Below are 121,896 nucleotides of genomic sequence, written 5' to 3'. Positions count from 1 at the left end.
GCCAGTGAAGCCGGTAAGTAAACTAACCAGAGCAGCCTGGTAGCAGCTCTTTCAGAGTGGGTCTGCGGACTACTTTCAGAAACACTGGTTTAGACATATTAGAGTGCAAATTGTTTTTTGTACCCAGTTTACTAAGTGTACTAAGTTATCCAGTTAGCTCTAAATCAATGTCCAGCCCTTTTCATTATTCAACATATCCTTAATTTTGATGTCATTTGCAAACTTTATCAGTGATGATTTAATGTTTTCTTCTATGTCATTGATAAAAGTTTGAAATAGTGTATGACCAAGAACCAATCCCTGCAGAATCCCATTGGAAACATCCACTTAATTACCATTCCCTGTGTATAGTTACATTTTGAGATCTATCAGGTAGCCACTTTTTAATTCATTTAATGTCTGCCATATTAAACTCTCTTGATTTACATTAATGCTTTGTTAACTGATTTCCAAATGAGCTGCTCCATTATTTTTCCTGGGATCCATGTCAGGCTGACAGGTTTATAACAACCCAAGTAATATAATTTTACCCATTTAAAAACAACAACAAACTCTTTTCCAGTCTTTTAGAACTTCCCCAGTATTCCAAGGAATACTGAAAACCAATATTAATGGTCCAACTTGCCCCTCAGTCAGCTCTTTTAAAGCTGCTAGAAGAAAGTTATTTGAACCTGCTGATTTTAAAATGGCTAATTTTAGTAGTTTCTGTCTAACATCCTCCAATATACCAGTGAAATGGAAAGAATGTTATCACCATATGATGAAACTTTATCTGTTTGTTTTCTTTAAATACAGGACAAGTTTTTATTAAGTGCTTCTGCCTCTACTGCATTATTATTGAGAATTTTATCATTTCTACCTAGTAATAGACCAATACTATTGTCAGGAATTCTTTTTGTTCCTAATATATTTTAAGAACTGTTTTGTATTGTCCTTAACTCCGCTAGCCAAAGATTTCTCCTGTATCTTTTTGCTTTCTTTATCAGTTTTCTACAATATTAAATATTCATTATTGTCAGTATCTCCTTTCTTCCATTTGTTATACACAAATGCCAGCTGTCTTCACTTTTTTATTAACTAGATCTGTTTTTAACCAATACAGCCTTCTTCAATTTTTGCTTCTAGTCAGAGGTGCTTCAATGATTCCCAATTATCATTCACATTTTTCTAATTACATTATTCCTCCCTTTTGATTTAGCTTATTGTTTTTAGCTTTCTGAAATTGGCCCTATTAATACACATCTTCCCTCTTTTTATCCTCCCCTTTTGCTATTAGTTTAACATCTTCCTAACTACTCTAGTCAGCCTGGTGAGATTAGTCTTCCTTATACTGAGGCGGAGGCATCAAACTATACAGCCTCCTCTTCCAATAGAAGGTAGACCAATATTCCACAAAACCAAAATTCTGTCTTTCACTGCTTATGTTGCCAGTAATTCACTTCCAGAATCTTCTGCTTTCTGTCATTCTTCATTCATGCGACAGGAAGGATATCAGAGAAGATTGTTTAGATGTTCTCTTTCAGCACATGTTTGAGTTCCCTGAAGTCACCTGTTATCTGAGACATATCCTTTGACAGTGTTAGCTATGCCAAAATGAACCATCACTGTCTGTTGACTTCAGAAAGTTGTCCCATCTTAGGGTGTGTCTAGACTACAGAGTTTTGTCGACAAAAGTGGACTTTTGTTGACAAAACTATACCTGCGTCTACACTACCGCTAAGTTCTGTCGACATAACGTCAACAGAACTCAGCAGTTTTGTCGATGCTGGTAAACCTCATTTTACGAGGCATAACGCCTTCTGTCGACAGAGTTCTGTCAACAGAAGGTGTTATTGCATGTAGGGTTGTGTCTAGACTACAGGGTTTTGTCGACAAAGCAGCTTGCTTTGTCGACAGAACTGAATGTAGTCTAGAAGCTCTTTGTCAACAGAAGCTTTGTCGACAGTATCTGTCGACAAAACTTCTGTCGACAAAACCCTGTAGTCTAGATGTACCCTTAGAGTGATATCTTGTGTCTTGGCACTGGGAAGACCTCACACTCTCCTTTTCACCACTTGTCCATTGTAGAATGTTGTTTGGATTCTCCTGAGTACTGAATTTCCAACAGGATCTCCTATCTTCCTTTGGATGAATGGAGAACTCTTTTCAGGCAAGTTAGATTTAATTAAAAGTTGGGCTGAGTTGTCATCCTCATATGCATCCCAGACATCTCTCCATTGCTATGGAGCTGCTGAGTCTTGAGAGATAGCTTCCATATGGAAGACCTGGTATGAATCTGAAACTTCTAGTTGTGAGGAATGCCTCCTATTTCTCATTTCTCTGGTGCCTTTCTTCATCTATCTTCCTTGAGCCTGAGGTTCTGATGTTTTCTGAACCTGGATGTCTAGGAATGCCTCAGCTTCTCTGATTTTTAATAGCAACTCAATTTTCTCCTCCAAGCCAAGAATCTTTTCCTTCAGCACAGCCACCATCTTGCACATCATACTCAGAAATCCCTTCCTTTTCCTGCCTGAAGCCAGAACATGGAATGTGCATTGCACATATCTTGTTACATTGCTGGCTATCTTGAGGTAACATAGTGCTGAATCTAGAAAGAATGCCTTTCACATTCTTTCTCTCAGTTACCTTCATAACTCTCTGGAGATCTATGAACAGAGAAAGCTAGCAAGTTTATTAGCAACTGACTTTTCATACCATGTCTCCTCTGCTTAGCTCAGCTCTGCCAACAGCAATTAACCACTCAGGGACTTCAAACAGGTGGGCTGACCAAACCTCCAATGGACAGAGTTTTTAGCAAGGCATCCCATTTAATCAGGCGTCCATGGCCCAGCAAAGCAGCCCATACTCAGAGAAAAAAAAACCCAAATAGCTCACAGATGGACCAAGCGTGCTAGTCATCAAATTTTGCTCTTTCTAGACAAAGTCTGCAGCTTCCCCTTCCAAAGCTTTCTTGTTAACTGCCTCTATTTGCAGCATAGAATACTAGGACTGGAAGAGACCTCAAGAGGTCATAGAGTCCAGTCCCCTGCCCTCATGGCAGGACCCAGTACTGTCTAGACCATCCCTGATAGACATTTATCTAACCTATTCTTAAATATCTCCGGAGATGGAGATTCCACAACCTCCCGAGGCAATTTATTCCAGTGTTTGACTACCCTGACACTTAGGAACTTTTCCCTAATGTCCAACCTAAACCTCTCTTGCTGCAGTTTAAGTCCATTGCTTCTTGTTTTATCCTCAAAAGACAGGAAAAACAAGTTTTCTCCCTCTTCCTTGTGACACCCTTTTAGATACCTGAAAACCGCTATCATGTCCCTGTGACAGGGCATCTGCCCTTCACTGGCCCTTTAAGGGCAAAACTCAGGCCCGGAGCAGGGGCTGAAAGCAAAGACCCAGCTGAGGTCATTAGGGCTAATGAGAGTGAACTGGGGGCTATATAAAGAACAACAATTTGCTTTGAGGAGGAGAGAGCAGTGAAGAGCTGGCAGTGGAGGAAGCAGGAGGCTCCCAGGAGGAAGAACAGTATTGGGACAGCCAAGCAGGGCTAGGGGAGTGCTGGCTAAGGGGCTCCCTGGCTGTAGGGCCTGGGGCAAGGCCCGGGGCTTGGAGGGTGGTAGCAATGCAGCCCAGGTAAGCGAGGCAGCAGATATACACCCTGTGCCGGTAATGAGCGGCCTGTACAGACTGCAGCTTGCCCTGAGATGGGCTAGATGAAGACAGTCAGTGGGTCACTGAGGCACGGTGGGGGGTACGCACCCTAACAGTCCCCTCTCAACCTTCTCTTTTCCAAATTAAACAAGCCCAATTCTTTCAGTCTTCTTTCATAGGTCATGTTCTCTAGACCTTCAATCATTCTCGTTGCTCTTCTCAGGATCTTCTCCAATTTCTCCACATCTTTCTTGAAATGTGGTGCCCAGAACTGGACACAGTACTCCAACTGAGGCCTAATAGCGCCGAGTAGAGCGGAAGAATGACTTCTTGTGTCTTGTGTATAACATATCTGTTAATGCGTCCTAGAATCATGTTTGGTTTTTTTGCAACAGCGTCACACTGTTGACTCATATTTAGCTTGTGGTCCACTATAACCCCTAGATCCCTTTCTGCCGTATTCCTTCCTAGACCGTCGCTTCTCATTCTGTATGTGTGAGACATTGTTCCTTCCTAAGTGGAGAACTTTGCATTTGTCTTTATTAAACTTCATCCTGTTTACCTCAGACATTTCTCCAATTTGTCCAGATCATTTTGAATTATAACCTTGTCCTCGAAAGCAGTTGCAACCCGTCCCAGCTTGGTATCATCTGTAAATTTAATAAGCGTACTCTCTATGCCGATATTTAAATCGTTGATGAATATATTGAACAGAACCAGTCCCAAAACAGACCACTGCAGAACCCCACTTGTTATACCTTTCCAGCAGGATTGTGAACTGTTAATAACTACTCTCTGAGAATGGTTATCAAGCCAGTTATGCACCTGCCTTATAGTAGCCCCATCTAAGTTGTATTTGCCTAGCTTATCATATAGGGTATGTCTACACTACCCCGCTAGTTCGAACTAGCGGGGTAATGTAGGCATACCACACTTGCAAATGAAGCCCGGGATTTGAATTTCCCGGGCTTCATTTGCATAAGCGGGGAGCCGCCATTTTTAAATCCCCGCTGGTTCGAACCCCGTGCAGCGCGGCTACACGGGGCTCGAACTAGGTAGTTCGGACTAGGCTTCCTATTCCGAACTACTGGTACAGCTCGAGCTTCATTTGCAAGTGCGGTATGCCTACATTACCCCGCTAGTTCGAACTAGGGGGGTAGTGTAGACATACCCATATATAGTAGCCCATTGTCTGTGCATCTGTAATGCTGACGTACACGGCCACCCTTCTCATCCCTTCATGGCGCGCTGCGCCGCTCAGCTAGGCCCGGTGGGGGAGCAAGCGGCCGTTTGAGGGTCCGTGCTCCCCACGCGTGTCCTTCTGGCCACGCCCCCGGCAGGCGCTCCCTTTACTTGCCGGCAGAAGCTTCGTGGGGGCGGGGCTGGGAGCCACTCCCCCCACCTGGCTTCTGCTTGCAACCAGAGGCTCCGAGCTGGGAGACGGGCCACGATTGGCACTGGGTTGGGGTGGTGGCCTCCATCCCACCTGGCTTTTGTATGTGACCACAGGGCTCCCAAAGCCAATCACGCTCCACCTCCCAGACGCTGCCCCGCCCCCACCAGGCTTTCCTCCGGCGCCCAGCCAGAAATTCACAAAATACTGGACATTGCACATGTCCAGTATGTTCTGAATTTTTCTACCGGATAGACTGTGCAAATACCGGACTCTCCAGTAGAAAACCGGACCCCTGGCAACCCTAACCCCGCCACTCAGCTGGGTCCCAGTGGGAGCGCCGCTCACATATGGGGAGCGTGGACCCCAAACAGCTGCTTGCCACTGCTTGCTCCCTTGCCACGGCCCAACTGAGTGGTGCTGGCGCTGTGCCCTGATAGGAGAGGAAGTGGGGTGGGGCGCTGATGTACATCCCCTGTGATGGCCTGGCTGAGCACACAACACTCAGCCGAGCTGTCGCGGGGGGAGGGGAAGGAGGCGGGATGGTGATGTACACTGCCAGGGGGTGGGACCGTATACGTCACCACCCCCCTTCCCCTCCCGCTGTGGCACTCAGTTGAGTGCTGCGCCCCTCAGCCAGGCCCCTCAGCCAAGGGGCTGTTTGGGCTCCCCCACAGTGGGAGGGGAAGGGAAGGCGATGATGTACATGGCCCCGCCCTCTGGCCATGTACGTCACCGCCCCGCCCCCCTCCCTCATGGCAGCCCAGCTGAGCAGGCAGCACTCAGCCAAGCTCCACAGTGGGAGGGAAGGGGAAGGGGGGCAGGGAGAGATGGAGGGGAGAGAGAGGCGGGAGGAGAGGAGAAAGGGAGAATGAGAGGCAGGAGGGAGAGAAGAGAAAGAAAGAGATGGAGAGAGAGGCAGGAGGCAGAGGAGAGCTGAGAGAGAGGGGGTAGGCAGTAGGAGGAGAGAGAGAGAGACATACACACATGGAGTGAGAGCGCTCAGGAGAGAAGACCTGAAAATCCCGTCTTATGACGAGCTGCTTGGCTAGTTGATAAAAATATCATGCGAGACTGTATCAAATGCCTTACTAAAGTCTAGGTATACCACATCCACCGCTTCTCCCTTATCCACAGGACTCGTTATCCTAACAAAGAAAGCTATCAGATTGTTTTGACAGGATTTGTTCTTTACAAATCCATGCTGGCTATTCTCTATCACCTTATTATCTTCTAAGCGTTTACACATGATCTTCCTTAATTACTTGCTCCATTATCTTTCCTGGCACAAAAGTTAAACTGACTGGTCTGTAGTTTCCTAGGTTGTACTTATTTCCTTTTTTTATATATGGGCACTATATTTGCCCTTTTCCAGTCTTGTGGAATCTCTCCTGTCTTCTATGATTTTCCAAAGATGATAGCTAAAGGCTCAGATGCTTCTTCTATCAGCTCCTTGAGTATTCTAGGATGCATTTCATCAGGCCCTGGTGTCTTGCAGACATCTAACTTTTCTAAGTGATTTTTAACTTGTTCTTTTTTTATTTTATCTTCTAAACCTATCCCCTTCCCCACTAGCATTCACTATGTTAGGCATTCCTTCATCAGACTTCTCGGTGAAGACCGAAATAAAGAAGTCAGTAAGCATCTCTTCCATTTCCAAGTTTCCTGTTATTGTTTCTCCCTCCTCACTGAGCAATGAGCTTACCCTGTCTTTGGTCTTCTTCTTGCTTCTAATATATTTATAGAATGTCTTCTTGTTTCCCTTTATGCCTGTAGCTAGTTTGAGCTCGTTTTGTGCCTTTTGCTTTTCTAATTTTGACCCTGCATTCCTGTATTGTTTGCCTATATTCATCCTTTGTAATTTGTCCTCGTTTCCATATGACTCCTTTTTATTTTTAAACCATGCAAGATCTCCTTGTTAAGCCAAGGCAATCTTTTTCCATATTTTCTATCTTTGTTCATCAGCTTTGTTTTTAAAGCCACATATTAGTCCAAATGTCAATCAAAATGTCACTAAAATTAAGCTTCTTCTACTCTCCTTGGTTTAGTACAGGGTGAGGGTGTCAGATGGACAGGACCACAGTCCTTTGTTTAGGCACAAACCAGATATAGGCACAGGTAGCTGCCATGCAACTTTTTCAGTTCCCTCATTTGGCCAAAATCTGATGGAAGCCTGGTCTGTACTGCAAAGTTAGAGCACTTTAAGGAAATTTACTAAACTAAAATGTAGCTCCTGTGGATGTAACTTGCCCATGACACTGACTTAACACACCTGTGAGAGAGGTATAGAGCTTAAGTCAATGTTATATCCACTTACAGCCATTGTTGATGCATTTCAGAAAACATCCCATAATGCCTTGCACTGGCAGTTAAATTGGTACAAGCACTCCTCTTAAGGATGTGAACTATCAATATAAGGAGTGTAGTTTAGATGTATAAAACTGATTCAATAACTGCAGTGATTTTATGCTGAAGTAGACTAAATTGACTTAATGTTGTAGTGAAGACTTGGCCCGAGAGGGAAAAACACCTCGTCTGAAGGGAGGAAACGACAGTTCTGTGAACCCTATCCTTATTGCAAAAACTGTTGTATCACTGACACCTACAATGGGGGAAGTGGGTTTTTAGATAACTGTCTGCTAGGAGCGAACCTCAGATACCTAACTTATTTCATAATCATACAGCTGTCTCTTAGGTTATATTTTTCAGTCAGGTCTGGGACAGAATTCTCCTCTCAGTATCCCATATTGACAGTTCTCATAATTTTGTGATAGGACTTCCAATGTTTGATGTTTTTTCTTGAATTTACAGCTCCTAGAATCACATTGTAGGAGAACCTCAGTTTTCATTAAAATATGTTTCTAGCCCCAACAGCTGCAGAGAAAAGCTTGAAAATATGAGCCATAAAGACTCAGAAGGCAAGTAAAAAGAAGTTTTAGGCTGTGTCTACATTGGTGCAATCTTGCACATAAGCGACCGCTTTTGCGCAAAAACTTGCTGCCTGTCTATACTGGCCGCGAGTTCTTGAGCAAGTACACGGATGTTCTAACGTATGAAATCAGTGCTTCTTGCACAAGAACGCTGATGCTCCCGCTCAGGAATAAGCCCTCTTGCGCAACTGTTCTTGTGCAATAAGCCAGTGTAGACAGGAAACATGAATTTCTTGCGCAAGAAGGCCCTATGTTTAAAATGGCCATCGGAGCTTTCTTGCGCAAGAGAGCGTCTACACTGGCATGGATGCTTTTGTGCAAAAGCACATCTCTTGCGCAAACGCACATGCCAGTGTAGACACTTTCTTCTGGAAAAGTTTTTGCACAAGAACTCTTCCACAAACAGGTTCTTGAGCAAGATCATGCCAGTGTAGACGTAGCCCCAATGTCTTGTCTTTTAAAAACAATTGCATGATTTTTAAGCCATCCTCATGATTTGGGGGAGGGAGAGCCAACTCGTGTTTTGAAAGGTAGGGTTGATAATATTTGTTATACCCATGTAAATCCATACATGTAAGTGGACTAATCTTTACACTGCTGTAGCAGAGTAGAATTTATGCCCTGATGTGGCTTTAAACAAATTACTTGTTGTCACTTATTTTGGCTTCGGGGGAATGGCTCAAGAGAGAGGTTTCTGCAGCCAAGACATACCTCTGTCATTTGAACATATATACATGAATCACTGCAGCATTTTTCTCCTTTTATATTTTTCATAATGCATTTGTCTTGTTTCCTATACTGTGGCTACAGACACCTGAGAACTTCCACTATTTATTAAATAGTTAGGGGCAAACATTTCCAGAGTGTCTTCTAATTAAGAGTGCCTCTGTTTTTTGGATTTGCAACTTGAGACCAGGAGAGGGCTCGCACTGAGTGTCCAAAACAAGAGACACCCTAAATGAAAAGGGCTTTTCAAAATTTGGCATAAGGAATAGGCGTTATTCCTTGTAAAATGAGATTTACAGATTTGGGAATAAGCTGGCCGTTATTTCAAAACAACAGAATAGCTGTGTAGATGCTCACATTGTTATTTTGAAATAATGCTAGTTATCTTGAAATAACGGTTCAGTGTAGACACACCCCAAGATAAATGATGTCACCTTACAGATGCAAAATCCTTTGAGGGGAATGGTAATAGAATTTAGAGGAATGTACTGACCTAGATTAAAACTACTTCTTTCCTAAATTGAATTTTTGAGGTTCTAATTAATGCTGATCCAAGCATTGTGTAGCCGAACAGGGAGAGTGTAGCCCTTTCTTTATTCAAGTGGTTTCCACCAGTTAAGGCCCTTGGGCAAGCAGTGGCCTTTGGAGCATTTTAGGAAGTACATTGACACTATTCTAATATGCCGATCCTAGGTCAGCAATTGCTGGAGTTGCCAAAATGATGTTATTTGACTGCAAATGAGATGACAGGTCCATGAGGCATTATGAGCCAGAACCTGCACTCCATAGCCCAGGATGGAGGAATGAAGGACCATTTTTGTACCTCTCTAAGGGTATGTCTACACTGTGGAGCTATTTCAGGATACCAGAAGTATCCCGAAAGAGCTATTCCATGTCTATTGAAGCAACCCATTATTTCAAAACAGATTTCGAAACACCAGGCAGCTTATTCCAACATCCCGGTAACCCTCATTCCACGATGGTTAGGGGCATTTTGGAATAGCGAGTTATTTTGAAATTTGGCACTGTGTAGACAGCGCCAAATTATGAAATAAGCTGTTTTGAAATAGCATCAAAATAAACTATGCCATTTGCATGGCACAAATTGTGTAGTTTACTTCAAGCTAAGGGTTCTGTGAAGACGCACCTTAATTGTAGGCTGCTTCTGAATAAGGGGCAAGGGTAATAAATCAGGACAGGCAGCGGAGTGTCAGAGATACCTATATAAGATAAAGCCCCAAATATGATCCCGTATACCCAAACTCAGAGACTACATTAGCCATTGAAAGCATCTTTTCAAAGTCAGACTTAAAAATAATATAGCTGTGTTTGAAAAGGTCCATAATAAACAAATGAAGATGGCAAGAGGGATGAGGGGGATTTTCATGAGGAGAGATAAAAATCCCCTAAAACAAACTAGAATTATTTAGCATGCAAAGAAGCTTTAGAAGATACATGGTGCCCTAATAAAATCGGTCACAGAATAAATCCCGCATCTGTCAGGAATGCACTAGGTGCCTGAATATGTCCCTTCCATCTCCCACAGAGAGAACACATCAATCCCTCCTATTTACATTATCCCAGAATAAGAATTCTAGCGTCCTTTCCCTGGAAACTAATGATAGAGAAACTTAAATAAAAAAGTGATAATTCTTGCAACATGTAATCAGCCTGTAAAAGTCACTGCTACAGAAGACTGTAGTGCTAAAATACTAAAGGTCATATTGTCCTCTGACTTACGCCTAATTGACATTAGTTGCAACTCCACTGAAGCCCAAACTGGAGTTAATCAGCTTTCCGAGGTTCCCTTGCCTTCAGTGAAACTACTATTCCTGATTTATTCTCCATTAACAGATGAATCAAGATTGTAACTGGGTACATTTTGAGTGGAACTTTCAAAAGCACTCAGAATTGGCGTAACTTTTCTCCCACTGAAGTCAATGAGAATTTGATCTTTGCCTTCAACAAGGGCTCAGCTTGGCAGATATTGAAAGCTTTTGAAAATCCTGCCTACCACTCACTAAGTTTTGTAGTTGTACATGTCAAAAAAAAAAAGCGATCTACTCTTACGCTCCAGGGTATCACATAATCACTAAACGTCTCAATGGAATTATCCTTATCATGTACACCACTGTTTTTGGCCAGATGCTTTATGGGAACTTTTCACTTTCCTCTGATGCATCAGGAACAGGCTGGAAGCAAGATACTACTTGGACCATTGATCTAATATGGTATGGCAAATTTTAAGTCCCTGTCCTTTGGACTTAAAGGGTACCCGGTGTTCTTCCAATAACTAATGCATGTAGTTCTATCATGACACGTTTGAGGGGTTCCATTATGCATGTACAATATACTTCTAAATAATTTATACATGCTTACCCAGTAATTTCTACACTTCTGCTGGAGAGTCACCAGAGTGGTCACACGTAGATCTAAGCTCTCTCTCAAATGTGGGGGATTCTGGGTTTTTGGTTTGGGATTCCATTCCTACTTTTTGCCTTTATTTAAAATACAAATAATCTGTGCACTCAGCTCTTTGTGATGGTTTCTCAAAATAGTCACATGAGGCAACAAGGGAGAGGAAAAAAAAAACACACTATGGGAAGTAATGGTAGCCCATGAAAATAACTTCTCAATGGTGTTCCTCCATGTCATCCATGCCCGAAAGATTAGAATTGGCAAGAAAGTGTTAACCATTAAAATGTCAACAGCAGGCCTGAATTTTCTGTTGCAAACACTAATATAACCACACCAGGTCAGATCATGAGCTGATTTCAGACGGACTTCAGTGGAACTATTCCTGCCAAAACCTTTTAGGATTTGACACAGACTTTAGTATAAAAGAACAGGGATGCAAGTACTACAAGTGAGATCAGAATCAGGCATTTTTAAATTGTACCGTGTGTTACCTGTAATATTGGGATGGATATTTTAAAGACGGTAAATTGTACAGAAGACAGCAAGGCTTGCAGTTTGAGGCAATTTTAAACTAACCCCCTCAAATGAAGCTCCAGAAGAAAGCTGAAGACCAAGAGGGGTCAGATCCTCAAAAATAGGCACCAAACTCCCATTGATTTCAACTCCCATTGGGCATCTGGGCCCAAAGTCTGGACTAATGGTAACATCATCTACATGTTTCAGAGTGTGTCATTCAGTTTATAAAATGAATGTCTTTCAATGAATGTCATTCAGTCTTTCAATCTGGTTACACTTTAAAATGTACAACTGCACAATTTATCTTAAATGCATTTTTCTTCATTTCTCTGTTGGGTTTTCTTTTGCCAAGTGTCAGTGATTATGGCATTAACAGTACGTTCTATAGCACCTTTCAAACTGGATCAGAAGGAGGTTAATTAATATCTGCAAGCTGCACAACACCCCAGTGAGGTAAGCAAACTTTAACATCACCATTTTACAGATGGAGGAGATGAGTCAGAGATTAAGTGATTTCTCTAAGGTCACACAGAGTCAACAGGAAAATCAGGAATAGAACCCACACTTCCAAACCCTGATTAACCATTACCTTGCACTGCATTTCCAGTGCCTAAAATGATTTCATTATAACTCAAAGCCATTCTCTCGGGGCTTGATTCCACTGTAAGGTCATGTTTACACGAGTGAGAGATTGACCCTCTAGCATTCGATTTAGCAGGTCTAATGTAGACCCATAAATCAAATGCTGAAGGCAGCCCCTGCTGGTGTCCAGTGCTCCTCCTTCTGTGAGAAATAAGGGAAGCTGATGGGAGCATGTGCTCTTGTTGGCCTCCTGCTGTAAGGATGCTGCCACAGTTAGCGGGAGTCGGCTTACCTTAAGCCAGCCTGCCTGGTCTAATATAGACCATGCCTGATTAACTGGAAGGGGAAAAGGACTTGACACTTGTACACCCGTCAGTGATTTGAATGTTACAAGAGACCGAAGTTGCAAACTTGAATGAAAACACTTGTCCTATGTTCAAATGCTTTCCTCTGTTTCCTAGATCCCAGCTCTTACAACCTCTATCCTGGAATGTTTGGGCTGAGACAGCCATAGCAGGTGGTGATGATGAGGATACACCGGATCCATACCGGACCTGTTTTACTGGTGGTGGCTAAATGTAATAATAGGAAGATCCACTTACTGGTGATTGTATTTGTGATACTCCAGTCTCTGATTTTCATTACACCACAATTGGGGTAAGGAGGATTGTCCGGGAGAGGCAAAGAGGACTGTTATTACAACACACTGTCTCCCAGCCACCCTGAAAAAGAAACATCCTGACACCTAGTGGTTGCAGCAAGTAGTTCCTATAAACCAGAAGGATAGATTGCACATTCTTTGCGGGTGGGGACCATCTCTTTCAATATGTATGTAAAGGATCTAGCACCATTCTCCAGTTGGGTCCCTGAATTATTGGAAAAATATTACAAAGCAAATTTCATGTAGATGCATGAAGCACTCGCCTCACGAAAAAATGTCCTCAGAGGACGAAAACAGTGAGCCACTGAGAGGAACAGAGGATGCATTGGATTACACCTCCCTACCATTTCCCCCAGTCTCTCCCCAAGGCAATGGGTAAGGAGGCACATACTATTTCAATAGAGTTTGACACCTACTTGTCAAACATGGGGTAACTGGGAACCAGGCACACATGGGGTAAATGGGAACCAGGCCCCTTCAGCTTGATTTCAGTGGAATTACTCCTGCTTTTCACTGGGGCAAGAGAAGACTCAGACTCCTGATGTGAAGTTTCTCTGTAATGACTGAACTAGATAAATCATAGGTAAGGAGAATAGCTGACTTATATGAAATTTAAAATTTACCTGCATGACATCGTTCAGGAATGCAGAAAACATAATTGGGGGGGGGGGAAGACTGATGATAGGAGGGAAGTAAAATTAAAAGCCTGAAATCCAAGTTCTCATGTCCAAAGAAACTGCAACTAAAAAGACTTGATTCAAAGTCAGCTGTCATGACTCTTAGGGAGGAGATGGAACAATCTGCAAACAATCTGAAAAAAAGAAATTTTTGTCAAGATCAATATCTTCTCTATGAGCCATCACTGTGATTGTAAGGTCCATATAAATTTGGCAAAAGTGCTGCACACCCACCTCTTCCACAAACACAGACTGCCCCAAGACCTTTTTGCTTCTAAATGTCATGGTATAGCAGTTTTGATCCTTGCTCCAGGAAGATTCCAGAGAGGTTTTCCACCAAGCCCCCATTTGATTAGTGAACAGGATGATGCTATGTCCACTAGATCCTTTTAATGCCTGCTTCTTACCATTCCCAAAATAGTAGGTACATTCTTTTTTCTTCCCTGTTGAAGTTGGCATGGGGTGTCCTGGCCCAACCAAAAAAAATTTCCAAAAACCCCACAACTGTCCATTCATGGGCTGTGGGTTTATAGTCTCTTAATATGAATGAGAAGGACACTATTCCCAACCCCCCAACCCCCAAATTCCTTGGAACCTCTCCCGCTTCTTTCCAGCTGTAAACTCTCCAATCCTCCCTAGATCTAGTCCCTTAAACTGTTGACTCGCTCTAGGAATGTACATCTTCGGAGAGCCCTCTGCAAATTTAACTGTGGCTCGAAGATTAACTGGCTGATGCCCCCTAACCCACACCTCATTATTGTTAGAAAGATTCTGAAGAAACTCCAGACTCCAAGTCTGTAATATTTCCCAATATTTGGGTACCTGGCCTTAACCAATAAGTGGCCTAATCGGCTAATTTCTGTGCAAATGCTCATGGCCATAATCCCCCTCCAAACTTCAGTCTGTAGTTTTAAATGGACAGGATGGCTGCCTTAAGCACACCATAATCTCTCCTCTATCCATCACAGACCATTCTGTATGCTGGCTTTGCTTTCCTAGTCACACAGCATGCGCTCCAAAGGCCAATCAACTTCCAATGCCACACTTTCAAGAGTAATAAAAAAATGTCTCAGAGTGACCAGCAGGCCCCACCTTACAGAATCATGTCCCTTGTGCCCTTTCCCATCACAGTACTCACCAACATTTGCAGGAGCAGTTGCAGAACCTTGGCTTGCTCCTTTATAAACTCCCGCAGGCTTGTTCGCTGCTCCGCTTGCCAGACAAGCAAGGACTGTTTCTTTGCATGGTGGGATTGTTGGTTGGTCTCCAGGGTCTCCTGCAGCCCTCTCAGCTGCTCCACCAGCCATTGCAGCCTCCCTCTATCACCCAGACTGCCAAAGCTCCTCACCAAGTTCTCCAGTCGCAAATCCTGCACAAGCACCAAATCGTGACAGGCAGCGTGCCACACCCCTGTCTGTTCCACAAACACAGCCCACTCTGACATCTTGTTTGTAAGTAGTGAGGTTATTGTTTAACCAATCGAACATTTAACCAATAAGCATTAGCTTATCTGTGAAACTTACTGGTTAAACTCTCGACCACTGCCAGGGTTAACCCACAGAGCGTTTAACCCTGTAAACAATTGACATTCAATCAGTCACATGGTTAGTTGTTTTTTTAAAAATTGTTACCTCCCTATTTGTAAGTGCCACTGTGTAGCTTATTTCCCTAATTTCAGCCCCTCCAACAACATTCAGTAGCTTTACACACTATGGGTGTGTCTAGACTACATGCCTCCTTCGACGGAGCATGTAGATTAGCCAGATCGGAAGAGGGAATGAAGCCGCGATTAAAATAATCGCGGCTTCATTTAAATTTAAATGGCTGCCCCGATCTGCCGATCAGCTGTTTCACGAGGCTTACCTGTGTCGATGAAGAAAGGCTTCTTTGTCGGGGCATCGCGTCCAGACTCCCCCGATCTGCCGACAAACAGCTGATCGGCAGATCGGGGCAGCCATTTAAATTTAAATGAAGCCGCGATTATTTTAATCGCGGCTTCATTTCCCTCTTCCGATCTGGCTAATCTACATGCCTCCGTCGAAGGAGGCATGTAGTCTAGACACACCCTATATCTCAACTTTCTAATCCTGTCTCCAAAGGGAGAGAGCCACATAAGGTGTCTTTACTCAAAAAGCCCCTTTGTCACACTAAGTTCGTTCATTCGTTCTTTCTCTCTCTCTCTCCCCCCCCTCCCCTTTCCTGTGTCCTTTTATATAGCTTTCCTGTTAATGGGCTAATTGGCTCTGACTCACTAGCCCCACTCTGGTACACCTCCGTCCTACAAGGGCTGCTCCAGGGGAACCTAATTAAAACTAATAGTGAGTGGACTTGGAGTGCTAACTGCTAGCCTTCAGCACTCTGTCACAAGTAAAGAACTTCACCACACACTCATACAAGACAGACAGAGATTAGAAAAGATGCTATGGATGATCCAAAAGAGGTTTACTTACATTTTTAAAAAGTAAATTAACTTTCCCAGACTTTCATTGAATATTTTCAGTCCATTACAAAATGCCGAAGAAAGCAAGCTTACAAAATATAGCTCATCACATGTACACATTACAGCAAACTGTTGGGTGGGTGAAATCTACCTTTGTACAAAAAAGACAGCACAAGGAGCCCCCATCTAACTCCCACTTATGTCCTATTCTCAATATAGTGGTGCATAGGTCTTGTAAAATTAGGTCTATTAAGAGTGAATTTCATCCTGAGTATACTTGATCAAACAATTAAATGCCTCTTATACTTAACGACTGACTTTTTAAATCTTTATTTGTGCAACCACGCATACAAATGGCTGGGTTCATGTGCCCCTAATTAGCTTGTGACTCTGAGCACAAATAAGTATAATTGCCCACTTTTGCATGTGATTACGTGGTGAGAGCATGGAATTTCGGCCCACAGTTGCACACTCATTTTGAAAATGAAGTTACATGTCTGCAGTAGATCTATGATCTAGCCCTGCGGGTCACCTACAGTCTTCTGACACACAGATTTCAACCCCTTTCCACCATAAACACCTGTTTGTCCAAAAGTAGGGCCAGAAGACACTACAACTACAAGAGATAGGAAAAGAAAATTGTAAGCATTGTATTTAGTGCAGTTAATTTGTTTCAGCATATTAAGATCTATTAAGATAATTTACATTCAAAAGTCTGTTTTCAGCAGGTAAACTATTATACACATAATTAGGGCTCGCCGAACCGCGGCGAGCCCCACTTGCCATCCGCGCTGTCCAGCGATCTGCGCATGCGCAGATCGCCCGAACCCGGCTCTTCTGGGTTACAATCTACTCGTCACGTGCCAGTAGATTGTATAATTTGTCGAGCCCTGCACATAATAAATATGTCAGCCATCAAATTTTATCTTACTAAACGTTAGAGTATCTCCGAGAGGGGGAAAATTAGGAGATTATAAAACAACAAGATTAATTTAGATCCAGGTTCTCGCCTGCATCCAAGAACTACTTACTAACATCATTTGAAGTTAGACAACTGAATATTGACACATTATATATTTGTACACAAATTCAAGAAGTCTTATTACTAAGATGTACAAACTTGAGTGCCTGGTATTAAATGAAGATATTTATATTATGAGCATCACAGAAACTTGGTGGGGTATGATGATAATCAATGGGACACAGTAACATCAGAATACGAAAATATGTAAGAATGATAGAGGAGGTCATGCTGGTAGGGGAATGGCACTAAATGTGAAAGAAAGCATGGAGTCAAATAGAGTAAATATCGTAAATGAAACAACCTGTACAATAGTCTCTCTATGGATAGAAATTGCATACTTTTGTAGCAGAAGGAATATACAATCAACTACCTGACCAAGATAGTGATGGTGAATGTGAAATGCTCAGGGAGATTAGAGAAGCCATTAAAACAGAAAAACCATCTACATGTCACCTCAGGATGGGACAACATTTCTAAAACACCATTAATGACTGCGTCTCCCTGGTCTGCTGGGGAGAGGCGCTAGCTCCACGTCTCCCTGGTCTGCTGGGGGGGAAGCAGCTAGTGTGGGGTTGTCTCACCCCGTTTGTAAGTAGGGATCCGATGTAAGCCAACATGACTGAAGAGAGTAAACAAGGCAGTTAGAGACAAAATATTTAAAACTGAAAGTCAAATCCTACAGAAGAAAACAGGAATATCAATTCCAGCACTTCAAATGTAAATGTATGATTAGGAAGACCTCCCTCCCCCAAAAAGCAAAGAACAATAGCAAAAGACCAAAAAAAATGCTTCTGGTTTTTGTAAGTACCTCAGAAGCAGGAAGCCTTCCAAACAATCTGTGAGGTGACTGGATGATTGAGAGGTTAAAGAGATGCTTGTGGAGAAGCTACATGAATTCTTTGCACCAATTTTCACAGGAGAGGATGTGAGGGAGATTCCCACATCTGAACTATTCAAATCTGAACTATCAGTAGAAAAGGTTTTCAAACAAATTGATAAATTAAATTTGATAAGTCACCCAGACCAGACAGAATTCACTCCTGGAGTTCTGAAGGAACTTAAATATTTAATTGCAGTACTACTACCTTTGGTATATAAACTCTCACTTAAGTCAGCCTCATTAGCAGATGACACTAATATGACACTGATTTTTTTTTAAAAGCACCAGGAGGCAAACCTGGCAATTACTGGCTGGTAGGCCTAACTTCAGTACCAGGCAAATTGGTTGAAAATAGTAAAGAACAGAATTATTAGACACATGGATGAGCACAATATAGGATGTATTTCACCATGTATTTTAACTGGTCTCCCCTTTTTACTCTAAGATCTTACTTCATTTTCATTGGCATTTGTTATGTTATACATCTAATCACTATTCACCTTTTTGGAGAAGAACAAACAAAAAAGCATTTAGCACTTCCACCACTTCCACTTTCTCTTTTATTGTTTTCTCCCCGCCCCCTGACACACACACACATTGAGTTATGGGCCTACTTGGTCTTAGTCTTCCTCTTGTTTCTAATGTATTTTGTAGAATGTTTTCTTATTACCCTTTCTGTCTCTATCTAGTTCAATCTCATTTTGTGCCTTGACCTTTCACATTTTGTCCCTATAAACTTGTTATTTGTTTATATTCATCCATTGTAATTTGTTCCCATTTTTTGTAAGACTGTTTTAGAGTTTCAGATCATTGAAGATCTCCTAGTTAAGCCATGGTGCCCCCTTGCCATATTACCTATTGTTCCTATGCACTTAGTTTACTCTTGTGCCCTTAGTAATGTCTCTCTGAAAAACTGCCAACTCACACTGTTTTTCCCCTTAGACATGCTTACCATGGGATCTTACCTACCAAGTCCCTGAGTTTGTTAAATTCTGCCTTCTTGAAATCCATTGTCAGTACTGTCAGCTTCACCTAAGTTGCCTTCCACTTTCAAATTCTCAACCAGTTCCTCCTTGTTTGTCAGATCTACAACAGCCTCTCCTCTAGTAGCTTTTCTCCTCCTTCTGAAATACAAAAAATGTCCCCCTTACAGTCAAAGAACTTGTTGGATAATCTGTGTCCTGTATTGTTTTTTCGACAGATATCTAGGTAGTTGATGGCTTCCATCACCGTCAAGTCCTGTGCTTTCCATAATTGTTACTTTAGAAAAAGCCTACCTTATCTCTTCTTCTTGATTAGGTGGTCTGTAGTAGATGCCTTCCATGACATCATCCTTGTTTTTTACCCATTTTATCCTTACCAGAGGCGCTTGACAGATCTATCGCCTATCTCCATTTCAAACTAAGTCCAAGTGCATACATTTTTCATATGTAAGGCCCCTTTGCCCCTGCCTGTTCTTCCTGAGCAAGCTATGCCCTTCTAGATCAACTCTCTGCGATTCCACCTATGTCATAGTCTTGCTTATTACCTAGCATTTCATTTTCTTGCCATTTATTTTCCATAATTCTTGCATTAATATACAAACTTCTAAGATACTCATTTGATTTTCCCCTATGTACTCTCTTGTCTCTCCCTTACTCCTGCTAGAACAGCCCAAGCTTGCTCCCGATTCTGGGTTTTCTTCCAGGTCTCCATGTTTTTTACTTGCCTCTGGAGTTTTATCATCTGTCTCCTTCAAGCCTAGTTTAAACCTCTCCTCACCAGATAAGCAGTCTGTGCTCTTCCCATTCTTCAATAGGTGGCCACCATCTCCACTTAGCACTCCTTAGTTCTGGAATACCAGTCCATTGTCAAGGAAGACAAACACCTCCTGGTGACACCATCCTCATAGCCCAGGCATTCAACTTCAGGATGCATCTCTCTCTGCCTGCACACCTACTCTTGACTGGAAAGATCAAAGAGAACACCACCTGCCTCTCCCAACTACTTCACCGTAAGACCCAGAGCCCTGTAGTCTCTTGTGATCTGCTTGGGATCATCTGTCAGAGTATCACTACTGCCCACATGGATGCGTAGTAAGATCCTCAACAATCCCTGCATAACAGCTCAGATATGGACCCCTGGCAGACAGCATACTTGGGAAGAGTGAATTAGGTTTTTGTAAAGGGAACGTATGTTTACTCAGCCTATTAGAATTCTTGGAGAGGATCAACCAACATGTGGACAAGAGTTATCCAGTGGGGATAGAAAATCTTTCAGAAAATCTTTGACAAGTTTCCTCACCAAGGGTTCATAAGAAAAGGAGGCTGACATGGAATAAGAGGATAGATCCTTTCCCAAATCAGCAGCTAGTTAAAAGGTAGAAAGCAAAGGTAAGAATAAATGGTCAGTTTTCACAGTAGAGAGAGATAAACAGCAGGGTCCCCCAAGGATCTGTACTGAGACCAGTGCCACTCAAAATATTCACAAATGATCTGGAAAAGGCAGTAAACAGTGAGATGGTACAAAACTACTCAAGAAAGTTAAGTTCAAAGCTGATTTTGAAGAGTTACAAAGGGAACTCATGAAACTGGGTTGACTGGACAACAAAAAGCAGAGGAAATTCAATGTAGGTAAGTGCAAAGTAATGCACATTTGAAAAATATAATCCCAAATGTACATATGAAATGATGAAGTCTAAATTAGTTGTTCCCATTCAGGAAAGAGATCTTTGAGTAATGGATAGTCCTCTGGAAATATATGCTAAATGTGCAGCAGCCATAAAAAAAGCTAACAAGGTTAGGAACCATTAGGAAAGGAATCAATAAAAAGATATTTTCTATCATAATGCCACTATATAAATCCATGGCACACCCAAACCTTGAATACTCTGTGCAGTTCTCATCTCCTCATTTCAAAAAACATACATTGGAATTTTAAAAAGCACTGAGAAGGGCAACAAAAAAAGATTAGGGGTCTGGGACAACTTCCATATGAAGAGAGATTAAAAAGACCGGACCTATTCAGCTGGGAAAGGAGATGACTGAGAGGGGGGGTATAATAGAGATCTATAAAATCATGAGGAGGCAAAAAAGTATAACTAGAAAAGAATTAGATAAGTTCATGAAGTCTAGGTTCAACAGCAACTATTAGCCAAGATCATCAGGGATTACAACCCCGTGCTCTAGGTGTCCCAAGGCCTCCGACTGCAAAATGCTGAGACTGGACAACAGGTTCTGTTCTGTTCATTCGCTCCAAAGCATTTGGCACTGATGAACATCAAAAGACCAGATACTGGGTTGGATGGAACACTGGTCTGACTCAGTATGGCCACTCTTATGTTCTTAGTTCAGAAATTTGGGAGTATCAAGGAGCTGGTTACAATTCCTTGATACCCTGGGTGAATTTGTGCCATACCCACTCTATGTTAGAGGAACCGAGAAGTTGCTGTAATTTACACTAGGTAATGCATAGCTGGAAAGTGCCTCTATGCCCCTTACTTGGGGATGGCAAAGGAGCCAGCTAGGCTAGCTGAATGCCAGCTGGAGTCTCACCCACACTGATATGGGGTTCATAGTTTAGGTCATTAAAGGTAAGAGGCCTGATACTCCACTGCTTTGGTTCTTGCATCGCCACTTAGTCCTGTGCAAAGCACGTATAAAATCTTACCGTGACGTGTACAGGTGTAAAAAACTATGGAAGGTGCAGACCAGTGGCAAGTCAGTCTGCAGTTACCAAGTAACATAACCATTACACGCTACATAGCAAGAACATTGCTGTTAATTAAATCCAAGCCCTGAGACATATGGAAATAATCAGTTAAAATAATACAGATAAAGAGCAATAATCCTTACTGCACATATGATATTCTTTAAAAATGACATCATTTGGACATTGCCTTTCTAATTTTTGTTTGAGAATAGTGACAAATTCTACTTATGTTCATGGAAATACATTCCACTCATGTCCATGTGATTAGCTGTATCTATTTGAGTGAGGAAGACTAGCAGGATCAGGACGAACTGAAGGTAAACATTTCACAAGAAAAAAAATAGTAAGTATAGAAAATATTACACTTTCACAATGTGGCTGAGTTAATATTGTAGAAATTGAAACATGGGACTCTTTATTTAGTTTTTCATTCACTTTTGCAAAGAGAAATGAGGGAAAATGTACTATCAAAATGGGTGCTATCGTCCGTGCTAAACTATTCAGTTTTCACCTTCAATGAGGAAGTTTTTACTCAGGTGGTACTAATGGCATTTTAACATTACAGCAGTCCAGGTTGTCCTCAAAACTACGTACAGCAGGTTCGAAGCAGCTAAAAGTAAACTATTCCACCGTGTGTGTGTGAACGTCTATTTATACCTGAACTATAAAAATCCTCCACTGGTTGTCTTCCAACTTTTCCTTCTGTAGGGCCTTATACGGCAATAGAACCCACATCTTCTGAGTTCCAGACCAATGCATATCTGCTAGACCATGGCACTAACAGTCCCACTGACATTAGCCTGTGGCAGTGGTTTCACATGTCTAGCTTCTGATGGCTTTGAGTTAAGAGTGACACTCTCAGAAAGCACAGAAGCAGAAAAAGCCCTACGCATTTAGCTGGCCCTAGCCATTTCCCGCACCTTCTTCTGGCCGAGCAAACTTCTTAGACCTCCCATAAATGGCTGAGTGGCACAACATTACGACATCCAGAGTTTTATATTGAAGTGCATTTTCACCCACATTATTCACACACACTATTCACACACACACACACACACACAAAACCCTGCCTGAACCTAGTTTTCATTAACTGGGATATTTGCAGTCCAAAGGAAATTTGTATGAAACAGGGATGAACAACTGAAAAAAGTGCTGGTGGGACATCGTGGAAAATTTATCGTTAGAGGCCAGTGCAGACACAAAATCTGTAGCACATTCACATCTGTATCCGCAAAAATGAGCTGCGGATATCCACATTGACGTTGGTGGCTATGGATAACCACAGCTATGAAGTGCATATCTGCAAATTTGCAGGTTTCTAGATACAAAATTTGTATCCATTTTTGCATCCACATCTGCAAAAATGAACTGCGGATATCTACATCTGCAGAAACCCATGGATATAAAATGGATATTTGTGGGATTGCAGGGCTCTATTTTAGGGATGTGAATGACTATGGTAGTTGACTATCTGATAAGCAAATGCTTATCAGATAGTTGACACACTAGTTGACTAGTTGTCTGTCCTTCCCCTTCCCCTCACTTGCTGCCTCTGACAGAAAGAGGAAGCAAAGGGGTGGGGGAAGAAGAGGGGCGCTTCAAAGTGGCAGCACCATGTGGAGCCCAGGGTCATCTGGGGTCTCCCCCGCTGACCCCGGGTGTATGCAACACTGCTGGTTTGAAACATCGTAGGGGCCACCGGAAGACCGCTTGAGTTCCCCGTTGGCCCCATTTTCCCCACAGCGCTTTCACCTTTGAAGTGTAGCAACAGCCCTGAGGCTGTTGCTACACTTCAAAGGCGGAGGCACCCTTATCGACTAATTGAATAGTCAATGGAAATTGCATCAACTATTTGATTAGCCAATTAATCTAAATTTAACATCCCTACTCTATTTACCCTACCTTTACCTATAGAATTCACAGCATTGTTTGGTGTAACAGCAATTGAATATTATACTATCCATTGTGCTAATTCACCCATGTGCACAGCACCAATGCACCATGTAGTCCCATTTAAACCCTATTTTGCAGGATTAAATTAGAATTAGTCTCTGTTTTGGCTTTTGGCACACTCAAATTGTACCCATCCTGAGCTAATTTCACAAATATATAACTAATATATAAAATATATAAAAATATATTAAAAAATTGTGATTAGAACTGTTGCAAAATTTTCCAATGATATGATTTTGTTGGAAAATGCTGTTTCATCAAATGAAACTGTATATTTGAACATGTCCTTTTTGATTAAATGTCTTTGAAAACAAAGAGAAAAAAGGTTTTTAATTTTTACTTAGAAAGATTGTTCATTTTTTCAAAAATTTAATTCTTATGTTTTTATTTTAGAAAGTCAAAGTTGGAATGACATGTTTTGATCTAAACAGCAGACCCAAAACTAACATTTTCTGAAATTCCTGTTTTGCAGAAAATTTTGAATTGGCTTGATTTTTTTCTGATTTCGAATGAAATTTCAAATTCTCAGGATTATATTTTTCTGAACAGAAAATTCGGTTCCTGCACTGCACTAGTCCTGATCTCTTCTTGCTTGTGTATAAATTGGGAGCAAGTTCCCTTAGGCATGGTGAAAGACTGAAAAGACTCAGGACTAGTGCCTAGAAAATTAGATAACGAGAAAGAGAAATTTACAAAAGAGAAATGAAATGAAAAGGACCAAGGGAAAGGTCTTATTCCCATGGAACTCATCAGAAGTTTTTGCACTGACTACAATAGGAGTACTGTCAGGACCCAAACCCTTGCAGTATAGGCAGTCCCCGACTTACGCGGATCCGACTTATGTCGGATCTGCACTTACGAACGGGAATCTCTCACCCCGGAGCTCGCAGGCAGTGGTCCTGCCACCTCGACCTCCGGGGCGAGAAAAGCTGCTCCCGGTGCCCCTGATCTGCTGGGGACCGTCTCCAGCAGACCAGGGGCACCAGGAGCAAAGCCGCAGCGGCGGCGGGGTCCCGCGCCTCTGAGGCATTTTCCAGAGTAAAGCCTCAGAGGTGCGTCACCCCGCTGCCGCTGCGGCTTTGCTCCCCGTGTCTCTGGTCTGCTGGGGGGGGCGCAGCTAGTGTGCCCCCCCCCCAGCAGACCAGGCTTTTGTTGTGGACCCTGGGGCAGAGCAGCTGGGGTGCTGCTGGTTGGTCTCGCAGCGCCGCTCTGGGCACTACTGGACCAACCCGGCAGCACCCCAGCTGCTCTGCCCCAGGTGTCCTGATTCAGCCGCTGCTGGTCAGTTTCAGCAGCGGCTGAATCAGGACGCCTGTGGCAGAGCAGCTGGGGTGCTGCTGGGTTGGTCCAGTAGCGCCCGAGGAGCGGCGCTACTGGAGCAACCCAGCAGCACCCCAGCTGCTCTGCCCCAGGCGTCCCCAAGTCAGCCGCTGCTGAAACTGACCAGCGCTGACTACAGGAAGCCCGAGGCAGAGTTGCTCTGCCCCGGGCTTCCTAGAATCAGCCGCTGATCAGTTTCAGCAGCGGCTAACTTGGGGACGCTTGGGGTTCTTAAGTTGAATCTGTATGTAAGTCAGAACTGGTGGTCAGTTTCAGCAGCGGCTGAATCTGGACGCCAGTTCCGACTTACATACAGATTCAACTTAAGAACAAACCTACAGTCCCTATCTTGTACGTAACCCGGGGACTGCCTGTATACGGTTTGTAAAGAAACTTTGCAGGAGAGGGCAAAAATAAAACATAAAAGGAGCCTAGAACCCTTGTAATTGCCATCTTACTGTTTCACTCTAACTTTTTCATAATCTGAATCCTTCCTGCACCTTTAAATGTTGCTGAAGTCATAAACAAGGCTTTGTCACCCTTGTCTATCTTGGGCTGCTCTTTGCATGTCATCTTTTGTTGTTATGTCTCAGAATTTTCCCCTAAGTACTTTTGGTCCACCCTTGTATGTGCTTCTTTAGGTGGCTACAAACAACTCAACCATCGCAGATGTTCTGACTTCATTCTTAATACTTATCCCAGCTAGTTCCATCTTCTTTTCTAGACACCTTTAACAATAAAAGTTGTTGAACTCTCATGAATCATGGTATTTGTTAGAAATTAGTTTAATTTAGTACCTAGTATTTTCCTGAGGCATTTGCTTTCAAAGGCATTTCAAGGTCTGTCCATATCTTTGCTGGATTAGTAGCTTTCATACGCAGCTGTTCAGGTGAAAATAACATCCAATCGAACATTTGCATTTTGGTCTTAAATTTGTAATTTCTCAACGACCAGATATTTGTTTAAACTGGTGACTGAAGCTGCCACTTTGCCAGTTTGTGACATTATTTCCCTCTGGTTAGTCCCACTGGCTTTGATGTTTCTGCCAATGTATGTGAATTGACTCACCTATTGTATTTGCCTTCTAATATATCTAACTTGGGAATTGCTGGGGTTGTCATAAGATTTTTTTTAAAGTAATTATTAAGCCTGGTATTTTGTGTTGCTGGACAGTTGTTCTTGGTTTTCACTTAGCTACATTATCAACATTATCAAGTCTAGATCTTGTGGTGTTCCCTTGTTGGACCATTCAATGCTTGCTGTCTATAATTATATTTAAACTGCCAGTAGTTTTATATTGGTGATGTTATGTGTTATGAACATGATATGTGCATAAGAGGAATTTCTCCTTGAAAACCAAACAACCCCCCCCCAGATATTTTTAAAAAGGTCAAGTCCCAGTAAACGTGAATTTTTGGATAGCAAACGAGCTATCAATTGGACTTCCCTGAAGGCTTGCAGAATGAAATGTGTTGAGAACCAGTTATGTTGCTCTGGCCTCTTGCTCTTAAGAAGATAATATTTATAAATCTAAATGAGGACTTAACTTGCACAAAACAAAAGCCGTACGTACCCCTGGCACCTCAACAAAGCTCCTTGCTTACCCGCTCATCAGTTTTCTGGTGGGATCTGAAGTGTGACCGTAGCCATTTCCATTTCTGGTGATATTTTATTCTTGGGCAACATTGCCACAGGCAGGAACTAAAGATAAAAGATGTGCACAGTGGATAAGTGATTCCCCCCCCTCCCCCCCCACACACACAAAACAAGGTCTCTTTAAGAACTACACAGTTTTGGGGAGAATGCCGGAGCAGCAATGAGACAAATTTCAATATGTGGCAAAGCATGTCCGTCACCTTGCTGGGCTCAGCATTCCCCATCTCGTGCTGGGGGTCTGGAATAAATCAGTCCCACTCTGGGGAGCTTTTATTTCTCACTTGGGATTTTATTCAGTATTTACAAGGTGCGTTGCAGGGCAGGCCCAAGGTGTACTCTTCAGCCAAACAAAGAAACACATCCATAACACAAAAAGGGAATGCCTCTCCCTGCCCCTATTGTGGGGAGTTGCGTTGTTATGCTGGCCTCTGGGTACCAATCCTTCCCCTAACAGTCTGTCAGTGTGGTTACTTCCCTTAGGGAGGATAGCAGCCTTTCACCCAGGAGAGGACTTTTTTCTCTGCTGCAGTTTATCCCCCATCTCTCCTCACTCTCTTTTACCAGAAAGGGTCATTTGTTTTGAAAAGCCACAAGTAGCACCCTTAACTGGATTCCCATGTCCCTAATTGACCTGAGGCAACCTTATTAGCACATGGGGAACAGGGGATTTTACTACTCTAGGGTGGATATATCTGCCTCCACCTCTAGTGCTGTCACAAATGGCATGGCTTTACTCTTAGCAAATAATAAGTGTTATTTAAAACACACACACACACACACACACCCACACACCCACCCACCCACCCACCCTTGATATGTGCCTTTCAAATGTTCCAACATTAAAACCCTCTGTGCAGGTTCTCTTGGATACACAATAAGAAGAGCCACTACATTCTACCTCCTAATGTGTGGCTGTGTGTAGTGTTTCTTTGAAATGATAGGAGGAGATCAGAAAGGAGAGATCTGGGTAAGGTTCTCAGCAGCACTGCACAGAGACGAAGAGAGAAGGCACTTTGAGGACCAACCATTTTCTTTACCCCAATAAAGTTCCTTCTTCACTGGGAGAAGGAAGTGAGGCTTCTACTTACCACTCTCACATGACATCTCCTTCCTCAGGGTAGTGCAATGAGCCCACCACAGTATGTTGGTGCTGGGGAAGGAACTCTAGACCTTTGTCATCAAAAGCATCTATCAATGGATACAGGACAATTAGTTGGTGACACTCAAGAATTCACCTCACTGAATTTCTTGGGTCCTCTGCCCTCCTTCTGTAGGCTTCTCCATGGAGTGGGAAGGTCTAGCCCTGAATTATTAAGAATGAATTATGAGCCTCTCTTGTTGAGGAATTAGATTCAAATCTTTTGAGAATGTATTTTTCTGTAGTGTTTGATAGTTCTTGTAAATAATTGTACTCTTTTGCTTAGAGGCCTATATCGAGAGGATTACTTCGTACAGATAAAGAAGTAATGACTTGATGACTTCTCCCTATTTAAAATCAGTAACTACTAAACACAATTAGTTTGCTGGATGAAATATTCTTGTATAGATACTAAGGATCTAATGCTGATTTCAGTGGGGTAAACCAAAAAAAATTCCTCTGAAATCAGTGGTGTTACACCAGTGTAAGTGAGATCAGTATCATGCTCTGTGTTTCAAGTCTCTGTAATCCTTAACTAATACTCTGCTTGAGAGATTAGAGCTGAACTCTCATTTTTTCTAGGATTTTCCATATATTTTACTGCTATCCGTCCAAGAGGGAAAGTAAAAAATGTAGCCCAGGCCTTAAATTGGTGTAAATAAGTGCAGTAGTGGAGCCTTACCAGTTTACACCATAAGGGCCTTGCCCGCCATCTGGTTTATATAGGTCCTATAAAAGGTGTAAAATCTCAATTTATTTTACAATACAGAGTTTATCACAACTGTCACTTAGAAAAAGAGATTATCTACAATGACTGATAAAAGAATTATATTGTTTGTAGTCATTGTGATAAATATCTATTTTTTATGGATATAAATTTTCATTTTCAGGAAATTATGGGGTGAAGGGAGAGTGTCAGACTACAGGGGATTAGAGAATCATGTAATCATAGGACTGGAAGGGACGACGAGAGGTCATCTGGTCTAGTCCTCTGCACTCATGTCTGGACTAAGTATTTCTGAGAGGAGTTTGTCTAACCTGCTCTTAAAAATCTCCAATGATGGAGACTGTATAACCCTTAAAACATGAATTGTCAACATCATGTATCAAAATATATAGAGTACATACCCTCAAACCAAACTCTAGTAAGTTATCAAGCAGTAATTTTCTTATTTTGCTTATCTGTGTATTCTGTTTATTATCATTGGAAATATTTTGCCTGTTTATTTTAAAAAGGAATTAAGAGTTTTATCAACAATTGCCAATAAAATCTAATCCTTCCAAGCCTACCAGTAATAATTATACATCAGCCCTTCGTTTGCTGTAATGGTGGTTTCTTGTCTGACTTTTTACTAATCACTTACATTTACTCATTGCAAATATTTGCCATTTGGTATTATCATCCTTACATTTTATTAGTATTACAGTATGGTCTAAAGTCCCCTCAGGTCAGGCCTCTCCTGTGCTAGGCACAGTACAAACACACTGTGAGAGACAGTCCCCACCTTGAGCTTCCACTCCAAATAGACTGTTAAACAGAGTGTGGGTGGAGAAAGAGAGCCAGAGCCAGATGAAATGACTTGGCTAATGTCACCTGTCTGATCAGTAGCAAAGTTGGGGAGAACACGGAACTCTCTTTGCTTCCAATTTGGTATACTAACCACTAAATCCACACCACATACTGTGCAATCATCTTTTTAAAATAGCAGCTTTCATTCCCCTCTAACTTTTGTTTGGGAAGCCACCAGATTTATTAAACCTTAGTTCTCATTTCCTTCAATAGTTTTAAAAAAAGACTTTTGCACTGCAGCTTTAATTTTCTCTCTCTTATGAGCTTATCTATGCCTTTCTTTGTGCCATCTTAAGGTATGAATCACATTCCTTACTCTAGTCCACTAAGCCATTGTATCCTTTGGCTCAAGCCCCTCCTGAAAACAAAAATATTTTTTTCACAATGCCCACCATAAGTGAGTGTCTGGTCATGCTCATATTTCTATTGTCTTCAATGAAGCTGGCACTACCCAGATATTCATATGAATAAACAGCATAACTGCATGACTATTTCTATAATCTTTATTCTTCTCCAACCAGCTCCTCCCTACTGTCCACAGATGTGTGGTTAGCTGGCTGTGAAAGCAACTGTTGCTGACTTACTAGGGTACATAACATAGTATTAAAAATATTGTTAAAGCTTTCCCCTCCCCCACCACCACCCTACTATGCAGTTTATGGCTTTTTTCTGAATGAAATTGTCCAGTTAGATAAGCTTGGAAGGATTATTGGTAAACGTTGCAACATACTAATTTCACTATATGCACAGACAAAATATTTCATAGATAATCTATATTTACAGATAAGCAAAGAAAGAAAAATACTGCTTGAAATCATATTAATGTTTGATGTAAAACTATTTACTTTGTATAATTTTGACATATGATGTTGACTCTGTGTGTGTGTGTGTGTGTTTGTGTTTAATGGTTATAAAGTTTTAAATTTGAGTCTCAATAACAGTTATTAAATTATTGTGTGACCTCCCCCCCTCAACTGTCAAAAATGTAAATTGATAAAAATTTCTGGAGTGCTTAAAATATTACCTTTTCAAATTATAATTCTGCTAAGCCTAAATATAAAGTTCCCTCAGGTATTATGATCATACCTATAAATATCAGATAGTAGATCCATCTCTGTGCTGGTTTGGCCTCTCAGTTGTCTGCCCATAGGCCTTCCAGGTTCACTATACAACATAAATACTTAATTTCCTTGATAGTGATCTTGTTTTCTGTCTCTATTGAGCTTTACATTCTCCCTCAGTTTTTGTAGAGCTTGTTTCAATCTGAGACTGTGCTCCTTTCTGTCTTCTGGCCTTAGTCACTCTCTCTTTGCCTTAGTTAGGCCAACCTTGTATTTGTATCACAAACTTTTGTGGACTGCCTAATCCTAGTGGATGTCCCAAGTCAATTGCATCTCCAAAAGAGGACATTACAAATCTGCATGAGCTAGCACATAGGGCTTCACCCTGTATCCCTGAGGCCAATGAGAGCAGGATTAGTAGTGGGAGAAAGTGAACTTGCTTTTTTATTTTATCTACTGCATCAGAGATTGCTTTGATTAACACAATCAAAATCAAAAGACCAACTTGGCTTAACAAGGAAATCTTGCATGATCTCAAAATAAAAAAGGAGTCATATAAAAAATGGAAACTAGGACAAATAACAAAGGATGAATATAGGCAAGCAACACAGGAATGCAGGGGCAAGATTAGAAAGGCAAAGGCACAAAATGAGATCAAACTAGCTACAGGCATAAAGGGAAACAAGACGACCTTTTATAAATACATTAAAAGCAAGAGGAAGACCAAGGACAGGGTAGGCCCACTGCTTAGTGAGGAGGGAGAAGCAGTAACAGGAAACTTGGAAATGGCGGAGACGCTCAATGACTTCTTTGTTTCGGTCTTCACCGAGAAGTCTGGAGGTGTGCCTAACGTAGTGAATACAAGCAGAGAGAGGGTAAGTTTAGAAGATAGGATACACAAAGAACAAGTTAAAAATCACGTAGGAAAGTTAGATATCAGCAAGTCACCAGGTCCTGATGAAATGCATCCCAGGATACTCAAGGAGCTGATAGAGGAAGTATCTGAGCCTTTAGCTATGATCTTTGAAAAATCATGGAAGACAGGGGAGATTCCAGAAGACTGGAAAAGGGCAAATATTGTGCCCATCTATAAAAAGGGGAATAAGAACAACCCAGGAAACTACAGACCGGTCAGTTTAACGTCTGTCCCAAGGAAGATAATGGAGCAGGTAATTAAGGAAATCATATGCAAACACTTGGAAGGTAATAAAGTGATAGGGAATAGCCAGCATGGGTTTGTGAAGAACAAGTCATGTCAAACTAATCTGATAGCTTTCTTTGATAGGATAACGAGCCTTGTGGATAAGGGAGAAGCAGTGGATGTCATATACCTAGACTTTAGTAAGGCATTTGATACGGTCTCGCATGATATTCTTATTGATAAACTAGGCAAATATAACTTAGATAGGGCCACGATAAGGGGGGTGCATAATCGGCTGGATAACCCTAGTCAGAGAGTTGTTGTTAACGGTGCTAAATCCTGCTGGAAAGGGATAACAAGTAGAGTTCCACAAGGGTCTGTTTTGGGACCCGTACTGTTCAATATCTTCATCAATGATGTAGATATTGGGATAGAGAGTACGCTTATTAAGTTTGCAGATGATACCAAACTGGGTGGGGTTGCAACTTCTTTGGAGGATAGGGACATAATTCAAAATGACCTTAGCAAGTTAGAGAAATGGTCAGAGGTAAACAGGATGAAGTTTAATAAAGAGAAATGCAAAGTGCTCCACTTAGGAAGGAACAATCAGTTCCATACGTACAAGATGGGAAGCGACTGGCGGAAAGGGATCTAGGGGTCATAGTGGTCCACAAGTTGAATATGAGTCAACAGTGTGATCCTGTTGCAAAAAAAGCAAATATGATTCTAGGTTGTATCAACAGGTGTGTTGTAAGCAAAACTCGTGAAGTCATTCTGCCGCTCTACTCTGCACTAGTTAGGCCTCAGCTGGAGTGCTGTGTCCAGTTCTGGGCGCCACATTTCAAGAAAGATGTGGAGAAATTGGAAAGGGTACAGAGAAGAGCGACAAGAATGATTAAAGGTCTAGAGAACATGACCTATGAAGCCAGGCTTCATGAACTGGGCTTGTTTAGTTTGGAAAAAAGAAGATTAAGGGGGGACATGATGATAGCGGTTTTCAAATATCTAAAAGAGGTGTCACAAGGAGGAAGGAGAAAATATTTAAGAACAGGTTAGATAGACATCTGTCAGGGATGGTGTAAACGGAGCTTGGTCCTGCCTTGAGGGCGGGGGGCTGGACTCGATGACCTCTCGAGAGCCCTTCCAGTCCTATAACTCTATGATTCTATGAAAATCTTGAAGAGTGTGGAAAGCTGAAAGCATTCCTCACATACAGCTTCATGTGAGCTTGGTCTACACTCACTTTTTGTACAACAGTTTTGGTTAGGGGTGTGATTTTATACTAGGATAGCTACAGTAGCCTCTCAGAATTACAAAAAGCTTGAGAATCGAGGTTGTTTGTAAAACTCTGAAGTAATCATAACTGAACAAAATGTTATGAAGTTTCAGAGGGGTAGCCGAGTTAGGCTTTAAAGTGCTACTAAACTGTTTGTTGTTTTTTAAGTTTTTCCTGTAACAGACTAGCTTAAAAAACAACAAATAGTTTAGTAGCCTTTAAAGTGCTACTAAACTGTTTGTTGTTTTTTAAGTTTTTCCTGTAACAGACTAACTTAAAAAACAACAAATAGTTTAGTAGCACTTTAAAGACTAACAAACCATGTAGATGGTATCATGAGTTTTCATAGGCAGAGCCTACTTCTGGAAGTTTACAGTTCAACATGGACTTGGAGCTTTGAAATTTTACTATACATAAGAAAAATGCTGCTTTTAAACCTCTTAATTTAAACGAAACAAGCACAGAAACAGTTTCATTACCTTGTCAAATCTTTTAAAAACTTTTTTTTGTAGTTTACATTTAACACAATATTGTACTGTATTTGCTCCCTCCCTGTATTTGACCAGTCAGTTTGTATTCAGATATTTGAAACTCCAAGGTTCCACTGTATACCAGCACAACCTCAGAGTGGATGAAGTTGTATCACTCACATCTTATTCCTATTAGCATAAAGACCATAGCAAGAAGGATGAAACTATCCACACTAAAGAAGGTTATATTGATTTAACTGGTATCGTTAAAGTGATACAGGTTTCTAGTACAGACAGGGCCTTTGTCTTTTAGGTAACTATAAGCAATTGCAGATATATATGTACAGGCAGTCCCCGAGTTACGCGGATCCGACTTATATCCGCAGTTACGAACGGGGCACTTCCTCTCCCTGGTCTCGAGCAGACCAGGGAGAGGAAGCAAAGCGGCGGCGGAACGCGCGGCCAGCTGACAGCCCAGACGCGTCTGGGCTGTCAGCTGGCCGCGCGCTCCGCTCTGCTCCCCCCCCCCCTCTGCAGACCAGGGGGAGGGGGAGCAGAGCGGAGCAGAGCAGAGCGGCGGAACGCGCGGCCAGCTGACAGCCCAGAGTCTGGGCTGTCAGCTGGCTGCGCGTTCCGCCGCTCTGCTCTGCTCCGCTCCGCTCTGCTCTGCTCCCCCTCCCCCTGGTCTGCAGACCAGGGGAAGGGGGAGCAGAGCGGAGCACGCGGCCAGCTGACAGCCCAGACGCGTCTGGGCTGTCAGCTGGCCGTGCGTTCCGCCGCTCTGCTGTGCTCCGCTCTGCTCCCCCTCCCCCTGATCTGCAGGGGGGGGGGGGAGCAGAGCGGAGCATGCGGCCAGCTGACAGCCCAGATGCGTCTGGGCTGTCAGCTGGCCGCGGGTTCCGCCGCTCTGCTCTACTCTGCTCCCCCTCCCCCTGGTCTGCAGACCTGGGGGACGGGGAGCAGAGCAGAGCAAAGCCGCGGAGCCCGAGGGCAGCAGGATAGCCACGGCGCGTCTGGGCTGTCCCGCTGCCCGCGTGTTCCGCCGCTTTGCTCCCCGTCCCCCTGGTCTGCAGACCAGGGGGACGGGGAGCAAAGCAGAGCAAAGCCACGGAGCCCGAGGGCAGCAGGATAGCCACGGCGCGTCTGGGCTGTCCCGCTGCCCCCGTGCTCCGCGGCTTTGCTCCGGACGCCTGTGGTACAGCAGCTGGGGCGCTGCCGGTTGGTCCCATAGCGCCGCTCTGGGTGCCACTGGACCAACCCAGCAGCACCCCAGCTGCTCTGCCCCAGGTGTCCCCTAGTCAGCAGCTGCTGAAAATGACCAGTGGCTGACTACAGGAAGCCCCTGCCCCGGGCTTCCAGGAATCAGCCGCTGATCAGTTTCAGCAGCAGCTGACTTGGGGATGCCTGGGGTTCTTAAGTTGAATCTGTATGTAAGTCAGAACTGGCGTCCAGATTCAGCCACTGTTGAAACTGATCAGTTTCAGCAGCGGCTGAATCTGGACGCCAGTTCCGACTTACATACAGATTCAACTTAAGAACAAACCTGTCCCTATCTTGTACGTAAACCGGGGACTGCCTGTATAATTTAACACAAAACACTCTACAGCAGGTGTTGAGCCTTGAACCTTATGCACAAAAACTCAAACCCTTACTACCTTGGAGTCAGAGAGTAGCTCCAATAGATAGGAGCAGGTAGTAAACTGTTGTATGTCAGTCATTACAGTTGGCTTTATATGGTCACCTTGATATTTTTTCGCACTTATATGAAAAACTGTTAGTGAAATTTTAGTTCTGTTAGAGGAAGTTAGTTTTACTTAAAGTTTTCTGACCAGTTTTGCTCGATACAGCAGCATTTATTGTGGGCTTTGCTGCCTCTTTCAAATTCAGAGCAGACTAGTAATTACAGAGAGTGGAGTTGATTTTTTAAAGAGATGTATGGCACATACAGACACAAGGTGTCAGGTCCTGAACTTATCAAGTGATTAGTGTGGTATTGAAAATGGTGAGCAACAATGGTGTTGACGCCATGATGCTAGGACCTTCCATCAGAGGATCTCAAAGCACATCCAAGCGATTATTAATCCTAAGGAGATTCCTGTCAAGTAGGGGTGTTTTATTATTTCCATTTTATAGATGGGAAATGGACACAGAAAGGTTCAAGTACTTGCCCATTGAAGCCTGTGTTAGAACCAGGGATCAAATCTAGATCTTCCTTGTCTCACTCTTCTGCTCCAACTACAGGTGAAAGTAAGGGGGTGCGCCCTGGTGCGCAGCTCTGACAGGAGCTGGCTGAGCTGTGGCAAAAGCCATCAGAGAGCTATTGAAAGAGCTGGCAGGGACCCGGGTTGTGATAGGACAGTCCCTGTAAGAAATTTAAGTTCCTTTCACCTCTGGCTCAACACACAAATTACTGAGGCGCTTCTGTCAGATCATGAGAGAGACAACTCAATAAAACTGGCAAATGGGTGTTTGCTGTAAAGGGGCCTTGTCTGTGGAGCTTGCTCCCCCTCTTGTGGTTTAGCAGAGCAAGGGTTTGGTGAGCTTCAGTAGGGAAAAGTGCAAGGTGTCCGGGGTCTAATTTATGCTTTGATTTGAGACACTTAAGCATATTTTTATATGGCTGCAAGGGAGCTTATGCGTGTTAGCAATGCAATACCAGTGTAATGTAAGACAGTGGGCTAAAAATATTGTGCAGAGGGAAAGGTTTCTTTTTCAAATGATGCATTTTAAAATTCTGGTCTGTGAGGGCCCAAGTACTCTGTTATGCACCATGGGCCAATATAGTATCTATCAAAATTTATCTTGACAGCCTGCAGCTCCGTTGTCCATTAAGCACAATGGGAGCTAGGGAATGCATAGCACTTCTGAGTAATCAGGCTACCGATTTAAATCATAAATGAATTTAGGATTTCAGCTTGTTCCTTTGGATACACTCACATAAATAGAAATAACACGAACAAATAAAATAAAGGACACATACAAAGTAGGAATCTTGTAGCCCAGACTTTTCAGAAATTTCAATTTGAGATTCAACACGGAAATGCCAAATGCTTTCTATGGGAGAACATGGTGAGTGGTACTTCATAAGTACTGCAGGTTTTATGATAAAAGCCTGGCCCTATTGAAATAAATGGAAATTTTGCCATTGGTGTCAACATCCTTGATTTTGATGGCATCTTTTAACTCTAGATGTCCTTAAAATACTTTAATTGTGTTTTCTCATAATTAAGATAGTCAAAATAAAGGCGAAAAGTTTAATGTATCACAACATTTTAGGGCTTTTTTAAGGCTGAAAACATTAATTGGCTTAATATAAATAAGTGAACCCTCACTTTACTTCACATTCTTAAATTTCAATTATGAAATAAATGTAAAAATAACTATGGATTAGGAAATTAGCAGAATTTGAAGTTATTGTTCTTGACTATTTCAATTACACCAAGGTAAAACAGGAGTAATGTAAAAGTAGTGTACATGAGAACAGAATCAGATCCACTGATTGCAAAATATTAAGCTAACTCCTGAGTTCTGAATTAAGAAGCCAGAATATCAGCTTTATGAAGACAAGTTGGGTATGAATAAAAAAAATTATGTAGGTAAAATTCACCTCAGTATAGAAGGCCCTGGGCATCACTTAAACTGTATTTTTAAGATTTATGTAGGGCTTAAGTTGTGCAAATATCGTGTGCTAGTTTGTGTCTCTGTAGGGCTGAATTTCATCCTATGTGAACAGAACTTCAGAATTGACCTGTCATGATTATACCATCAATCAAACACTGATAATCCCTCTCTTCAGCTCTCTAGTCCTCCAGGGAGAGGGAGGGGGAGGGACAAGAGGGAAAACAAGATTTGATATTCCTGATGTTTTTAAAGGTGAAAATCATCTGAATTTCAGAACTCTGTGCATGCTTCACAGTGTAACCATGTGAAACTTTGTGGTTTTGGCTGAGTTTTGCTTTGTGCTTTCCCATTTGCTTACGCCCAAACTTGCAGTGGACTCACAGAGGGGTTAGTTCCACAACTTAAAAATGAAGGAAAGATTTCTACAGAGCCCTGCCAACTGAGAACAATTGGGTTCATCTGGCTCGGGCTTTTCCTCTATATCCAGTCTGTTCATTTTTGGAAAAAGAGTACAAAAGCTAACATAACATAAATTAGACACTGTTATGGAAAACCACCTCTAGGTGGAAGTATTGACCCTGCCGAAAGAACCAATCCCATAAACATCAATCAGGAAGAAATGATTGCAACATTTTAAAAACTATCTCCCCCCACATATTAGTTCAGGGAAGCTCTTATACACAGGCTTACACCCATTCTTGTTCAGAATAGCATTTACATATATGCTCATGGCTTAAATGTAATTTAAACGTGTACTTAAATTCTGTCCTGAATAGGGATTCTTTGGATGAAGGCCACAGTTTGGTGAACCTTGAAGCCCACTTCAATTCCAGTCTGTCTATTCAGGTGTATTTGTGAGCCAATTCAGGAGGCTACCGAGTCCTATTTGACAGCAATCTTTAATTTTATTAAAAGACTGCAGGCTAAGATTCTGATACCCTTCCTAATACTGAGCAGTATCTTATTCCATAAGTGATAATCTTTGGCCACTTCAAACATATTTTCAAGTATTTTAAGGCTGTCCAACTTGCTGCTTGTGGCCTCAATCCTGCAAGGGGAGCTTCATCAAAAGATCTGTGCGGAGCCATTAAGCTGAGCCATTAACTTCATAGAAGATCAGAGATGACTCAAGCCAACTCTTTAAATGTTTTTAGGAGTAAGGGACAGAGAAAAGGCAGGTGTTTGGGAAATAACCATTGAGAAGAAAGGCGAGGAAGGCTGCACGAGAAACAGCTAGGATATCACATTCAGGGGGAAAAAGCACCTGCAGTTCTCAGGCAAGAATGGTGACCCATGAGTGCAATGAAAGTTTCTTAAATCACCATACTACTCAATTGGGCAAACTAGAGAATCACTTCTATTCATTTTTCCCACCATTATTTTTGGAACCGATTGTGAACCCCTTACTCTCAAAGGCATGATCCTGTCTATTCTGCAATAAAAGACCTATGGCACATCCATAGCTGGCCTGAGTCAGCTAACTGGGGCTTGCCCTGTAACTTCAGGCTCAGGCTGGAGCACAGGCACTGGTACCCTCCTGCCATGTATCAGCTGGCCCAGGCCAGCTGTGGGCGTTTAATTGCCCTGGAGAGGAACCTCATGACTCTGATCTGTTTCTGTTTTGTACAGGACTTTGAGATTTATGGAGGAAAAGCACTAAGAGCTAGGTATCCTTGTGACTTATGGACTGGAAGTGCTATTCATCATGAATAAGGTGATCAGGATCTGGTCTTGTCTGGGTAGTCTCCAGAAAAGATGCTGAAATTTAGAAAATGCAGTACCTTTATCTGGATTAGAATGGTACTTCTTCCTTTCCTAATATAGACATTACTTAGATATTACTAGTTCAAAATTATGGAAATCTTTAATCATCATCTGTAAAATTTGCATATCCCTATTCCTGAGCCAGTGGTTGGCTGGTACTCGCCCTGTGGGCACATGTATATATACAAATCAGATGATCCACACATTCCTACATTCTGATTAGCTTTTGCTCCATAGACGTATCATTATGAAGCCATGTATGATTGGGATCTAAGTTATCTCAGTAATCACATCTCTCCCCACATGCTATCTTAGCATCTGAGTTCAACTAAGGTGCTTGAGCTAAAACTCCCTTGAGGAAAGACTTCTAGAACAGGGCTTTCCTTGTTCAGAACTTAATGCTGGTTTGTATTTTACTAAATAGTGGAAGAACCATCTTTGCATAAGTACATAGGCCATACTTACAGGATGGGGGACTTGATCCTGTGAAGCTGTGAGCAACAGTGTAGTTAAAGGTCTAATGTGATTTCAGATGCATAAACGGGGAATTTGAGTAGGAGCAGATAGGGTTATTTTGGCACAGGAGTGATCTCTGCTTGAATACTGTGTCTAGTTCTAGTGCCCACAGTCCAAGATGGATGTTGATAAGTGGCAGAGGGTTCAAAGAAGAGCCATGGGAATTATTAAAGGATTACAAAATAATCCAAGGGGCTCAGTTTAGTTTAACAAAAACAAAATTAAAGGGGTGACTTGATCACAGTCTATAATGATCACAGTCTATAACCGTGGTGTCCAACATGCTAGCCACATGTAGCTATTTGGCTGGTTGAGTGTGGCTAGTTCGCTATAGCAGTAGCCACTACAGTGGCTATATTTCAGACCTGATTGGTTACCATGGGTCTACAAGTACCTACATGAGAAACAAATGTTTGCTAATGGGCTCTCTTCAGTCTAGCAGAGAAAGGTAGAACAAGAACAATGGCCAGAAGATGACACTTGAAAAGTTCAGACTAGAAATAATAATTGTATATTTTTAACACAGAGAGTGTAAACCATGGGCCAGTGGTTAGGCTCAAAGATTGCTCCTCAGCCTGCGTGGGTTCCAATCTGCACTGGTTCCCATGCCCTTGCCTTTCCATGACAGGGGTGGGCCAGTGCACCTTTATTGGAGGGTGGTGAAGCACTGGAATGGGTTACCTAGGGAGGTGGTGGGATCTCCATCTCTAGAGGTTTTTAAGTCTCAGCTTGACAAAGCCCTGTCTGGGTTAATTTAGTTGGGATTGGTCCTGCTTTGAGCAGGAGGCTGGACTAGACCTCCTGAGGTCTCGTCCAGCCCTACGATTCTATGTAGACTCACCACTATGATGCCCCCTGCTGGTCACACTAGTAATTAGCTCAGTTCATGGAGTGTGCTGCTTTCTGGTCAGCATCTTACCCATTATCTGCTCTCCTGTCTTCACCCTCTGGCTCTGAACCTAATTTGCTCCCTTCATCCGCAGCATCCACTTCAGGACAGCAGCAGTGTCCACTACTCCGTTCTCCCCCCTTCCAGGGGTATCAGCAGTCAGTCCATGCACCTGTCTCTGTGACCCACTGCAGCCCCAAATTCTAGCCCCTTTCCTCAGGGGCAAGCCACAGTCTATATACAGCCATGCTCCTCCTCAGCCAGGTGCAGTGCAAGTGGGGAGGGGGGGGGGGGGGGGAAGGATGAGGGAACCCAGGCCCACCCACCACTCTGGGTCCCAACCCAGGGACCCTCTGGTGGCAGCCATGTTATATGCTCTTTCTCTTCCCTCTACTGCTCACATTTCCTGGGCCACTTGTCCATGACCCTTGCACCCTCTTATCCCTTATATCAAGGCCTGAACTCTGGCCGTGGTTAGCAGAGCTCTTACTGCCTGACTACCCAACCCAGCACTGCTTTGTGCCAGGTGTGACCCTTCTTCTGTTAGAGCCAGTCCCTCTTCTTTTCTGGCCAAAGCAAGAGCGATTTCCCTCTCTACCCTGTAGCTTTTTACATGGCTCAGCCTGGCCCTGATTGGCTGACTTCTCCCTTCCTCTGATTGGCCAGGTTTGTGCAGGAGTGTTCAGGCCTGCTTTTAACCCTTTCCTGGAAAGAGTGGGGCAGCCACCCCACTAAAGAGAGAAATTAGCCATTAGAAAAAATTGCCAAGGCTTATGGTGGTTTTTCCAATCACTAGAAATTTTCAAATCAAATAAACTGGTTTTTTTTTCCCAGAAAGATCTGATCTATGAATTATTTCAGGAAAGACTCTGGTCTGTTGTATTCTGGATGTCAGACTAGATCATCTATTTCTGGCCTTGAAATCTATGCATACCTCAGGATCCCATCCAAATATCTGTACAATAGTTTTCTACTTAATGAACAAGTATCAAATTTCAGTATCCCAGCTTCATAGGAACATGGAAATCAATTGTGTCAGTTAGTCACCTGGTTGCAAACAGCTGTATTATCTTAGATTGCATTCCTCCGGTGACCAATTTTAGTGTTCTGAAGTGCTGTTCCTGTGTGGGAGACCTTGTGAAAATCAATATTACAGTTATAGTTCAGTGCACCGTTTGATATTAAGGACTCCATTATACAGGTTCTTGTGTTCTTAGTTTCCTTTTCTCTGCTCCTTCAGGAGAGTAAACCCAGTGGGAACAGCTGCTAAAATTGTTAATTCACTAACTGAATGTGGTTCTGATGTCCTTGAGACACGCTATTATCCATATGTAATGTACCCTTCTCAGTGCCATGCACTGTGTGTGTCTAGCATGAATGCTGCTGATTTCAATGCAGCTCCCATATTATAGCCTTGTTTCTGATTATTGCAGAATAAAAAGGCATTTCCCAAATCTTCTAGGTGAGGTCTGTATTCAGACTGCAGCATTGAAGTTATGCAAATACTGGGTTACATGTCATTTGGACTCCTTGTGTTCTAAGATTTCTAGTACAAGCGCAGGTCCTTACCTCCTCTTACTGAACAAACTAGATTGATCACTATTGAGGGTCACATTCTTTTCCACACCATCAGGCAATGAAGAAGAACCAGAATTATGCCTAAATCTAAAGCATTTTTGTAGGACAGTCATACATGTGATCTGCCATGCTGACATTTTAGGTAACTACTCGGGATGAACCCAAGATACACAGAACTTCAATATGCCAAATGGGCAAGGGCACTAAGCCAATGGCCAGAGAAATGTTGTAGGGTGGAGTGAAAAACTTAATGGAAGAAGGAAGATACTTTTTGTTTAAACTTACTGGCTATGTCTACACTTGCGGCTTCTTGCGCGAGAACGGTTGTTCTTGCGCAATAATCCTCAGTGCATCCACACTGCCTACCCGCTCCTGCGCAAGAATATGTACAGTACGGCGTGGTAAGAGACAGCTTCTTGTGCAAGAGCTACACTCTTCTCTTGCAAGTGTAAGCTCTCTTGCGCAAGAGCTCTTGCCAAGACAGCTTCCACTTGTAAAAAAAGAGTGTAGCTCTCGCGCAAGAAACACAAGTGTGGAGGCTCTCTTGTGCAAGAAAGCTATTTTAGCTATAGAGTTGTATTGCGCAAGAATCCCTGCCGCGCATCTACACTGCCATGGGCGCTCTTGCACAAAAGCACATCTCACACATGGCAGTGTGGACGTGTTCTTGCGCAGAACTCTTGCACAAGAAGCCTTGCGCAAGAACTTCTTGCGCAAGGAGCCACCAGTGTAGACATAGCCACTAAGTGTTCTAATCCTTAGTAGGTCAGTATTTTGCCTGGATAGTTGCATATTAATAACTGTGAAGAAGGGAGATTTTCAAGTGCTCTCTCTAAGAAGATCTGGCTGAAATTTTTTTGGCTAAAACATTTTTCTGACAAAAAAAAAAAAAAAAACACCACCAAGTTTTGTATTGGTTTTGCCAAATTGTTTAAAAAAAATCAAAACTTCTTATTTCAGCATTTCAAAACAAACACTTCAAATTTTTATTTGATATCACTTGTCAACATTTTCTTCAATTTTATTTTTAAAATATTTTTAAATGGTTGAATTGAAAAAAATTCCTAGTTTGATTCAAAATTAATTTTCTTCAAATGCTTTGGTTCACTCACAATTAAAAAAAAAAGTCCATTTCACCTAAAATGATTTCCCTGCCACAGCATTTCTCCCCTCCTCTTTTGACTTAGTCAACTAAGTGAAAAAATCCTGAATCATGCTATATTTAGAAACACATATTGGACACAGTGGATTTTCTTGGCATGGATTTAGATACTTTTGAACATTTAAGGGCAGTCTCAGAATCGAGATTGTTCTGTATTAAAATATAAAATATGTTAAGCAATGGATATGAAGATTTTAATCCTCTTTCTTGGCATAAGATGAGTGACAAATGAGGTCACAAATGTCTGTTCTGCCCATGGTCTAATGTTCTGTCCACTTGGCTGGATGAGCTATAATCCATTTCTTTTGAAGCATCCAGTGGCCAATGCCTATGATACAGTGCTAGATTAGATACATAGTCTGTTCTAGTTGGGCAATTCTTTTGTATCTATAAAAGACTGTATGTTCTGCATTTATGCTTTACCATTTACCCCTGAGAACAACCTACAAGCTGACAAAATATCAGAGAACCTTTATCTTCTTAAAAAGGGAATTCTGAGTGGCTCTACATAATATACCATTTTATATTACATAAAATCATTTTCTGAGCTGTACAACCATTAACTAATCAATCTTCACAACAACCTTGTGAGGTACTTCACTAAAGTATTATCTCTATTTCACAAGTAGGGAAACTGAAGCACAGAGATGAAATGATTCAACTGAAGTCCCACAAGTAAATTTCAGAGGCAGGATTATCACTCAAGACTCCTTGACTACCAACTTGTGTTCATTCCTCTCTGGATGACACTGCCTTCAAGATCCCACACAGAATGCATATTTCATGTCATTATCATGAAGACAAACTCCTTTGGCTAAAATGATAGAGATGGAGAGGTACTGGGAAACTGTGCAGATGTATTAGAAGAGGATGTACATATAGTAGAACCTCAGAATTACGAACACCAGAATTACAAATAGCCCAGTCAAACAAACACCTTATTTGTAACCGAAAGTATGCAATCGGTCATCAGAGACATAAAACAAACAAAGCCCTCCCAAATGCTATGTAGCATGGTACTGTGTTAAATATATGCTATTTATAAAGTAAAGATGAAGTTTTAAAATAAAAGATTTGACAGATCTTAACACAGTAAAGTTTCAAAGTTGTATTAAATCAAGCTGTAAACTTTTGAAAGAATATGCATGATGTTTCGTTCAGAGTTACAAACCATTCCTATTCCTGAGGTGTTCATAACTGAGATTCGACTGTACCATAAGTGTGTGATGTGAGATTTTTTTCCTATATATGCATGATTTCTTAGTGTACAGTTCCTGATTTTGGGGGGATATGAGGAGTATTATTGGATATTATCGGTTACAAGGTTGAAATAAGTGTAATTTTTGTTTCCATGTTGTTCTCACATAGCTGTCACATCTGTCCTCCTGTATAAATTACATGAATAAGTTAGATACTCCTGCCTTCCTACGATCTCCTGTATATGTTCATATCATCATATTTAGAATGCATGTATGGTCTTTTTTCTACCCTGACCTCAGTGTTTACTGACTGTGGCTTATTGCTCTGATCTTTCCCATCTATCTCACTCTGAGTTGCTGGAAAATATTGATCATTTTATATATTTTCCCTCTCAAGCATTTGGTCAAAGAGGAATGTATGTGTGTGAGGACTGTAACGGAGAGGGAGAGTAGAAAGAGAAGGGAATCGAATTTTCTATTAGATGCAATGTTAGGCATCTCGAGGGTGAATTACTGCATTATCCCTGCTGGGTAGACCATATAGGATAAGTGTCCAAATGTTATAATAACTATTGGAAATTCTTTAACTCAAGCAGTAAAGGCCTATGCTTTAAATATAGAAAATGTCGGACCACTGAATTCAGCGGGAACAGTTGGGCCAACAGTGAGTGCTTTTGAAAACTGCACACATACAATCCTGAATTCTATTCCCAATTAAGATCATGGATCTATGCTGCCATGATGTACCAAATAGCTATGTGCACACAGAATTATCCTCGATGGAAGAGACCCTCTCTCTCTTTCAAGCAGAAATAGATATACACCACTAGAACCCTCCAGTGGTTGGGGGGGGGGGGGGGGGGGAGAGCAAAGGGTGCAGTTACCCTGCGACTGGGCAATCCAAAAGAGCCCTGGCTCCCGGTCACTACTGCAGGAGCAGCGGTAGCTGGAGTCCTGGCCCCTTTAAATCACTGCAGGCGAACCCCCCGTCGTGTTCAGGGTGGCTCTGAGGGCTAGCTGAGAGGTGGGAAAGATCAGCATGTAGGGTTGCCAGGTGTCCGGATTTGAACCGGACAGTCCAGTATTTGAGCTTTCTGTTCGGGAAACAAATTGAGAAAATATAAATGAGAAAATAGAAACGAGAAAATAGAAATGTCCGGTATTTTCTAAATAAGATGTAATGTCGATTGTGATGTAATATCAAGTGTGTCTGCTATTTTTGTTAAACCATCTGGCAACCCTATTAGCATGATGCAGTCTGAGAGGCTCAGAGGGTTGGCTGCCCTAGCCTCGCCCCTTCCCCATGAGACCCTATCCCTTCTGGGAGTGCATAGGCCCCCCTCTTCCCTCCCCCCCCACACACAAACACCTTGCCCAGGGGCCCAGCGAGTCTGTTGCCCTCCCTGGATACCATCTAGTGGCAAGATAATTTAATAGGCAAGGAATATTCTGATGCTTGTCTCAGGTATGGGAACAGATCCTATAGTGATAAGAAAGAACCACTACTGTAGTGAGAGCAAGAATTACAGGTAAATAACTCATCTCAAACTGAAAAAGGGATAGCAAAAGTCAAACTATTTTAAAATACCCAGAGGATTCAGCTATACTAACTTCAGTGGCATTTAGACTACACTATCATCAAGGGACCTTTGAGGAAATAATGAACTATTTTTGTTCACTTCCTTCAAATAAAGCGCATTGCCAGTGTAAAAATGAAATCATAATGTTGTATGTACCCTCTCTCTATATTTTGTGTCATGTTAGCTAAGTAAACTAGTCAATTGTATCTACTCTCTGCCCTGCAGTGTCAGCTTAGCTTATGAAAACCTGTTTCATAAATTCATAGTCAAACTTAGAATGTGCTGTCTTTACTAGCCATTGTACATTCATACTGGTAATATTCAGAATTATATTTTATACATTAATTATTATTGCAACCTAATTTCTTAAAAAAAACCCCAAAGATTCATAAGTCTGTTCTATACTAAATATCAAGGATTCAGTTTAGATTCCTAAAATAGCTTCCCCCCTCTGCAATTTCATGAGCGCCTTTATAATAAACTCATTGAAATGTTCCAAGAAGCAGTGCTTTCACAAGAATAGTATTCAATCTCATGTAACAAAAATCTATATTAAGAGTCATAGTCATAGATTGAATTAAGATGCAATGAAGTCAATACAATTGGCTGACACTAAAGAGTCTCTCTTTGCACTGCTGTGCCCAGATGTCTGTGCCAAATGTATCCCTGCTGTGGTAGTATGAAAATATTGTTTATGGAGGTGGTTGAAAGCTGGGAACAATTTTTCATACAATTTTCATTGTTGTTGAATCTTGGGTTTGTTTTTTTTAAATCAAAATTTGCAAGATTTTCAGAAAAAAAACCAACCCAAGATTCAACAACAATGAAAATTGTATGAAAAATTGTTCCCAGTTTTCAACCACATGTAGTTATTTCTTAGGCAACCCGAGAAACTCTCATGCTTGGGTAGTAGCACAGGGTCATATCTTTTTGATGTGTCCCACATTATGACGTAAGGAAAAAAGTCCTATCTGTCAGGATGGTTAAACACTGGAAAAAATTGGCTAAGGAGGTTGTGGAATCTTCATCACTGAGATGTCTGAGAGCAGATTAAACAAAGAAGATCTAGATGGTGCTTGGTCCTGCCATAAGTACAGGGGACTGGACTTGAACTCTTGAGGTCCCTTCAAATCCTGTGGTTCCATGAAACTGTGAATTCTATGAAACATCACATTCCCTTGAGCAGGTCTGCATTCAAGAATCACAATGGTGCACAGATTATGTGAACAGAGAAGGAAGAGGAGAAAAAAGGGTCATATACATACAAGTCATCCTAGAATGCATAAAGGTCTGTATCCAAATCAGTCCCTGGGTTCCTTTACATCCTGATCCAAAGCCAAGGGAAATCGGATAGACTCCCCTTGACTTCTGTGGGATTTGGATTATGCCCATACCTTGGTAATCTTGCTTCGAGCATTAGCCCAAGGCTGATCATTCAGTAAAAGTAACCCTCAACCCCTCAGTAATTCACCTTGGCCCCAATGAAGTCCTTAGCAAGGGTTTGGTATGGGAAAAAAGTCCTTTATTAGCCATATGGTTGGCTGTTTATACTCTGAAACATAAGATTTAATTAAACTAAAACATGCAAAACTATAGATGAGATTTAATGTTTGTAAAATTTTCCTTCCTTGATGTATGATTCCAGGGCTGGGGGCAGTTAATTTCAGACAGTGATTGCAAATCTGTGTTTAATAAATATTTATTTGAAATGTACTGGCCATTAACTTAATTTTTCCTTTTTCTTCACCTATATAGGGATATAGTGAAGCAGAGAAAATATTTTTTGCTATCCTCCAGAACTTTGAGGATAAAAGCCTGGCTTCTTTGATGTCGCTAGGAGTTTCATCATTTACACCAACAGGTTTGGGATTTCACCCTGAGTCTTTGACAGGTTAGTCTAACTATTTTCCAGTTTTAAATCATCCAAATCTCGTATGTAAGCTCTGGTATGCCTCTGGTTATTAATCAGAATGCCTTCTTTTCATATACTGAAAGGTATTCTGTCAAGCAGATTGTTGGAAAGCCGGTATAACTAGATGTTTAACTCTCAAAGGCTTGGTGCTCACTAATTATGTTGGCATTGGCCTTATCTCTAGCTTCTAACTACATAGTATAATTTTATTTAACTTATTAAGTGGCAGAAAATTAAGCACACACTAATAACCTTAGTTCCTTATTCACCAAATTGCTTGAGTGCATGCATAGGTTTAAGTATGTGGGCAAACCATGGGCTTCCACACATGTGCCTAAATTGACTAAATTAAGGTGCTAAGTATCTTGCTGAATTGACACACTAATACCCCACATCTTCTGCTATTCAGAGTGGATTATTATAGGATGTGGCCTCTAGACCATAAACTCACTAGTACCATTATTGCAATATTAGTATTGCCATGCTTTTAAGGGACTAATGAATGCACTTTTAAAAAAATATTATCCATAAATGATTAATACTACTGAGTAACATGGAGTTACAGTGAAAATGAAAACAGCTTTCCTGTTTCCTCAGAACATTGAGGGTATGTCTACACAGAAAAGTTATTTCAGGATACCAGAGGTATCCTGAAATAGCTACCCCACATCTTTTGAACACGTCCACTATTTCAAAATATAGCAGACACGCTATTTCACTACCTCTGTAAACCTCATTGTACAAGGAGTAAGGGATGGCTCGAAATAGCGCTATACTTTGAAATTTGATGCTGTGTAGACAGTGCCAAATGATGAAATAAGCTATTTAGCAATAGATTTGAAATAAGCTACACAATATGCATAACGCAAATTGCGTATTGTATTTCGAGTTTCGGGTGCTGTGCAGACCTTACAGTCTGCAACAGTACCACTGCAGCTATGCCACAGTAAGGACTCTTTTGTAGCTGCAGTATGGCGACGGGAGAGACCTCTCCTACTGACATAATTAAGCGACCACTTATTCGGGATGGTTATGTTGGTGGGAGAGCTGTCCCCAACAGCCTGTTCGTCAGTGAAATTTATATCTGTCAGGATCTGGGTTTTTTTCACCCATAGCCTCACAGACAACAGTTTTATTGACCAAAGTGCTAGTGTAGAACTATGCTTAATATAGGACATATAATTTATTGTTAATATTGTTGCACCTTCTGACAAAACATTGTCTTGCTTCTAACGTACTGGGCTGAACACAAAAGGGCTGAGACTCAGACATGACTTCAATACTACTACTACTAATTTTCCAGGAGGCATTCTTGATGCCTTATCACAGAAGTGGAATGAAGTATGTGTCTACTCCTGCTTATTCTGGAATCTTCCCTCAAGAAGTCATCAGCACAAATCTTCAGCTCCAAAAGGACAGCTGCCTACTGAGGAGTATGTGATGGCTATTTTATTTTCAAAATCAAGGAACTGGTTTGTGTAGATAGCTGGGTGTTGGCCTGTGGCTCCTTGATAAAGTGGGATAAGATGTATAACACTGGGGATACTTCTCCCCCATGCTTTCAGCTCCATTGCAATGCTCCTATGGTTCATGGCTGATGTTATGATAACTCCTTGTCTTACTTGACTAGTCCCTTTCTCAGCTCCAGGACTGTGTTGCTGCTGGTTAATATTGGCTTGGGTCGATGGGAAAATTGTAGATCATTGCAGATATGTGGGGTATATGGGCCAGCTGTACCTTTTAAACCCCATTCTTCCCTTTATTTGCCCTCCATCTCCTTTCCTCCCCTCCTCTCGCTGGGGAAAAAGGAGGAGGTGGGGGATAGCTAATCAGATCAGCGCGGCTCATTTTCACCATTTCCCAAATACATGTATGGTAGGCTAGATAGTGGAATTATGCCCATGTTAGCCGGAACATGCCTGTCCTTCGCACACACTATCTCTAGTTGAGGGATCTGTGTTTGGATTCTCAGGCAGCTGCGGTGACTCAATATAGTGACTTCTTAAACGTAACGATCAGCAGTTCACTGGGGATCATTCATTTGGATGAAGCCCTCACCATTGTGATACACAGTTAAGTCGCCTCAGGCTGTTAGAGTTATTGCAGTGCACTACTTGGGGTGACCTTTTAAAAAAAAAGTGTCAGCTGAACCCTGGAAAATTAGAAAAGTCTCCCACTGAACTCAGTGGGCATTGGCTTAGCTTTTATATGTAATGAGTTTTTAGGAGAGCACGTTCCACGAGTGTCATGCACTCCACCTATTTGGATCCAGGCACAACTTGTGATTGGTTATATACACCATAAAGTCCTTAATTATTTAGGACCCCATAGGCCTAGAAACTGCTTGAATCCTCTTTCAGAGGCAAAGATGGGTGAGGAAATATCTTTTATCTAACCAACTTCTATTCTACCCCCAAATCATTACCCTAACACTGAATCCTCTTTCTGCACTGAAGACCTCTGGCCCATCTTTACTGATGGTTTTTTGGAACCATATTGTCAGGGACCGTGGGCAGAGCTCTATCAGTCAAGAGCTCCTTTCCCTGTGAAACTCATTCCCTTGGTGTCAATTTATCACTCTGGCTGAGGTAAATTTTAGGGCCTATTGTCCTAACACTTTTTGATTAATCACTAGTGGCAGGCTCACAGTTCATTAATTTTATCTGGCTGAGAACTTCAGTGGCAGAATAGTTTTAACTGTGTGAGTGCATTCACTTTATAAGACCAGGGACACAACAAACATTTTGGTTTTGTAATGTGAATTTTTTTTTTAATCAAATTTTATTCACTAGAACACACTGGGGCAGTGAGGTCAATAATGGGAATTAAATTTAAAGGAAACATCTCAATCCTTGTTAATAAAAACATCCAAATTCCTCAGGAGATAAACCCTTTAAAAGCACAAGTTAATGTAAAAAAGTGTCATTTTTACCATGTTTGTACAATGGTACACTAGAATAGCACCACGGGTTACTGGCATGATAGCTTAATTAGGCTGGCATAAGTATAATTTAATTCATATTGCTATAACAACAAATAATGTCACTGCTAGCTGTAATCATATTAAGGCTATGCATAAAATAATTAGCATTTTTATATTTGGCAAATGTGGTCCATTGCAGGTCACATTAAATGAGGGCAACTTACTGTTACAGTTTGAGACCTTTAAAAGCTTTTGCAGAATGGATATCTGGAAATACATTTCCTTTCAATGGATAAATAGGAAGGAAGTCCTAATTATACCGGGGCCATCTCTACTTTTCTTTTATGCAATTTTGTCCTCTATTCTGGACAATAAAAGCAATATTATTCAAAAGTGCAAGCCAGTCAGAAAAAACATATCCAACAGAATTAGCATTTGTAGCTCTCCTTTTGTAACCGAGTGCTACCTGACTTTTTAAGCCTAAGGACCTGGTTCTGTAGTCCATACTTTAGCAAAATGCAGGATTTACTGATGTATAAATATTTTTAAAGCCATTGGGCCAGCTATTGATTTACCACTTAAATAAATGGCATGAAGAACAATGATGAAGCTTTGGGATGAGAAGTAGTTTTCTCAAAAGTATTTAAATGACTGACTTGGGAAGATAAGTCCCATTTTTAAAAAGGCACTGAGGGGTGCACCTACACTGCACCTGGAGCTCAAAATAAGCTACGCAGTTTGCATCGCTTATTTCGTATCAATTTCAAAATAGCTTATGTTGAAATTTGGCACTGTCTACACAGCACTTATTTAAAAATAAATCACTATTCCCAAACATCCCTTACTCCTCATGGAATGAGGTTTACAGGGACATAGGAATAGCGAAATATTTCGAAATAACAGGCACCCTCAAAAGATGCAGAATAGATATTTTGGGATACCTTTGGTATCCCGACATAGTGCATAGTGCTGCAGTGTAGACATAGTCTAGGAGCTTATACATTTAAGCCCCATGACTTCGAATGAGATTTATGCCTTTAAGTGATAGGTGGGTGTTATGGTATAGTGGATGAAGCACAGGCCTGGGAATCAGGATACACTAGGGGAGATGGGGAGGACTGGTTAGACTACAACAGGCCATACTGAATGGCAAACGGTCAGGCTAAAAGGAAGTTACTAGTCAAGTTCCATAATAATTGATACTGGACCTGTCTCATCAATTTTTGTAATGACCTCGGCGCAAAAAGTGGGACTGTGCTAGTAAAAGTTGCAGATGGAACCACATTTGGAGGTGATGCCAATACAGAGGAGGGATGGAATGCTGTGCAAGAAATTCTGGTTGACCTTGAAAACTGGAGTAATAGAGATGGGATGAAATTGAATAGTGTGAAGTACAAGGACATGCAATTAGAGACTAACAAGAATTTTCCTCTATAAAGATGAAGTTTTATCAGGTGGAAGTGGCTGAGGAGGAGAAAGACCTGGGTATACTGGTTGATCACTAGATGGCTATGAGCTGCCAACGTATTGTAACCATGAAAGAAGCGAATGCAGTCCTAGGATGAATCAGGGGAGATCTTTTCAGTAGAGACAGGGAAGTGTTCATGCCATTTACAGGTTGAACCTTTCTTGTCCAGCACTCACTGGTCCAGCAACATCCATAGTCCGGCCTGGTTTTAGTTAGGAGGTGTGGCCAAGTTTCCCATGGTCCATAAAGTTTGTTTACAGCCACCAGTCCCAGCTCTCAGTGTTATGTGCTGTTATTTAGCTCTAACTTATCCAGAGGTGAAAGTAAGCAGGTGCTCCCTGATGTACAGCTCTGGCAAGAGGTAGCTGAGCTGCAGCAAAAGCCAGCAGGGAGCGAGAGCTGTGAGGGACCCAGGTTGCAATAGGTAGAAATTTTAAGATACTTTCACTGCTGAACTTATGTTTAAATGTCTTCTAAGAGCCCAATAAGCAGTGAAAGTGTTGGTAATGCTGCTAGACAATATTGACCTCCCGTGGTTCGGCATTGGTCAGGTCCCAAGGGTGCTGAACTAGAAAGACTCAACTTGTACAAGGCACTAATGAGACCTCATCTGCAATACTATGTGCAATTCTGGTCCGCCTGTTTAAGAAAGATGTATTCAGACTGGAACATATGCAAAGGACTGGTAAAATAATCCAGGGAATGGAAAACCTGCCTTATATGAGAGGAGATTCAAGTAACTCGACTTGTTTACCCTAACCAAGAGAAGGCTGAGGAGAGATACAGCTGCTCTCTCTCTCTCTACACACACACACACACACACACACTAATGGGGGGAGATTATTTATTTAAGGTAAGCACCCATGTGGTTACAAGATAGATATTAACTGGCTATGAACAAGTTTAGGCTTGAAATTAGATGAAGGATTCTAACCATCATAGGAGTGAAGTTTTGGGACAGCCTTACAAGGAGAGCAGTGGAGTGTAAATAGTGGGTTCTCAGTAATTTGAAATCTTGAAATCATGATTTGAAGACTTCAGTAACTCTAGCACTGGATTCCTTTAACTATTTTTGGACTAGGTCTTTATTTAGGACATTTTAATAGGGAAATCCTTGAGATGTAAATATCTGAGACAATGCAACAATCATTACAACAGAGCTTTTGTTTAGAGAATACACCATACAATAATATAATCATTGGATTCCTCTTTAACAGAGTGTTACCATGTAACAGAGTGAGTACCTATACACTACCCACGACATGTCATTTCTAGTGATTTTGTTAAATGGAGTGAAACTCTGATTATACATTTAATAGACGAGGCATGCTTAACAAGTGTTAACATTCAAAAATATTGGAGAAGGTTTTTTTTGGCAGGCAAATGTACTTTGATAACTAAACAAAAGGTAAACGTATCAATTTATGTTTGCTTTCCTTTTCTGGTAAACAATGGGATGCCATACATTTTTCAATAAAAACAACCTGCCATATGTTTGAACCTTTTTTCTATGATTGGGCAATTTTTCCTTTTTGAAGGTATCAATAGTCCAGCTACTAACAGACAAATGATTAATCCTTTATTTTCGTATGTGTGACCATGTCTGCCAGGAAGCCTCCAAAGGATTACTAAAGCATCATTTGGTAATATCCAACATTTTGTGATATTTGCTTCCAGATTGCAATGACAAGACACATCCCCCATAAATGCACACAGTCTACTCTTTCATTATAATTTCTCCAACATTTATCCCCATTCAATCTATAGATTAACCTGGGAGGGTCTCAAACTGTTTCTCATGAGTCATGACCTTATTTTAATGAGCTTGCCAGGGCTGACTTAGGTTTGCTTTTGACTCCAGCTCCTGGTGTCAAAATGGAAGCCAAAGGCTTCAGGCCTGGTTGGTGGAGCTCACATTATAGCTCCCCCTTTGGCTTTGCTTTCCCTTCAACCCTATCACTCCTCTGGGTAGGCTCAAGCTTCAGCCCCCCTCCTGGGGTTGTGTAATAATTGTTGTCAGAATGGGATTGTGGTGAAATGATGTTTGAGAACCCTTGAAACCTTACACGTGTAAAATACCATTACACCAGCATTTTAAAGTCATTTTCTTGTATTGTGCTTCAGACTGAGGTTGCTGGTCCTTTACCAGATCAACACCATTCCTCTGGATCCTGTCTATCCACATACTTTTTACAGCATGTCATATATGGATGTGTGTTTGCAGAATATTATCTGCAAAAATTGATGGAAAATAGTTAAAATGTTTTTGTTTCCTAATTACCTAGACACTATGGCTCCTATGAAAGTTAGCTTTTTTTGTATGACAGTTTTGCTAGATTGTTGAAAGAAAAAAAAAAAGGCTAACTTGAAAATAGTTGTACCATGGGGGAGGGGCTAGTTAAAATTAGTTTTGCTCTCTAAATAAGTTGGACAAGTTTCTTCTCTCAATGGCTGCCCAACCATTTGTATTCCATGGCTCTCCAAGTCTTTAAAGTTCTCTGGTTTACAAATAACGAGGCTCTTAACCCAAATCACAATGGGTCTTATCGGCAAAAAGAGCTCTATGATATAAATGTCAAAACCACTATTTCAGCAAAATGAAAAAAAATTGCATACTTTCCCCAGTAGGCCATGTCTTTGTTGGTAAGAACAGCCCCAGTCAAACAGCAGACTGTGCTAAGGATATTTTTGTTTCAAAATCTTTCTGTAATGATCCTTGATAAAATCCTAACAGGAATACAAATGCTGTTAGAATTTATAAAGTATGAGGAACCCCCCCCCCCCCACACACACACACACAAAATTGAGTGATCCCTTGTATGGATTCATTAAACAAGCTGCTCCAAATAGTCTATGGTACTGTCTAGCTTAAAGCAGTAATGAGCTTGGGGTGCTTTGACTCAAACAACGGCTCTTTATTGAGCAAGAAAATTGTGGCAGTGTGAATGAACATCGTGAGGCTACCATGTCTTAACAAAAAAAGGCATGCACTTCAGAAATATATGCACAACCTCCAGCAAAAGCTACTCTCTGGGCTTAGACTATATCTAAAGATAAAATTAAATTCAAAATAGTTAAGATAATGTAACACAGAACTTGAAAAAGTGTTTAGTAATACGTTCTTGGTGGTAGAATTAACAGGAGGTTGGCTCATTTTAAGTTTTGGATTAATTTAGAATTTGGTCAATCATTTCATCAAGTTAATGATGAAAACCTGTTAATTGCTTTTCGTTTAATTTTTGTCATGTTCAGCAAAATCTCTGGAGCAGGTTGATTGGTGAGAAAGCATGGCATTTCTATCAATTTCAGTAGCACCCTGTTCAAACTAAGTTTGCTCAGGATCCTGGAAAATCATCCAATCGAAGTGAAAGATGGTTTTGTGTTTGAGCCCTGGCACTGGGGCTCAGGAGACCTCAGCTCATTCCTTGGCTGGGCCACAGCCTTCTAGTGTGACATAGGACAACTCAGTAAGGCCTTGTCTGTGTTGGCAGTGGTGTGTAGGATACATGTACACTGCCGTGTGTAGCTACATGTGTCATTGAAAGGCTATAGTACAGGAAAAGGTAGTGAGGCAAGACTTTGGGGGCAGCTGTGGGACACTACACTGTTGAAAAGAGTGGTATAGATGTAGTAGGTGCTGCCAGGGCAGTGGTGGGCAACGTGGCCCATGAGACATTTTGTTTACCATTGACAAGGCACAAGGTTGCCAGATTCTGCTGGCTTTCATCGATATAGTTTTTTTACTACTGGCATTACCAAAGTGATATGTACTTAAAGCAAGGGCACGTGAAGCGAGCTGCATGCTGAATTCACACAACACTGTGAGAGCTGTGTGCTCCCTCTGCATCCAAAGTACTGCTATGCTTCAGTCAGCACAGCCTGAAAATTCTAGGCATGCAAGCACAGTAAGGAAACTACCCTATCTCAGGAGACCATCTTGGTTACAACAATCTTGAGGGGGCACTCACGTGGCTCATTCACTAGCCTAGGTTGCCCCTCACTGTGCAAGGGCCTGTAGAAAGCTGCAGAGGCTACATGCAGCGGTGGCAGATGACAGAACAAGAAGCAAGGGTCTCAAGTTGCAGTGGGGGAGGTCTAGGTTGAATATTAGGAAAAACTATTTCACTAGGAGGGTGGCAAAGCACTGGAATGGGTTACCTAGGGAGGTGGTGGAATCCCCTTCCTTAGAGGTTTTTAAGGCCTGGCTTGACAAAGCCCTGGCTGGGATGATTTAATTGGGATTAAGTAGGGGATTGGATTGTATGACCTCCTGAGGCCTCTTTGAACTCTAATTTTTTATGATTCTATATCCTAGGACTCTGATGTGTCCATACTTTACATGCCTCAGCAGTGCCTCAGTTTACAATGCTACTTTATGCCCACGCTATCTCGGCAGACAGTGTCTGTACCTTATATGCAACCATAAGCATAGACTTAGGGTAGGTCTAGGAGTGCCTCAGTTCAACCATCTGTAAAATAGGAATAAAATTCATGCACTTTTCCATGTAACGAGGGAAATGTTACTCTTTTACCATCTCCCTCACAGGCACACAAATCAAATCTGCTTAGAATACTGAGTTCCTAAAATAGGCTCCAACCTGTTTCTGCTGAGTGTGCCATCTCCTACTGGCTCTTCACTACTTGTAATGCTTCTAAGTGTTCTTTTTATACAGTTTTGCAGTTTGCCCTTTAGAAATCCATCACCATAATGTTACCTTTGCGAAAGTCACTGCTATGTGTAATATCAGACCCAGTTATGCAGCGATTACAGCTGCTAAACAGAGTTCCTTCACACAAGGCAAGATCCACAAAAACTGAACTGTGGTGATCTTCTCTGCACCCAACTTTTATACAACAAGGAGATCAGAGGAGGAGGAATCCTTGGTCTTCCATGTGAATGCTCTAACTACTAGGCTTGTTCGTTAGTCATTCATAATTGCGCACTCTTTCTAGACCAATGATTCTTTCACTATTTATCCACAGAGATAATTTCCATTTTGGGCCAGAAAGAGTGAGGGAGCAAGCACACAGGAGAATGACTCTTTAGCTGGGAGGTAGAGCACTCACCTGGGAAACCCAAAAAAACCCAGCCCCCCCTTGCACTAATGGTGTAACTTCAACAGATATGATGGCGGCAACCTCACATCATAATACCCTAGAGCCCAATGGTTACATCACCCATCTGAGGGGTAGCTGGGTCCGGTTCAAATCTTGGCTTCCTCTCACAAAGCGCGGAACTTGAATTGAGGGACTCCACATCCCAGGTGAGTACCCTAACCCCCACTGGGCTAAAGGTAATGAAGGAAGTCATACTCCACCACTCAGTCACAGTTGCTTTGAGTCAACATGTCCATAATGGCCCAGTCCAGTAGGTAAGCTTTGATCATGCTTACTGGGTCCATGGGTGAGGTAATCCAAGGAATGCCTGCTTTTGAACGGTTTGCACCTTGCTCTGGGGCTTATGCACTTGGACACCTGGTACGGGACTGCGGTGCACATGCCCAAATGTAGACACATAGACATCTAATGAACTTTTATTGTAAAATTTAGGTGTGGAGTAAGTATAGGCACCTATAGGTTTGGGGAGCAGCCAAGCAGGGGTTTGGTAAAAGCATGCTGTGGCCTGATTCTGAGCACTAGGCTCCTAAAGTGGCAGTTAGGCAAAGTCCTTTTGGGAATCCAGCATTTGTCTTATGGATCCATTTCTGCATTAACCTGAAATTTATTTTGCTTAATATGAGTTCTGAGCACATCTAGTATCAATGCTCATTTACCCAAAGCATATTTCTGATCAAACAATTTGATTAAATGGCCTAAGTTTTGCTCCCCCCCCCCAATTTTTTTAAAACCATAGGACATATTTTCTACATGATTCCAAATGAAACCATAACTGGTCATTACAACTAGAGTTGGGCAGGAAAAAAGATTTTCCTGTCCTACTACAGAACTTTCAAGAATCCCCCCAGTCCCCAAATCAGGATGAAAAGTAAATAGTAAAAAGTTTTGCAGATTTAAAAAATAAAGTGTCAGGTCAGTTGAAACATTTCCCTGTAGTGGTGGCTCTTTATTCTGAATCCAGTAACATTTCAATATTACAAGTTGTTTCAAAATGGAAACCCATGTTTTTCCAAAATGTTAAAACTGAACATTGGCAGTTATGAAATTCTGTCTTCACATTTTTTCTCCCAAAAGGGAGATTTATGAAAACTGACCCTTTTCTGACAATAGTTTTATTTTGGATACAACTGGATTTTCAGAAGAAAAAATGTTTTGTTTGAGAATTCCCAGACAGCTTTAATTGTAACACTATGAAATTCCTATGGGTGGGGAATCAGTAATTTATCCCTGCTGCCACTAGAGGTCAGACCACATACAATCCTCACAAATGCAGGAGGATAAAGTTCTATTCCATGCGCTTGTAGGATCACAAATTCAAATACACCAAGTAAGAATCTAAATGTGATATTTATCAATCTTCAAGTTATAAGTATGCTCTTGGAACCTTCTGCATCATGTTAAGGACAGAACAAATGTAACAAGTGCCATTATTATATCAAATCTGAACAAATGCAGGGATTCTGTCAGATCGGAGCACAATTAACATCTGCAAATTGTATGAAGCTGTTTTTGAAGATTTGGCCCTCAATATAGGAATAATTACTGCTGTCGATTTCTAGTCTAGATTTTATTAATTTGAAGTCTGAAAACATATGGATCAGACAACTATTTGTGAGTAACCATCACACAGTATTTTCCAGAGGAACATTGGGTCAGAGTGACATTGTATCATTTCCCCCTCCAAACTAAGGAGAAGACTCTGCCAAATAAGCAGAAGATATGACATTCTTCCCATGGTCAGAGGCCATTTTAGAGTCCACCTCTTGATCTGAGCTTTTGATCTGTGGAAATATCGTACAGTTCTCAGAGCTAGATAAGTTGTACACTCTGTTCAATAGAGGGGCTTTCTGAGTGCAAAAACACTGCACCAAGACCTTGGTTTTTCATCTCATATATATTTTGAAGAGTTTATTTGTTCATGGATTTGTTTGTTCAAAATAAAGTCATTCTTCCTGATTACCTACAGATATCAAGTTTTGCATATACAATCCTGCCACTTAAAGTAGCTGGATGCACAACTTTTTATACCATGGGATGCTGGGTGGAAGGTGTAAACCAGTGTTTTTCAAAGTGGTCCATAGACCCAGTCTGAGAAAACTGCTATTGGGCCGCTCTGGTTTGTTTATTTACTGGCTCTGTAGCAAAAGAATCTCACGGCTCCTATTAGCTGTGGTTCACCATTTGCAGCCAAGGGGAGCCACAGGAAGCGGCGTGACCTGGGTCGCTGCTTCCTGCGGCTCCCTTTGGCTGCAAACAGCGAACCACAGCCTTCAGCCAATGGGAGCTGCAATACTCCGTGGCTGTGGAGCTGGTAAGTAAACAAACTGGAGTGGCCTAATAGCAGCTCTCCCTGGCTTTGTCTACACTGCAGCCTTTTGTCAGCAGAGACAATGCAAATGAAGTGCTCATTAGCATTTGTCACACTGTCATTTGCATATCTCTGCCAATTCTTTTTGCAGAAGAGGTTTTTGCGCAAACACAAGATGGGGCCGTTTTGTGCAAAAAAGCCCTTTTGCGCAAGATCCTGTATACCTCCTTTTCTGAGCCATAAGGGATCTTGCGCAAAAGGGGATTTTTGTGCAAAATGGCCCCATCTACACTGCTTGTTTTTGCGCAGAAACCTCTTCTGCAAAAAGCAGCGGCAGAGATATGCAAATGACAGCGCAAGAAATGCTAATGAGCACTTCATTTGCATTGTCTCTGCCGACAAAAGGCTGCAGTGTAGACGTAGCCTGAAACTGGGTTCATGTACCACTTTGAGAAACACTGGCTTAAATAATTATTTTTGTTTTTCATCAGACTTTGCCCAATCAACGATGGGCCTCACTTGCTAGTAAGAATATAAGAATGACCATTCAGGGTCAGACCAGTAGTCTTTCTAGCCCAGGATCCTGTTTTCTGACAGTGGTCAATACCAGATGCTTCAAAGTAAACAAAGAGCAATTATCAAGTGATCCATCCCCAACTTCAGACAGTCAGAAGCCTAAGGACTCACAGGGCATGGTGTTGAATCTCTAACCATTTCAGCTAAGACTCATCGACAGATCTATCCTCCATGAAATTATCTAGCTTTTGTTTGAGCTCCATTATAGTTTTGGCCTTCATAGCAACCCTTGGCAAGGAGTTCCACAAGTTGACGACATTGTGTGAAGCAGTACTTCCTTTTATTAGTATGAAATCTGCTGCTTATGTGAAGGGGTAAATACAATTTCTTTATTCATTTTCTCTAGGTCAATCATGGTTTTATAGACCTCTGCCATATCCCCCCTTAGTAGTCTTTTCCAAGCTATATTCATTTCCAATCTTTCAAAACCTCTCATCATATGGAAGCTGTTCCATACCCTTAATTTTTGTTTCCTTCTCCGTACCTTTCCATTTCTAACGTACTTTTTTTGAGATGGGAAAAATAGAACTGAATGTAGTATTCCAGGATGGGCATACCATAGATTTATATAGTGTCATTATAATTATTTTCTGTCTTGTTATCTATCCCTTTCCTAATGGCTCCTAACATTGTTAACTTTTTTTGACTGCTGCTATGCATTCAGAGAACTATTTACAATGACTCCATGGTCTCTTTCTAGAGTGGTAACAGCTAATTTAGACCCCATTGTATAGGTCAAGATGGGATGTTTTCCAATGTACATTACTTTGCAATTATCGACATTGCATTTCATTTGCCATTTCGTTGCCCAGTTGCCCAGATTAGAGAGACCCTTAGTAATGCTTTGCAGTCAGCTTTGAACTTAATTATCTTGAGTAGGGCTGCCAAATGTCTAATGGCACAAATCCAAACACCCTTGCCTTGCACCCACCCCTCTCCTTCCCCAAGGCCCTGCCTCTGCCCCAGCTCTTTTCTGAGGCCCTGCACCTCTACTCACCCTCCCCAGCCCTCTCATATCCTCAGCAGTGAAGATCAATGTAAAATATTCATTTAATTTATCCACAATGGTCTTGTCTTCCTTGAGTGCTCCTTTAGCACCTCAATTGTTCAGTGGCACCACTGATTGTTTGGCCGGCTTCTGATGGTTGGTTTTTTTTGCTGTTAGTTTTTTATTCTTTGCTAGTTGCTCTTCAGATTCTTTTGTCATCTGCCTAATTATACTTTTATGTTTGACGTGCCAGAATTTATACACCTTTCTACCTTCCTCAGTAGGATTTGTTTTCCATTTGAAAGGATAACTTTTTTCTTCTAACCACTTTTTGTTTAGCTATTGGTGGGATTTTTGGCCCTTTCATTATTCTTTTTATTTTGGGGATATACATTTAATTTGAGCCTCTAATCATAGAATACTAGGCCTGGAAGGGACCTTGAGAGGTCATCGAGTCCAGTACCCCCCAAATACAGTGTTTTTAATAAGTTTGCAAACATTTCACTTGTGTAACTGTTCCTTTTAATTTCCATTTAACTAGTTGCCTCATTTTTATGTAGTTCCCCTTTTTAAAGTTAAATGCTAGTGTCGTGGACATATTTGGTATTCTCTCCCCCCCCCCCCCCACCACCTCAGGTTGTTAAATGTAATTATAGCCTGCTTGCTACTAGCAAGTGGTTCAGCTTTATTCATATCATAGACCAGATTTTTGTCCTACTTAAGGCTACATCAAGATTTCTCTCCCCTATTCTGAGTTCCAAGACTAGGAGCTCAAGGAAGCAGTCATTTATGGTGTCTAGAAACTTCATTTCTGCATCCCTTCCTCACATGCCATGTACCTAGTCAACATGGGGATAGTTAAAATCCCCTCATTATTAATTTTTCTCTTTTTTTAAATAGCTTCCCTCATCTTCCTGAACATTTCACACTTGCTACCTTCTTCCAGGTCAGGTGACTGGCAGTATATTCCTACTGCTATACTCTTTTCATTTCAACATAGAATTTTGATCCAGAGAGGTTCTATAGCTCAGTTCAATTCATTTAAGATATTTACTATTTTGGATTCTACACATTCTTTCACATATGCTACTCCTCACCAGCGTATAACCTATTTTGTCATTTCTATACATTTTGTATCCTGATATTACAGGACCCTGTTATTTGTTATCATTCCACCCTGTTTCTGTGATGCCCATTATATCAATATTCTCATTTAATACCAGGCACTCAAGTTCACTCATCTTTGCATTTAGACTTCTAGCACTTAAAAAATTTGCCAGTATTTAGTTGACTGCCTTCATCTGATGTGATTGAATGGGACTCGCTCTCATTTGACTGTTTCTCTTCAGTTCTGACCTTTACTATCAGTTCCACTTTTACCATTGTAATGCTTTACTGACTTTTAATATGCGTGGAGCATTCAGGATAGAGATTGATCTAGAGTGAATTAAAGTCACAAAATACTTTGGCAAGTCAATGCTTTCATAACATTCCTATTCTCTCTCTCAGTGATTTCCATACCCCAAGTAAGGGCCTGGACTGAGCCAGAGAATGTATTGTGGAGGGGAGGACATCCTTAGACAATGACTACAAACCTTCCTAAACGTGTCTACTGTTTTGACATTGCTTGGCAAGTATTCAGGAAGAGTCCCCTATCTCCTGGACAGGTGTTTTCTGGCATGACCATGACTCTCAAGTTAGTAATTGATACATTTGTTCTGTCTTGTCCCACTTTATACTGGATCATAGTTAGACCTGCTGTTATTGTTTCTATGACAGTAGTAACTAGAGGCCACGATGAGCCTGGGGCCCCTGAGGCTTGTACTGTACAAGTACAATTAAGAAGAAGCCCAAAGAGTTGATCTAAAGAGAAGACAAAAGGTGGGGAACTGATGGTACGTCTACACTACAACGTTAATTCGAACTAACTTAGATCCAGACTAAAAAACTAGTTCAAATTAGCGTTTTGCTAATTCAAACTAGCATGTCCACATTAAGTGGACCCTGAACCGGGGTTAAAGCGGGTCGGAAGCAGTGCCGGCAGGGCATCAGAGGAGGACTTAGAGCGTGGAGATGCTTTCTCAGGCTAGCCAAGGGCTGTGCTTAAAGGGTCCTGACCCCCACCCCGGACAGACAGTTCTCAGGGGTGCCCCGCTTGCAAAGCAGTCCTGGCTTGGATTGCCCGGACTACCCACACTGGGCACATCACAGCACTCGGCCATCAGACCGGCTGCACTTGCCGCAGGCTGCCATCTGGGGAGAGGGGACAGTTGGGGGGTTGCAAGAGAGCTTCCACCCCCAGAAGCCCGCAGAGCCAGCCCAGACCTCCCCATCGGGGGCTCGTGCCCCATTCCTCCCTTACCTCCTTCCACTTACCCTTCCCTAGCCCCTCTTCGTGATGTACAAAATAAAGATAACGTGTCTTCCAAAATGGAATCTGTCTTTATTGAACAAAACTGGGGGAGACTGGGAAAAAGAGGTGGGAGAGGGGAAGAGAAAGGCTGGGAGAGGGGAGGGCAACTAAAATGATCAGGGATTGGGAACAGGTCCCATATGAAGAGAGGCTAAAGAGACTGGGACTTTTCAGCTTAGAAAAGAGGAGACGGAGGGGGGACAAGATAGAGGTCTCTAAAAGCATGAGTGGGGTGGAGAGGGTGCATACAGAAAAGTTCTTCATGAGTTCCCATAAAGAAGGACTAGAGGACACCAAAGGAAAGGAATGGGTAACAGGCTTCAAACTAGTAACAGAAAGTTGTTCTTCACAAAGCAAAGAGTCAACCTGTGGAACTCCTTGCTGCAGGAGGCTGTGAAGGCTAGAACTAGAACAGAGTTTAAAGGGAAGTGAGATCAAGTCATGGAGGTTGGGTCCATGGAGTGCTATTAGCCAGGGGGTAGGAGTGTTGTCCCTGCCCAAAGTTTGTGGAAGGCTGGAGAGAGATGGCACGAGACAAATGGCTTGGTCACTGTCTTCAGTCCATCCCCTCCAGGGTCCCTAGGGTTGGCTGCTGTCGGCAGACAGGCTACTGGGCTAGATGGACCTTTGCTCTAACCCAGGATGGCCATTGTAAGCTCAGGGCTCAGAGTCGGGGGTCTCAGTGGACCCCCTTAATTCTCTTGCACACCTGCTCCTGGGTGGCCAGGCTGGCAGCTCTCCTGCCCTAGACGGCCACTTTCCTGTGCCTAGTGCGGAGGTCGTGGATGAGGTCCACGATGTCCGCACTAGCCCAGGCGTGTGCCTGCCTCTTGCGGTCCCGGGCAAGCTCCCGGGACGTCAGCCTGGTCCCGGGAAGAGGGGAAGGGCTGGGGGGCATCGGGTGGGTGGCTCGATCCGTGCCAGGTGCAGGGTCTGCTGGCTGGGTGCTGGCAGGCTTGCACCTGGCACAGGCACCGTAGTCAGCCCGTGCCCCTTTAAGGGGTCCGGGAGGGGGGCAGAAGAGTTTCCCTGGTGTTGGCCAGAGTGGCCACCAGGGAAACCTGGGGAGGGCTAGCCTCCCACTAGTTCGAACTAAGGGGCTACACACCCCTTGTTCAAACTAGCTAGTTCGAACTAGGCTTAATCCTCGTAAAATGAGGTTTTCCTAGTTCGAACTAAGCGCTCCGCTAGTTCGAATTAAATTCGAACTAATGGAGCGCTAGTGTAGCGCCTATGAAAGTTAGTTCGAACTAACGTCCATTAGTTCGAACTAACTTTGTAGTGTAGACATACCCTGAGACAAAGGGATTAAGTGGCTTTCCAAGGTCACAGGAAAACTGTAGCCAGGAGTCGAATCCAGATCTCTCAAGTCCCAATGCAACATAATAGCTTCACTGCAGAACTGCCCTTTTGCTAATATTTTAGTGCACTGATCTCCAAATTTTTCAGGGTTATGCGTACCCTTACCTTTGTCTGCATCCTTCTGCTCTCCCCTGCCCAGAGCTAGGGTTAGGAGCAGGGCCACAGCTGGGGGTAGGGACCATAGACAGGTGTAAGGGAGCTGGGGCCAACCGTTGGGATGCCAGGTATGGGCCAAGCCCTAGGCATGGGGCTGGCAGCTGGAGCCAGGAGTGGAGCTGTGTGGCACACCCTCAGCCTCCATTGTAGGCTGGCCCGGGCTTCAGGCGCATCCTACCTGGGTCCTACATAAGGCTGTATCCTCCCTTCATGCACCTCAGTTTGGAGACCTCTCTTTTAGTGTCAGTTTAGTGATAGAAAGCCTTCTTTGTGTGGCAAAAGATGAACTGGCAAAAAACAGCAAGTTCCACTGTGGAATTGTTCAGTATGCTGCCATGAAACCTCCACCACATTAAAATAAGTTAGTGTATGGGTTCAAGAGGAAGGGGAAAACCCAAGAGTTAACGCTGAAAGAGAAGAGTTTCATGAAGCAAAGAGTGACTCAGAACTTTCAAATACAGGACTGCTAGAGAATGTGTTCAGTGTTTTCAGGTCCTTGCACACAATATTTGTTTTCTGAAATGAAAATGAAAGTGTACATGCTCTGGGGTGGGGCTGCAGATGAGGGGTTTAGTATGCAGGTTGCACCATGGAGAGTCAACTACTCCAGCAGCTTGGGGCCAGGTGAGAAGTGCCCTTCCGTGGTCGCTGCACTTCCATCAGGCACAGCCAGGGGAGGGGAGCGCATGTCCCCCAGCTCGGGCAGGTCCAGGTTCATCTGCCCCCTACACTGCCCAGCCAGAGGGAGGAATGCAGCAAACTGTGAACCTTCTCCTTGCTCACTGATTAAGGGAAACAGCAATGTTCCCATATGAATGGGGAGAAAGCTTCAGCCCCACCAAAGAACGCCTGTAGGATGGGAAACTTGGGGCCATGGCAGTCCCAGATGGGTGGGGACACAACTCAGCCAGCCCTTTTCCCCTGCCTAGTGATTGTTTCTTTTCTGTAGTTTTGTGAGAAGCAATCCCATTGCAGGCACATCCCATTTTCCTGGCACAACCAAACCCTGATCTTGCTTATAAGTTATGATAAGAGGACACTGTATACCAAATATGGTGGTCCAAGCTCTTACCACTTAGAAGTTTTTGAACAAAGAGACACTTTCAAATGTATAGTAGATATTCTACTGAAAATGGCTGTTCATGACAGACCCCAGGAATTCTGGGAGCTACTGGACCATTTTTTACTGCAACTCTAGACATGCAATGTTTTCCAGTGCAAACCTGCCCTCTCTTTACCAGTGAAAATGTTCACATGCAGTTTTAGGGCATAAAAAGTGTATAATGACCTATAAATAGATCATAATTAAGCTGTCATTTATGAGGAGCAACACTAAAATGAAAAATCAAATGCATTTTTCTTGGAAGGAATTGGAATGGGCAGGGAAAATTCTCTTTTTGAGAACTTGACCCGAGGCCTTAGCAGCTTCCCTTGCAACATGTTTTAACCAGGAAGCAATCAACAATTGAGATTTCAAGTAGTGTCAAGCACATTCCTGCTTGCCTAAAATGCCCGAGGTGAAATCCTGGCCCCACTGAAGTCAATAGGTGTTTTATTATTAACTTCACTGGGGCTAAGATTTTGCCCCATATCTATCACATATAGCTGTTTCAATAGGAATAAATTCATCCTCTTCTCATCTAGTTTCAAAATTGTACACAACGTTACTTGGATTATCTTAGCTTTCTTTGTACATGTCAGTTTCTCAGCAAGAAATAGGAATGCGTGTGTGCTTCACATTGTATATATACTTTTATGAGAAACAACATATTGGACTATAATACAGAGGTCTACTAGTGCGTTTAAAATGAAAGAACATTTACATTTTTTGGACTCCTGTGCATTTGTTCAAATGTGACTCCTAGACAACACTGAGATAGGGAATTGTCAATATAATGTATCGAGCTAGTAGGAGACTTTTTTCATCTTCATTGCAACTCTAACCTGTGGTCCACTTATGAAAGTCCAGTATTCTCTCCCCCAGAGTGCCAAAACCCGGTGCTTCTGGGGAAGGTGCAAGAATCTACACAAAGCAGTTATATATTGACCTGTTCATTGGAGAAATTTCTTCCTACCCCCAAGAAGTTTGCTATTGCCTTATGCCCCCAACACACGAGGTTGTGTCCCCTTTTGTTTTTATCCTCTCTTATGTAATATGGGATGGTCTAGATGGTACTTGATCCTGTCACGAGGGCAGGGAACTGGACTAGATGGCCTCTCGAAGTCCCTTCTAAGTCTACAATTCTATGTTCTACTTAATTGTCTATCCCTTTTTAAGATCCAGTCTGCTCTTTACCACAATCATATACTGAGGTAGCAAATTCCACAGGTTAAGTATATATTGTGCAAAATCTAGAGTGCCTTTTATTGGGTTTAATTGAATGCTCCCTTGTCCTGGTGTTATGAGAATGGTTAACTAATTACATCCATCCAGACGACCTTTTCTGTGCCATTCATTGTTTTACATTGCTCTTATATTCTTTGTTTCTCAAGTCTTAATCTGACCCCGATCTTCTCCCAAGAAAGCCTTGCTATTCCTCTAATCACTTTCATTTACAGAAGTCCACACGCTGGCAAAGTAGTATGGAATCATACATTGCCTTCCGACACTACCTACATATGCTTTCATGGAACGTCACTGCCTTTTAAAGAAATGGATTGACAAGTGCATTTAGTTGTGCAAGAAGACTGATCCTTAGAAGGTGGGAAAGCGCTTGTGAACCACTTGTAAAGACAGGCATGTTGACGCAACAGAAGTTACTTGTGGTATGCATAATGGACATGACATAACTGAATCAATGCCTGTGACATGGGAAGATTTCTCTCTCTCTCTCTTTCTCTCATAGAAAGGAATATTCAGAAACCACTAGTAATTGGTACAAGATATTTCTTGGTGGTGATGTGGGTAGCACTTCTGGACATTGTTTTTCTGGGCCTCAGTTCAGGAAACCACTTAAGCTTAAGTCCATTCCTATTCAGCAAAGCACATAAACTCATATTTAAGTCCTTTCCAGAATGGAGAGGCTTTCCTGAATTGGGACCCTAGAAGAGAGAGCATGTGTATGCATTCTTTTCTAGCTTGCTGTTATGTATATCGTTTCCATTTTTAAATCAATACAGCACTTGAAACAGTTACAAATCATGCATAAGAGCACATGAAAATAGCATATTTGGCTTTGTTTCTTCTCTTGTTCCTAGTCACACTATCTTGAGTGGTCTTTCAGTAATTAGGTTAAGTAGCTCTAGCAAAATGAGCTAAAGATGTGATGCAGAGCTGGAACAGTGAGACACCTGAGGTCAGTTAAGGTTATTAGATTCCTGTAGCAATGCTATAAGAAGAATTCCCCTCCCCCACTTCCCCTTTTAGCAAAGCCTTATGGGGAACATCTTCCCTTTAAAGGCAGCAGGTTTTGCATTAGGAGGGGGAGTGTAAGAAAGCTGCTGTCAGCATAATCAGGCTATGCTTCTTACTCAAATAAGATATTGACGTTGCCCTGTAGATCCCTGCTCTGCTTTCCTATCTAACATAGATCTCTTGATTTCATTTATGTTTTGATCAACATGCTTTACTCTTTGTTCAAAAATAAAAATCTCTCTGTGTCTGCATATCTGATTGCACAGGGCTGCACCTACATGCACTGAGGAGTGAAAGCAGCAGAGTTCCAAAAAGGGGAAACAGCGCACTCTCTCTTGCAAAGACTTTTTGGTAAAGGAAGCTAGCAGATAACTGCATTAGAAATGCAATGAGGAGAGAATCAGAATTTTGTAATGGTTGAGAGTGATGTTCTGAGGCATTCCTGAAACGTTTCTAATGCAGATGCTTTTGGTATCAGACTACTTCATACTATTTTGTAACTTGTGGTACCCAGGCATAATTTACATGATTTTGAGGGGGGAGAAAAAAAAGTCTCCAAAGCAAGGATTTGGAGACTCAGACATGCACTGGAATTCTATTTTGAGCCATGCACAGCAGAGCTGTATTTTTAGAAGCCACAACAAAACAGGCAATTTGATTTGGTTATTTGCATGTAGTGTAAATAAAAGCCATTTAAAGATTTAAAAAAATATTTGTGAAAAATCATCATTGAAAACTTTGAATAATCTCTGGAAGTTACTTTCAGGTGAGAGTTGGAGCACCACAATTATGACTAAATGCATCAATGGGCCCATAGGTATGGTTTCTGCCTTATAAAAATATTATTTGAATTATGGGTATTGTTGAAGGTAGAGTAATTTTATGCTAATAGTATGGGAGTACAACATTAGAAATACATCATTATATTTAGTACACTAATTATAATTATATTGGCACCAGGAAAATACATACATGACAAATGCTAGTGGCATGTGTTTGTCATGCACTCAGCATTCCTCTTATAGGATTTGTGTGACAAGGGCATATATTAAAGATAACTCCGTGTAGCTAATATACCTATATTATGATACATAGGTATGAGTGTATCCCTGTAATCTCCTTTGTCTCGCTTAGATTTGGGGCTCTATGACACCGGTAATGGCATATTTCTGGTTTATTCTTTGGCTAGGCTCTATTGTCCATAGGCATTATTAGTTTATAATGTACTGCTATTGTGGGAATTACCTTAATTTGGGGCTAATGTATGGCAGGGCAGTAAGCTTCCTCATCTAGCAAGCTATTTGCTCTTTCCTCAGGGAGCCATCAAACTGTGCACATATCTGGCCTGCCTAACAGCGTTAACTTATTACCGTTGCTGTCATCCTGTGTCTCCTGTTGCCCTCCTATTTTTTTCGTCACTCCTCATTGGTCACATCTCTAAATTGAATGAGGAGTTTCTTGGGTTAGGGACCATATCACTCCAAGCCTGGCAACCTAGGCACCAATGGGGTCTTTTGGTGCTACCCTAATAATACAAATGCAGTCTATTAATAGATCTTCTTATTCTTTCATGCTCTGGCATTACAAATGCCACATTAGAAAGTTCTCTGGCAGGGAGCTGCCCTATATTGTTGCGGCCTGCTGGAAAAAGGTTCTCATTGGCCTACTGATTGCTGACGGGCACTGGTGGACAAAGAAAATTGGGTTGCATGGTCGGGGATGAAGGGCAGGGGAAGAAGCAGGTTCAGGAACTCCAGTGGAAAGGCAGATGCCTATGGAGTCCTGAGTCGGCTCTGGAATGGCTAGCTTGAAATACAGCCCTGAAAGGCTGCAGCGCAAAGTCTGTGCTAGCAAATCTGCAGTTGATTGCCATGAATGGTTAACTCAGCCTCAGAAAGAGGCAGACGTTTCCAAGAAAATTACCTACTCGTAGCAAGACAGCAACAATTTCAGTCAGTTCTTGGTTCTACATTCAACTAGGAAATTAACTCAAAAGCCCACAGCACATAGCAGTGACTCTGTTTGCATGGAATGGGACTACCTTTGCCGGAAGTAAGAGTATTAACAGCATTTGTAACTACTGAGTCAACCTGTTATGAATTGTTTGTCATTCAGTTCCACTTAGAAAAGTCCACTAAGAAGATCTAATTCTAAGGTTTTACACTGCATGCTGGGATAGCACTTCAGGAGCTTAGTGAGTATAACTGTATACTTGTGCAACACTAAAATAGGATTAAATACCTCAATAGTGTACTTCATTAGGGAGACATTGCTTTGTTTCTAGGATGTCACAGTGACATGGCACAGCATGGGGGAAGACAGTAGCAGAGGACGTCACAGTAACATGGCACAGCATGGGGAAGACAGTAGCAGAGAACGTGACAGTAACATGGCACAGCATGGGAAAGACAGTAGCAGAGGCATATGGAAATTACACTTCAGAAATTAACAAGAACAGAACTTGTAGCAGGAGATATTGGTTCAGAGTTCAAGTGAAGCTCGATTAAGGGTGAGGAACCTTTTTTGAGTCAGGGCCACTGACCCACAGGAAAAAATCAGTCAAGGGCTGCCCCAACCGAGGTAGAAAGAGACTATCGGGGCCCAGATTTGGGGGGCTTTTGGGTGGGGCCAAAAATGAAGGGTTCCATGTGAGAGAGAGGGCTGCCAAGAAGCAGGCTTGGATATGGGAAGGTGAGAGGGTGCAGGAGTGGGTTGGGGGTGGGAGGACTGGATAGGAGGTAGAATGCAGGCATGGACCAACAGGCTAGGAATTGAGAGTGAGGGGGGTCTGGGCAGGAGGAAGGTCACAGGAGTGAGCTAGGGATGTGGGTTTGAGTGGGAGGGGGGGTGCAGGAGTGAAGTGGGCATGCAGGGTCTGAGCAGGGAGCTGCAAGAGCAGGCTGGAGGTGGAGGATCTGGGTGGGAGGGAATGCAGGAGTGGTTTGCAGTTGGGGGTTTCGGGTAGCAGGAGGTGTAGGATCCTGGTGATGGGGGCGCCTACCTGGTGCAGCTCCCTGGGGATGCATACGGGTCCATCTCCCCCTGCCACTTCTAGGCACCAGCCCCTGCTTTTCGTATTGGCCATGATTACACTCAGTTGGAGGAGTGGGGGAAGGCAGGGGATTCTCCAGGCAGTAGACAGGGGGAACAGCAGTAGGTGGAGCTACTTCTTATTCCTGCCAGGCAGAGCTCATGGGCTGGACCAGGCCTGGCTTGCCTGACTTCAGCCCTTGAAATACAGCGCTCTCTCCTTGCAGTGAGAAGCTAGCACCGGTGCACATGGGCAGGGGGAACAGGGCCAATTCCCCGATGCTGAGAGTTGGATAGCTCAGTCAAAGGGAGTTTCATTGAACTCTAGAGCGGTTCTTTTGGGTTGTAGAACATCAGGCCAACTGGCTTGCCCAACACCTCTAGGATGTGGCCAAACACATTTGGGAACAGGGAGGGAGAAAGCACCACGTGGTGAGGTTTGTCTGAGAAGTGGCAGCTTTATGAGAGACTCACAGCGTTGGAAGCACTGAAGTAGGTGGCTTTTTGGAACACAGACATTAAGCTGTTTTGCTGCCGCAGCTCCATGTTGGAATTAAAATAAATTGTTGATGCTATTGTACCCTCGCAGAAGCATGCGTGTGCAATGCTTCTCAAACTACAGACAGAAAAGATTTCAGGTCACTGACTGTCAGTGAAACTTAAGCAATTACATGCTTAAGAAACTTTTGAAAGTGGAACTTAGGCCCTTTTGAAAGTGTTACCCCAAATTATTAACCCCCCAGGGATTGATGCAATCTGTAGAAATCCAGTATCAATTTAAGAACATTTGAACAACAGCCCATAACTGTTGTTCAAACCACCAGTAGCAGCCACAGAACAGAAATGCAGAATTTCAGGGAATGGATACAAGAAGAGACAAACTTGCAAGCATGTGGTCAAGTATCAGAGCTGATTTAGTCACAAGAATTAGATTTATGAACTAATCAGCCTAGGCAGAATTCACTACTGCTCAGAATGCTTTATCCTGCTTATCTGGAAATATTTAGATCATTCAAGTGTTCATCAGTCAAAGGCCTTGTAAGTTCACACTAGAAGTCTATTATTTGTCATTGGCTAAATGCTATTCTTGTTAAAGCATCAGTCATTCAATTGTCCAGAAGCAAAAGACATATTTGACTTAACCAGTTTTTCCTTATTTACCAGTTTTTCCTTATTTATCATTAGACAAAGAAGAACAGGCCTTTGAGTTAGCTAAACAAGTTTCCCTGCATGAGAATACTGTACCTTTCTCCTAATTTAAGAGAAAGTGACCTAATCCATTCATGTTAGACCTTTGAGATCTATGAATTTCATTTTCATTGAAGGTGTGGGGGTGGACGGCAGAACTTCACCCACAAGATTTGCCATCCCAATCAAACATATGGTTGATCAAATCTAATATCCTGCCCATGCCTGAGGTCTCAATGCAAGGCGGCTGGCCAATGACATAATGCTGCAACTGAGTATAGAAATACAACTCACCAGACAGCATGCTTCCTCATGGTGGAGCAGGGTTGCCTCTGGTGCTATCTGCCAACCGTGCGCCAGCCCTGCACTGGTCTATGTCTTCTCCTGATACAGCTTTCTGGCCAGGAGATGTAAAGTTCTGCTCCTTCCAGGGTAACAGAATCCAACACCACAAAAGTCCAGCAGCCTCATGCCAAGTCCAGACTCAATAGTCCTTCCACCCCTTATCTCTGTAGGTCTTCACTCCACCTTCATTAGTGGGCCTGTCAGGGAACTCAGGCCCCCTCCTCTACTGGGCTGCAGTCCAGAGCCCCTCTAACAAACAGCTCAAGTCTGTCTATTCAGATGCCCTACTTCCTCTCTGGTCTGCTTCCTACCTTGGCCTGTCTCTAGGTCTTTATTACATTCCCTTCCTAGACTCACACCTCCACAGGTCCAAAAAGATGAATCACAGCAAACAAAGGAAGTGCCATACCAGGTCCACCTTCCCTCTAACAGCCTCTAGAAAACTCCTGGTCTCAGCCACACCTTGTTTCTAGCAGCCTCAGGGTAGGCCCTGGCTTCTACCAGTCCCTCTTCCCAGAAGCAAACTCCTTCTCCCAATCACCCTTAATGGTCTGGGTGTGTCTCCTTACCTCTCTAACTTTTCATCAGGTTAGACAGCTTTTGCAGCTGCAGCCGGGCAGTCTCTCATTAAACCTTACGGGCTAGTGCAGTTTCTGTATACCCACCACAGCGAGCAGTGGTGAAATAGATAATTATTTAATCTCTTAGGTTAAAATGGGATTGCATGAAGCACACGTTTGTCTCTCCTGTCAGCATTATGTGTTGTCTTTTCTTTTCTAGACCTGTTTTCTAGCAGCTGTGACAATGTTCAAACAATATTTGAAAAAAAGAATTCTCTGCTGTTTGTGCAACCTCCTCAGATAAATCCAGTTGGTTCCTTTTCATTTTCTGTATGCAGCTCTATCTGTTTTATTCCAGGAGAGGGCACTGGTGCATAATATATGCACACACAGAGTGAACATCAGCACTATCACAGGATCAAGCTACAGTTGCTGCAATTATTCTAATCTGATTGCACATGTGTCCATATGCACAGTCACACTCCCCCTTCTCCATAACAGACAATATTATGCCTTCATCAATGTATGAGTTTCTCTATTCTGACACATTCCATTTCTTTTTAAATGTAGGGAGCAGGGACTGTATACCCTGGGGCAGGAGCAGAGACTGTTCCTGGAGTGTCACATAATGCATAACAAGTAGAGCTTTCTAAGGCATTTAAAGTTAAAAATGAAGACAGCATTACCAGTGGTGTAAAGAAAATATCAGATTGGTGCATACAACAGCGCCAAAGACTGTTTTACAAGAACATGAATTTTCATTAAATATTTTAACCAATTAGGAAAACAATTGCATGTGAACAGAAACAGTCTAGAACTAGTGCTTGGCTGGGGGAAAGGTAGGACATTTCTAGCTATAACACTCTTGGAGTTCATTAAATCACAAACCAGTGAACGAGCAAATTGGAGGGCTTCTGTAATGAGCTGCTGTGATATTCATGCAGTGTCCTGAGCCCCTGCCTCCAGGATACTCTCCAAACTTCTTCACTCACAACACTGTCCTTTATGAGGGAGCGCCTCCAAATCAGTCTTTTATAGACATATCTTTGCTATACTTGAGGCTGAGAGAAAGGGACTGTGATCTTTTTCCAAATTAAAAAAAATTAAATTAAAAATGTTTGGGAAGTTAAGGTCATCACAAATAGGAACCGCCAGGCTTTGTCTACACTATGGCTTTTGCCGGCAGAGGCAATGCAAATGAAGTGCTGATTATGCAAATGAAGTGCAAGAAAATGTTAATCTATTCCGAGCCGTTTTTGCACAAGGGTTTTTTTGCGGAAAAACAAGCAGTGTAGTGGTGATCCGTATGCCTCCCCTAGGCAGGCATAAGGATCTTACGCAAAAACGGTTTCTTGCACAGAATGGCCACAGCCACACTGCTTGTTTTTGTGCAAAAACCCCTTGCGCAAAACCAGCTCAGAATAGATTATGCAAATGAAGCATGACAAAATGCTAATCAGCACTTCATTTGCATTGCCTCTTCTGGCAAAAGCTGTAGTGTACACATAGCCCCAGTGACTAGACAAAAGGCGCAGGGGAAACAGACAAAATGAAAGTATTAATTAGCAGTTAGGCATGAACCAGTCTGTATCATAATCAATACCAAATGACTTGCTCAACTCCATCATTTTCATTTTCTCTGCACATTTCATACACCGAGACTTTTTTGACAGCCTGGCAGGTGTTTTCCTCGTATGAATCTGCCAGTGTTTGACAACATGGATCACTTTTTGATCTCTTCAGTCAGATGCTGTAGTCTGTCAAGTTCTAGTCATGCTTGTAAGAGCATGACAGGAGGACTTGAACTCCATTACTTCATGCAAAGAAAGATGGGGGTATGTTACTTGTAACTTCATTCAGATTCCTAAAGATGTCACTTTCAAAATGAAACCCTAGGTTATTTTGAAAGCAAGCTAAAAAAGTACTTTAAAACACTGTAGCATGGAAGGGTAGTTACCATATATGTCTTTAGATTAGTACAGTGATATGTACGGGAACATTTTATAAAGTATGGTAAATATTGTATCAAACACCTCAGTACAAGGTCACCATTTATGGGAGGATAAGGGGAGGCAGTAGCCCCCCTCCAGAATTTGAACCCCTGGATTTCATATTTGAGGTTTGCTTAAAGCCCATGTCCTAACTCCAGAGGCAGTTCTTAAATGCAACAGAGTTTGAGCTGCTTGCAGCTTTGCCTTTAGGGCAGGAAGTGTGTTATAAAAAGAGAGAGGCAGGGTGATTAAGACTAACAAAAGGCTGGGCATTCAAGCAATTGAAGTATTGTTTGATTATCATGAAAACATTGCCTGGTACTCCACTTAAAAGGGGGGGGGGGAATAATAAAGAGTGCTGTGCTGCCGGGGTCTGCATTTGGACCACTCCTGTTAAACTTCTCATAAATGTTCTTCAAAAGTGAGTAAACAGTGACTAATCCAAAGCTGACTGCAAAGAGTTACAAAGGGATCTCACAAAACTGGGTGATTGGATAACACAAGGACAGATGGAATTCAGGGTTGATAAGTGCAAAGTAATGCACATGGAAAAATAAAATCCTAACCAAAGGTTCAAAAAATGATGGGGTCTAAAATAGCCGTTACCACTCAAGAAAGAGATCTTGGACTCCTTGTGGATAATTCCCTGAAAACATCTGTTCAATGTGCAATGGCAGTCTAAAAACGAAAAAGCTAACAGAATATTGAAAAGCATTAGGAAATAGATAAGACAAAATACCATATTACCTCTGTATAAAGTCACTGTATGCCCACATCTTGAATACTTTGAATATTGTATGCAGATTGGATCACCCCATCTTAAAAAAATATGGGATTTGGAAAATATGGTTTTTGGAGGAAAATATGGTATTTGGAAAAGGCTAACAGAAATGATTAGGGGGCAAGGAATAGCTTCCTTATAAGGAGAGATTAACAACACTGGGATTTTTCAGCTTGGAAAAGAAATGACTAAAGGGTTGGGAGATATGTTAGTGGTCTAGAAAATCATGAACAGTGTGGAAAAATAGAATAAGGAAATGTTATTCATTCCTTCACTAACATAACTCAGGAAGCTGGCCCAATTACATTTATAGGCTGCAGATTTTAAACAAACAAAATAGGTGACAAGGGGAGGATCATGATGATTGCCACTTCTGTTTATTCCTTCTGAAGTACCTGGCATTGGCCATTGTTGGAAGACAGGATACTGGGCTAGAAGGACCATTGGTCTGACCCATTATGGCCATTCTCATGTTCTTATATAGAGCTGAAATGTACCTGCCCCCCTGCTGTAACCCACTAGACCCCACTTCTCTTCCAAAGCTGAGATAGAGCCCTTCCATCTCTCTGTCTCGCTCTCCCTCCACAGAGTTAGTAACAAAGTAAGAATATCTATTTCAATTTTAAGGCTAACCAGTGTCCCTTAAGTGACATGCCACAAGATGTCAGAATACGTTAGTATTGGAGCTGAGTAGGTCTACTTAATTTTCTATCTTTTATATAGGAATTAGAAACAGTGCTCCTAGCAGCTAACTACTAAGTTGTCCACCAAAAAAAAGTAGAGTTTTCCAGTACCTTGGTAGCCCCTGGATAGAGATGATGATGTGTGTGTGGAGGGAGGAGGGCGGTGAATGGGGTTAGTTTCCTCCCACTCCAATTTGGTGTGTGGCTTGTACTGAGCTTGCTCAGTAACACTGCTGAAGCCTTTGTCCTCAGTCTGCCTCCGTCATGCTCTCATTCTCTCCCCCTCCCCTCCTCATGGCATGCACAGGTCAGCCCCCCCAATCTGAAATGACACTCCTGCCTCAGTGAGTCCTTAGAATTTATCCAACACAGAGAAGAACCCCTTTGTAAAGTTAGTGAAATCCATGACACAGCAGCCCCCTCAGGTCCACAGCAGTCACACTCCTGAATGTGATGCCAGATAGGTTCCATTAGCCATGGAGTCTGCTGAGGCCTTGTCTGTAGTCAAAGGTCACCAGAGCATTGGTTGAAATTTTTCAGCTGAAAAATATTCCTACTCTTTTTTTCAGGAGTGGGGCAGAGCCATATGGGGGAGAAGATAAAAAAGGCAAAGGGGTGAGAACCAGGTACTCACATGCTTCCCTGCTCTACCCTCTCAGCAGCATTACACCTGAAGCTTCTCTACCACTCCACCTGCTGCTGCTCTGCCTCCTGGGTGGCTGCCCACTGGTTGGGGAGCAGTATTTAAAAGGTGCCAAAGAAAGTTCAGCCAGGCAGTGGTAAAAGTGTAGTAGAAAAAACAACACGTGCATACAGAAGAGCACAAGGAACCAATGAGTCAATAGTGGTCAGTATGGCTATGTCTAGACTGCAAAGCTTTTCCAAGCTCTGCCACGTCCAAGGAACACATCCCCTTTTTTGGAAAAATTTTCGAAAAAGTGGATGCGCCCTTTCACCATCCCTGTATTCCTCTTGGTGAGAGGAATAAGGGATGTTCTGAAAGAGGACATTTTCCCATAATTTGGCCCCATGTAGACAGGCCAAATTTCGGAAAAACCTCTTTCAGAAAGAAAAGTGGAAAAAAATAATGGAAATTGAACTTTGCAATATGCGTATCTTTTTCTGACTTTTCCCTGCAGTGTAGACATAGCCTACGATAAGCAATAGTCTCAGAATACCAGTTGCCTCATCACTGTCAAATTTTTGGAAAAGTCCTGAATATTCTCTTTATTCTACACCTGAGTAACTCCAGCCACTGCAGTTCTGTTATATATTTTGGAAAATTACTTGTTTATTACCTTTATTTTTAGGAAATATTGGGAAATCTACTGCAAATTTTCCTTTCCTCATTTTCTTCCTTGCATCTCTAGCTACTGCCAATTGAACTAACCAAAACAATTCTTTGCTCCTTCTAAATATTGATAATTGGTGATGATATGCTACAGAAGTCTGGCTGAATGTTTCCTATGATGTTTACAGAGTAGCAGGGTCAGGTGGTGGGCCTGTACACTAGTATGCCTGAGCGATTGCTTACTTTTACTGATCTTTTTAACATTTGGACAAAGCACTCTTAAAAGCTATTTTGTTATGTAATATAAGTGACCTCACCATTCTTAGAAAACAAAAATTTTGGAAGTATTTATCCAGGGTAAAAACAAGCCCCAAACATTTTGCAGCTGTTCATAAACGCCAGGATAGACCTTTATGCTCACCCTTTTGGGTGATTTCATTTGCGGCAATGAGAATAACGTGAGTTCATATTTCAAGGTAAAAATAAGCCAGCCAACCACATTTTTGGAGCAAAGAGTATGAGAATGCTGATCTAGCAGAAAGCTGGCAGGTTAAGTCTACCATACAACCCCCTTTGACCTCACGGTTTACATACAAGCAGCAAAGAGAAGAATAGCGATATTTGTCCAGACACTGCCTGATTCAACTGTTTTAATTTATGTTTCTCTGCATCCTTCTTCTACTCAAGACTTTATACTAAACACCCGGCTCCTTCCCCAGCTGGGCTTCATCTTCATTTGGGCCTGGGCCACCATTCAGGTGCACTAATTGCTCTGGCTCCCGTTACCTCTTTCATCACTTAGGTGCAGCCAGAGCATAGCAGTCAAAATTCTTTCATGCCATACTGGAGTCTTGTAATGCATTGAGGCCTATAAACACCACTATAATACAAGTGGGGCTGCCAACAGAAATGCTAGGCCCCTGGTCAAAGAGAGTTCTGTGCTGCCCACCTGGCACCGCCTGTGGTTCTGGCACCAACTTAAAGGCAGCTGCCCTTTTTGCCCCCTTGTCAGCAGCCGTTAGTGATCCATGTCGCTGCTGGCTCAGCGTGGTGTCACCACATGGGTGCCGAACTGGATCTCGAGTGGCAATGGATGGCACATGCACGCGGCTTTCACAAGCTGCTGCCACTACTGCAGTTTTAAAGTTGCAGGGCAGCACAGGGCTCTTGTACCACTACCACGATTTAAAGTGCTGCGATTTAAAAGCAGCAGGGAGCTTTCATCTGCCTCCACTACAATGGCAGTGAAGGGGAGCCCTAGGCCCTTTTATGTTTCCCAGGACCATAGGCAATTGCCCCTTTGTCTCCTCCCTCTCACCAGCCCTGAATACCGGCAAGCGCTGTTTCTGAAATGCCATCTATATTTTGTACTTTTTAATGCACAGGTGTAGAACGCACAATGTATTTGTGATATCCTGTGTACATAGAGCAGTCTCATTGTAGAGGCAGAGTAAGTTATTCTAATTACTCTGGTATTATCTATTTATGAAGGGACCGCAGCATCTTCAATGTTGCATGATACAAAAGAAAAATTGCTGCCCTGAAGAACCTATCAGCTAAACAAACAAACAAATAATTGATAACAGGAAACTCACTGGGAGGACGGAGGTTCTTTTTTAAAAATAGTGTTATTAGTTTTCTTCTGTGGGCACCATAGCAGCAGTGTCCTTGGGAGGGACTTGAATGAGGACAGGGGACTGTAGAGGGGTCATGGGACAGGAAAAGAGGAAGAAATGGATGGGGCATCAAGCTTGGAGTCATTGGAGGAATGGATGGAGCACAGGGACCACAATACAGCTTAGATCAGAGCAGGGCCGGCTCGAGCCATTCCTGCGCCCCGGGCAGCGGGCACGCGACACATGCGCGGCCCCGCCCCCCAGCAGGCTGCGCACCTTATAGCTGCAATCAGGCTCGCGGCCCATCAGGCACCCCCCATACATTGGCGCCCCAGGCTGCTGCCCAGCTAGCCCCCCCTTAATCCGGCCCTGGGTCAGAGACATGGTTGAGATGGAGTTGAACGGAGCCTCGTTTACAGTGTTAAAATACAGTATTACCATGGAGGAAAGCACTGACTGTACATAGGGCTTGCCTAAAAGGAGGGAGGGAGAAGATGATACAATCGTTGCAAAGCACACATATTGCTCCAGAGCTCCCAACACCCTCCCCCTCAAAATATGTTCAGATACCCTGGCTCACACACTGGAAAGGGGCTAGAGAGAAATCCAGAAAGGGAGTCAATGCAGCATCCTAGAACATCATCAAGTGACAGGATGAAAGGAATGAGGCAGGCGAGAGACACAGGAGGGGACCTACCAGCCTGGACACACCGCTGAGGAGTGTTACACCTCAACCCAAGAACACAGTAAGGCATGTCTGGAGCAACAGTGGAGCACACTCATGTGACTAATTGGTTAACAGCATTCCAAACAACGTGATGTCACACAGAGGAACACTGAAAGGATTGCCAGTACAGACAGCAAACGGCATAATGATAATGTGATTGAGAGCACACAGGGCACAGATGCTGTAAACAGGGTAGCAACATTGATGTTGATAGTAAGAGAAGAACCACCTAACCACAAACAAGTGCCATGTTAACAGGCTCATAACTTTAGGGGGTGAGGGAAAGCCCTTCTTCATCAGGGCACCTGGAAATGAATGAATTGGAAGCATGATTTGGTCCTGGAGCTTCAGCTACACTCTGCATTGGCTACAGTGCTTCCTCTGTAACTTCACGCTGACGTGAGACCTTTCTTAGTACAATGACACTGCAGAAAGTCACTCGGTTCCGTGGTGTGGCACATGTGTTGTCTTGGAGCTCCATGATGCAACAGTAGAAGCACATTTTTGTTCCTGTATTCTGTGTCACTCAGTTGGCATTATAGTAACTGTGTTCTTGGAATGCAAACATGTAGAATGCCACTCAGTCGCCAGCGTAGCCTTTGGAATACAAGGAGAGTGACAGGTTGTATTATTGTCATTTTTAATTCAAGAATACAAATAGAGCCGTAGACTGTTAGGATAGCTGAGCCCAAGCCTCTATATCCCCCTCAGCTGCAAATGGCCTTGGCATTAAATACAGTAAATCCCATAAAAGTTTCATGCAGCCTATCATCTATATGAAACAAAGAAGGAAACATGACAGGAATCCGTGCATGCAAACCTGTGAGCTTTAACATCACACTGTGCATTATCCATTAGACTGTCACCCCAAATCTGCCAATCAATGAGTGCACATTTGGATGTGTTAAGTGCTATACAATGCTAACTCTTATTAATTAATTACAATTAATTATGATTTATTAATGTTTAATTATTATTATTACATTCCAAAATGTCCTCTCCTTCAAGTCGGGCAAGTCAAAGTTTGAATGACTCAAGAATGAAACCTGGAAATTCTCCAAGCATCTGCGTCATCACACAGGACCTGTCAAACACCATCTGGCTATTGATAATTAACAGTTTCTGAAAAGGAAACATTTCCCTGTTATTAATGCAGGTGAAACTATGGCAACACGTGCAGTCTACGCAACCTCAAATCTCAGGAAATCCAGAGTTGAAAGAATCCACCGCATACGTCATTTTTGTCTCGGGGAAAGCAATTAGCAGCAGCAGCGTGCTGAAATGTTGTGGCTATGAATGGGCTAAAGCATCTGAAAGGGCTAAAGCATTTGAATGCTGCGGATTGTCAGATGTCACACATTTCTGAGCACACACAAGGAAACCATTACACTCCTCAGGCAGAGACTGGCATCTATAAAGTAGTAGGGTACACCATATTGGCAGCAGATTTCATTCGTCTAGAATGGCACATCTTTCCTAAAGTGCTGTATACATTCATTATATCAGATATCCAGCTCAGTGCTGGGTCTCTACATTTTCTCATTTCCATTTCATCTGGGTCTTAGGGATGCCTTATCAATAGATACCACGACAAAGAGTGACGCCATTATCTGACCTTCTGAGGAATCTGGGAGTGAGAAGAGCTGGAAGATGGTTGGAATAGGGCAAAGGGGGAGTTGAGTAAAGTTGTTAGTGCTGGGAATTTCCAGGATTCTTGTGGCCTTTTAAAGCGTCAGGCTCCAATGAGTAGCAGGGCAAGTGGCTATTATTGCAATGGTGGGGTTACTAGTTCCCTCATTTTTGTGGGCATCGATGTTGTGGGCATTTTTACTTAAATATGCTGATGTCCCACTTGCCTGTGTTGTTTCACTTACAGATTTCTTATGTGTTAGACATTGGTGTTTGTAATGGGAAGGAGACTAATTGTTATTGTTATTATATCTAATGAATAGTATATAAACTGCTTCATAATTGCTTGTATTCGAAGATCTGCCTCGGGGGGAGGGGGCGCTCCCCCCCCCCCCCCCCCCGTCCGAATCAGTTTTTCCCTTGCTGCAGCTTGTAATAAAGCTGCCTCTGGCTACTTGTTGCTTACAAATGCAGAGTGAGGACAATGTTTTCTTCCGCATTCTGGTGGGGTTCCAAAATTGTCCTTGCAGTAGATGATAGTAATTTTTAGGGGAAACAAAGTGCCATTATTCAGCCACTTGCTTAGATTGGGTATTTTTTATGAGACCAGCGGTCCCTTCTAAATATTTCCATTCTATGCAGCGCTTGACAACCTAGAGAGCTCAGCAGGGAAACTGCCTCGCCATCATGAGCATTGTCCCATCATCAGCATGGCACACTAGGACACAGATGGTTACTTTCTTATCATTGGACCCTTGCCCCCTTCCCCAGCCTTGAAAGATGCTCTGACCAGACTGGGCGAGGAAGAGGAAACAGACAATATCACCACCTCTAGGGTGGAATCCTAAGCAGCTCATTAAAATATAAACCAATAACCTGCTATCCCCATGTTTTATTCTCAACCCTGCCCATCTTATTTCCCTTCCACTACCTCTTTCTTACCACTCTCTTTGTCTAATAAAAATTCTGCCTATTCAGTCTATAGAAATTAACCTTGCAACCCTCTGTTGTAACCTGCTTGGCTAATGCATGATTACAGAGCAGCCTGGTCTTAGTGAGAACAGTTTGGCTTTTCATCCTAGTGAGACTAAAATGAAAGTAACTTACAATCTCTAAAAGATTTCTAGAGCCAGTAAAAGTAAAGCTGAGGTTTCTAGAACAGCTAATTGGGTCACTATGCACCATTCCCTTTGTGGTCTTCCAACACCACAACTACTCACATGAGAAACAGATGAAGCTGTTTTTTGCTAGTCTTTTCTCTTTTTCCTCTTCTTGTATTTCTCTTCAGAGGAAATAAGTTTAGACTTTAACAGCAGAAACTGAGTGCTCCTATCTAACCTGATGGACTCCATCTAAGATACCATTAAGCAAGAGTTTTTTCCACAGACATAGGGTTTGATCCAAAATCCCCTGAAATCAATGGGAGCCTTTCCACTGGCTTCAAAGGGCCTTGAATCAGGATCCTAGAAACAGGACTGATTGGGGAATGGTTAAAATGAAGAAAAAATTAATTTGACTTGTTGGAGTTTATTTATTTTTACTGTTTCCCCACATATGTGTGTAACAAATGCTCCAAACATATTTTCATTTTGCAGTTCAAAAAGCAAAAACAAAATCAAGGGCCTGCCAACATAATCCCAAATCCAAATCACTGTTAGTGCCATAGCAATAAAAAAAATAAAAATAAAAATAAACAAAAATGGAGAGGTTGACAGATTTATAACATCTTAAAAGATGGGAGGTTTCAACAGCTGTTGTATACCAAGGAGCCAAAAGAACTTGATTTCTGATTCATGTGTTGCTGAGTATATCATGTTAACAGCCTTCAGACATTGCTACAAGAAATATTGTTTGGAAAGGGAAAACCTCAGTTGGGGACTATAAGAAGAAACTATCCAGAGATACAGTGCCACAATCAGTATAAAATTATATACTGTGTTATTGATGGCCAATGTAGTTGGATTTATCTAAGTAGGGAAATCTGTGCTGGTAAGCACGGATCACACTATGGGGCACATTTCTTCCATCCCCTCCACCCAAGAAAGTCATGAGTGTCTGGCAAGTTATAACTGTAATGTTGTCCTATGGCACAACACTAACTATATTGAAGTCACATGCTTCCCCAATGCATGTTTCACATGGATAATACCTCATAGTGGTAATAAATGTAAGAACCAGTTCAAATACTATGTTCATGACCATCTGAATACTACACACACGAGCAATATATGCCTACACTGTGTTGGCTGCTGTACACCCGCTCTGCTTTAGACTTCTTCTGTGAAGAGTGAGTTCATCTTCTAATTTCAAACAGAGTATGCTCTACATCATTCTTTAAATTCCTCTTGCAGTCATTCAGTGAGGGATCAGAAACAATGCCATGTAAATCTGGTGACAGATACTTGAAACAAACAGTCTGCAAGGTAAAATGAAAAGTTATTCATCCCTACTATACCATGAGTACTAAATCATAGAATCATAGAATAATAGGACTGGAAGGGACCTCAAGAGGTCATCGAGTCCAGCCCCCCGCCCTCAAGGCAGGACCACGCTCCGTCTACACCATCCCTGACAGATGTCTATCTAACCTGTTCTTAAATATCTCCAGAGAGGGAGATTCCACCACCTCCCTTGGCAATTTATTCCAATATTTGACCACCCTGACAGTTAGGAATTTTTTCCTAATGTCCAATCTAAACCTCCCCTGCTACACTTTAAGCCCATTGCTCCTTGTCCTCAGAAACCAAGAGGAATAAATTTTCTCCTTCCTCCTTGTGACACCCTTTTAGATATTTGAAAACCGCTATCATGTCCCCCCTTAATCTTCTTTTTTCCAAACTAAACAAGCCCAGTTCATGAAGCCTGGCTTCATAGGTCATGTTCTCTAAACCTTTAATCATTCTTGTCGCTCTTCTCTGTACCCTTTCCAATTTCTCCACATCTTTCTTGAAATGTGGCGCCCAGAACTGGACACAGTACTCCAGCTGAGGCCTAACTAGTGCAGAGTAGAGCGGCAGAATGACTTCACGAGTTTTGCTTACAACACACCTGTTGATACAACCTAGAATCATATTTGCTTTTTTTGCAACAGCATCACACTGTTGACTCATATTCAACTTGTGGTCCACTATGACCCCTAGATCCCTTTCCGCCATGCTCCTTCCTAGACAGTCGCTTCCCATCTTGTACGTATGGAACTGATTGTTCCTTCCTAAGTGGAGCACTTTGCATTTCTCTTTATTAAACCTCATCCTGTTTACCTCTGACCATTTCTCTAACTTTCTAAGGTCATTTTGAATTATGTCCCTATCCTCCAAAGAAGTTGCAACCCCATCCAGTTTGGTATCATCTGCAAACTTAATAAGCGTACTCTCTATCCCAATATCTACATCATTGATGAAGATATTGAACAGTACGGGTCCCAAAACAGACCCTTGAGGAACTCCACTTGTTATCCTTTTCCAGCAGGATTTAGAACCGTTAACAACAACTCTCTGACTAGGGTTATCCAGCCAATTATGCACCCACCTTATCGTGGCCCTATCTAAGTTATATTTGCCTAGTTTATCAATAAGAATATCATGCGAGACCGTATCAAATGCCTTACTAAAGTCTAGGTATATGACATCCACCGCTTCTCCCTTATCCACAAGGCTCGTTATCCTATCAAAGAAAGCTATCAGATTAGTTTGGCATGACTTGTTCTTCATAAACCCATGCTGGCTATTCCCTATCACTTTATTACCTTCCAAGTGTTTGCATATGATTTCCTTAATTACCTGCTCCATTATCTTCCCTGGGACAGATGTTAAACTGACCGGTCTGTAGTTTCCTGGGTTGTTCTTATTCCCCTTTTTATAGATGGGTACAATATTTGCCCTTTTCCAGTCTTCTGGAATCTCCCCTGTCTTCCATGATTTTTCAAAGATCATAGCTAAAGGCTCAGATACCTCCTCTATCAGCTCCTTGAGTATCCTGGGATGCATTTCATCAGGACCTGGTGACTTGCTGACATCTAACTTTCCTAAGTGATTTTTAACTTGTTCTTTGTGTATCCTATCTTCTAAACTTACCCTCTCTCTGCTTGTATTCACTACGTTAGGCACTCTTCCAGACTTCTCGGTGAAGACCGAAACAAAGAAGTCATTGAGCATCTCCGCCATTTCCAAGTTTCCTGTTACTGCTTCTCCCTCCTTCTTCCAAATGTCTTGGAAGAAGTCAGGAACATATCTGGATTAGGGTAATCCTATCCAAACCCGTGCCCCCCCCCCAAAATGGTGCGGGTGGGAGGAGAAAGTGGAAAAAAACAAAAATTCAAAAGAATGAAAACAAACTTTTGAATGCGAATCAAACAAAATGCATTTTCCATTCAATTTCATTTTGAAATTTCCCACAATCAAAACATTTAAAAACAAAACAAAAATCAACTTAAAAGTTTTGTTTTGAAATATTTTACAAGGGAACGTGAGGTTTTTGGCCAGCACTAGACTCAGCTGATTAGAAAAGGGCTAAATTTACAAGTATTTGAAAAGGGTCGTGCAGTCGATCCTAGGTACATCATAAACATGAGTTACTGCTCAATAAAGAAACACGGTAGAGAATTAAGAAGTAATAAATGGAGATATGGGGGCCCTGTTGTGGAGGTTTTATAGCTAACAATACTACAATGAGTTAAAAGTTGTTGTTTTTTAATTGAAACAGTAAGAAGATGTAAGGAATTCTCCTAGGTAACATTTTTATTAATGTCCTGGAAGAAAACTTCCCCATAAAATAATCACTCACCTAGTTTGCAGATGACATAAATATTGGGGGAGCTGTGAATCATGATGATGACAGGTCACAATATAGAGAGATCTGGATTGCTTTGTAAGGGGATATAAGCAAACCATATGTGGTTGAACTGGGCTAAATGTAAATGTGCCTATCTAGGAGCAAAGAATGTAGGCCATGTTTACAGGGTTGGGACCTCTACCCTGAGAAGCAGTGACTCTGAGAAAAGATTTAGGGGTCACGGTGGATAGTCAGCTGAACACAAACCTTCAGTGTAATGTTCTGGCCAAGGGAGCGAATGCTATCTTTGAATGCATAAGTAGGGGAATCGAATGGGAGAAGAGAGGTTATTTTACTTCTTTCTTTGATGGAGATATGACCACTGCTAGAATACTGTGCTCTCTTCTAGTGCCTACCATTCAAGAAGGCTAAATTCCTGAGGGTTCAGAGAAGAGCCATGAGAATGATTAAGGAGTTAGAAATCCCGCCTTGTAGCAATGCACTCAAGGATCTCAATCTATTTAGTTTAACTAAAGGAGGTTTAAGGGGTGACCTTTATACCGTTGTAAGCACCTCCAGGAGGAAAAAATATTTAATCATGCAAGCTAGCAGAGAAAAGTAGAACACCATCCAATAGCAGGAAGTTGACTCTAAGTCAAATGCAGACTGGAAATAAAGTAATAAATAAATAATAGATTTTTAACTAGGGAGGTGATTAACCACCGAATCTATTTACCAAGAGTTATGGTGGGTTCTACATTACTGACAATTTTTCAATCAACCTCGGATATTTGTCCAAAAGATCTGCTTAGGCATTTTTTTTTGGGGGGGGGGGGAGTTTCTATGGCCTGTGCTCCATAATTGGTCAGACTTTATTATCACAATGGTCCTTACCTTGTTGTTCCTGCACAGTTACCTTACCAGAGAATGGATTTTCTGCATTCTGAAGTCAATAAGACTACTCATGTGCTTAGGTGATTTGATAAGCGAGGATATTAGGGCTTGATCCTATTCCTATGGCAAAACTAAGGGTGCATCTACACAGCAGGGCTTAACTCGAAATAAGCTACACAAATTGAGCTACTTCAATTGCGTAGCTTTTTTCAAAATTGGGAGCATCTGCACAGTACTTATTTTGAAATAGAGCACTTTCCTCTGACTTCCCTTACTCCTCATACAATGAGGGTTATAGGAGTCAGAGTAAAAAGTCCTACAACTTGACAGTATTTTGACATAATTTCAAAATAACTGCTTGCTGTGTAGCCACTGTCTAAGTTATTTTAAAATAACGCTAGTTATTTTGAAATGATGTTGCTGTATAGACGTAACCTAAGACTCAGAATAAGGATTAAACCCTTAGACAGCATATAGGTGAAGACATTCTTTTTGAGGTTGAAATTTTCCAGCAGCAACATGGAGAAGAAGAGATGGAGAAGGTTGAGGCAAGGTTAAATAGTAAATAGCAAATTACACAAAAGGACAGGAGGGCACAGTTAAAGGGCAACGTTCACTTTTTACACCATCCCTTTCAACCACTACCATCTTTCCATTTCTGGTTCATACCTCACAGCCCTTCATCTCGGAAATTGGGCCTCCCTCTCCTGGCCCTGAGGCAGCGGTTTTGAGGAGATTTCCTCCAATGGTAAATTGAAGAATTTTGTGACCCTGCATATTATGGCAGAGGGGAGGGCGACCCCACCTTAGTGTTCAGGGAACGGGAGAGGGCACCCCTGTGATGAGGGTGTAGTGTAATTGCATATTGATTAATCTCAATCTGATTTCCTTTTCTCTGGCACTAATTTGGTGTGCTTGGCTACTGTCAAGATAAGACAAAAAGCGAACACTGAACAAAGTAATAGAAAACCACAGACAGAGCAAAGGCAACCTTTGAACTACTCAATCATGTCAGAAGGGAAAAAGATCAAACGCTGCAGCCTTGCTGAATCACACAGTTCCTCCATGACAGAATTCTGGTTCGTTTTTGGTATCTTATTGCCCCCTGCTGTTAACTTTCAAGCACTGAACAGCATAATAAATACCTAACCCAAAGATCATTGCTCCCCCAACTCGTGCTAGGAAAGTCTGTTTAGTAACCCGGTTGCCAATTAAACATTTCAGAATCTTTACATTTTTTTTACACACAACACCACCAGACAAACAAAACTGACAAAGAGCAAAGAACCCTCTTCTGCTTTATTCAGTGATTAGACATCCCACCTGGGATAAATAAGGGATGAATGCAGTTGCCTATTCACTGCATTGACGGGAGTAAAACACAATGGCAAAACAGATGCTCAAGGTATTTAAGCTGTTAGGAAAAATAATATCCGGAATAATCTATTGAAAATAGAAGAAGTCATCTTGATGAAAATGTATGGTTCAGGTGGGACAATACTTCTATAGACAATGCTTCTTAATGCTTTTTAAAGTACCTAAAAAATCCTCAGTGAACTCTATGGTGTCCATCTTTGGAGCTCTGTATGGATATAAAAAAATGTGGATCTGCATCCAATCCACATCTGCTGGAAACGTGCATTCAATCTGCAATTCATTCCCTGCCAATTATGGGTATCCATATCTGCACCTCGGCAGCAGCAAGCGTCTGGTCTCACAGTGCCTCGCTCTCAGAAGGAGCATGTGTGTGTGTGTGGGTGCATGTCTCAGGGGTTCTTGTCCTGCTCTCCCTCACCAGGTGCTTCTACTGGGGATAGGACTAGCACCTGTGTCCCAGCCATGCTCCTCTGCAGGAGCACCCTGACCCTGGTCCTCGGTAAATGCCAAGCTGGGCAGAGTGGGACTTGTGTAGAGCCCTTTTTTGCTGTATCTGCAAACACGCTAATATCTGCAAAAATTAATCATAGATATCCACATCTGCAGATATGGTGTCCAGTTTGCAGGACTTTATCCATCTTGTGGCTAGACCCCCAAATCTAAAATTGTCATTTCCTTGAAGTGTTCTACTTATTGACATATAAAATAGCATCCTCACCATTCAGTTTGTGATTTCCAGCAGTGTATCCTCCAGCTTTCAAACTTGAGTAGGATTTACCCAGGTGAGGTATGTAGCTGGGACACCTGAAATAACAATGTGGAGTGGTGGGGAAAGAAAACAGATAAAACAGCAATAACTGAGATAACATAATGAAGATAAAAATGTAACATATGTTTACCCTCCCTTGAGAAAAGGAGAGGGCAGAGAATAAGGGTTCGTCTCCAGTACAGAGTGGATCAGTGCTGCAATGATCGATCCCTCAGGGGTTGATTTAGTGGGTATAGTGAAGACCTGCTAAATCAACCATCAATCACACTGCTGTTGACTCTGGTACCCCACCAAAATGAGATGAATTAGGGGTACGGATGGAAGAGTTTCTTCTGTTGATCCAGCATGGTGTGGACCCTGTGGTAAGTAGATCTAAGCTATGTTGATTTGAGTTACACTCTAACATAACTTCAAGCTTAGATCGACTTGTTCCTATAGTGTTGATCTGCCCTTAGGATGTTGTGTGAAGTGGGTATTGTGTCATATGGTGATTCTGAGAGTGTGTGTCAATGTGCGTCTATGTGCATGGAACAAAGCACCTCTGTTTATTACTAGAATAGTGTAGAAATACTTACATATATATATATATCCAAAATGGGATTGCAATTAATTAATAAAAGGAGAGTATATAGGCCAAAATAAAGAAGTTCTAGAATCTAGAACTTCCCGCTGATGGAACTGCTTATGTTGGTTGTTTTTCAAGGGCTCATATTTAATGTAGCTTAATATTCCTACTGATCAAAGAACTCTACTTTATGACAGAAAGCCATAAATGTTGAAAATGTCTACAGATGTAATTTCTTAATAAAAATTGGCATATGCTGACAAGCTTACAATTTATTTTTGATAGGAGGTGTATAAATCTATAACATCTTGGAAGTAGAAGTATTAGGATCATTTCATATTTCAAAGATATTGTGTAGCTGGGGAAAATTATTTAAAACTATATCCACTCATATCCCCACTTGCTCAGAATTGTATAATATATGCTTAGACTGGGAGCATTATTATTACTATTTTTATTATGGTAGCATGAAAGACCTTGAAATCAGAGCTGTACTATGCGAGGCATTGTACTTGTAGTATATCTTCAGAAGACAAAGTTTTATGTCCATTACTCGGTTAGATGCAAGTTATCACTTTGAAGTTACAATGTCTATAGGTCTCATCCAAATTCTCCTTTCACCCCAACATTTCCAAGATCTAATCTTTCTCTGAACTAGCTCTCATTTCACATATTGACTATTACAATTTCCTTCTCCCTGGACAGGATTCTTGAAGCTTTGTCTGGCTCAATTCTATTCAGAACTCTGCTGCCAAAAATCATCTTCCTTGAGCAAAACTTTTATTATGCATCTCCTCCACCTTTGAGTCCCCAAACAGGCTCTCCATTCTCCATCAAACTGAATAGTCTCGTCTTCAAATGTATTCATTCCTGTTATCAGCCCATAGTGCTTTATCGGCCTCTGCCTGTGTGAGCAGCCTTTACTGTCAATAATCCACTTCTCCCACAAGTCCCTCTATATTTTCTCCTATGCTGTTTCTTATGCCTGGCAAAGACTAGGAAAACATATGAATTCTCCTTAGGAATTTCTTTTGCCACGATGCCCACAGAAGAGTGCTGACTGATCACAGCTCCCCAGGTGCTGAGTTACATTGTGTGTGTATCCCATGCTAACACAGGGTGTGCTTTGTCCCCATATCAGGGCCATTCCATTAGTAAGGTTTATGAGCCTGCTATAACCTTTGAGCTAAAATCCCTGGTTCTTTAGGCTCAATGAGCAGATGCTCAAATTCTTTAATCCAGAAATTCCAGGGTAATTCTCTGCAGAGGACACAGTCTGGGATGTCATCCATCTGCACAGTTCTGCTGTATGAAACAATGCTCATATTACTGTAAACCTGTTCTCTCCTACCCATAACCCCCAAGCATTCATTCTCCTAATTTGCCTGTTGCATCAGCGCTAGCCTAGATCGTGGGCATTTTAAGGCATGGATTAGTCTTATCCTGTGTTTGCAAAGTGTCTAGTACAATGGAACCTTGATCTCTGAGGGGGCCTCAGGGTAATATTGCAATGTAAGCAATTACTAATAAATAATTATTACCACTTAAATCTGTGGATGAACTCTCATTGGCCCCCTAAAGAGGTTGCTCTGTTCTACATCTTTTAGGCTACGTCTACACTGGCCCCTTTTCCGGAAGGGGCATGTTAATTTCAGAAGCCGTAATAGGGAAATGCGCGGGGCATTTAAATAAAAATGTCCGCCGCTTTTTTCCGGCTTTTAATAAAGCCGGAAAAGAGCGTCTACACTGGCCCCGATCCTCCGGAAAAAGCGCCCTTTTCCGGAGGATCTTATTCCAGAGGATCTTTGAAGTAGGAATAAGATCCTCCGGAAAAGGGCGCTTTTTCCGGAGGATCGGGGCCAGTGTAGACGCTCTTTTCCGGCTTTTTTAAAAGCCGGAAAAAAGCGGCGGACATTTTTATTTAAATGCCGCGGGGGATATTTAAATCCCCCGCGCATTTCCCTATTACGGCTTCTGAAATTAACATGCCCCTTCCGGAAAAGGGGCCAATGTAGACGTAGCCTTATAGTTCTGTGTCTAGCATGGACCTTGATGAAAGCTCAAGAATAGGTGATCATGGAGTAGAACCAAAAGAGCCAAAGTGTTATGTTTCACTAGACCAGCAGAGCAAAATATTTGAGGTTGCTTTATACTTTTGGTTTCATAGGGTGGTGGCAATAGCTTGTAATTAATACTGAAACCATTATATTTCCATTTTTCAAACACTGCAGTTCACTAGCCACTTAACATTTGGTGGCAAGACAGCTGAGCCGGCTATAGGCTTACCAATGGTAGCAAAGTGCCCAGAGTCTTAGATTTCTCATGGATCTGATTGTTTGCTGGGTGCTCATTGGGAGACTTAATGAGACACAAAGAGGAAACTATCTGCCTGCTGCAGTTTCAGCAAATTGGCAGCTCCTGCAGATTTCCCATCTGCTGGGATCTCTAAGAATGAACTAGCAAACAGCCTTCCTCAAAACCTGTGCTTTGAATTAAACTTGACAGATAGGCCCTGAAAACAAGACCTTCCCAGTTTTTAGGGATATGTGGTTATCTGAACAAGCTTGTGTGCTATTCATTCACATTGATGCTCAATAGAGTGTGAACATGTAGGACAAGAGACCGTTGTTAATGTTTTGGGGATGAGACAAGAATCAGGATTTTCCTGGGGGTACGAGAAGAGGAGGAGTGTGTTGGGGCAGGGGGAGCTGCTTGCCAACTTTTTCAAAGACCTGTTAAAAACTGCCAAGGCTAGCCATTATAGCACTAGTCAAGGATACAACTTGAAGATTCATTGGATGATTGAATTAAAGAAGCAATTGTATGGCTATAAAGAAATAGCTGAATCCAAGAACAGCTCATTATGGAAGGTGGGATCCTGGACTAGAAAATCAGGATTCTTGGATTCAGATCCTGGCTTGGTAACAGAATGTCAAACCGTGGGCCAGTCACCTAATTGATCCTCTTTCTCACTTTCCTATCAGTGAAATGAAGCTATTACTTGATGGCCAGATTCTCAGGTGAAGAGACCCATACAAGTAGACAAATATATTGATATCCACCTTTCTATCATTTGGATTTTTAAGGGTGTAGAATGTTTATAAAGGAATTATAGTAGTGTTTTGGGATGTTACACTGTACTCCACTGAAGCACATTGTCAACCTTAACTCATTAAAGATTTTTTGTTGTCTGTGAATAATAAAGAATGTGAATGTGGGAAATATATTTCTTGTTGAAATTGTGATGTTGCAATTCTACTCCCGGGTTGAAAAAAATGAAGTTTCTTAGCATCCAGGCTTAAGCAACTTTGTTTTTGCTTCATCTGCAGGTTTTGCCAGTTCTCTGGCTATGAATTAATAACTTCTCCTTTTCAAGTTTCAAAGATGTTCTCCCTGAATGATAGCTGCATGCTTTCAGTATTATCAACATTCCTTTGGTTCAGAATCCATGCTGTGAACTTTCAGCAGCTGCTTAAGAACTACAGAAAATAGGTAACTAGGGACTGTCCAATATAGACCACTCAACACGTATGACATTGTATTCCCGCCAAGAGGCAGGTACATCACATGCAATGATCTCTTGACACATGTCATGCTAATGAGAGATGGCCAGCAGCCTGGGGACTAAGGGGTTAACTATGACCCTTACCTAACCAGGTAGACTCTTCACTATCTGTAAGTAGGGTAAAGTTTAGAGAAATTCGTTAATTTTTATTGTTTTATGGTTTGGGAATGGGAATCTGAGGTCTGTGCATTTCAAAATGGGTTTTTATCTCCTTTGTAACTAAGTTTTGGTCCATGGTGGAATTCCCTATTAATTGGTGACTTTTCCATCTAGTCATTATGCTTGTAACAGGAGTATTGTCATGATAATAAAAGTTCTTTCTCTTTCTTTTTTATTAACCTGGTATTGGTTAATTTTGTGTGTCCTGGTTTTACTTTAGGGTTGAGATTTCCCAAGTAATGTCTTCCCTGGTTTTCTTATCATTACTTGGGTAATGGCAATGGATTTTTATCCCCAAAATCTAGGTTTTTAAGATTTTAGGGGGGAAGTTTTATACCAAAACCTGGGAAAATAAGGTTTTGGGATACTTTTGCAAGCCTCCACTTCTGCATTTATCATGCCAGAGTGGGGATTAGGCCTTGACAACACGTCAAGTCAAGTGTGTGATCATCCAGGTCACCATGTGCTGGGCATCCAATAAAGCCCTAGTAAGATCGTCACTACATGCTAAACACATAGCATTGTTTCTTAAAGATAGCACAGTATCATCACCGACCTCAGGTAGGTGGCTGCACAGCATATGAAGAAACCATTACAATCAGGTATGGGCAAGAGTGCAGAGTGGATTAGCTGTAGTGTGCAGAAAAGGAAACTGGCAGTAAATGCCTGGGAGGACTGGATAGCTAAAGAATCCCCATTTCAAAAAAACTGTACAAAATATTCTAGGTACACGTCAAAAATTTTTTGGAAACAATAAGCTAAAAGAGTTGACACAATTGGTAACATAGTACTAGCATTGAATATAAGTAAAAGAACAAGAAAGGTTGTAGCACTTAAAAACATTCTTTGACCCATATTGAAGGGAAAAAACCCAATTGCATATATAAGATGAGGAATTTAATGAGGAAAGTATCAACCCTAAATATCACCATTATTTTAGAGAAATATCAAAAGAAGAAGAAAACCACCAATGCAGCCAAGTGTGAACAAAATTGATAGGGGCTGAGGAAAAAATGGGTTATTTTTCAAACCCTGCAATGTCAGCATGTAACAACGAAGAAAGAGAGCCTATGGAGGGGATGTGACTGAATCAAATGATGAGGATCACAGAGAATAGGATTGTGTTGCTTCCAAAGCCAAGATAAAATGGCAGCATGAACACAGGAATGTGAGTGATGTTGAAGATACAAGAGATAAATTGGATTGCAAAAGCCAACTGCTCTGACAATTCAGTTGTTTTACTACAGAAGTCACAACTGCTAACCATGCAGAGCGGAGATGTGTGTCAACTCAGCATTTAAAACGTTTTATTGCTAAAAATATCCTTGGTAACATTAGATGCTTGTGCTTCTAATTGTGCATGACTAATTGATAACGGCTAGTTTGAATTAGAAAGTGACATTCCATTTGTTTATTTATATTTGCAACTAGTTCTGGGTGAATAATAAAGTGCGCAGATATTGTATTAGAAAAAAAGATGAAATTCAAACATACTGAATAGATGTATCTAAATTACAGCTATAGTTCTGGGTGAATAATAAAATGCGCAGGTATTGTATTAGAAAAAAAAATGAAATTCAAACACACTGAATAGATGTACCTAAATTACAGCTATACATCACAACAGAGCAAAATTCCTACTGAATTTGATCAGTGAACTATCTAGTCTCAGTATCCAGAACCAGATGCTTCAGAAGAAGAGCCATAAAACCTTGCAGTAGGTAATAATGGGATAAACCTAGCTAGGGATGTGCCCTCTTCAGTACCAGAAGAGAGAGGTTAACTGCATGTTTGAGAAATGTACTGCACCTCCAAAAGAGCACACCAGTAAAGAATTTCAGAGATTCTGGCCCAGATCCTCATGAGCACAGATGGCGAGGAAGTAGCTTTGATAGCATGCACACTCCTAAAACTGCTTGTTCATCACTGAACAAGCTGAGTTCAGTACCCAATACAGGCCAATTACTTCAACCCACTGTTAGCAAAGATGGCCTAGAATTAAACAAGTGTAGCTATGAAAATCTCATATCTCAAGAACTCCAGCATCATAAAAAAAAGACTGAATCCCATATTGCCTATCTAGAGAAGTGTCACTTTAGCCTTCCAAAAGCCACATTATTTGCACTAATCAAGAAATTCTCAGCATGATGCCAGAGTCAATTTTTCTGGCAAAATGTCCTCATTTTCAGCAGCAGTTTAAAACCTATTTGGGTACATGACATATATCTTAAAGACATCAACAAGTTCCTTTTTCTCCATTGGAATATGGCACATTTAAGTCGGCACAGTTCATTTAGAACTTCTATAGCAATCATTTGGAGATGTGTATGTTGAGAAACAGTTATATGTACTCACCAATTAGAACTCACTTCTTCTGCATCTATCACATAGTCTACTAAGTCCACTACTACGTGTCTGGAGTTACTCAGCCTTATCTACACTAATGCTCTCACAGGGGTAGCCATGTTAGTCTGTAAGGGTACGTCTACACTACAGCGCTAGTTCGAACTAACTTAGTTCGAATTAGTTAATTCGAACTAAGCTAGTTCGAACTAACGCATCTAGAACTAAAAACTAGTTCGAACTAGCGTTTTGCTAGTTCGAACTAGTAAGTCCACATTGAGTGGACTCTGAACAGGGCTTAAGGATGGCCGGAAGCAGTGCCGGCAGGGCATAAAAGGAGGACTTAGAGCATGGAGATGCTGTCTCAGGCTAGCCGAGGGCTGCGCTTAAAGGGTCCCGACCCCCACCCCGGACACACAGTTCTAAGGGGTGCCCCGCTTGCAAAGAAGTTCTGGCTTGGAGTGCCCTGAGTGCCCACACTGGGCACATCACACCACTCGGCCATCAGCCCGGCTGCACTTGCCGCAGGCTGCCATCTGCGGAGAGGGAGTAATTGGGGGGCTGCAGGAGAGCTTCCACCCCCAGAAGCCCGCAGAGCCAGCCCAGTCCTCCCCATCGGGGGCTCGTACCCCATTCCTCCCTCACCTCCTTCCACTTACCCTTCCTTAGCCCCCCTTCTTATTGATGTACAAAATAAAGATAACGTTTCTTCCAACATTGACTCTGTCTTTATTGAAAAAAAACTGGGGGAGACTGGGAAAAGGAGGTGGGAGAGGGGAAGAGAAAGGCTGGGAGAGGGGAGGGCAACTAACATGATCAGGGGTTGGGAACAGGTCCCATATGAAGAGAGGCTACAGAGACTGGGACTGTTCAGCTTAGAAAAGAGGAGACGGAGGGGGGACAGGATAGAGGGCTCTAAAAGCAGGAGTTGGGTGGAGAGGGTGCATACAGAAAAGCTCTTCATTAGTTCCCATAAAGAAGGACTAGAGGACACCAAAGGAAAGGAATGGGTAGCAGGCTTGAAACTAGTAAGAGAAAGTTGTTCTTCTTCCCAAAGCAAATAGTTAACCTGTGGAACTCCTTGCTGCAGGAGGCTGTGAAGGCTACAACTAGAACAGAGTTTAAAGGGAAGTGAGATAAAGTGATGGAGGTTGGGTCCATGGAGTCCTATTAGCCAGAGGGTAGGAGTGGTGTCCCTGCCCAAAGTTTGTGGAAGGCTGGAGAGGGATGGCACGAGACAAATGGCTTGGTCATTGTCTTCGGTCCATCCCCTCCAGGGTCCCTAGGGTTGGCCGCTGTTGGCAGACAGGCTACTGGGCTAGATGGACCTTTGGTCTGACCCAGTACGGCCATTGTAAGCTCAGGGCTCAGGGTCGGGGGTCTCAGTGGACCCCCTTGATTTTCATGCACACCTGGTCCTGGGTGGCCAGGCTGGCAGCTCTCCTGCCCTAGACGGCCACTTTCCTGTGCCTAGTGAGGAGATCGTGGACGAGGTCCACGATGTCCGCACTAGCCCAGGAAGGTGCCCGCCTCTTGCGGTCCAGGGCAAGCTCCCGGGAGCCGCCAGCCTGGTCCCGGCAAGAGGGGGTGGGCTGGGGGGCATCGGGTGGGTGGCTCTGTGCCGTGCCAGGTGCAGGGTCTGCTAGCTGGGTGCTGGCAGGCTTCCACCTGGCACGGGCACCGTAGCCAGCCCGTGCCCCTTTAAGGGGTCCGGGGCCGGGAGGGGGGCATAGAGTTTCCCTGGTGTTGGCCAGAGTGGCCACCAGGGAAACCTGGGGAGGGCTAGCCTCCCACTAGTTCGAACTAAAGGGCTACACAGCCCTTAGTTCGAACTAGCTAGTTCGAACTAGGCGTTAGTCCTCGTAAAATGAGGTTTTCCTAGTTCGAACTAAGCGCTCCGCTAGTTCGATTCAAATTCGAACTAGCGGAGCGCTAGTGTAGCGCCTATTAAAGTTAGTTCGAACTAACGTCCGTTAGTTCGAACTAACTTTGTAGTGTAGACATACCCTAACTTAAAAAGTTATAAAACAATGAGTGGTTCTGTAGCACTTTAGAAACCCACAAAAACTATGTAGATTGGGGTGGCCAACCCATTAAATGAAGAAAGCCAAAACAGCAGCAGAAAGAATGTGAAGAGCCACACCAGCCAGAGTTGTTGAACACAGGGGGTCGGGGGCCATTTGTAGGGGCACAGGGGCGGCTTCGCTAGCTGCGGGGGGGATGGGCTTCGCGTACCACACTTTCAGGGGTGAACAGCTGAATGCAGCTCACAAGCCGTGGGTTGGCCACCCCGATGTAGATGGTATCATGAGCTTTCATGGGCACAACATCTTTTTTCCGATGAATGGAGCAGAAGGCACAGAGGGATAAATATAAAGCAGAAAAAGAAGGGAGAAGGGGAGGAGAAAAATGCTGAAAGTTTCGCTAAGTTATACTAATAAGGTATGTAAGTAACATAATTTAAGTTGATATAACTTGTCTCCTGTCAATATAGCTTCAGCCTCTCATTGAGGTGGAGCACTGAAGTTAATGGGAGAGCGCTCACTTACTAACTCAGTGTGCTTTCACCAGACCCGTTATATTGACACCTGCTGCATCTATCACAGCAATGCCAATTTAGCACTGTAATGAAGACTAGCCCTAAATAAACACTAAAAGCAAACCATAAATTGTACTTACCACACTGGCGGACAACCTTGGTATGCAAAGTGTTGAGCATGGATGTTTTACTTCATGAGTCCAGGTGTTAATGTTATTGAGCCTTTGAATGGTGATATGTAGGAATCTGAGCATGTGCGTCAGTCTTTTGGAAGGCATTCTTTAGTTTGTTCCCACCTCAGTCAAAGCAACATGCTCTCAGCTTTGACTGAGGTGGGACGAGCAAAGAAAGGCTTAAGGTGCATCTACACTGCACCGTTATTTCAAGATAATGGATGGCTTATTCTGAAATCTGTAAACCTTATTCTACGAGGAATAACGCCTATTCTGAAATAGCTATTTTGAAATAAGGTGTGTGTGGATGCTCCACTGCGGCTATTTTGAAATAGCCCCTCAACAGGGCCATTCTAAGTTATTCCTCCCCAGGGCCACGTGGGGCTCAAAATTGACATAGCACATTTACATTAGGGAAGCCTGCCTCAGACTAATTTTGAGGCTTCCCAGCAGTGTAGACGTGTTATTATTCAGTTTAATACTTTGAACCTGGAGTATGATTACCTAGGTCCATATTCTGCTACCCTTATTTATATTGAGTAGTATCAAAGTTTGCAAGTAGTACAATTGGAATGCATTTATTGGTTGAACCTTTCTAATACTGGCACTCTCTAATCCAGCAACATCTGTGATCCAGCTAGATTTTAGTTAGCTAGATGTCCACTTATCATGATTGTGACCAAGTTTCCCGCGGTCCAATAAAGTTTGTTTACAGCCAGCAGTCCTGTCTCTCAGTGATCTGTGCTGTTATTTAGCTCTAATTTACCCCTAAATGTCTTCTAACATCCCAATAAGCAGTGGAAGTGCTGGTAATGCTGCTAGATTATATTGACCTCTTCTCCATGGTCTGGAATATTCTCTGGTTAGACACAAGTCAGGTCCTGTGGGTGCAGAATTAAAGAGGTTCTATATTATGGTTAGAATAAGATCAATGCAAGTGAGGTTAACAGAATCTGACTCTTCATGCAATTCTCTTGTGCCCATTCCTGCACTATCCAGCCTTGTTAATTACTAGGAGCAAGGTTTTCAAAGTTAGGCAAGGACAACTGAAATGCACATATTTGCATGTTCCTATTTATTTCATTTTATTTTTATTACTAGAAGATTTACCCAGTGTTGCTTAGGTTCTTAACTCAATTGATTTCTGTTATTTTGAAAAATGAAATGAAAATATACACACTTCATTTAAATCATTGCTCTGGGCTGGGGATGAGAGGTTCAGTATGTAGGCTGCTCTGGGGCCTCTCCATGGCTGCTGCAGCTCCAGTAGGTACAGCTGAGGGAGGTGTGCAAGTCCCCTGGATGGAGCAGGTCCATATTCGTCTGCCCACCTGCTCTGCCCAGCCAGAATGGGGAATGCAACTTCCCTTCACTCCCTGAGGGTATGTCTACACTACCACCCTAGTTCGAACTAGGGTGGTAATGTAAGCAACCGGAGTTGCAAATGAAGCCCGGGATTTGAATTTCCTGGGCTTCATTTGCATCTCGCCGGACGCCGCCATTTTTAAATGTCCGCTAGTACGGACTCCGTGCCGCGCGGCTACACGCAGCACGGACTAGGTAGTTCGGATTAGGCTTCCTATTCCGAACTACCTAGTCCGTGCCGCGTGTAGCCGTGCGGCACGGAGTCCGCACTAGTGGACATTTAAAAATGGCGGCGCCCGGCGAGATGCAAATGAAGCCCGGGAAATTCAAATCCCGGGCTTCATTTGCAACTCCGGTTGCTTACATTACCACCCTAGTTCGAACTAGGGTGGTAGTGTAGACATACCCTGACTGAGGGTACATCTACATTTCATTCCTCTTCCGAGAGGAAGATGCAAATGCAGACACCCGAAATTGCAAATAAAGCACAGATTTGAATTTCCCGCGCTTCATTTGAATAATCACGTTATGGCACTATTGTGGAATAGCGCTATTTCGAGAAAAAATGGGGTTATTTTGAGATAAACCCCTTCCTTCGAAATAACCCTTACTCTTGGAGTTATTCCACAACAGCACTATTCCGCAATAGCGACATAATGCGATTATGCAAATGAAGCACGGGAAATTCAAATCTGCACTTCATTTGCAATTTCAGGTGTCTGCATTTGAATTTCTTTCTCGGAAGAGGAATGAAATATAGTCATACCCTAAGGGAAAGGCAACAATGTTCCCATATAAATCGAGAGGGGGAGGAGCATCAGGCCCCTTCTCCCAAAGTTGGTGGGAGTCCCAGATGGGTGAGATGCACTCCCAGCCAGCCCCTTTCACCTGCCTGGTGATTGTATCTCTTTTCTGTATGGTTTTCTGAGAAGCAATCTCATTCCAGGCACATATCGTTTTACTGGCACAACCAAGCCCTGGCCCTGTGTTAAGTTATGATAAGAGGAAGCTGTGTACTACATTTGGTGATCCTAATGTTTTGGAAGAATTCTTGAACAGACAGACACGCAGACAGGCAAACTGTCTCAGATCTATAGTAGATTATCTTCATTGTAGTACTTAGTTGCTCCAGTCATGGACTAGGACACTATTGAGCTAGATGCTATGGAAACACAGAACAAAATGACTGTCCTTGCTGTGCATGACATTAGGTATTTATATGTGTGCTTAACTAGTTAGGTATAAAACTATCCACTTGTGGGCCTAAATACCTGATTTGTGCACACCTCTGGTATCTGAGATATACAGAGTAAGCAAATGGCACATGTCGAACTTTGAAAAATCTGGCCTTAGTTCTAGACCTTTCAGACCATTAACAGGAAGTGACAATGTTAAAGAGTACATTAATTTTAATTTGTTACGTATGGATCCTTTTTGGATCCAAAAAATGCATTGCCAGAAATGGTTCATGTGAATGCAGTTCTTTCCAGTCTGTTCCACATAGCATGTGAAAGAAACACTCTGTTTTGTCCTGCATAAAGTTAACAGCAAACATTAGAAACCCAAATTTAATGTTCAGCTGGGCTAGGCATAAATACGTTTCTCAAATCACATGAGAGACCTAAATACAAGGAAAGTCTGAGAAGATAGATAGCCATTTTTCAATTATAATCGACAAAATGTGCCATTTCTGATAGTCTCATCTGTAAAAAACAAGGGCTGGAAATGCCAACCTGTTTAGTGAAGCAGGAACAACATTTCTAATACAGCATGTGATCCCTAATAGCTTCCACATCTTTCAGAACAATCAGTCTTTGATTGTTCCTGTGAAGGCAGTTACCAAACATTCATTTCGCTAATTGCAATATTTTAATGTTGATACATGTAAATATCAGCTGGCAAATTGGACCTGGGCTTAAAAGGGATGTCCACTTACCTTGACTTTGTCATGTTGTTTGTGGTAGAGCCATTTATAATGTATACAAGCTACACAGCAAAAGGATGTGACCTCTCTTACATTAATCAGGAAGAAAAGATGAAACTATGTTTATGAACTTTATTACTCGAGGTGACAAGTTAATGTCTGGGTGACAGCCTGGATCTTCCAGACATGATTTATCTGGGAAATTAAGTAAAGTGTCCAAAGACACCAGTTTACAGAGCTCTAAGTGTCACATTCCACATTTAAAATTTGATACGGAGCTGGACCTGAATTATAAACAGTATGTTGTGCAGGTTACATAAATGTCTTAAGAGGATGAGAAAGAAATTGTGTACAGAACATCTTATTTCTGTATTGAACTTTTCTTTTAACTTCTAGTTTAACTCATCAAATGCAGTAACATAAAGATCTGGTATTGTATACAAGCTTGTTGATCACAGAGCTGAATTGTAATGTACTGTAATTTCAAGCATTGTCATGAAGCGATCTCCAAAAGTATTAAATAGCAAACATTAGACATAATTTTGAGGAAGGAATACTTTGCATTTATATAATGCCTTTATATACTGCTCTCAAATCACCTGACACACATTAATCTTTGCGCCATCTTTTTTTCATCAATACCTTTTTATAAATGAGGAAATTGAGAACAGTGAGTCAGTGGCAGAGATGAGAACAGAACGTCTCATGGTCAGTCCTCTTTTAATCTAGGGACTATACTCCAAATTTCAGAAGATTGATTACTAGCAGACAAGTTACAGTTCTCCTGTTTCTTGGTGCCTAAAGGTACTGATTTCAAGTGGTACACGATCACGCTTAGAATGCAGAGAATGGGAGAATATGCATGTGAGAATATTTCAAGATCTTGCCCATACACTTTGATGAACCAACTTCTGGTTAGCATGGCTGGACACAGCATTGCCTGGAGTCCGTCATGATTACTAGAAGTGTCAACAATTGTATTGCTTTAAGAAGAGTCCCTCCTTCTCATTCATTGAACCCTTGCCTCCACAGTGTTCCCTTCTGCCAAATTAAGGAAGTCAGGACCCAACCAAGGACCCAAACTCTGCTCCTCATGTGGCAGGAAAATCTGGTGCAACTTTATGGCCTACATAGCCCTCCAAAATCATGTTCAGTTAATTTGGAAGAAGGGAGATTTTTCCTCTAATAAGCTTCATCTGTATAGGCTTTGAAAAAACAAATTCATGACTAAAATAAGCGTTGCTATGTGTCAGCTTTATTTATGGTAAGCTGCAATTATTTCATATTCATTTCTGGTCTCCTTGAACAACACTTGGAGTGACTGGCTCTGCTCAACAGTCTCCCACTGAAAATGTCAGCAGGCTCTAATTATCTGCAAGAAATGAACTTTTTACTGCTGTCCCCTTTCCTATCAGCACAGTAGTTCAGTGAGGTATGATTATGGTCATGGTTAAGAGGTTTTTTTTGTTTCTCTCTCTCTTTGGAAGAGAGTTTCCTCTCTACATACTATAAACTGGAATAAATCAGACCATGGGTGAAATACCAATAGGACTTGTTCTAAGGTTGGGCAAGCAGCGCAGTCACCCTGGCTACTAACTTCTGTGGGGGAGAGGGGTGTGCCATTCTGCTGCACTGCTTTGCTTCTCCCCATGCCATATGGCTGGGTATTTTTTCCCCTGCTTGATTGCAGTGGGTGGGTGGATGGGATGGGGGTGTACAGAAAGCATTTTCCTCCCTGGCTAGCCAAATGGGTAGGGCCACTCTTGAATGCTCAAGAAACACATGTTACAGGGTACGGAATTTCTTGCCAGTTTCAAACTGACTTTTAATATTTAGCCTCCCTCTGCACACGGGTGGCTTCAGGCTCCTCAGATATTCCACCCCTAATCTGACTGCTTTGTGAGTTGCAGATTGCATCACAAACCTGTACCAGAAGCTGGTGAATTCAGACAGGTTCAACTAGCTTTTCAATACCAAATGAACAGGATCAGCCAGTCAGGCCATGAGACTAGAAACACGAGTTTATATCCAAGGTCCCAGGGGGATGTGTACAGCCTGTGCTAAACCCCTGCTACCACAACAACAATGCTATTTTTAGCCACATGAGCAAGGGTGTGTTTACCCTTGCTGTAATCACACCTCAGACTGCAATGTAGACATACCCTCTGTTATGTGCTCAAAAAAATCCCCAAATGGCTATTTTAGATACTTTGGAGGCTTCATTATGCAGACTTACATCGACAGAGGCTAAGTTTACACTGGCACTTTATGGCACTGTATCTTTCTGGCTATGGGGTGTGAAAAAACACTTCCCTGAGCACAGCAAGTCACAGCACTGTAAAGTGCCAGTGCAAGCCAGGCTACAAAGCTGTGTTCCCAGCTCTATTACCTAGTCTTCTTCTTAGAAGATCTCTTTCCCAGTGCTAATGCCGTGGCCACGCTCTCAGTTTAAAGCACTGCTGCAGATGCACTTTTGACTTTTAAGTGTAGACAAAGCTAGACTATTTGTGCAAGTGACACTATGTAGAATCTGTCCTTTACATGCCAATCTCAGCATCCAACATACACACCAAGTTTATGGGGACCATATGTTGGAATACGGGATGCCTAGTAAAATTACTCAGATTCAAGTGAGTTCAACAGCAATCAGTCAGAACTGTGCAGTTCAAGTATTCAAATTAATATCAAGTTGACTGAGCCCCTGTTAAACATCAATACTGCATAGCAGGATTCTTTTTATTTGCCTTCTTATCCTTAAAGCTTTAGGGAGAGAGACACACACACTCCAGTACATTTCATCTCTCCCACAACGGGGTGACTCACAGACCTCCTTGGCTGGCTCTCTCCACCCGCCTTGCCTGACTGGGTCCCAAGGATAGACCCACCTCTTCTGGTACTTTGAGCCGTGTCTTCCCAAGGCAACACATGATGGGCATGCAGGTTTGCTGGGAATGGACGCAGTCTGGGGGAGGGGGAGATATGGAAGAGCAGTGAGGCTGGAGGGGGCCTGAAAGATCACATCAGGGAGAAAGGAAGAAGGGGCGCACATAAAGGACCAATATGTGGGCAGCAGTGGCAACAAATCACTGCCTGCTGTCTGGTACCTGCTCACACTCATCAGCCACTGCTGCTCGCAGCATGCAAGTCAGTGCCAGATGGAAATGGGACAGGAGGTGGGGCCCTGCTGGCAGAGAGCTGGTAAGCAATAGGGGCTGCACTGATGGACCAGCTTTGCACATCCAGCACCATTCCCAGCCACTGGGACTCATACTCACCACTGGTGGGCAGGTGGCTGGCAACCAGGGATTTGGCTAGCAGAAACACCCACCACTATAGATGTGGGGGAGACTGAAAACATTGGACAATTTGCCTGTTTTTAAGAAAAAGTTGGGACACCTGCAGGAGGTCTTAAATATGTATCTGTCCCTTTGAAAACAGGACATCTGTCCGGCCTACTGAGGTGTGAAAATTAGACCTTATAGATTAACAGAGTTGTTGACTCGAGTCCCACGACTTGAACTCGAGTCTGACTTAAGTTGCCTAGGTGACTGGACTTGAGACTCGACTCAGGTTCACTGTGACTCGAGACTTAACTTGAGACTTGCTAACTTTGTTAAATCGACTTGGTGAAAAAATTGTCCGAAAATGCCGATATTGATGGCTTGTACAAAAGTGACTTGACATTTTTTAAATTAAGACTTGAGACTCAACTTGGGTCTTGACTCGAAAGTGACTTTAGGTACTCAAGACTCGACTTGAGACTTGACCTGTAGTGACTTGAGACTCAGTTTAGACTTGACAATGACTACTTGAAGATAACACTGTATATTAAGCTGTAGCCAGATGCTGCTACATTCCTTTGTTTGAAATTTTTGTCAAGCACTTGATTCAATCAGGTTGCGTCTACACAGCACCCTAAACTTGAAATAAGATATGCAATTTGCGCTATGCAAATTGTGTATCTTATTTCAAATCTATTTTGAAATAGCTTATTTTGAAATTTGACGCATCTACATAGCGCCAAATATTGAAATAACACGCTATTTCGAGACATCCCTTATCCCTCATGCAACGAGGTTTACCAGGATGGTGAAATAATGCACCCATTATTTCAAAATAATGGGCGGCTTGTGTAATACCTCCGGTATTCCAAAATAGCCATGCAGTATAGACATATCCTGAGAGAATTATGGCTTGATCCTCTTTATCTAAAGTTCCTCTGGATGAAAACCTCTAGGCTCCAAAAACCTCTAACAAATCCTATGTTACTTCAAGAATGAAGACTCAAAGCTCAAGTATTTAGACATTGAATCAAGTGGTTTAATACTGCAGATTGGAGAACAGGATAAGGATGAAATTCCACATCACTATCTCCTGCAAACAATTTTCCATGGCCTCCCTCAATTTGAACTAATCTCCAGAAAAGTTGCAGGGGTTGAAAATGTACAGGGTTTATATTTTTGGCTTATTCTACTTATATCCTGTATTAAACCACTCAACATAATACATAGCCCTTGAGCTTTGATGAAGTGTATTGGATATATTGCTGGCTTTGATGGTGTGAGGGATATGAGACAACTCTGACTGGGCATTCTCAGAGCTTGTAATGTAATTTTGGTGAGTAAGACAGGGTACACTGGTAACAGAAAAATTAAAAATTTCCATGTATAGTACTTTATATATTGGAAGTGACTATTTTTCTCTCTTTAGCTATAAGAATATAGAATCGTATCATGTTTCATCCCTCTCCCATACCTGCCTGGAAGAGATTAGAAAGTTGTTTGTTTGAGCTAACAACTACTCTTTTTAGTCTCACAGTATAATTTTCACAAATGCAAAATATCCTCTGTAAAGAGCCAGTCAGGTATTCTCTCCCTACTATATAGAAAACCAGGAAGAGATGACTTTATCCCACCACACTATTTTTAGGCAACATTTTCATATAGAACCAAAGAGGTGCCAACATGTTTGTATCCATTCATACTGGACTTGATCCAAAAAAAAGCAGCCAAAGGTTCAATTTTAAGCATGACTGGTCTGACAGGCATATTTCTTACTACCGTCCGAAGCTTTCCTGGCTGGCAGAGTTCTGTTTGCCAGGCTTCTGATTGAGGAAGCACAACCTGTCACTGGGCTGACTAAAGCTCTCGGGGAAGGAAAGCCAGTGCTCTATTACAAGTGAGAGTTGTTTTCCCTTTTGCTTTTAGTTAGGGTACCACAGACAGGAACGCCTCTGCGAGCACCAGAAGACAGTTGCTACTCAGTTGCAGGTCTGCAGTAAGGAGAGACAACAATAAATTGTCTTGAACTTGATTGGGACTTGGCAGATGCAAATTCAGTTCCCAGCTCTGGCAGTTGTGTCGAAATAGTCGTTAGGGCTTAACGGGTCTCTTTGTTAATGCCACTGTAAAGCCCTTGGATTAACTCTCCAGGGCAGAGTAATCTTGGGTAACTCTACAGTAAACTCCAATCAGTTTAGGAGCTATCAAATGATTTAATGCTTGCTGGAAGTGATACAAATACTCACTGGTATTCAGTTATGCCATTAGGCAAATTACTTACTCTCTGCCTCAGTTTCCCATCTATAAAAAAGGAATAATTCTTTCCTTCATTTAGATTTATTTAGATTTTAAACCTCAGGGAAAGGATGGTTTCTTGTTACGTGTTTGTATAGTTACCAGTACACTGAGTCCTTTATGTCAGCTGTGGCTTCTCAGTGCTATACCAATAATACAACCAGTAAAACCAATAACAACAGGAAGTAAGTCCTGAACTGTAGATTTCTCTAGCTTGCAGCATTGGCAACTCTTGTAATTCTCCCTCCCTCCCCACACGTTTTTTGATAGTTGGTATTTTTCTTAAAAACAGCAGACCCTGAAGCTAAAATGTTACCTAAGAAACTCAGCTTTCCATTAAAAAAATGTGAGTTTCTAGCTCTCAGGATTGCAGAGGAAAACTTGTAAATGTGACCTTTGAATGCTCAAAAGCCAGAAGGGGAAAATAATCCAGATTTACTGTATTTTAAATCCTTGTGATTGTTAAGCTAGTGTCATGATTTTAGGGGGCTAGACTCATGATTTTTGGGTATTGGGTTGGCAGCATTACGCCTAGCTGTCACTCTTTTATTATGCCAAATAGCAAAGCATTCTGGGAAAGTATAAGGATCTGAGGTCCTTAAAATACAAACTCTTCTGCTCAAAGCACCTAAAAGGAAGATAGTATAGAGGAGAAGCAAAATCATTGTTCTCCTATAACTTCTTGAATGAGCAGGGGCAGCGGTGCCGTAAGATGATTCACCTAAATAGATTCAGCTCAGTGCTGCAGATCTTAGTTCTCTTTTTCGGACTACTATTGGCTTCCTAAGCTGAAGGCAAGATAAAAATCATAGCCCTGCTGTTCTCTGCTCTATTGAACTCTCAGCTCTGCCCTTCCAGTCCTGGGTTCAGGTATGGAATGCACCATTGATTTGTGAAGCCCGGGGAGAGATGAGATCACAGCCCTACACTGAGTAATAAAGCTGCTGCTTGGCTCACAGTTCTAGGACACTCTCAAATCTTTCTTACTGAGATGGAAAGCACTTTTTTAAAGAGAAATTTTCAGGTCTCTGAAGCAGACCTGGTTTTTTATGTACATATGTGGAATGAATTTGTTATCTGCACAAACATAGAGGTAATGTGTGACACAACATCTCCATATTGGTGCACATATAATTAATTGTGCACAGGCACAGTCTGTGGCAGGGGTGGGACTGAAGCGGTTGGGGAGGGGATACTGGCTGAGGGTGCAGGCTCTGGGATGGGACTGAAAATGAGGGATTTTGGGTGCAGAAGGGGGCTCAGGGCTGGGGCAGAGGACTGAGGTGTAGGGGGATAACTCTGGCTGGGAGTGTGACCTTTGGGTTGGGGCTGAGGGCTTTCAAATATAGGGTTGCCAGGTGTCCGGTATTGACCTGGACAGTCCAGTATTTTCGCCTTCTGTCCGGTAACACAATTCAGAAAATACCAGACACCTAAAATGTCTGGTATTTTGTGTTTTTTTCCCCTGCCAGGAGGCAAAAATAGTGGACACCTGGCAACCCTATGACACACTCAGCAACTGGGCCCAGCTCCCCCCCGCACTGACTTGGTTCCGCAGGGGAGCTGTCTTGTGGCTGGAACAGAAAAACAAGATGACCACCAGCAAAAAGCCTCTTCTTAAAGGGGCCATTCAGTTTTTTTTGTTTTTGTTTTTTGTTTTTTTTTTTTTTTTGCTTAACTGCTTTGCTTAATAACAATTTTGGTACCCCTCTTTTTTTTACTCAACAGAATTTTTTTTTACAGTGTTTTTTTTTTTTTTGGCCGGGGGTGTTCGGTATTTTTGGTTAAACCATCTGGCAACCCTATTCAAATACATGCTCCCCCTGAGCGACAGGGCCCCGCTCCAGTCTCTTACCACAGCAGGCCAAATGAGAGGGTGCCTCTCTGCCAGACATGGTAGCTTGAGTGGGGCTGGGTTAGGCTGGGGGGAGGGATGCCTCGCTCTTCACTGCAAAAGAGAGCTGAGGTCAGCTGGGGTGGAAGGTGCCTCTCCCACATCTGCGGCAGCTCTGTGCTGAAGCCAGTGGGCAGAGGCAGCACCCTGTGCAGCAGTGTGAAACTGAGCTTTGAAGGTGTTTTGGAGGGCGTTCCATTCTCCATAGCCAAAGAGCAGAGCTCAGATTTCAGAGCTGCATTCCCTTCAGCATCCAGTAGATGGTGACACTGTTTTAGAAATGCTCTTCCTCTGTAGCCAGCCTCAGAAGATAAGCCTTTATCTATTTCACTATCTTATATTTCCCCACATATAGTTAAAAGAAATTTTCAACAATTCTTATTTTGAATCCTTGGCATTTAAAAGGTCTGGCTGATTATGCTCTTTTCAGTGTGGTGAATATTGCTATAAATAGTCTTTCAGATGTGTCATTGATTAATTTTTAATGCGTTATTTCCCTAATCTGAATTACATCTTTATTTCTTCAAGCAGCAAGTCAGACACTAATCAAGTATCATTACGATTCCATATATCTCTGGTTCTTGTGGATAAACAATAAGAAACTAATTAGAGCTGGTCAGAAACAGAATCTAATTTTATGAAAATGTTTCTCCCACCAAAATTTCTGAAATTTTCCGTTCAGCTGGCCAAAAGGTGGAAATGAAACAAAATGCAGAAAAATGGCATTTTTGCATTTTTATTGTTTAATGAACTATTGAGGTATGTGGAATTTTGGGTATGTCTAGACTACCGCGTTTTGTCGATGGAAGTTTTGTTGACAGATACTGTCGACAAAACTTCCGTCGACAAAGAGAGTCCAGACACATTGAGTTCTGTTGACAAAGCAAGCTGCTTTGTCGACAGAACTCCGTAGTCTGGACGCAACATTACAGGCAATAACACCTTCTGTCGACAGAGTTCTGTCGACAGAAGGTGTTATGCCTCGTAAAATGAGGTATACCAGCGTTGACAAAACTGCTGAGTAGTGTAGACGCTGGTATAGTTTTGTCGACAAAAGTCCACTTTTGTCGACAAAACTAGGTAGTCTAGACACACCCTTTATGACCAGCTCTAGAATTAAGCCGGTGGCCCTGACGGTCCGGATCCTGGGGTCACCCCTCCTCCAACCGTGACCGTCATCAATCCTGCTCGGGTTCCGCAGGGCCCAGACGAGCGTGCGGGTGCTGTTGCTGCCACCGCCAAAAGCGGCAAGGCCGGGCCCGCGGAGGAGAGGGCGGTGGGGTCAGTGACGGAACTCGGGCAGGACCTGCCTCAGGGGGAGGCATCCCTTTCCCCTGCTGCTCAGCCCTCATCTACACTTGACCACCTACCAGCACCCTTTTCCCCTGGCTCTTACTCCAATCAGGTCCAGCCCCCTTCCTCCGAGGGATGGGAGCTTGCAACAGAGAGGCGCCGAAAGTGTGCTCGGCATTCCACCCCACCCACTGAGGGGGAGGACAATCTCCCTGCACCTATGGGGATGGACGCTGGAACCGTCCCACCCTCTGAGCCCTCGAACGATTCACAGCACCGTGAAGCGGTTGAGGTGACCGCGGCGGTTGTGGGAGAGGTGAACACCTCTCTCCCAGGGTCCCTGCAAGAGGGGGCATCTGTGGAGGATGCTCCCACTGTTCCCACCTCCGGTCCCCTTCCGAACTGCGCCAAAGAGCCACCTGTACACGCTTGTGCTTCACACGCTCCACTTCCCCACCCTCGTGTTCTGCCCAGACACCAAGTGGCGGGACCTCCTACCACCAATGGAGGGTGGGGAGCCCCGGTGGGCCAGCCTCTATTCGACCTTGGTTCCACAGCCCACCGGGGACATCTGCTGGAGAATCCTGCACGGCGCGGTGAGCCGTGCCTCTTCTGTGGTGTGAGGGAGACGCTGGCGCACATCTACATCGAGTGCGCCAGGCTACAACCCCTCTTTCGGCTCCTCCAGAACCTCCTGTTGCGGTTCTGGCTGCACTTTTCCCCCCACTTGTTAATTTATGCACATCCCATCCGTGGCCCCACAAAGTCGCGGGACATCCTGGTCAACCTCCTCCTGGCTATGGCCAAATGGGCAATCCACAAAACCAGGGAGAAGAGGTTGGCCGGGGGATGGGCCTGCGACTGTGGGGCCTATTTCCGTTCCTGTATCCGCTCACGTATTCGGGCAGAGTTCCAATGAGCAGCGTCCGCTGGCTCTCTCGAGACCTTCGGGGGGCAGTGGGCGCTGTCTGGGGTTCTCTGCTCGGTGTCCCCATCCGGTTCCCTCGTTTTAACCCTTTGACCCTCACACCCGTACCTGTTTTTTCATTATTTGTCCCCAGTAATTAGTTGGTTTTTCCACATTCTGTGGACCCTCCCCTCAGGATGGGGGGAGGTCCTTTAAAAAAAAACCTCTAGAATTAATGATTATACTAGAATGAGACACGTGCATTATGAACATCAGAAGAGGTACAAAACTTAGTAAGGAAAGCGTAAAGCCTTCACGTATATTGCAATAGCAGGTCAAACTCCCAGCTGTGGATACAGGCCCCATTGTGTTAGGTGCTGTACACACCGACATAACAAAGCTGAAGAACTTACAATCTAAGTCGTTTCTTGAATATGAATCAGAGGAATAAACTATTTCCCACATTAAAGGTATACGTTCAAAAGTTCTATCAGACAGAAAACATTGCCGATACATGTCAGACTGTCACATAACTGCGAGAACAACAGCCATCTTTTGTCCCTTGGGGATTCCAGACCTCTTGCTCTATCATTGTTATCATGTCAGACCAGGTGATTCCACCTAATTTAACATCAGTGCAAGTTTCTACGAGTCACTGTTCAGCAGGTGCTCAGTACTGAAGGGCAGGCCTTTCAATGGACTCCTAAGATGAGTGGTATAATAATAGTGTCTCCTGTACTGAAAGTTTATGCATACCTAAGGTATCCAGTTAACTAATGGAGGTGCCTGAGACTTGGAGAATGTTTTGGGCAGAATTCATATTTGGTATGCCCCTACTGTTTTTCCTGGGAAGGACAAATGTGAGCTGCAAGAGTTTTGTCTACAAGACATAAAAGAGAAAGGTAACTGATGGCTTAGGTCCTATCTACATTCAGGATATACATAAATATAATTACAGTGGTGAAAATTTAGACAGGGCTTTACAATGGAAAGCAATTGCAGGGAACGGACTCAGGGAAAAGTCTTAAAAATAACAAATAGTCTCACAGCACCTTTGAGACTAACATAACATGTAGATGGTATCATGAACTTTCGTGGGCACAACCCACTTTGTCATATGAATGGAGTTAAGGGGTCCAGTTTCCAAATAAATGGCAGAGAAAGAAAGGGGATAGGGGAAAGGAAGGGGGGGAAAAGGAAAAAAAAGAGGGAAAATAGTCAGAGCATCCATGCTAAATGAAGCTGACAGAGTGGGTACTAAGTGCTCTTAAGTACCCTATGCTTGGCTTTTTATGTCATTAAGGTGTAGAATGTAGTGGGTCATCCACACAAGGTCTTTGTTTAGACCTCTGTTGCAGGTATTAAACTTGTAAATTAACTTGAGTTCTGCAGCCTCCCTTTCACGCTAGTTTTTTACATTGACTTGTAGTAATACTGTAACTTTAAGATCCACTAATGAGCGGCCGGGCAAGTTAAAATGTTCCCCATCAGGTATTTGTGTGTAACCTTTTTTTAGTTAGGACATTTACACAGTGGGGCTATTTCAGGATACCAGAGCTATCCTAAAATAGCTACCCCACATCTTTGAAACGTGCCAGTTATTTCAAAATATTTTTCGAAATAATGAGCACTCTGTTTTAGCATCCCTGTAACCCTCATTCCGCAAGCATTATGGAATGTCTTGAAATAGCACATTATTTAGAAATTTGGCGCGGTGTAAATGTGCCAAATTTCAAAATATGCTATTTTGAAGTACAATCGAAATGAGATACACAATGTGTGTAGAACAAATTGCATATCTTATTTTGAGTCTAGGGTGCTGTGCACACTCACCTTACAGACTAATATGGCTACCCCTCTGAAACTCAGGGCAAAATGTTGTTCGGTAACCCCCTTGAGGACAAGCTTGAGAGGAGGCCTGCTCTGCACAGAGTCAGCTAGGGTAGTTCTCACCAAGTGTGGATCTCAAGAGACTCGTGTACTCTGGGGTTGAAACTAGTTTGTTTCATAGGGTTCTTTGGACCCATTCAGCAATAACTCTGCCAACTGCCTAGAAGCCCCATCTCATGGGATTTAGATAGGAAAGAAGCCCTTAGTAATATTTGACCTTCTTTCACATGAAGATCTTATGGTAAGACACAACCCTGCATTTGGTGTAGCGCAGAGTTTCTCAAACTATGGGTCGGGACCCAAATATAGGTCTCCATTACATTTCAAAAGGGTCGCCAAGTGTCTCCCCGGGTGGCTCTGCCCTCCATTTTTTAATTGCCTTAGGTCACCAAGTCTTCCTGAATTGTCAAAATGGGTCCCCATCTGGAAAAGGTTGGGAACCGCTGGTGTAGGGATAGATTAGAACAGGGGCTTTCAATCTTTCCAGACTAATGTACCCCTTTCAATAGTCTGATTTATCTTGTGTATCCTCAAATTTCATCATCTAAAATCACTTTGTTACAAACTCAGACATAAAAATACAAAAGTGGCACAGCATGCAATTACTGAAAAAAAATTGCTTATTTTCTTGTCTGTATTGCATTTTAGTTCATCAGTGCTTTTAATGTAGTCTGTGGTAAAACTAGGCAAATACTTACATGAATTGATATAACTCCAGAAAACCTCTGCTTACCCTCAGGGGTATGCGTACTGAGAACCACTGGATAAGAAGATGGTCTAATAAGTCAGCTCTATTTCTAATTTGGGTGAATATGCAGAGAAAATTCAGTATGTATATTGTACAATGAAAGAAAGATTTGTGTAGTTAAATTCTCATGAGGACAGCACTGCTGTCTCCAGGGAAAGTGACTGAAAATATCAGAATAAATATGTATCTATATAGCGGTGAAAGATAATTCATTATATTAGTGGACACTGAAGCTGCATGGCCCTGTGGATAATAAATTGCTACTGTTCAGACTCATGAGTGTACCAAAGAAGGCACATGCAGAGCACGCTAATGACCATTATAAGTGACTTCAGAGAAAAAGACTTAAAGTACATTTCAAAAAGTACTGTAAATTAGACAAAAGTACAGTTGTGCTTCTACTCTAAGTCAGCCTTAGGCTTTATTCTGACAGACTTGGCTCTCCTTCCCTGTTCTTAGAATTTAGATGTTAGCCATATGGACATAAGGTTTTTAATATTTAAGCGCCCTGTTCAGCAACATTGGGGGAGGGGAAAAGGGAGCCAGAGTTGTGTAGTTTTGGCAGCACACAGCTAGGATATCACACATCTCAGGAAAGCAGGACTACAGTGCAATTCAGAAGCTACCCCACCCCTCTCCAAAGCTCAGAAAGATACCTGTCCCCCAAGGAACTATACTGATTGCTTCCTAACACACCGGCTGTGCACCTAATTGCCAATTATGGAGTCAGGTATCCTACAAACCCCGTGTCTTCATCATGTGGGAATGCCTCTGCTGAGCTCTGGAGGGATCTTAGGATAGACTTACATAGCTGAGAAAAACCCACACCTGGCCCATCACAGCTGACTTGGGCTGCAGGGCTGATTCTTTGCTGTGTAGACTTCCAGACTCAGCTCTAGGATATTGGGGGTTGGCAGTGTCCCAGAACTCAGGCTCCTGCCCGAAGCTGGAAGACTACATAGCAGTGAAACAGTCCCACAGCCTGGGCCTTATGAGCCTGAGTTGGCTGGCACAGGCCAGCCACAGATTGTTTGCTGCTGTATAGACATACTCTTGGAGACCCAATGATAGTATTTCATAGATAATTAATTTTACAGAGAGAAACAGGATTACTGCTTATACGATCTTCACTAAAAGCCTAGGTTCTACTTTGTGCTACTCATCGTAACCCAGATTTGCTGTATGCTCCAACTTCAATTTATATATCACCTAATCTACAGTATCGGCTGTGTGCTAACTTCTTTCTATTTGCTAGAAAATAAGACAGAGCAAGACCATAATCTAATTTGTACACCGGATGGGACATTATCTTCGTGATCTGCTCTTGATCAGTCAATATTAAATGCCTTGAGTTTGCAGCTTCCAACTTGCGATAAGTCGGCAACGCTTGTCTTGTGCTTTCTTGGCTCGAGTCCTCAGTGGCTGACTTTGCCTTCTTATAATTTATTTGCCATGAAGAGACACTTCTTGTTTACCAAAAATAAAAAGGGAGTTGCCTATTTTTCTAGTACTTGCAGTTTAATGCAGTATGTCCTTATAAACACCATCACACGCATATTCTGCTCAAGTGACTGGAACAAACTACTTGTAGAGAGAAAAGACTGCCAGCAATGTTTGGGCAGTCAACAAATCCTGTGTGAGCATCATACTGACAGTTGGTGGCAGAAGTGTATCACCATCCCCTAGAAGTGCTCAAACCTCAGTTTGTACTGCCTGTGGTTAATAAGAAAAAGAACACGGCTAATGAAGTAGCTGTAGAATAAATAAAACATACTAAATATGTTCTACAGCTTGAGGCGGTGTCCTTGCCAGAGGATGAAATGGTGAATGGGGATGGATGGATAGATAGTTATATAAGAGTGGTGTCTCTGACCTTCTTTGATTTCCGTCTAATGGGGAAAGTAGTTATCGCTTATCTCAGTGGGGCTAGTCCTGGAAAAATATGAAAGTAACAATGTCAAATTTTACACCGATTTACATCTGTATACAGCTTACCTGATGAATGTGTCCCTTTTATTTGTGAATAAAACTCCTTGATCTAATTCCCTGTAACCTTTACTCAGGCACTGACACCAAGAGGGACTTTAGCTTGAGTGAGAACTGCATAGTGAGACCCACAATGAATGACAGAATGGCAACTCTGTAGAGAATGGCAACTCTGTAGAAAATAAGGCCGTTGTTCTGATTAGGGGTACCAGTGTCTTGAAAGGCCATCAGATCAACCCTTGAATTCCAGCTACAGCCTGTGTTAAGGTCATCTCCTAATAGCTTACATGGAAGAATCTAAAGAAGAAAAGCAGAATTGATTAGAAGCTTCCCTTTTAAGATCTTTAATTTACAGTGCTCCTGTTTGATTGTTGAAGAATGGCATGTAAGTCAAAGGCAGCTCATTATCTCCCAAACTATCCTGTTTTTTTCCCCTCTTTCTCTCTCATGCTTGCGTATAATAAGACCATTTATATTTCAGTCCAGGTAATTAATCAAAATTGATTGGCATTTATTACTAGATCACTCTCCTTATTAGTACAGAAGCTGGTACAAAGAATGCCATGAGTTCATTTCACTGCCTTGAGAACTTCTTAGTCACTTAAAATGTATGGGCCCAATTCTTGGATCATTTCTATTAGGCCTACATCCTGAATAATTTCTTTGAAGTTACTGGAATTACTCTGGATATCTGTTGCCAGTGTAAATGAGAGCTGAATCTTACTTCCTATTTGTCAGTAAGTTTTCTATGAACAGTTTCTTTACTTTTTGTATATCGTGTCTGGTCAGCTTAGTTAAAGGCCTTCATGTAGTGGGGAAATTGAAACCAAAAAGTAGTAAGAGGGAGTTACCAAAGTCTAGGGTCACAGGCTAGTTCTTTCTTTGGCTATCTCTGGGGTGAGGCCTCCCTTCCCTAATTAGGGGTCACCAAATGAAGTTAATATGTAGCAGATTTAAAACAAACAAAAGGAAGTTGCACAGCCAACCTGTGGAACTCCTTGCCAGAGGATGTTGTGAAGACCAAGATTTTAACCAGGGTCAAAAAAGAATTAGATAATCATGGAGGTTAGGTCCATCAATGGCTATTAGCCAGGATGGGTAGAAATGGTGTCCCTAGCCTCTGTTTGTCAGAGTTGGGAATGGATGATGGGGGAGGGATCACTTCATGATTACCTGTTCTGTTCACTGCCTCTGGGGGCATCTGGCACTGGCCACTGTCTGCAGACAGGATACTGGGCTGGATGGACCTTTGGTCTGACCCAGTATGGCTGTTCTTATTTTCTTAGAGCTGTAGGGTACAAATTTGCTCACCACTAGCTCTACCACCCAAATGAACTAATTCCCTTTTATTTCCTCCAGCAGCTAGAACATTTTCTGCACGTGTGGCAAGGCGGGGCTCGCCAAACCTAAAATAATCCTTAACCCCATATTGTCCAGTATGTGGTATGTACATACTCATTAAAGTGCTAAACAGTAGAGAGGTGGAGGGGGTCAGGAGGATAAGATTACAGTTACACAGCCCTGTGGTTATTAGACATGTAGGGATTCTATGTAGGGATTCATTAAAATGATACCTGCACAGACATATTCAATATGCACATGTGCACATACACAAAGGTAAAGAAATAACTTAACATTTGATTCATGAACAGTAGGCATAAGACTGAAAAAGACTGAAAAAATAAAACATCAATATGCAAGATATAAAAATGAGAGACAATTAAGGACTATGTAGCATATCCTTAAAACTGTCACTACTTACAAGCTGACAGCATTACAAAGGAGATCATTTACCCAGATATGAAATATGTATTCAAACATGTGTATCATTAAACACACACGGATATACTGCCACCTGTTCCAGTCAGGCTTGATAATGAATATTATATAAAGACAATATACCTGTCTGACCTTGTAAATATTCTTTGGGGGAGAGGGGTATCAAAATTGGGCCATGTAAGTCAAATTTAGATGGATATGGGCTACAGTGAATCCAGTGCCACAAATTATTTTGTTGGAAATTCATCAAATAATAAGAAAAAAATAAAATTTAATTGACCATTAAGATTCAAACAATATAATTTGTCTTAAGCAGCATCAATCACAAGCAGATAACAGCAAGTCTTCATGTATGCCAAGGAGATAGCAGAGAATTAGTGATAGTATTCGCTTAGCGTGCACAAGCTTGTAAAGCAAATTAAAGCTAACAGTATCATGACTAAATATGAGAGATACAAGCAATGATTCACTACAGAAAATAATCTGGCATTTTTTGTAATAATAAATAAAGAAATAAAAAATAAAATATCCCTATTTAAGGCCATACTTCAGCTATACACTGAAGCATGTGTTTAAGCATGTGCTTAGTGTAATTCAGTTAAGTATGTGCTAAGCACATTGCGGAATCAGAGCCTGAGTGCAAATGAAGTTTATCCATTGATCAACAACTCTGCTTCCTTGCACTAACTTCAAAAAATCAAAGCGATAAACAAGACTTCATTACTATGTTTACTCAGAGCATGTTTCAGAGTTATGAGGTACCCTAAATCTTCAGCTGCAATTTTCAGCCTATAAGGTTTTCCAGTCTAAATTTTTGGGAAACTCAAACTGTAGGTTTCTCTGCTAGAATTACTGCAGACTGCTGAAAATCAGTAGTTATGTGAGCCCGGTGTCTGCTTCTCACACATCAACTCTTGCCTGTTGTGCTTTTATACAGCACTGATGCTGGAAAGAATCACTGCCAAGTAAGTTAGTTCCAAAGAATGACAGAGAAACCTTTGGACCATTATCCCACCATGATATTTCATTAGCAGCAACATTAAAAAGTGATTGATCATTTCAAGTGCTCTTTGTGTTTCTCAGTTTTCCAGTCTATCAAATATACTTATGGCTCCTATAGTCAGTAACACTGTCAGGGCAAAGAAAAACCTCTTAGAGTTTGACAATAGCACCAGAAGCTTAATGGCTGACCTGTCTCTTATTATTGCTGTTATGCCAAGCAAGTATTTACAGCTGTGCTGCCTTTGAGATTGTTAACCTTTACCATTTCTTCCTAATCAACCTGCAATTACAGTTAGTCTTTGTCCATTGCTATCCAGGCACATGCTATGAGGATGGCTAGAATGCTTTTATCTTCCACATAACTCAGACATATGGGAAAGTGCAAATACAAATGAATCTAAGCCTGGACACAGAACTAGTTTTACAGCTGGCCTATACTTCTCTTGAAAGTTTCCTTCATTTACAATCTGTCACTGAACAGCAAAAAACCAATGAAAACAACAAAAAACCCTTGGAATTTAGAATTGTTGCCATCTGTTTATGCTATACTATTGAGCTGAATAAAAATTGGGCCTGAAATTGAAATCTAAAGCCCAACAATATATGGACCTAGCGTTTTTGATCCAGCACATCTTTGTTCATCAATAAAAGTCAGGGGCGGATATAGGGCAGGGCAAACGGAGCAGCCGCCCCGGGCCCCATGCTTAAAAAAGCCGTGGCAAAGGGGGGGCCCCGCGGAGTTATGCTGCCCGGGGCCCCGCAAAACGGTCATCTGCCCCTGATAAAAGTGTTAACCTTGGTATGGTGGCCAGATTCCATGATAATTCTAATGTGTCCACCTGATTTCCTCTTGTAGTCCACTTGAATATGATATATTTCTTCTCTTCTTTGAATGAAATGGATGGATTTTGTATATTACTGTTGCAACCAACTCCAGAAGTGATTCAGTTTCAGTAGTTTGTAAGGCATTTTGAGATACCTTAAAACATATCTAAATGTAAGTAAAGTAAATTACATGTAAATATTGCTATTGCATAATTAATACATTGAACCAGGACTTCCCTAGAGCTGGCAAGGTATTAAAACCAGGTAAGGATCCCCTTGTGAATAATTCATGAAAAATATGGCACGTTTTCACATATTTCCGAGATCAGTGTTCCCTCTAAACTGTGGAGCAGCACAGCTTCACGGGTGATTAATCAGCCCTACCCAATCAGAGAAGAGGCTCAGGGCTCCCTGCAGGGAGCTGATTGACTGGGTAGGGCTGACTAATCATCTATGAAGCTGTGCTGCCAAGTAGCTTATAGGGAACACTGCCTGAGATTCCTGCTACAAGGCAGTTTTCAATTGGCTATGGCCCTTTCCTCATCCTGGGCCTGACTCTGGGAGGTGCAGAATGCACGCAGTTCCCTGATCTGCCCACCCCACACTCCGCTCCTACACAAACATAGCTCATACATTTAAATTGAAGCAAGGCCTGGAATATGTAGAAAAACAACATTAAGTAGTATATATTTGCTGTTATTGACAGCTTTCTGGGCCTGATCCTGTTCCCACGAAAGTCAATGCCAAAGCTCTTGGTGAGCGAAGTGGTTCAAAACTGGGCCCTGGATATCACAATGATGCTACCTCTACAAATAGACACAGGCTACGTCTAGACTGGCATGATTTTCCGCAAATGCTTTTAACGGAAAAGTTTTCTGTTAAAAGCATTTGCGGAAAAGAGCGTCTAGATTGGCACAGATGCTTCTCCGCAAAAGCACTTTTTGCAGAAAAGCGTCCGTGCCAATCTGGACACAGTTTTGCACAAGAAACCCCGCAATTGCTATTTTCGCCATCGGGGCTTTTTTGCGCAAAACAATACCGCGTTGTCTACACTGGCCCTCTTGTGCAAAAGCATTTGCGCAAGAGGGCTTTTGCCCGAACAGGAGCAGCATAGTATTTCCGCAAGAACACTGACAATCTTATATGAGATCGTCAGTGTTCTTGCGGAAATTCAAGCGGCCAATGTAGACAGCTGGCAAGTTTTTCTGCAAAAGCAGCTGCTTTTGTGGAAAAACTTGCCCGTCTAGATGCAGCCACAATGTTTATGGCAAGGATAAACTGAATAGTGAAAGCTTTGTGGAGGCAAATATCTATCAGAATTGTTAGTCGCATGATTCATTCTTCCTACAAATTATGATTCACACACAATTCATACTATTTAGGTTCTTGCTAATCTAAATTTAATGTGTAATAATATGCACTCTCATATATACTTACATGCTATATTTATGGGTGTTGGTGCCAGTTCTTTATTGTGAATTGTATATTATGAAATAAAAGTCTTTAAACTAAGCTGGCCTGTTTTTATATCAATAAAATATAGACACAGCTCTTTTGCCACGTGTACTGTAGCTGATACCCCATTGAGAAGAACACACTCTGGTGATAAAAGACATGTGGCAACAAGTGAGAGGGGGCATGCACAGTCACATGC

General features: G+C 42.3%; 1 long non-coding RNA gene across 1 annotated transcript; it reads right to left on the bottom strand.

The window, feature by feature from the left end:
- Nucleotides 1-13,176: 13,176 nt before the first annotated feature.
- On the bottom strand, nucleotides 13,177-73,162 carry LOC149525661 (uncharacterized). Its single transcript, XR_016348705.1, has 3 exons — nucleotides 72,571-73,162; nucleotides 14,690-14,920; nucleotides 13,177-13,685 (listed from the first exon to the last, which is right to left on the bottom strand). It is a non-coding gene; the product is annotated as an uncharacterized LOC149525661 (long non-coding RNA).
- Between the last annotated feature and the right edge of the window lie 48,734 nt (nucleotides 73,163-121,896).

The sequence above is a fragment of the Pelodiscus sinensis genome, chromosome 1 (assembly GCF_052426305.1).
Source record: "Pelodiscus sinensis isolate ZL-2025 chromosome 1, ASM5242630v1, whole genome shotgun sequence".
In the NCBI taxonomy this organism is placed as follows: Eukaryota; Metazoa; Chordata; order Testudines; family Trionychidae; genus Pelodiscus; species Pelodiscus sinensis.
The sequence above is the reverse complement of the archived record's forward strand: the minus strand, read 5'-3'. Positions and strand labels throughout refer to the sequence as shown.